Below are 144,179 nucleotides of genomic sequence, written 5' to 3'. Positions count from 1 at the left end.
TGCTTCATCATCTCCTTCAATTCTTTCTGCTTATCTCTAGTTTCCATGACAAGGTCAAATAGGTGATCATGACGATCCTTGAGGGTATCAAGACCAGTGTCAAGCTTTCTACCCACAAAGTATATATCATCACTAAGCCTTTCAAGGTAGGTGAATAAGGCTTTAGTGTTGAATGCAGGAGGGGATGTGGATGAGGAGGGTTCAGCTGTAGGAGGTGTGGGCTGTGCAGAAGCTGCTGGGGTGTCCTGTGCAGATTGAGGGGGTGGGATAGGTTCAGTAGAGTGCTGTGGGACTGATGGGACAGGTTGGGCTTCTGGTTGTGCAATGGGTTCAGTTTCTGTTGCTGGTTGTGCAATGTCAGAATGTGGCAGGTTGAATCCTATTTTGGATAGGTGTGTAGCATCAAAATATAAGGTGTCTACAAGTGCTGGTATTGGGTGCTCTTCAGGATTAAAACCAAAATGCTTGGCTATTACAGTTATGAGCCCACCCAAAACAATGTCACTTATGGATTTAGTAGCAATATGCAACACATGCTCACAAAAGAAATAACCAGGAGAAACCTTGACCTTGTGAAAAGCACACCATAACATGAACAATTCAGATTTCCCCAAGACTGTAACTAGTCCCTCTGCCCAAGATAGTGCTAGCAATCAGCCTATGAATAAACCTAAGTGCAGGGTTTAGTATTTGAGAGGTTTTTGATCTGCCAGCAGAAAAAGTCTGAGGTTGGTTGGTGATAATTCTCCAAAATTGAGCAGCATTCCAAATACCCTTGTTTGCTACCTCTACCCCTGTATATGGCACTCTAAATAGCCCATCAATTGCAAAACCAAGAATGCTATGAAATTGATCCAATGATAACTCTCTATTTTGCCCCAAACATCTAAATTTCATAGTTGGCTTAAAATCTACATCATGCAATTTCAGGGTGGCAGAGAATGAGGAAATAAATTCCAAAACTAAAGCTGGATAAACTATCTCTTGCTTATGCACGAATTCCATCCAACCCATACCATCAAGATAGGCAACCAAATTATCAAATAAACCAAGTGACTGTAGAGAATCTACAGAAATATACCTAGTGGGTTGCACCCTCCTTTTCTTAAGTCTCTTAAAGGCTGCCTTTTGAACTGCATCAAGAAGAGGCCAAGGTAGTTTTGATACCAGTGAGGCTGCTAACGATTGCTTTTTGCTGGAAGAGGGTGATTTGGCTTATGTGGAGGCTGAAGTTTTGGGGTTTTTGGGTGGTGGTTCTGAAAATGGGGTGGGTGGTTCTTTACGCTTTGATAGAGGAGGTACAGAAGCAATGGGTCGCGTAGATTTCGACCTAATTTTTCGCTTGTAGGTGGTTGTGGGAGGTGGTGGAGGTGTTTCTTGCGGAGGGGAATTGGGGTTGGGAGGCCGCATTGACAATGGCGAAACCTGGAGAGGAGATGTAGGAGGGGAATGGGGAGGCGACTCCATTGATTTCCGATAGTGAGGATGGAGGAGATGAGGGCCGAAATGGAAATGCAGGGAGAAATTAGGGTTTATCCGGCGAAAATACGAGTGCAGAAAAAGGGGTATGCCGGAATTAAGGTCGTGGGGGGAAAAGGAGTGAGCAGGGCTATCGGGAGGTGGAGTTGGGAAAAAAAAATATTGCCGAAAAGAAGTTTTAAACTAGACTTATAAAACTGCATAAGGGGAAAGTGAATGTGCATAGCTTATGCACATTGCTTATGCACCTCTCGGCAAGTCTTGGAGTTCAGAATGTGAGGTTATGCAGAAGTGCATAGGCTATGCACTCTGCTTATGCACCTGTCGGCATGTTTTGGTCTTTTGGAACTTTGGTCATGCGGAAGTGCATAAGTCATGCACTCTGCTTATGCAGGTCTCGGCAGATTTTGGTGTTTGGAAATGTGGTCATGCAGTTGTGCATAAGCTATGCACTCTGCTTATGCACTTTTCGGTGGGTTTTGATTTTCAGGGTTTGTGGTTATGCAGAAGTGCATAAGTCCTGTACTCTGCTTATGCACCTCTCGGCAGGTTTTGGAATTTGGGGTTGGTGGTTATGCAGTTGTGCATAAGTCATGCACTCTGCTTATGCACCTCTCGGCAGATTTTGGATTTCAGAGTTTCTAGTTATGCGGAAGTGCATAAGTCATGCACCCTCCTTATGCAGACTTCGGCAGAGAGAAAAAATGCAGTATTTGAAGTCATGCAAATGTGCATAAGTCATGTACACACTTATGCAAGTCTCGGTAGGTATGAAATTTGACAAAAATGTGGCTATGCAGAGTTGTATAAGCTATGCACTACCTTATGCAGTTTGCAACAGAGATAAAAATGGCAAGAATTGTGATTATGCAGGATTGCATAAGCTATGCAGTTGCTTATGCACAATTCAACAAGATTGAGATTGCAATGGAAAATGATTTGCAAGTGTGAAAAATACCCTAGAATGAAGAAATATAATTCTATTAAGCATAAATCATGAGAAATTATCACCAAAAACACATCAATATATACAAAATCCATCAAAATTACATCACACATGCTTGTAAAAGTGAATCCTGCATAAAAGGCATTTGTGACCCATGCCATTTTGACTCAAATTCTGCAAATCAACATTTAGCACATTAAAACTCAATAAAATCTGCATAAAGTTGTATTTATCTACAAATGATGAACTCCCCAAGTCATGCCAAGAAAATGCAGCTTGTCCATCTTAAATCTCACACCCCAAATAAACTCAAAACTACAAAGATGACCCACTTACCACCATATTAACATTAAAAGCACATATACTTAAAAGTTACACACCCAACCTCACCAAGAACATAAGTCATCTGCTGCAGACACCCTCTTTGCTGCATAATTTCTTCTTCCTCTCTGCATAAACTAGGTAGCAGACCTGCACAGGTTATGCAGCAAAAATCAATCAATTTTTGGGAGTGTTGAAGAATAAAATATCAGTTAAGGGTTACTCCCAGATTCACCACCTTTCTTCATTGAAATACATCTACAAGGGACAAAATTCAACAATGTCAAAAATTGAATTTGGGGAGATTTAAGATAAAAACAAAAGCAATGAAAGTAAAAGTAAATCAGCAAAAGCAAAATAAAAGGACTTGGGATGCCTCCCAAGAGGGCTAATTTATAGTCCTTAGCTGGACTTTTCATGTATTTCACTGAAAAGAGGTGAGGGATTGGAGAGCTTGTAACAGCTTGCTCCTTTTATTGGGTCTCCAGTTATGTAATGTTTCAATCTATGCCCATTGACCTTAAAATTCCCAGATTTTTCACTCCAAATTTCAATTGCTCCATAAGGGAAAACCTTAGAAACTCTATATGGACCAGTCCACCTTGATTTAAGTTTTCCAGGGAACAATTTCAATCTTGAGTTGAATAACGAAACTGAATCACCCTCTTTGAATTCTTTTTTTTTCTAAAATGCTTATCATGCCAAACTTTGGTTCTTTCTTTGTAAATACGGGCACTTTTATAAGCATCCATCCTCAATTCTTCAAGCTCATTAAGTTGCAATAACCTTTTCTCACCAGCTTGCTTGAGATCAAAATTCAAGGTCTGAATGGCCCAATATGCTCTATGTTCTAGCTCCACAGGTAAATGACAAGACTTACCAAACACCAACCTAAAGGGAGTAGTCCCTATAGGGGTTTTGTAAGCAGTCCTATATGCCCATAAAGCATCATCTAGTTTGATAGACCAATCTTTTCGAGAATTGCTCACTGTTTTCTCTAAGATATGCTTGAGTTCTCTGTTAGAAATTTCAACTTGTCCTGAAGTTTGAGGGTGGTATGGGGTAGCTATCTTGTGCACTACACCATATTTCCTCATTAAGCTCTCAAATTGCTTATTACAAAAATGTGAACCACCATCACTAATTACAGCCCTTGGAGCTCCAAATATACTCAAGACAAATTTCTTCAAGAATTTCACTACCACTCTAGCATCATTAGTTGGAGTTGCAATAGCTTCCACCCATTTTGACACATAGTCAACCCCAACTAGGATGTATCTATTACCATATGAATGAGGAAATGGCCCCATAAAATCTATTCCCCAAACATCAAATAATTCTACTTCAAGAATACCATTTAGGGGCATCTGATCTATTTTTGACAGATTTCCACTCCTTTGACATTTATCACATTCCAACACAAATTTCCTCACATCCTTAAAAAGATTTGGCCAAAAGAAATCAGCTTGCAAAATTTTACTAGCTGTTTTAGAGATTCCAAAATGTCCTCCATAATCAGAAGCATGGCAATGATGCATAATACTCTGTGTCTCCTCATCAGGAATACATCTCCTTATTAAACCATCACAGCATCTCCTAAAGAGTAAAGGATCATCCCATCTATAAAATTTTACCTCATGCAGAAACTTTTTCTTTTGTTGCCATGTCATTCCTAGAGGTAAAACTCCACAAGATAGATAATTCACAAAGTCTGCATACCAAGTTAATTTAGCAACAAGAGAGAAAAGTTGTTCATCCAAGAAAAACTCATCAATAGGGATTTCATCCATTTCTTCATCATCAAATTTCAGCCTACTCAGATTATCAGTAACTACATTTTCAGCTCCCTTCTTATCTCTAATCTCCAAATCAAACTCTTGTAGCATCAGAATCCACCTAATGAGCCTAGGTTTAGCCTCCTTTTTACGGAGTAAATACCTGATGGCTGCATGATCTGAAAATATAACCACCTTTGAGTCAATAATGTAAGGTCTGAACTTTTCCAATGCAAAGACAATTGCTAAAAATTCCTTTTCAGTTGTTGCATAATTTGTTTGAGCCTCATCCAGTGTTCTACTAGCATAATAAATAGCATAAGCCTTTTTGTCCTTTCTTTGACCAAGAACAGCTCCAATTGCATAGTTGCTAGCATCACACATAATTTCAAAAGGTAGGCTCCAATCAGGTGGTTGCATGATTGGTGCAGTGATAAGAGCTTGCTTCAACCTGCAAAAGGCATCCAAACACTCTTAGTCAAATACAAATGGTGTATCATTACTTAACAAATTAGACAAAGGTTTAGCTATTTTAGAAAAATCCTTGATAAAGCGTCTATAGAACTCGGTATGTCCCAGAAAACTTCGAATTCCCTTGACATTGGTAGGAGGAGCCATCTTCTCTATTACTTCAAATTTGGCTTTATCAACCTCTATTCCTCTGTTAGACACCAAATGTCCAAGCACTATCCCTTCCTGAACCATGAAATGACACTTTTCCCAGTTTAACACAAGGTCAATATCCACACATCGCTGCAAAACTTTAGAAAGGTTAGCCAAGCATATGTCAAATGAAGATCCATAAATAGAAAAATCGTCCATAAAAACCTCCATTATGTCTTCAATGAAATCTGAGAAGATTGCCATCATGCACCTTTGAAAAGTGGCTGGTGCAATACACAACCCAAATGGCATCCTCCTATAAGCAAAGGTTCCATATGGACAAGTGAAAGTGGTTTTCTCTTGATCATTTGGATGGATAGGGATTTGAAAAAAACCTGAGTATCCATCTAAATAGCAAAAATAAGAATGCCTAGCCAGTCTTTCTAACATCTGATCAATGAAGGGAAGTGGAAAATGATATTTTCTAGTGGCTATATTTAATTTTCTGTAATCTATGCACATTTGCCAACTAGTCACTGTTCTGGTGGGAATTAATTCATTATTTTTATTTTTGACAACTGTCATTCCACCCTTTTTTGGGACAACATGTACTGGACTCACCCAAGTACTGTCTGAGATAGGATATATGATCCCTGCATCAAGCAACTTCAAAATTTCCTTTTTAACAACTTCTTTCATATTTGGGTTCAACCTCCTCTGATGTTCAATAGATGGCTTACAATTTTCTTCCAAAATAATTCTGTGCATGCAAAAGTGCGGGCTTATTCCCTTAATGTCTTCTATGGTATGTCCTAAAACTTTTCTGAATTGCCTCAACACTCTTAACAACTTATCAACCTCTAAAGTACTCAAGTTTGCATTTACAATTACTGGATAAGTATTATTGGTGCCAAGAAATTCATACCTGAGCTGAGAAGGAAGTTGCTTAAGTTCTACCTTAGGTGCATCTTCTTCCTTGAATGATGGTTGCTTAGATTCTGCTTTTTCCTTTTGTGTGAGTTGAAAAACTGGAGCAGAAATGAATGGTGGACTACCCTCTAAATGTTGAGCATATGCAGCCACATGAGGGTTGTCATAGTCTATGCCTCCTCCATGAACCAAACAATTTTCAAGTGGATCTTCTGGATATTTCTTTCTGAAGTGTTCTTCAACCAGCTCATCAATGATATCAACTCTTAAGCAAGTATCAGCTTCAGAATGATGCTTCTTCATAGTGTTATTAATATTGAAAACCAATTGATATTCACCAACTCTAAGAGTCAATTTTTCTCCCTTAACATCAATTAATGCTCCTGCTGTAGCTAGAAAGGGTCTCCCCAAGATAATTGGAATATTAGAATCTTCCTCCATGTCTAAGATGACAAAGTCAATAGGTATATAGAACTTCCCAACCTTCAGAGGCACATTTTCCAAAATCCCTTCAGGATACTTAATTGATCTGTCAGCTAACTGAAGAGAAATGTGGGTTGGCTTTAGATCTCCCATATTGAGCTTCTCATAAATGGAAAGGGGCATAAGGCTAACACTAGCCCCTAAATCACATAAAGCTTTTGTAGAACATGATTCCCCAATGTGGCATGGAATTGAAAAACTCCCTGGATCCTTGAGCTTTGGAGGAAGTTTCCTTTGGAGGATAGCACTACATTCTTCTGTCAAAGCTACAGTTTCATGGTCTTCAAGTTTCCTCTTGTTTGAGAGAATTTCTTTCAAGAATTTTGCATAAGAGGGCATTTGTGAAAGAGCATCAACAAAAGGCACATTGATGTAAAGCTTATTCAAAACCTCTAAAAACTTCCCAAATTGCTTATCAAGCTTGGTTTTTTGAAATCTTTGTGGAAAGGGAAGTTGTGGCTTGTAAGGCTCTGGAGGTATATACTTCTCTTCCTTCTTTTCAATTTTCTCTTTACATTTTTCTGCACTTTCTTGTTTTTCACTCTCTTATTTTTCATTCTCATCAATTTCTTTCTCATTTTCTCTCCTCTCACTATTTTCACTCTTCTCATTTTTTTCAATCTTCTCATTATTTACAACTTTCCCACTTCTTAAAGTAATAGCTTGACACTGCTCTCTTGGGTTTTCTGGTTGACTTGGAAGTTTTCCAAAAGACTTGGTACCTGAGGAAGATGCTTGTTGTGCAATTTTTCAGCATTCTGTTATGTGTTTGCATCTGTTCTAGCCTTGCTTTCATCTCTCTCATCTCCTCATCATGCTTAGTTTGGTTAGCAAGAATCTGTTGCAATAAAGCTTCTGTGGTGGAACTTTGTTCTTGCTGTTTTGGTGGAGGATTCATATTTTTCTGCTGAAAATTAGGCAATGGTTGCCTATTTTGCTGATATGGAATTCCTTGTTGCTGTTGTGGTTGAAAATTCTGATTTGGAACTTGACTTTGCTGATTTCCCCATGAAAAGTTGGGATGATTCCTCCAAGTTGGATTATAAGTTTGAAAGTAAGAATTCCCCATTTGCTTGTTTCCATAATTACCAACATATGCTGCTTGCTCTCCATAGTCTACTCCACAGCTGGTAGTTCCTTCTGCATAAGCCACTTGTTGTGAACTTCCAGATGATGATGTTGAACTAACCAACATACTCAAATCTTCCATCTTCTTAGCCAAAACATTTGTAAGTGCATCAAACTTTGCATTAATCATGTTGAACGGATCAAGGTCATACATTCCAGCGGCTTGCCTCCTTTGAGTTGGAGCTGGTCCTCTTGGACTACTCCAAAGATGAGTATTCTTTGCAATTTTCTCCAATAGCTCATAAGCTTCATCTTCATGCTTCATAATAAATTCTCCTCCTGTTTGAGCATCAATAATCCCTCTGATTGCAGGAGTAACATTGGTGTAAAAATTCTGATTTATCATCCATTTTGGAATGGCATGATGTGGGCATTGTCTCTCTAATTCCTTCCATCTCATCCATGAATCATAGAGAGTTTCATCTTCTCTTGGTCTGAAAGCTGTCATTTGATTCCTTAATTCTTGAGTTTTTCCAGGTAGAAAATATTGTGCAAGAAATGCATCAGTAAGTTGCTCCCAATTTGTAATGGAGTTGTGAGGTAAAGAATCAAGCCAATCCAATACTCTATCTTTCAAAGAGAATGGGAATAGCTTCAATCTTGCTGCATCATCAAATACTCCAGGTTGTTTTTGCATATCACAGATCATAGCAAACTTCTTCAGATGTGTGTGTGGATTTTCAGAAGGATGTCCCCCAAATTGGGAATTTTGAATCATTTGAAGAATTCCAAAATCCATCTTGTAACTATTTGCATCAATTCTTGGTCTTGCTATGCTCTCTCTCAAGTCATCAAAACGAGGAAAAGCATGATCCATCATACTTCCCCTAGGCACATTAGCATTTATAATCTCTTCACCTTGGGCTGCATTTTCATTGTTTCGATCATTTCCAACATTACCTCCACCAATTCTGATTCTTTCATCAGCCATTTCTGCTTCTAATTCGGTTTCTCTCAATGCTTCTTTTCTTTTTCTGGTTTCTTTCTTGTTGGCTTTACAAAATTTCTCAATTTCAGGATTGAATAATAAAGATGTGTCACTTGTGCTTTTAGCTCTTCTCATAAAAGATTAAAAGTACCTGAAAAAGAACAAACAAACACAAAAATGAAAAGATAACAAAAATAAAACTAAAAACAACTAAAATAATTAAGAACTTAATCTTAAACAAACAACTCCCCGGCAACGGCGCCAAAAACTTGATGTGGCCCAACCGCAAGTGCACGGGTCGTACAAGTAATATAGAAAAGATATCGTTCCCACGAGGAGTTGTGTTAATGATTGAATTTTTGATATAAAAAGTTGACTAAATTGAACTATTATTGAAATTAAAGTAATAAATTGATGGGTATTTGAGTATGAAATCTATATGTGCAAAATTAATAATCTATCCAACAATGTATTAATTAAACTAAAATTGCATCAATTTGAAATAAGCAAGTTGAAATATGGCAAAATTAAAATGGCAAGCAATTAAATTCAATTAAAAATTAACAATTATGAAAAGGCGATTCCGGAGTTCGGGATTTCATATTCGAGCTATTTTGGGATTTTAAATTGGTTATCCAATCTTGTGGAACTTACGGGTTTTAAGGAGATTAATTCTTAAATCCTTTGAATACCCTTTCGAGTGAGACAAAGAGTGCCTTAATCAATCTAATCCTACTTTCGTGGAGTTAGAATTAATTAAGACCCATTAAGTTCTTTAATTAATCTGTGAATCCTCTTAATCCTTAGTCTATTTCTAGATCTAAGTTAATTAAGTCCAATTTCTTGATTATCTATCACAAGACCTTCTCCTTTCGGTGCCTCAACCATGGATTAAGAACATCACTTAATGGGATCTTACACTAAGCATGTCATTAAGCACACAAGAAATGAATAAAACTCATTAAGACCGCAAAATATGGATTACCCAATCAAAATCCACAAAATATCTCAAATATTACAACCCTTACTCCAGAATCAAAATAAAACTACTCACTACCCATAATATTTACAAGATATTGTGAGTGTAAATGGAAATAAAGCTTTAATCTAAGCTAAGAAACAAGAAACTAAACACTAGAAATGTAGGAAAAATGTAAGAAAAGAAAGAAATCTCCAAATCTAATTGGAAATGGTGTGGAAGGTGAATGTGACTCTTCAGCTGCCCTTTTGCTCTTCCTTCTTTCCTTTTCTGCTCCTTCCTCCTTTTTTTAAAATGGGAAATAAGGCTATTTATAGAAATTTTCTGACATGGAGCCCTAAAATGGTGTGTTTTAGGAGGAATTTTCTGAGGAAATCTTCTGCCAGCTCATTAATGAAACCTTTGTGGGACTGCATAAGTGGACTGCATAAGTTATGCAGTCCCTTATGCAGTTTTCGGCTGTTTCTGGTTCACTTATGCGAAACTACATGACTTGGCGTATAGGTTATGCACAATTCCGTGAGAGTGCATAAGGGAGGCGTGAATCTGCATAAGCCATGCACTCTCCTTATGCACCATTCGGCAGGTATTAGAACAGTGATTTTTCTCCTTATGCAGATATGCATAGCTTATGCGGCAAGTTATGCACAATTTGGTCAATACATATTTCAGCTTGAAAACTTGTTTTTGACATCTTTGGCTGTAGAAGTCACTCCTCAATGGCAAAATTTCTCTTCAGTCCTTCAAAAACACCATTTTTCCTACAAAACAAAGTAAAAATTACAAATTAATGCACAATTAACAACTATGAAAAACTAACTAAATAACTAATGAAATTGGCTAAAAATGACTAATAATAAAATAAAATGGCTATGAAATTAGATCTAAATGACTATGCAAAATGTATGCATCAGCTACCCAGTCGTTGCTCAGCCATTGGCAATTCATTGTATATGAATAGCTTGGAAATTAATTGCAAAGCAATGGCCTCACCTGCACCTGGCTTGTAAGATTCTGAGATTTCCTGCCAAGATCTTAGCTTTAGCAAGTCGTTCAAAGCTAACCAAAGTTGAGTTTCGGTACATTAATGCAAGAATGAGTGACATAGGCAAAGCTATACAAAACAAGGAAAATTGCTGTGCATCTCTTAGAATTCAACCCCATTCTCTCCATTCTCGCTTGAGAGATTTCTGTGATTTCTTTCTGATATGTTTCTCAACCCCTGAACCTAAAACATTTAGATGATCTTTGCATATAAAATAATGTTTAAAATATGAAGAAAATTTAAAATTATTATAACAATCATCGTGTGTATAATAATTTTATTTTGATCATTAATTATGGTGAATTTTGATCATTAATAACATTCAATTTTTTTATATTTAATTTTTTTAATTAATTTTTTATTAAAATTTAAAATTTTTAGACACGACCCTAATTCTCATTCGAAATAAAGTTCAGTAAATTTTTAATTTTTTTGGATTATTAACATAACTATGATAAATTTTCATGTAGCTATCCTTTGGATTAAACTCATTGATTTTTCTTCATAGCGCTGCAATAATATAGTCTATTGGGCCTCTTTTTTCAAATTTTTTTTTGGGTTTAGGCCCATTGATAGTGGAACAGAACACAAGATAGACATAAAAAATAATAGAAGATATCATAAAAGGAGACCAATTATGAAGAAACAGGATAGGAGGAGGATCAGGATTGGTACTTGGAATATTGGATCGCTTATAGGAAAATTAATGGAGCTTGTGGATACCTTGGAAAGAAGAAGGGTGAATATTGCTTGCATTTAGGAGACTAAATGGGTAGAAAAGAAAAGTAAAGAAGTGGATAATTCAAGGTACAAACTGTGGTTTATCGGAAAGGAGAGAAAAGTGGGCATAATCATAGACAGAACATTGAAAGACGCAGTAATAGCTGTGAAAGAGTAGGAGATAGAATTATACTAGTAAGGCTAGTACTAGAAGGAGAAACAATAAATGTAGTTAGTGCTTATACCCCACAAATAAGACTAGATAGTGAGAGTAAATAAAAGTTTTAGGAAGATATGGATGATTTAATGCAAAGCATACCGAATGAAGAGAATGTTTTCATTGGTGGAGATTTGAATGGGCATGTAGGAAGTGATATATAAGGTTATGAGAATGTTCATGGAGGTTTTGGTTTTAGCAGTCGAAATAAGGAGAGAAAAAGCATTCTAGATTTTGCTATGGCATACGACCTAATATTAGCAAATACCTACTTTATAAAAAGAGAGTCACATTTAGTGACTTTTAAAAGTGGGCAACATAGAAGCCAAATCGACTTGCTCTTAACTAGGAAGACAAATAGAGCTCTATGCAAGGATTGCAAGGTTATTCCAGGAGAGGCTTTAACAAGTCAACATCGGTTGGTGGTCTTGGATGTCAAGTTTAGGAACAATTCAAGTAAGGTAAGAAGAAATAGTGTAGCTTGAACAAAGTGGTGGGAGTTCAAAGGAGTAAAGTAAGTGAAGTTTAAAAATGAGCTTCTCGAGTCCGAAGTATGAAAGCTGGATATGGAGGCCAATGATATATGGATACAGATAGCATCAAAGATTAGAGAAGTAGCTGGAAAAGTACTTGGAGAGTCTAAAGGACATGGACCACCCTCAAAAGAGAGATGGTGGTGGAATGAAGAAGTACAAAAGGCAATGAAGAGAAAAAGGAAATGATATAAAAAATTACCTAAATGTGATAATAATGAGGCATATGAATAGTACAAGATAGCAAAGAAAGAGGCAAAAAAGGCAGTTAGTTAAGCAAGAGCACAGGCATTTGAAAAGTTATATGAGAAACTTGGAACTAAAGAAGGGGAGAAAGATATTTATAGATTAGCAAGAAGGATAGAAAGGAAATATTAAGATCTCAATCAAGTTAGGTGCATTAAGGATAAAGAAGGAAAAGTGTTGGTGAAAGATGAGGATATTAAAGAAAGATGGAGAAATTATTTTAATGATCTCTTTAATAATAGTCAAAATGGTAATAGGGTGAATATAGGCTATAGAATAATAGAAAAGAATGTGAATTATACTAGAAGGATTAAATCTTTAGAAGTAAAGAAAGCACTTAAGAGAATGAAAGTGGGTGAAGCCTGTGGACCCGATGAAATACCAATTGAAGTGTGGAAGTGTTTGGGAGATATGGGAGTGGCATGGTTAACTAAATTATTTAATAAGATTCTAAACTCAAAGAAAATGCCTGATGAATGGAGGATGAGTATTTTAGTACGTATTTTTAAAAATAAGGGAGACATATAAAGTTGCTCAAACTATAAGGGAATTAAACTCATGAGCCATACTATGAAGTTGTGGGAGAGAGTTGTGGAGCATCGACTACGTCATGATACTTTTATCTCTCTCAATCAATTTGGTTTCATGCCCGGTCGTTTAACTATGGAAGCGATCTTTCTCATTAGAAGCTTGATGGAGAAATATAGAGATGTGAAAAAAGATCTACACATAGTTGTTATTGATTTGGAGAAGGCTTATGATAGTGTTCCTGTCATGACCCAACCTATGGGCCGGACCGGCACTAGGACCTGGGCCAGCCTAAAGCCCCCGAGGCCCGTAGTAAGCCTAACTGTTCATTAACCCAACTCTAAGGCCCATTTGGACCCAATTTCAAGAAAACAAACGGACAGAGTCCGGCCATAAAATGGACTTACCAACGGGGAGTTTTCGACTCACCCGACCTGTAAACACAATATATAGTCAATTGGGGAGCTCAGCTCACCCTCCACATACTCATCAACTTAATAATAAATGGGAGCTCAGCTCCCTCATCCAATCCATCAAACATGCATAGCATATTAAGTTTACAGGTCCCAAAATAATAATTTAATTTACAGACCCAAATCAAATAAACATTTCTAACACATGCGGAAATTCTAAGATTTAACAAGTTTATACAAACAGTAATAATTGACCTGCGAGGGAGAAAGCAGGTTAACCTCAAAAATATCCTCCGTGGCTGTAAAATTTTTGAACAGAGTGAGCGTCGACTCGAGAGAGTAAAATATCAATTTTAACCATAATCTCTATAACTATCTAGAACTAATGCACCCTGTAGAGTGAAATGCAACATCAACAACATTTTCACATCATAACATCAAAAAGGTAATTTGGAGCACTCACGCACCCTGTAACATCAATCATAATATATGGGAGCTGATCCCCTATACAGCTCTCTTAAATCCAACCTGGTGCCAGCGAAGAACTCAGCTCGGACTTCCACTTAATAACCAAATCGAGGGTCCCAGCGAAGAACTCAAGCCGTGACTACCCTCGAAGGATCGGGTCCCGTGAAGAACTCAAGCCGTGACTACCCGTCCTATCCATAATCCACACCACATCACACGCACGCACACTGCTCCAAATTACCGCAACAACATTCATGGCACTTTAACAGTTATCAATGCAACATAAATCGTGCCTAGAGTTTAACTACATAAATATATGCATATAAGTGATGCATGGGCATGCTGAACATATAATAATATCGAAATTACAATTAAAATTAATATTTTACTCACAAACTTGACGATGGTCACTGAGGCGGCTGGACGGAGGAAGAAGGCTGTTCCGGCTCACCTGACAATTACATTACAATTTTTAATATAAAAGACTCAATACAAACAAAGAAAAAGACCAATACGTCCAAATTCGTGCCGAAAAACCGGCAGAGACTCCCCTATAACAAGGACCTACCCACCCAGCAAAAAAGCACAAAACACACTTCAATACACACAATCCATATATCCACAGTTCAATCATATCACACAGCCCTCCCGCCCATCAAATCGATCATCCATCACAATACGCAAAATTTCAATTTAGTCCTTATAATTGATCATTTTTGCAAAAACGGCTCAAATAAGCTCTAAAAATTAGAATACTCTGACACGCGGTCCTTAGAAATATTACTAAGCTATTGCAAAAAGAATTGTAATTTTCTAAGCTACCACGAATATTTTATGGATTTTTAATCCTATTTAAGCACTAGAAACTTACGAAAAAGCAAGGTTCGGGTTTACCTTTTCCGATTCCGACTTCGGGAACGCGCTCGATGCCCGACAATGGTGGGGTAGCTAAAACCTCGATCCAATTCGAGACTTTTTCCGTGAGTGGTCTGTCTGGCCGGAAATTCACAGATCCGAACAACTGTCGAATTTCCGCGAATTGAGGATACCTACACGAAGCTCAATAATAATATATAAAAAATCAGGGGTGTTACATTCTTCCCCTTACGTAAAAATTCGCCCTCGAATTTTACACAAGGCGTAATAAAGCACATGATTATACATTGAACAAATAAGGGTACTTGCTACGCATGTCCTGCTCGACTTCCAGTGCACTCTTCCACCGATCGACTCTCCACAAAACCTTAACCATAGGGATCTGCTTTGATCTCACTGCCTCACTTGGTAGTCCACTATGGCTACAGTCGCTCCTCAAATGTCAAATTTTCTTTTAGCTCTATCACATCCTACATGCAGACATGAGAAGGATCTGGAATGTATTTCCGAGCATGGAGATGTGAAACACGGATGAACGTGAGAGAGGTTGGGTGGTAGCTCCAACCGGTAGGCAATCGCTCCAACTCTATCAAGAACCTCAAAAGGTCCGATATACCGAGGTGCCAACTTGCCCTTCTTTCCAAATCTCATGACTCCTTCATTGGAGATACCTTCAGAATACATAGTTGCCCATCGCAAACTCCACATCCCTCCGTCTGGGTCCGCATAACTCTTACGCCATCTGAAGTCGTCTTGACTGCTCTCGATTAAAGGAACTATCTCTGAAGTGTACTTCATTAGGTCTACATCATGCACCTTTGCTTCCCCCATTTCTGTCCAACACAGAGGAGACCTACACTTTCTTCCATATAATGCCTCATAGGATGCCATCCCTATGTTGGAGTGATAACTGTTGTTGTAGGCAAACTCCACCAAAGCTAGCTGCTCATCCCATTGACCTCCAAAATCCAAGACACTCATGCGGAGCATGTCTTCCAGTGTTTGGATCGTCCTTTCTGATCGTCCGTCTGCTCGAGGGTGGAAAGCCGCATCAAGTTCAACTGTGCCAAGTGCCTCCTGCAACTTTCTCCAAAACCGAGAAGTGAATCGGGACCCTCTCGCCGATATTATGGAAGCCGGAACTCCATGCAATCTGACTATTTCTCGAATGTAGAGCCGGGCATACTGTGCCACAGAGTATGTAGTCTTTACAGGTAAGAAGTGAGCTGATTTGGTCAAGCGGTCTACAATTACCCATATCGAATCATATCCTCGCGTGGTACGAGGCAACCCAGTCACAAAATCCATAGTACTCATTTCCCACTTCCATTCGGGATAGGAGCTCTTGCAGCTTCCTTGACGGTCTCGTGTTCAAACTTCACCTTCCGACAAGTCAAGCACTTGGACACAAAGTCGGCTATGTCTCTCTTCATGCCATTCCACCAATAGCTATCTTTCACATCATGGTACATCTTGGTGGAACTCAGGTGGATCTTGTCAGATTGTATATTGTGCCTCTCGCATGATTTCATTCCTGAGGTTGTCCACATCGGGCACACATATCCTAGAACCTTGCACTAGGGCGCCATCATTGGCAAACCCAAACTCACCACCTTCACCTTGCTGTACTCTTTCTATGATCTTCATCAATTGTTGGTCTCTGTGCTGGGAAACTCTAACTCTGTCCCTCAAGTCTGGCCTCACCAAAAGTGAGCCAACAATACCCCATCATCTGAAAGATCTAGGATTAAACCTTGATCCATCAACTCATGTACCTCCCGAATCAAGCCTCTTCTCTCACGAAATGTGCGCCAAACCGCGTAAGATTTTCTCGCTTAAAGCATCTGCTACTACATTGGCCTTCCTGTGGTGGTACCGATGGTGCAATCATAGTCTTCCAGAAGCTCCATCCATCTCCTCTGTCTCAAGTTTAAATCCCTCTGTTGGAAGATGTACTTCAAACTCTTATAGTCGGTGTATATCTCGCACACTTTACCATACAGGTAGTGTCTCCAGATTTTTAGTGCAAAGACTACAGCCGCCATTTCCAAATCATGGGTGGGATAGTTCTGCTCATGCCTCTTCAGCTGCCTTGAAGCATAAGCCACTACTTTTCCATTCCGCATCAAAACACACCCTAGGCCAACTCTGAAGGCGTCACAGTACACGGTGTATCCTTCACCGCTCATAGGTAGTGTTAACACAGGGGCAATGGTTAGACACTCCTTATCCTCATCATTATAACTGACTCTATCGAGCTCTCTTCCTGTCCTTTGCATCTTATCCACTTCCCTTTTCCTATTTTTGGTATTGTTGGTATCATTTTAACCTGCTGTACTTATTCCTTAATTTTAGTCCTATCTCATCCTCACACCTTTTCCTTCAAAGATGTCTATCCCATCATCAACTTTAACTTTCTTTTTATTTCTTAGTCTTATCTTGAATACTAGTTTCATTACTTCAAGAATTCTAACCCTATGATTTACTCCTACCAGCACATTCTTCACCTTATGTAACACTTATAATTACCCATAGAAATTTTTTTTTTTTTTTTTTTCTTGTATCCCCTTTTTTTTTTTTCCAACTTAACTATCAGAACATTATCATTCCCTATCAGCCTTAGTAGGAAATTGCTTATCCTGGATGAATATGAGCCCCATAAACTATAAGTTCCATCTGAACTAACACGGCTGTAGGAAATATGTGTCATGCCTTAATTCCAAACAAGATACTTCACGTGTTCATTCTCCTTAATATAATCATATATACTGCCCATAGCTTTCTAAACTTCAACCTCAAATTACCCATCAAAGAACAATTTCATCTATTGAATCTCAACCATAAATAGTACTTCCTCCAAATTTCATAGTTTAAAATTTGCAAGCCTTAGTAGCTAAGTCAATTTAACTCCTGTCATTACTGCTCGTCCTTTCATACTTAATACTAGGTATGCACTTACCGTCATTCTCATATCAGAAATTATGTATGAATTTGTGCCTACTAAACTCTCAATAACTAGGTCTCCTTGACTCAGCTTCCTTATATAACCTTCTAGAACCAAAAGCACAAGCTAAACTTGAAAAGAAAGAAAATATCCTCTTATATTCAACTACACCCGATTGTCATATTATAACGTTTCACCTAAGTTTCTTGGTCTTTCTCTCCAAATTTCATCATCTCCTAGCACAATTATGCTCTACCTATAAGGTATCATCTGCATGAACCCTTTACCGTACCATTTTCCTTCTTGACATAATATTTTATAATTTATTAACTTTACTTATACTCGACCTATGATTCATATCTATCATCGTTTTTATTGTGCCATTAACTTTTGTTGATTCCTGAAAGATTTCTCTCACTAATAAATTATTCCAACACTAATTCCACCCTTATCTAGGGTCATTAATTTGATCCTTGAACTTTCTACTGATTTATAACCATCCAGACTTGTCACTTTTCGTTCTACCCCTACTATTGTCCTGTCGTTATTGCTTCACTACAAAGTGATTCTGTTGATCACACTAAAAATGTTTGCCTGACATTCATAACGAACCTCTAACTACCTTCTCACTATCTCAAAAGTCTAACCTAAAACCTATGTGTCATTATCTATCATTCTTTTCCTCTCATCATACCTATTTGATCCCTTAGACTGACTTTTATTCAACTTACTGCTTACTAACTTCTCTTTCTCTACCTATTTAGGTAGTCCGCAATACCATCGCACACCTTCTAACATTTACTCATTATTATTGTATTCCATACCTCCATCACTTTTCTCACTAATGTGGTCCCATTTTGGGTTTTCCATCCTTGTCATTCTCCTTGCCAAGAATAACACTTAGCCTATCCTATATCTTAACTTTGTTCCTTTTATTATGCGCTCTTTAGGTTGTCCTTTCATTTATTTCCTTTGTCTTACCCAAAATAGAACTTGACTATTCTATCCCTGGTTCCATTCTTCTTCCTAACATAATAGCTGTACTTGCTAACTATATCTTTCAGAGTCTCTATCGCGTTATCATATGTCTGTGCTACTCAGATTTGGTCCTTTGACCACTCTAGCTAGTACTTCCACTAGCATTTAGATTATATTGCATCTGCAATCAATTGCCCAAACTTTCATTCTGCACTTTCTTTATCCATTGGCCTTCTGTGATTTATCTTCGCTAATTTATTACTCTTAACACTATTATTATTATTATTATTTTCCATGTTTACTCAATTCCAAAACTTAAGATTTCGGGCACCCAAACCCGTCATCCAATTCAAAGGATTTACATCCATCGTGATCTGATTATATATGATTCCTATAATGGAACTTGTATCCTCTCCCGGATACCCGAGCCAAGTCCTCTCTACCACACTCTACAAATCCCATCCGGGACACTATTCCATAAGTCATCATTATCGCATAACCTTCGATCCATTCTGAAAAGATAGGACTATATCCTAACTTGCTGCAACAAAGGTACTACATCTACCACCTTGCCAGAACCATGTCAAGTTAATGACTCTTTTATCATATCATAGCTCTATAAATCATCAATTCATAGTTTCGACCTTCTCTAGGTAGTAGAGTTGTACTTTATTCCATACTGATACACACAAGGTATACTATTCTCACTCTATAATTGTCACCTTTACTTTGCAACTAGTCCGAAACCTCTGGTCTGATGGCAACTCTTGATGTAACTCTAGCTCGTGCTGGGGTAACTGAGTCACTGACTCTAGTTACACCCAACTGTGACCTTTCAATATTCTAACTCTAGACTCTTAGCCAGGAGTTCCCAACTCCTCTGCAAATATAGAACTCTGTTCTGGCATAACTGTACCAAAACAGAAGCCATCTCAAACACCCTCATTATGGAGCACCACGGGGATGCACGCAGCTCTACACAATAATCTCATGTTTGCATCAGAATCTGCAGCTACAGAGCGGACATCGAGAACATTGTATAGTTACTACGATACGCCCCGATGCACTAGGTCTCCTAATTTCTTATCTCTCCGAATCTTCTATTATCACAAACTTATTCTCGATCGGGTCATCTACCGATGACCGCCAAGAGTGGTATCCTCATCCTTATCTAGGCAACTGCATTTTTAAGACTCACTTTTATGTACTCGTGTCTTACACGAAATGGGCACACCATTTAAACCCATACTGACAAAAATATAACATTTCTTGGAGTACGTATCCTCATGATAGATCTCACATGTCTACTAACTCTATTTCACATTTCTGTGTACTCCACGAAAATCAAGACACTAACTGAGGTAATCTTATATTTCCCGAGGTATAACGTAGAATCTAGAAACAAAGAATTACAGGAAAAGACGAAACAGAATCCTATACTCCGCATGTGACTCCTAGTAGACTCTTCCCAACATTTTAGACAAACATTCCCTAAGAATCTGGAGCCTAAGCTCTGATACCACATTTGTCACGACCCAACCTATGGGCCGGACCAAGACTAGACTGGGACAGCCTAAAGCCCCCGAGGCCCGTAGTAAGCCTAACTGTTCATTAACCCAACTCTAAGGCCCATTTGGACCCAATTTCAAGAAAACAAACGGACAGAGTCCGGCCATAAAATGGACTTACCAACGGGGAGTTTTCGACTCATCCGACCTGTAAACACAATATATAGTCAATTGGGGAGCTCAGCTCACCCTCCACATACTCATCAACTTAATAATAAATGGGAGCTCAGCTCCCTCATCCAATCCATCAAACATGCATAGCATATTAAGTTTACAGGTCCCAAAATAATAATTTAATTTACAGACCCAAATCAAATAAACATTTCTAACACATGCGAAAATTCTAAGATTTAACAAGTTTATACAAACAAGAATAATTGACTGCGAGGAGAAAGCAGTTAACCTCAAAAATATCCTCCTGTGGCCTGTAAAAATTTTTGAACAGGAGTGAGCGTTCGACTCAGAGAGTAAAATATCAATTTTAACCATAATCTCTATAACTATCTAGAACTAATGCACCCTGTAGAGTGAAATGCAACATCAACAACATTTTCACATCATAACATCAAAAAGGTAATTTGGAGCACTCACGCACCCTGTAACATCAATCATAATATATGGGAGCTGATCCCCTATACAGCTCTCTTAAATCCAACCTGGTGCCAGCGAAGAACTCAGCTCGGACTTCCACTTAATAACCAAATCGAGGGTCCCAGCGAAGAACTCAAGCCGTGACTACCCTCGAAGGATCGGGTCCCAACAAGAACTCAAGCCGTGACTACCCGCCCTATCCATAATCCACACCACATCACACGCACGCCAACGCACGACACCGCCTCCAAATTACCGCAACAACATTCATGGCACTTTAACAGTTATCAATGCAACATAAATCGTGCCCTAGAGTTTAACTACATAAATATATGCATATAAGTGATGCATGGGCATGCTGAACATATAATAATATCGAAATTACAATTAAAATTAATATTTTACTCACAGACTTGACGATGGTCACTGAGGCGGCTGGACGGAGGAAGAAGGCTGTCCCGGCTCACCTGACAATTACATTACAATTTTTAATATAAAAGACTCAATACAAACAAAGAAAAAGACCAATACGTCCTAAGTCGTGCCGAAAATCCGGCAGAGTCTCCCCTATACCTAGGACCTACCCAACCTGCAAAATGGCTCAAAACACACTTCTATACTCACAATCCATATATCCACAGTTCAATCATATCACACAGCCCCTCCTGGGCCCATCAAATCAGTCATCCATCACAATACGCAAAATTTCAATTTAGTCCTTATAATTGATCATTTTGCAAAATCGCTCAAATAAGCTCTAAAAATTATAAAACTACTTGCGGTCCTTAGAAATATTAATAAGCTATTTCAAAAAGAATTTTAATTTTATAAGCTACCAGGAATATTTTATGGATTTTTAATCCTATTTTAGCACTAGAAAATTACGAAATAGCAAGGTTCGGGTTTACTTTGCCGATTCCGACTTCGAACGCTCGATGCCCGACAATGGTGGGGTAGCTAAAACCTCGATCCAATTCGGAGACTTTTTCCGGTAGTCGGTCTGTTCGCCGGAATTCATGCATCCGAACAACTGTCGAATTTCCGCGAATTGAGGATACCTACACGAAGCCCAATAATAATATATAAAAATCAGGGGTGTTACAGTTCCAAGAGATGTCTTATGAAATGTGTTAGAATAAAAGAGGATATCTATTAGGTACATATAAATATTGAAAGATATGTATGAAGGAGTAACTACTATTGTGCGCACAGTGGAAGGGGACATAAGAGATTGGATTACAGCAAGGATCAATCATTAAGCCCTTACCTTTTTACATTAGTTTTAGATGAATTGATGAAACATATACAAGAGAGTATTTCTTGGTACATGATGTTTGCGAATGATATTGTTCTGATAGATGAGACACGAGAATGAGTCAATATAAAGCTAGAGCTTTGAAGAAGTATTCTAGAGTCAAAGGGTTTTAAGTTAAGTAGAACGAAGACAGAATACATACATTGCAAGTTCAGTGAAGGCCAAACTAGTGATAAGAAAGGAGTTAGTTTGAATGGAGTGGTACTGTCCTAAAGTAATCATTTTAAATATCTAGGCTCAGTCCTTTAAGTAGATGGGGGATGTGAGGAGGATGTTAGTCATAGGATTAAAGCCGGATGGTTGAAGTGGAGACGTGCCACGAGAGTTTTATGTAATCGCAAGATTCCCAATAAGTTGAAAGGAAAATTTTACCGTACAACCATACGACCGGCTATGTTATATGGTAGTGAGTGTTAGGCACTGAAAGAGTTGTATGCGTCTAAGATAAGAGTTGCAGATATAAGAATGTTAAGGTGGATGAGTGGCCATACTAGACTAGATAAAGTCCGTAATGAGAGTATTAGAGAAAATATAGGAGTGGTGCCAATTGAAGATAAGTTGGAGAAAGGAGATTGGTGTGGTTTGGTCATATGAAACGTAGATATACGGAGGCTCCAGTTAGACAAGTAGAGCACGTTAGGTTAGAGGATAGAAAGAAAAAAAGGGGTAGACCTAAATTGACTTGGAGGAGAGTAGTACAACATGACCTAGAAGTATTACACATATATGAGGATTTAACCTAAATCGTTTAGAGTGGAGAGAGCGAATCCATATAGCCAACCCCAAATTTTTAGGATAAATGTTTAGTTGAGTTGAATTGAGTTGAGTTGGGTCTAGGCCCATTGTTCAAGTTAAAATGAGCTATTTTACGATTTAGCTCAATATATGAGGCTCAAAAGACTTGATTATTTTATTTAAAATAAAATAATTTCTTTATTTTATAAGTTTATAAAATTTATATTTTTGTTTAATAAATTTTGCAAAGTGATATTTATTTTTATACCAATTATTTAATGAAAATAACAACACTTCACAGAAAAATTTTATATAATATTTTTTTTTATAAAATTTATATAATAAAGTCTTATTTTAAATTAACAATAATAAATAACTTTAAACTGAATCCCAGAATCCCAGAACACCAACACATACCAACACGTATTTGATAAGTAAAGTCGAGTTTAATAAAATATTTATTAATTCCAATTTTATATTTGACTAAGCCTATTTCAATCTAATCTAAACTCCTAAGTGTAAGTGCAACTACATAAATATTTAGTAGAATAGCAATTATTCTAAAATTAAAGAATTTCACCCAATAAAATCAAATATCTTGACTATAAATATAAATCATAAATGAAGATACAAATCAAGAATAAGATTTAATCAAATTTAAAAAGAAAGAAGGTATCTCCTCATAAGATAACAATTAATAAAACATCAATTTATGAAGAAAAATTCACCCATTAGTGAATGTAGGGATTAGAAATCAAATTCTTTAGCATCATCATTTTGGTCCCAAAATAACTATTTGGTAGTGGGTGAATTTGACTCATGAGATAAAGCTAGCTTTCTATAATAAAAATTTTGGGTGGGGGTGTTTTAGCTTAATTTATAAAAATTATTTTATAAATATATGATACTTAAAAGTTAAATTTGAATTTACACAAATTTAAAATTTTAAATAGTTACTTATTTTATTAAAGCTTTTATACTGATAAATAATTAATGTGTTTAATAAAAAAATAACTTATATGTATATTTATTATTAAAATAATTAAAAAAATTAAACAAAATTTATAATAAAATTTTAAAAATTAAATAAAAATAATATAATAAAATATTAAAAAAATTAATCCTTATTTTATTTTTTTTTAATTTATAATTTTAAAAAATTTATAAAAATATATATCAATTTATTTTTAAAGCCTGTAAATTAATTTAATCAGTTTAACGTGATTTTCACTCCGTAGACTATCGCTCTAATTGGTTAGCCGCCTCACATCCATTGGGTTGGCCATTATCTTTACAGGATTTAATTATTTGATATTATTATTGAAATTCTTATTAAAAAAATTATATTTCAAGTATATTAATAATTTAAAATTAAATTTAATGTATTTTAATTATAAAAAATTTAAAACAATTAAATAACTTTTAAAATTACTTTTTCAATGATATTTAAAATAATACTTTAAAAAAAATAAATTTAAACCTCAATATCAAATAAATTATTACTTTTTACATTATATATAAACTTTTGGTCAATTTTCTTTTAAAACTAATTATATGGTTAATTATGTGATTTCATATCATTGATTAAAATTAAATCTAAAATTGGTCACAGTAATTGCTACCATTTTGTTATAAAAAAAATCCAAAATATATAATGATAACATAAACAAATCATGGAGCTAATAATTACGTAATTCAATGTTTATTCATAATGAAAAAGGTTAAAGATATGAATTATTAAATTTATAAATAAATTATGCATAAATGTAAAAAAAAATGTGGCTCATGATTCCAGTGTTGGCATTCACGAAGTTATGCAACTATAAATAGAATTGTGGTTGTTCCTCTTAATAATAATTTTTAATAATTAAATTGAGTTTTTTTTGAAAGTGTATGAAATTTTATCAATGTATTCAATACTAATTAGTGAAATAATTATTTTCTTTAATAAAAATTCCTTTGCATTTATAGTGGTTTGGAAATTTATATTTGTCAACTTGGAAAAAAGAAATCAACTTTCATACTATTTCATGCCCAATTCACCATTTTCCATGATATCCATGGTCACAAGACAGAATCAATATGCCCTTTTTTTTCTTACCCATGTTCTCTTCCTTTCTTCTTCTTCTTCTTTATAATATTATGTTGACTTAACTGAGCAACATTCGCCATTGTCGGTTGGAATCAATATTTAACAGCTTTTTGTCCATTCATTAAACCCTTCAAATCCATCCAAAATCTACAGTCCGAGCTGTCTTAAGCTTACTCACTCCTTCTATTTATGTACAAATCTTTCTCACATGCCTTATATTTTGGTGATAATCAGTTTATATAAAAAGTGACTCATGTTAAATATGTTGTTAAGGTGATGAGAAGATTGGGAATTTTGATCTTTAACTTTTGCTGCTTTAGTGTGTCCTTGCAGATCTAACAAGAGTATTGCACCATTGTGTCCAAGAAGTTCAGAATGGATTGAAACTCAGGTAAAAGTTTAACGCTTTACAATATTTGTTCATATCAGTTAAAGATTATTTTTGCCAATTTAAAGTTAAAAAAAAATGTGAATGGATTAAGTTACAAAGTGGTTTGCCAGATTTCTTAATTAGAGCGTGCTGTGAAATGCTAAAATTAGAGGTAAAGTCACTATCTTTCTTCATAGTGGGTCTGGGATGATTAAAAGCTGTTTAGCTGAGATGATTAAAATGGACAAAGTGGGTCTGGGAGGAAAGCCGAGTGGGTGTAAGAAAACAGAAAAAGCTGAGCATTAATGTTGCTGCAAAGGGGTTGTGAAAGGCTGGTATTGATTAGTGCATTTTGAGCTAAAAATCATGTTCCATTTCTTATGACTCACATGGGTCTGCCTCTACTATAATCATTGAAACAAAATGCCGGTTCTGGAGGATAAGTTGGGTTGGTTAATGAATATATGAGTGGTTGTGGTATCTCTAAGAGTGCAATTGAGGTTGTGATTCTTTTTCATTATTTAGCTGCTTGCAAAATGAAAGACCCATTTGTTTCATGGCAATTATGGTAGCATTTAACCTTACTTTTTCAACTGCTTAAATCAGCTTTCAAAGATTTTGCCAGGAAAAGGAATGAAAAGGGTGCCTTTTGGTAGGTAAGAATCTGGAAATTTATCAGTGGATGGATAAATTGAGAGTGACTTTGTCCCATTGGGTGTGCATCAGAGAGAGAGAGAGAGAGAGAGAGAGAGAGGGAGGGAGGGATGGTGGGGTCAGTTCCATGGTCCTCAAAATCGGCACTAGTGAGTGGTGTTGTGATGGTTGGAGAATGTAACTGCTGTTATATCACGTGATTGTGCCTTTCTGTTTCCATCACTTAAGATTGTTCAATTTTGTTTTCTTCTTTTTTCCATGTGGGTGGAAAGATGAAGCAGTTGTAACGATCTCCCGCATGCTGCCATAGCTATACATATACACTGTTAATTTCAAAGTTCCTGTTGTTCTATACCCTTTTGTCTTTTATGGGCTGGTTGTTGTTCAATATTTCGTGTTGGATTGGGCTTCTTGATTTATTCAAGAGCAAGAAACAGTGAGGTATCAACCGGAAAAGGAAAAGAAAGGTAAACATATAATTCTTATTTATAACGCAAAAGAAGTGCAGCAGGTGCAGCAATTAAGATGAGGGCCCTTCTACATTTATGAAGCTTTATTTGATTAATTTTATCGTAGGTGAGCCTAATATTTTAAGAATTCAGGTATTTCACCAAAAATTAGGATGGGGGTGTCGCTTAACGTTTACAGTTTTTGTTTTTTTTTTTTTTAAATTTTTTTCATGAAAATTTTCAGAAAAAGATGTGCTCAATTTTCTAAGAGTTTGGTGAGGATGTGATGGAGGTATGGACTCATTGGAAAGTGAGTGAATGTGACCTGCTTTTTTCCCCCTATCTTCTCCGTTTGATGGAGTAAAGCAGGGATATGCATGGGTGCTTTGGAATTCATGTGGATATTCTTTAAATATTGTTTTCAGATTCCGTTCTAATTGTTTATTCAGCCTAAATATTTGATTCCCTGCAGATCTGCAAGTATATTGTTTTAGGAACTAAAAGAAATTCATTGTGAAGTTTGAGGCCTGGGAATCATGGATCTTGGGCATGGTAAATGTTGGGATACCTCAAAGGTTTGTTCATTTCTTTTTTGAGCTTAATTTCATGGATCCATACTTTAAGATTATACTTAGGCAATGACTGTTTAAAGTTGTTACCTTTTACTTTGCCATACCATCTCATTCAGTTGATAGAAACTTAATTGTTTGCGGTGATACTGCAACTTGACTGAATTCTTAAGAATAGTGCTTGTCAAATTTCATTCAGAAGGATTCCTGGAAGACACTGTTGGTTTTGGCTTATCAGAGCCTTGGAGTGGTATATGGGGACCTTAGCACCTCTCCTCTCTATGTTTATAAAAGCACATTTGCAGAAGATATCCAGCATTCAGACTCCAATGAAGAGATTTTTGGTGTTCTGTCTTTTGTTTTCTGGACTCTCACATTGGTCCCCTTGTTCAAGTATGTCTTTGTGGTACTTAGAGCTGATGACAACGGAGAGGGTAAGTACCCCAGACAATTATGCTATAACTGCATCAGTTGGATCATCAAATTGAAAACCTTTTATGCTTGATTTGCAGGCGGCACTTTTGCGTTGTATTCGTTGATATGCCGTCATGCAAAAGTTAGCCTTCTGCCCAATAGACAGGTTGCAGATGAAGCACTATCCACTTACAAAACGGAGCACCCTCCAGAGAAGAATAATAATTCAAGGGTTAAAATCTACCTTGAGAAGCACAAGGGATTGCATACTGCTTTGCTGATCTTGGTACTTCTTGGTACATGTATGGTAATTGGAGATGGACTGCTCACTCCAGCAATTTCTGGTAAGTCCTGCCAGTAACACTCACTTTAATTTGTTTAACAAGCTCTAATCTCTCAGTTTGCAGACTGACATGTTGTTTATTTGTTTTTTGTATGTAGTTTTTTCTGCAGTGTCTGGCCTTGAGTTATCCATGTCCAAGGAGCATCATCAGTGTATTTTTCTTTACTTGCATTTGCCTTATTTCTACTATTGTATTAATATTGGAACTTATAGTCACATAAGAAGCTGGGATTTAATAGAATGACCAAGCTTGTTGCATTGGACAAGGATTAATGGTGTGCAAGAAAAGCAGCCAAGGACTGATGGCTAATTACTTTCACACTATTGAATTTTTTGTATTCAGGTTTCTGGTGATTTCTCTGGGGAAGGGAGAGAGAGAACTGGACTGGGGAGGGGAAGGGGAGAGGTGTCATTTGAACTTAGGCTGTCTGCAAATAAAATTGAGTTAAGCTTTAGTTGTTTCTATGAGTAAATATGCAATCCCAAACATCGAAAAAAATCATGTAAATTATTTGAAGACATACGCTGATGTCTTTATTTGGCCATTGGAGATGATAAATGGATTGTTTCTTTTGGGAGGGGGTGGGGTCCACTTTGCCATTCTGATCCAGTTGTTGAACAAATGCCAGTTGGCCTGAATATTTGGGACCATCCCTGCTAACCCATGTTGCAGTCTTGAAGGGTTATACTCTGATGGCCCCTTGTGTCAGCCCCATGTATTTTAGAATTTTGTTTAGTATATGAGGATAGTCAGATTGACAAATAGTAAGCTATGATCACTGCTGCATAAGTGAGATTGACTTACTACTGCATCTTATTGTTTCTGATTTGAAGTTGGTGGATGAGTAAATCAAAATCCTAAAAAGAATCCAGTACTTACATATAATTGGCAGCAATAATGAATCCTTGTGACTTATGTTCATGTTGCCAGAGTAAATTTTCTGGTTTCTGGAGTAAATTGTTCTGGTTGCTTGAAGGTTTACCATTCTTTTAAGTCTGCATAGGAAGCATGCACAGGAGAATAATTGTAAATGTTTTGTCCAAGGAGTATGGGATTAATTTCCCACCAAGTGAGAACATGATAATTTTTTTTGATCAATGCCTTTTTTTGACAGTTAAATTAATATATGACAAAAATTGTTATGGATTTAGATGCTACTGAGATATATTTTGTTTTCACTGGAAAGGCTATAGGTCCCCTTGTTGTACATGGTTTCATTCTTCAGGTCTGCTGTTGTATCCAATTTACATGAGGGATATTGGTTTTTGTTGCATATCACATGAATTCATGTCATTAAATGTGTTTAATCAGTTTAAGATTATCATTTATATGCTAGTTTCATTTTTGGGTGTAACTATACCATTATACTCTTTGCTCCCTCCTGTTTGCAGATGCTGTAATTCCAATCACTTGCTTCATCTTGGTTTGTCTTTTTGCACTTCAACACTATGGCACGCATCGAGTGGGATTTTTCTTTGCACCAGTAGTCTTAACATGGCTTTTATGCATCAGTGCCCTTGGTTTATATAACATAATCCACTGGAATCCACACGTCTATCAGGCTCTCTCTCCATATTACATGTTTAAGTTCTTGAAGAAAACAAGGAAAGGCGGGTGGATGTCTTTGGGTGGAATATTGTTGTGCATAACAGGTACATTTGTAGAATTCTTATGCCTTAGATGTTTGTGACTGAGAATTTCAAATCCAGCCTGAAATGTGTTTGCTATGTCTCTCTAAGCCAACAACAATCTATCTGTAAAGCTTGCATCCAGGACTCAGTGTTGATGGATTATATTGTAGGAAACAGATTTCTGGATCATATTTTGTTAACTACCTGAGAATGATGATAATATGCAGGTTCAGAGGCAATGTTTGCTGATCTTGGCCATTTCTCTTATGCTGCAATTCAGGTATGCTAGAATTCCAAAGTTAGTATCATGTGTAGTGATATAAAAATCCGTACTACCTACCAATGATATATTTATGTACTATTCTCCTCTTTGTCATACTTCAGATTGCTTTCACCTTTCTGGTTTATCCAGCACTTATATTGGCATATATGGGGCAAGCTGCATATCTGTCACGACATCACGGCAACAGTAATCATATTGGTTTTTATATTTCAGTTCCAGGTAAAACCTTCATCTGCATGATTAATTACTACTAGCTCCAATGCATACTTGCTATCCACCAATGCTGACAACTTAAAACTAGTCGACGGTAGCAACTTAAGAAAATGCAATGTCTCGATCTGTTGGGAATTATTTTCTTCTAACCATTGGTGATTTTGTAGTTGACTAAGATAATGACTTTGGGTGCAGAAAAACTGAGGTTGCCAGTGCTAATAATAGCAATTCTTTCTTCTGTGGTTGGAAGCCAAGCAATCATCAGTGGGACATTCTCTATCATAAACCAGAGCCAGTCACTTGGCTGCTTCCCAAAAGTGAAAGTTGTTCACACGTCTGATGAGATACATGGCCAGATATATATCCCTGAGATCAATTGGATTCTCATGGTCCTCTGCATTGCTGTGACTATTGGATTTAGAGACACAAAACACATGGGAAATGCATCGGGTAAGTTGCATCATCAATGTTGGCCCAGATCCCTAATTTTTCTAATACATCATCACATTAATTTTACTTTTTCAATTAAATGCTTAGTTATTTTCATTTTGATTAGGAGCAGTTCCATTTCAAGGTTTAAGTCTTTTGGGGCAAGCCAAGCATCATTTGCCTGGCTTCATTTACACACAATGACCTTGTTATTACAGTTTGCTTCACCTCACAATTGATGATCAAATTTTTTAAGTACCTAAATTTAGAAAATAAAGAAGGGAATCTTGACTGTTAAGTTATTACAATCTCATTGTTTTGTGTTGCAGGATTGGCAGTGATGACAGTAATGCTAGTGACCACATGCCTTACTTCCCTGGTTATCATCCTCTGTTGGAACAAGCCCCCTATTGTAGCACTTGCCTTTCTACTTTTCTTTGGCTCTGTTGAACTGCTTTACTTCTCAGCTTCACTCACCAAGTTCACTGAGGGTGCCTGGCTTCCCATCCTCTTAGCTTTCTTCCTCATGACCATCATGTTTGTTTGGCATTATGCCACCATTAAAAAATATGAATTTGATCTCCATAACAAGGTATCACTAGACTGGCTTTTAGCACTAGGTCCAAGCTTAGGAATTGCTAGAGTTCCAGGCATTGGCTTAGTTTTCACTGATCTCACCTCTGGCATCCCCGCTAACTTTTCACGCTTTGTCACTAACCTTCCTGCCTTTCATCGTATCCTTGTATTTGTGTGTGTAAAATCGGTGCCAGTCCCTTATGTGCCCCCTGCTGAGAGGTATCTTGTGGGACGTGTTGGCCCTCCATCTCATCGATCTTACAGATGCATTGTTCGATATGGATACCGTGACGTGCATCAGGATGTTGATTCTTTTGAAACTGAGCTTGTTGCTAGGTTGGCTGATTTCATCAACTATGATTGGCATCGAGCACATGGAACTAACTCGTGTACTGAGGATGATGCATCTCGATCCAATGAATCCTCAAGTGAATATAGATTGGCAGTAATTGGAACCACACCATTCTCTGGTACACCAGCTTATGAAATTGAGGAGACTGTGCAACAAGCAAGTGTGTCTGGTGGATTTTCGACTGCAGAGAGTATGGCTGAAGTTATTGAAATGGAACCTATATTTCAAAGAAGAGTGAGGTTTGCCATTGATGATGATCCACAATCTGATATGCATTTGCAGTTAAAAGAGGAGCTGGAAGATCTTTTTGCAGCTCAACAAGCTGGTACTGCATTTATACTAGGGCATTCGCATGTTCAAGCGAAAAAAGGGTCATCTCTCCTGAAGAGATTGGCTATTAATTTTGGGTATAATTTCCTTGGAAGGAACTGCAGGGGGCCAGACGTGGCGCTCAAAGTTCCACCAGGGTCTCTTCTAGAGGTTGGCATGGTTTATGTTTTGTAATAATCTCACGTAAGTGATTTGCTGTGCTTGTTTTATATAGAGATAAAACTGAAGAGTATAGGAGGAAATTAAGTTAAACAAAGGCAAGGTTTATAGAGGAAGTTAATTTGTTTGTAGAGAGTCATGTTTTGCCCCATCATATGCATCCTGAAATAGAAAAATGAATTGCTTAAAGAAAATTTTGCTCAAATCATAATGGTGATTACAATGAGTTGAAGAGTAACAGCAGCAAGAGGAGTATCATTCTGCACGCTCCAGTATTATGGGTTCCACTCAACAATTAGAGATAGTTGTGTGGGAGCACTATTAGTAAGAGATTAAGACAATTGATGCATACCTTGGCTTGAATAATTAATGCTATAATAATAACAATATTCACTTTGTATATAAGGGTAATATTAATACTGTAATCATTTCCTGTGGTTGGTATTCGAGTCTAATGATTATCACAAGAATATTGAGTTTCTGCATTAAGAAGAAAACATAAAGAAAAGGACATAAATTGAAATCCCAATCACTTGGTAGCCATTGATATTGAATCTACAAAAGATATTTCTTCTATGTTTTGAGTCAAGAGACAGTTCTTATGAATTTGCCCCAAGTTCGAAACCAATTTCTCCTCTCAAACTTCATTAGTTAGGCAAAGGACCACGTAGTTTTCCTTTAGCCACCAAGTATTGCAATAAACTAGTGGTTCTGCTTTGCAGGCAAAGCATAGCCACGCTGTCTATAAAAATGCAAACTTGAGAGAAGTTTGTGAGTGGGAATTGAAACTACTGCATTTTAGGAAAGTAAACATGGGACTTAGAACCCTTCCCTTGTCACCTTCTCAAAACTGTTGCTTTACACAGGCAGGAGTTGCACAGAATTACCCGTCTTACCACTACAGGCTTCATAAGAGCTCTAACTTTAGAGTGTTGGCTAAATCAATGAATGGTAAAGAGGAGCCAAAGAATTGGTTTGGCTAAATCAATGAATGGTAAACAGCAAGCAATCTTTGTTTGGCAGTTTAACCGATGCTTTAGATTTCTCCCAAGTTCGGTCTGCTAAAGATGCTGAACTTCTTGAGGAGGCCAGAGAAAACACCAGGTCTGGTGGTAGACTGACTAGGGAACAGGTACTTGCAGAGTTCTTGTTTGATATAAGCAAAATAATCAATTTTTTTTTTTAATTTCATTTTCTATATTGTAACTGGAATTTCTCATTCAATGCAGTACGGTGCTCTTAGAAGGAAAATTGGAGGGACTTACAAGGATTTCTTCAAATCTTACATTGAAGGTATGTAGTTCATTCATTCAATTTGAGTTCATTCTGTAAAAATATTTTTCTTGATAACCCATGATTTTCTCTTGATGGAGAGACTAGAAAACAATCTAATACCAAACTGAGAAAAAGAATGAAGTTAAAGTAAACAAAACACATGCCATGATCACTACTAACTTTGATTTTTTTTTTTTCTTTTAAATATTTTTCTCATCTTGAAATCAGTGGATGGACAATATGTTGAAGATGGCTGGGTTGACACAACTTGCAAGGTCTGCAAGAAAGATATTGGAGGTGAGCCAAGGCAAGTCGACAAGTTTGGAAGATATGTTCATGTAGCATGTCTAGAAAAAGCCAATTCAGGGAACTTTTTTACCAGACTTTTCTCCAGATGAAGGGAATGCTGCTCCTTAATGAAATTTTCCTTTGTATAGCTATTATACTTGATAGAGATTTGGTACAAGAGAATTGCAAGCTCTTATACCATTTGTTGGCCATTTTAGTTTTAGCTCCCCTACAATTATAAGCCCTTTATTTTTCTTGTTTCTAATCAATGGGAGTCTTCAAAAACCAAACACGCTCCAACATGTTTCCTCTCTTGAACCTCCCTTAAGAGTTGAGAACAAGAAATTGATGAATTTACTTTCCCCAGAAAGCCTCCAGGGACAAGAGACACTACCAGTTGTCTTGCCTTTGCAGTGTGTCTTGCCTCAATTTTCCAGGTGCTATTGTGCTAAGGTTCTAATCTCCATCAGCAATGCATCTTTTTTTGGCATTAACATCAAAATTTTTTCACGTAATCTAATCGTTTTGTTCTCCCTTTCTTATGACACAGACATTCACAGGATATCAACAGCAAATGATAGGATCATAGCTCCAATGATGATAATTCTGGCTGTAGTAATGAGTACACAGAAAATAAAATCTGATGTAATATGTATTTTACAACTCATATCAATATGTAGGAAGTAACAAAGTTTAGCAACAAACATAATAGAATTCAATATCAAGATTATCCTGAAACACTGCAAAAATTGAATTGCTTCACATTCTTCTCATATCTAACAAGATATAGAACAACTGCAACGGGGAGTTCCGCTAGTGCACTATGGACATAGTCCTGTTCCATCTTCTAATGGTTCTAATTGCAAAGTGAGTTAAATTGTTCATTCGGTCAATCTTTAATTGAAGGATGTTTTCAAATTGGGTGCTCATACAAACAACAGTCATCATTACTGTTTGCTCTTACAGCTTCAACTCACTAATTCTCTCCCATCTTCTAATGTTTACAATTAAAAGTGAGAATGGTCGGTCCTCTAGTCAATTGTAGCTGAAGGATGTTGGCAACATGATGAGAACTTGAGGCTTAAAGCTCAAGTTGGTGATGTGAACTTATCTCTGTTTCTGTTCAGTCACACTACTGGAACTCAAAATTTAGCAGTCATAATCCTATAAGAAGCTAATAAAAGGCCACAATATCAATCTCCAAAGCTTTTTTTGTCTTTCACTTCGTAAAAAGTTGATGGCTCCAAAGACATGCTGAAGGCACAACAAACAAACAGTTCTTTTGTAATTAGAGTTTACCAATGACTGAAATGCAAATATCCATGGGAAAAAAAAAAAAAAAAGAAACGTCTCATTGACCTTTCAACTCAGTTGAATTCTTTTGCAGAGAAAATAATGTAGCTGTGCAACTGATATTACCTTGCAGCTTGCAATCTCTAATAAATAATAAGATTATTAGAACTGATGTGAAAGTATCCACATTAGTAATCCTAATCTCCTTGAATGAATGGAGTAATTTTGATTTCTTTTCTTATATTGGTTTGTTAATTAGAGATTAATGATTTTAAAATTTAAATAACAAAAAAGGATTTTATATCAAGGAAAAACAATGGTCTCTTGCTACATAAATTACCTCATAAAGTATTACTGAAGGGCCATCTTCTGACATTTTTTCTTCCTGAAATTCCATAGCTACCTTGTGAAGGAAATTACCAAAAAAGGTGAGTCGAAATAGAGCCAGAAAATTTAATGATGCAACAATGAACATGAAGTGATTTTTCAAGTAAGATGGTTTAATTCAGTGTAAAAACAATTTGGTATGTGTTAATAATTATACGAGTCTGCAGCATGTGAGGTCCACTGAGAATTCACAAATGATTGAACCCTTCCAAATTGATATCTTTCCCTGCTACATATATATATATATATGAAAACTTAACACAAATCTACAAGCCTCAAGATTTGCAAATAGATCTGCAGCTTCTGCACATAAGTCAGCATGATCTTCTGCCCTCTTCTGTCAAGACAATGTAGAGAATCTACAATCATATTCCCCCTGTTTGAAAACTGCAATTTTACAAGAATTCAATTTAATTGGTTTCTTTTTGGTCAATTCTCATGTTTGAAATGAAAGAATTCAATTCTTTTTAACTCAAAAAAAGCCATTTTAAAAGAAATAGAAATCAAGCATGATTATGTGAGAATTCAATTGATTTCTTTTCTTGCAAATGATTTATTCCAAAGGAAGCCAATTAGTACTAGCCACAAATAAATGAAGCTGACTTTTTATTTTCTTTTTATGGTGCAGTAAACTCATTCTCACTCAAAATCTCCTTCTTAGTCACCATCATTCCCATTATCTGTCTCAAGAAATTATAGATAACATTGTAGCCAATATCATAAAGTCTTGCTTAAGGTAGATAAAACACAATTAAAATGCTTAAAGAAAATACATTCATGCACATAGTTCTAAGTAAATAGAAGTAAATAAATGGGGGGCATGCATATCTCATCTTCTTTTGATGTACTTGCTGCATGACCTTTGCTAAAGTTTGAGCCAATGAAACAGGAACAAAAAGGATGTAAAGCACTTGAATTTTTGAAGTACCGGTTTTGGAAAATACTCAATATATAGGAAAAAGAGCAAATGAGGGGTTAAATAAGCATATTGGAAGCCTTACTTCCTTTATTGGAGTAACTGAGGGTTTGAATGCCAAGTTATCAATGATTATGTAATTGTAAAGTCTATTAATCCTCAATTAAATACTGCCTTTTCAGGTAATTGATTGCTAAGGATACATAAGAACTTGATCTTCTATATGAGCAGAACATTTGATTAAGTAAACATCCCAACTGAAAATACCTTCATTTCCTCATATTGCATACGTTCCTCCATTGAATTTCAGAAAGAATTATCGGCCATGGCCCCATTGATAGGAAAGGTTACATAAATGGAAGTTGGTAGAAATGATTATTGCTTAATGAACCTATACTTAAAGCTGGTGAAATTTTGAGTGGATACGAAACTACATAAAGGGAATGTATCATGAAATGATGGAAGAACAATGGCATATGATTTCAGTAAGGTAAGTCACACCTACCAATTATAAGAAAAAATGAATCAAGTGCAGGAGATGGCAACATGTGAAAGGCAGATTGATAGTCCGTATCTTGTCCATTTGATTGGTTTATAATCCAAAAGTGTCCATTTTCTAGGGAACTAACTGACAGAGGGAGACTGATAATGCCAAAATTCATCTATTTTCTTTCAGTTCAAAATAAACAGATCTTCAAGATAACACAGTCCACATGTAATCTTACGCAAATTCAATCCTAAGATGTCATGTTGTAAGACTAAGAATTGAAATGATTGGCTTTTTGTTTTTTTTTTTATTATTAGTAAGCTATCTTTATAATACCTGCAGGAACAATGGACCTCTGCTTAACCTTCGATGTCCCATCAAACTACAAGTAGTTTCAGGTTGCAATACTAGCCTTAGCACCATTATTGGAAGTCATTATTCACAAAAAAAGAAAAGAAGAAATAAAAAAACTAGAGACTTCATTTGGAATAAATAATTTGCAAGAAAAGAATTAAATTCTCAGATTTGATTTTCATATTTTTAAAATGATTTTTTTTAAAGTTGAGAATTGACAAAAAAGAAATTAATTGAATTAAATTCTTGTAAAATTCTAAATTTCAAATAGAGGATTTGAGAAATGCAAATGAAAGGAATTGAAATAAGCAGAGATTGAAGAAAGTACAAATCAGGTTGGGAGAAAATTTAGAATTATTTAGGTTTGTGGTAAAATCAATCAACCTTTACTATTCCAATGTAAAAAATTTCACGATTTTGTTTATGTTAGTTAGGAGGAGAAAGGAAAATAGATGAATGATGGCTAAAGTTACCTATGTGTACGTCTGGGATATGAGAAATCTTTGACAACTCAGAGCCACTTCCCCTGGCACAATTTTCCTTAAGAAAGGGACATCCATTAATGTAGATGTGCCTTAATTTGGAGAGCCGTTGCATGGCTGCAGCTGTAGGTAGATACTCCAAATTCCAACAATCCAAGATTCTCAGGGATTGAAGAGACGAAATGTTGACCAACCAATCTGGCAACGCTTCCACAAAATTGAAAAAATTTATAGACAGCGTGGTTAGGGCAGTGAGGCATTGAAGTTGATTTGGTAGAGACTTTTTTCTACTTCCAAGATTCCCATGTATCTCTAAGGATTGAAGGAATGGGAGGTATTGGATTGAATTCAGATAAGGGAAAGAATCCAACTCCTCCGAGAATCTACCAATGCTTAAATATCTCAATCGAGTGAGCATACCTAATATTTGTCTCTGGAAAGTAACTCAAAATTTGACAATAAATTATTGTTAATCTAATAAGAGAATGCAGTTCTCCTAAATATTCGGGAACAGATGTCAGCCCTTTGCATCCATCTATTTCCAATGATAGCAAAGAAGAAAAGGATTTCAGCCCACATGGAAGACAAGTTAATTTATTACACTTTCTTAGTGTAATGCTTTTAAGAGACTGTAAGGACTGCAGTTCATCGAATTGAATCAATTCTTCACAATCATCGATTTGCAGTCTTTGAAGCCATGGAAGATCGCTTAATGGAATTTTTGTCAACAAAGGACATTTCCAAATACATAAATTTTCGAGACAAGAAAATACCAATGATTCACCCCCTTCATCTACTGGTGTCTTCCACTCAACTAGACTGCACATATCATGAAAAGACAAACGCTTTAATGCTGGAAACGGTCTCCCTCCATTTCTTGTGCTTCCACTGTCAATACCATAGAATTCATTCCCTATACATCTTATCTTATTCATTCCATATATAATAAGTACTTCAAGACGAGGAAGACGTCCAAGCCTGGGGAATTCTTCACACCACTTACAGTGCGCCAATTGAAGTTCTACCAAATTATTGAATACAGTGTAAGAATCACCTTCAATCAGAGTTTTCATCGTACACAGCCACGGCGGGAACTTTTCACCCAAATAATTTTTTATGTTTATTCTCCCTATGTTTGGGTGAGGCTCAAGATCTTCCAACACTTCCTCATCATTGTTGCTGATGCCTTTTCTTCCATATTCACTCCATACAAATTGCAGGGCTTTTAATTTCATTTTCCCCCGTAGATTCGATTTCTTTGCTTCTTCTTTGTCTCTCACCTTCTCAAGATGAGTTATTGTCAACTCCCCTCTTAGCTGGTTTAAGCATTCTAGTTCTTGAATGTTACCTCCAGTATCTGGGCCCACAACAAATAATGACAGTGTTTGGAGACATGTTAACCGCCCCACCTTAGATGGCATATGATACCCATCATCAAAATCAATATGCCTCAAGTTGATCAGATTGCAAATTTTATTTCTAGGAAAATTTTCAAGTGACCAGCATTGAAGGAATCTCAGTGTTTGCAAACTGTAAAGCTCGGTGATTGATTCAGGCAACACTTTGATTTTAGTCCTTGATATGTCAAGATATCTCAAATGTTTCAACTTGCCAATGGAAGATGGCAAATTTTCAATATTAGCATCTACCAAATTTAGAGTTTGCAACCTTTTCAACCTCCAAGACCCATCAAATACGGTGTTCTTTACGAATAAATTACGCAACTTCTTAGCACCCCCTTTTAAAAATTCCATTAAAGTTGTTGCATTTTGATGATCTACATATAGATGTCGAGTGGAAAATATGTCATCACCAGCTGAATAATTTTCCAACGTCAATGTTTCAGACTTTGAAAGAGACAATGCGAGATCATGCACAAGGTCATGCATCTTGCATGCTCTAATATTCCCAAATTCGTCCCTTTCCACATCTTGGAAAAAGGAATTCTGAAGCAAGGCATTAAAATACACGTTGCCCTCATCTGCATTAGATGTCCCAAGAAGACCTTCAGCCATCGAAAGCTGAATTAATTCTTCTTTTACAATCTTAAAATCTTTTGGGAAAATTGAACAGTATGCAAAACATGACTTCAGGTATGAAGGCAAGTGATCAAAACTTAGTTTTAGCAAAGACTCGACATTTTCCTTCTTATATGATGCATTCAAGACATTATCATTTTGAATTGACAACCATGCATCCTTATCCCTTTTAAAACCCATCATCCCACCTAAAACTTTTGCAGCTAATGGCACTCCTCCACATATTTTTGCAATCTCCTTTCCAATGCCTTCCAATTCTGAGGGGATTGATGTTGTTCCACTCCCAAATGCCCTTTCCTTAAGAATGGACCAACATTCATCAACAGACAACAAATTCAGTGTATGTCTGCAATGAGTAGAAGTCTCCACTATTGATGCCACTTCCGCGCTGCGAGTTGTGACAACAATAGCATTTCCATTGTTTCTGCTAATTCCTACCAAACGAATCTTTAGATCATCCCACCTCTTGGATACCTCATTCCCCTCCTTCCACACGTCATCAAGAACAAGAAGGAATTTTTTTCCCTCCAACTCCTTTCCAAGCTCTTGAAGTACTGCATCTTTGTTGGTCAATCCTCCCATTTTTGCATTGAGAGTTTGCAGCATTTCTCGTAAAATTCTTTGGTCATCAAATTTAAAAGAGACACAAACCCATATTTTAAGATCGAAAAGCTTTTTTCCTATTCCTTCTTGACACACTAGTTTAGCTAAGGTTGTCTTTCCGAGACCGGCCATGCCCACTATGGGAACAACGGTAAGAACTTGTTGATCCCATGAACAATTCAGCAAGTTTAAAATTTGAGAGACATCAGCTTTCCTCCCCACAACTGGGTGGTCAAGGAACGAGTCTGTCAGCCGATCCAAGTCGACTGGAGGAATTGTTCTATCTGTAGTTAGGACTTGAAGCCCAAAAACCATAGCTTCATTCTTAATCTTATTCAACGACTCATTTATTTTCCTGACTTTGTGGGCCATTTTGACATGCAATGCAGCCTTTTTGACATAACGAGTGCCTTTAGAGAATGAAAAAAGGCTGCGTACCTCACTTCCAAGTTGGTTTTGCATCTCAACCTGTCGTCGAAGATCCTCGTACGCTAACTCATCAAACACGTCTTCAGCATCATAAGCTACACGTTTGAGCTTCTTCAGCCAACGCTTCACAGACACACTCTCATTTTGTTGGTCCTCCGCATCCTGCAGCACATCACGAATTGTATTGAGGGTATCTTGAAGTCCTTTCAAGTCGTCCTTCAGATTCCAAGCACCAGTGACTTCATTAGTGATGAGCGAAGCCACCCTGGACAGAGTTGCATCCACCACGAAACTGAGGATCATTCTTTCAGCCATTGTCTCCTCTTGCAAAGATGAAAGAAAAGAGTTGAAGCAAAAATTGAAAGCAGAAGAAGATTGCAGGAATATTTTTGGGTGAAATCAAAGTCTTGGGTAAATTAAATTATATAACAAAAAATCATCATTTGCGTAATTTATGGTTTTAATATTAGGAAATACATTGGAGGCAGCTCATCACTTGAAAGAGATGATATTGTTTTTAACGCATCAACTTAATACTTATCTGTTCCTAATTATGCGACAAATCTATTTCTTTATAGTCAATAGCAACATGCACAACTCAAGCGAGTTCAACGCTAGAGTCTATTGTCTGTCGATCTCTGTTTCCTCTGCACGTCTTACGATACAGAGGCGGAGCCGGGAAATATAATACATTAATCATATATGTATAATTTATGTTATACCAAAAAAAATAAATATAAATCCCATATAACTCACTATATGACATAATATTATAAGATTAAAAAATATAATAGTTATTAAAATTAAAGAGACATAACAAATTATATATTAATAAAACAATAAAATAAACATATTTTTTACAAAAAATAAAATAATATATTAGTTAAAAATAAATATATATTTAAGTTAATCTATCTAAAATATACATAAAAATTGAGACTACTAATTTAATTTACTTATACACATATAAACAAAATAATTTTTTTAATTTGAATGAAATAAATGATAGAAAGTTAAATGAGAGGGAAGACAAAGAAAAAAATATATATATTGTACCCATATAATGAGGGAGAGAGCAAAAATAATTAAAAAAAAAAAAAGAAAAATCCAATCTGATTTTAGATTATGTGATAGAAAATTATTAAATTAGATTAAATTTAAGTTTGAATAATAACTACTAATCAAATTTTAATTTGTAAATATAAAATTTTGAATAATTATTGAATTTTTATATTTATTTAATAAAAATCAAATAATTTTAATATTTTAATGTCACGACCCAACCTATGGGCCGGACCGGCACTAGGACCTGGGCCAGCCTAAAGCCCCCGAAACCCGTAGTAAGCCTAACTATTTATTAACCCAACTCTAAGGCCCATTTGGGCCCAATTTCAAGAATTCAACCGGACAGAGTCCGACCATAAAATGGACCTTTCAACGGGGTGTTTTTAACTCACCCGACCTGTAAACACAATATATATCAATTGGGGAGCTCAGCTCACCCTCCACATACTCATAACAACATATAATAAATGGGAGCTCTGCTCCCTCATCCAGTCCATCAACATGCATAGAATAATAAGTTTACAGGTCCAAAATAGCAATTTATATTACAGACCCAATTCATATGAATATTTCTAACACATACGAAAATTCTAGAAGTTTATAAAATTACACAAACATAAATAGATGACCTGCGAGGGAGAAAAGCAGGTTAACCTCAAAAATATCCTCCTGTGGCCTGGAAAAATATTGAACAGGAGTGAGCGTTCGACTCAGAGAGTAAAATATCAATTTTAACCATAATCTCTATAACTATCTAAAACTAATGCACCATGTAGAGTGAAATGCAACAACAGCAACGATTTCACATCATAGCAGCAAAAAGGTAATTTGGAGCACTCACACACCCAGTAATATCAATCATAATATATGAGAGCTGATCCCTTATACAGCTCTCTTAAATCCAACCTGGTGCTAGCGAAGAACTCAAGCCGGACTTTCGCTTAATAAACCAAATCGGGGTCCCAGCGAAGAACTCAAGCCATGACTACCCCCGAAGGACCGGGTCCCAGCGAAGATCTCAAGCCGTGTCTACCCGTCCTATCCATAGTCCACACCACATCACACGCACACGCACACTGCTCCAAATTACCACAACAACATCCATGGCACTTTAACAGTTATAAATGCAACATAAAACGTGCCTAGAGTTTAACTACATAGATACATACATATAAGTGATGCATGGACATGCTTGAACATATAATAATAGTGAAATTACAATTAAAATTAATATTTTACTAACAGATTTGACAGCGATCACTGTGGCGGCTGGGCGGAGGAAGAAGGCTGTCTCGGCTCACCTGACAATTACATTACAATTATTTAATACAAATGACTCAATACAAATCAAGAAAAAACCAAATACGTCCTAAGTCGTGCCGAAAATCCGGCAGAGTCTCCCCTATACCTAGGACCTACCCAACCTGCAAAAGGGCTCAAAACACACTTCTATATTCACAATCCATATATCCATAACTCAATCACATCACACAGCCCCTCCTGGGCCCATCAAATCAATCATCCATCACAATATGTAAAATTTCAATTTAGTCCTTATAATTGATCATTTTTGCAAAAACTGCTCAAACAAGCTCTAAAAATTCTAAAACTTTGCCCCGCGGTCCTTAGCAATATTACTAGACTATTGCAAAAAGAATCATAATCTTCTGAACTACCACGAATATTTTATGGATTTTTAATCCTATTTAAGCACTAGAAAATTATGAAAAAGCAAGGTTCGGGTTTACCTTTGCAGATTCCAACTCTGGAGATGCGCTCGGGACGTCTGACAATGGTGGGGTAGCCAAAACCTCGATTCAATTCGGAGACTTTTTCCTAGTGGCCTGCATTCGACCGGAATTCATGAACCTGCACAAATCACAAATTTCAGCGAATTGAAGATACCTACACGAAGCCCACAATACGGGGGTTAGTACATAAATTTTATGAAATTTTCTAAGCTCATTAAATGCTCGGAAAAACACTACGAAGTTCCGTGGGACCCACCGAAAAACGGTGTAGGAAAAATTTGAAATTTATATCTCCACGAAGCTATCGACGAGTGGAGCACTCTGGTACTCTCGGTTTTCTCGTGGGGTTCACGGTTTGTGAGAAATCTAGCCCAAAAGTCAAAACGGGTTAAAACTTCCCGGACAAAAATTGGACAAACCGCTCGATGGATTTCGGTGTTCTTAGTGTCTATGGAAAGCTCTCGACGAGTAGATGGATTTAGATACAAGACCCGGTTCGATTGTGTAACACCCCTGATTTTTTATATATTATTATTGGGCTTCGTGTAGGTATCCTCAATTCGCGGAATTCGGACTTGTCCTGGACTGAATTTCCGGCGACATGCACTACCGGAAAAGTCTCCGAATTGGATCGAGGTTTTGGCTACCCCACCATTTTCAGGCATCCCGAGCGCGTTCCCGAAGTCAGAATCGGCAAAGGTAAACCCGAACCTTGTTTTTTCGTAATTTTCTAGTACTTAAATAGGATTAAAAATCCATAAAATATTCGTGGTAGCTTAGAAAATTACGATTCTTTTTGCAATAGCTTAGTAATATTTCTAAGGACCGCGGGGCAGAGTTTTATAATTTTTAGAGCTTGTTTGGGCAGTTTTTGCAAAAATGATCAATAATAAGGACTAAATTGAAATTTTTCGTATTGTGATGGATGACTGATTTGATGGGCCCAGGAGGGGCTGTGTGATATAATTGAACTGTTGATATATGGATTGTGAATATAGAAGTGCGTTTTTAGCCCTTTTGCAGGTTGGGTAGGTCCTAGGTATAGGGGAGACTCTGCCGGATTTTCGGCACGACTTAGGACGTAATTGGCCTTTTCTTTGTTTGTGTTGAGTCAGATTGTATTAAATAAATGTAATATGATTGTCAGGTGAGCCGGGACAGCCTTCTTCCTCCGCCCAGCCGCCTCAGTGACCATCGTCAAGTCTGTGAGTAGAATATTAATTTTAATTGTAATTTCGATATTATTATATGTACAGCATGACAAAGCATCACTTATATGCATATATTTATGTAGTTAAACTCTAGGCACGATTTTTGATGCATTGATAAATGTTAAAGTGCCATGTATGTTGTTGTGGTAATTTGGAGCAGTGTGCGTGCGTTGGCGTGCGTGTGATGTGGTGTGGACTATGGATAGGACGGGTAGACACGGCTTGAGTTCTTCGCTGGGACCCGATCCTTCGAGGGGTAGTCACGGCTTGAGTTCTTCGCTGGGACCCTCGATTTGGTTATTAAGTGGAAGTCCGAGCTGAGTTCTTCGCTGGCACCAGGTTGGAATTAAGAGAGCTGTATAGGGGATCAGCTCCCATATATTATGAATGATGTTACAGGGTGCGTGAGTGCTCCAAATTACCTTTTTGATGTTATGATGTGAAAATGTTGTTTATGTTGCATTTCACTCTACAGGGTGCATTAGTTCAGATAGTTATAGAGATTATAGTTAAGATTGATATTTTACTCTCTGAGTCGAACGCTCACTCCTGTTCAAAAATTTTTACAGGCCACAGGAGGATATTTGTTCTGGGTTAACCTGTTGTTCTACTTCGCAGGTTGTTTATCAATATTTGTGTAATGTTAATTACTCCTAGAATTTCCGCATGTGTTAGAAGTATTTATTTAATTATGGTCTGTAATATTATTATCATGTTGGACCTGTAAACTTAATATTCTATGTCTGTTTGATGGATTGGATGAGGGAACTGAGCTCCCATTTATTATTATATTGATGAGTATGTGGAGGGTGAGCTGAGCTCCCCATTTGAGAATTTATTGTGTTTACAGGTCGGGTGAGTCGAAAACTCCCCGTTGGAAAGTCCATTTTATGGCCGGACTCTGTCCGTTTATTTTCTTGAATTTGGGCCCAATGGGCCCTAGAGTTGGGTAAATGAACAGTTAGGCTTACTACGGGCCTCGGGGGCTTTAGGCTGGCCCAGGTCCTAGTGCCGGTCCGGCCCATAGGTTGGGTCGTGACAAATGTGGTATCAGAGCTTAGGCTCCAGATTCTTAGGGAATGTTGTCTAAAGTGTTGGGAAGAGTCTACTAGGAGTCACATGCGGAAATATAGGGTCCACATTCGTCTTGCATTGTCATCTTTGCTTCTAGTTTCTGCTCCATATGTTATGTATAAATATGAGTCTATAGAGTGTGTAATGTGCGCTTTGAATTTTGTGGGCTAATGTCTTGAATTTCAGAAAATGCGTAGAAGGTGAGAGCCGCCATCGCACTGTAACAGATGTGCCCGACGAGGTGTCGGCACAGATGAGGCGCCGCCAGGAGGCGGGGTAGGAGGCCTAGAGTCGCCAAGTAGAGGAGCAGCCACCTCAAAGACAGATCACCCTTATGGCACAGGTCCCATGGACTCAATGGCGCCTACTCTAGCCGGTTCACAGAGAACCATCGACATGATGGCGCAAGATATGGTCCACCCTCCACAAAGAAAGAATCCACCGCACCAAGAGAGGAATCTTACAAACAGATCATAAATTTTAAGAAATTGGTGCACGATACTTATGATGTGTCGACGATGCATATCGGTTTTGGATTCTCGCAGACAGAAATGTAATTGCAGTTGACTGATAGAAGACTAATAGAGTGTATGCAGCATGTCATGGGGCCCATGCCTAGACAATGGATGAATGACTACGTGTTACCCCGGATGAAGGGTTTGACATGGGCTCAGTTTGTGGAACTTTTTATCAATCGGTTTGTGCCGTAAAGTTTCAGAGATCGATGGGCCTTTGAGGCCTTAAGACAGAATGGCAGTGTCCAGAGATGAATATGCTGCAATTTCGAATTGAGCAGATATGCCCCTACAAAGCAGATATCTCAGAGACTATAAAGGTGAAAAGATTCCTAAAGGGGCTTGACAGAGGTATGCGAACCCGCCATAATGTCCGATCGTCTTTTGATGTGGTGGTTGATCGAGCAGCAGATTGAGATTAGCTATCTTTGTGGATGACTGCGGAAGAGCAAAGAAAAATAGAGCAGAGGGTTCTTCAGGTGTTCCCCACATGGGTACTACGGATAGTGGTGGCCAAACTACTTACAGAGGAAGAAGCAGAAATAAGAGGAGTGGTTTTAGACACAAATCCCGAGGGTTCGCACTGTGGTACGGATCCAGCAGAAGAGTAATTCAGGCACGGCAGCTTCGACTGGTTCAGATCCTCTTTGGCACCGTGCAGTGATGTGGAAGAGGACATTCAGACCTTGTTTGATGGGGTCGAGTATGCTTGTGTGTGGCCAACCAAGTCACTTTGCTAGGGATTGCCCCGTGTTCCGCGAGCCACAGATGGGGTCACAGGGTTCTGTTGCACATGTTCCTCGCCAGTTGTATCCGGGTGCTGCCAACATGGCAGTGATCGGGCCACAACAGGCCGAGGACAATGGGGACGTGGATTTGGAGGCGGTCGAGGTAGAAGTCGATGTCGTGGTTACGCCACTCGGTAGGGTCAAGCTCGATTTTTCACCCTTACCCACACGGATGCTCAAGCTTCAAATGCGGTTGTAGGTGTATTCTTCTCGTCCTTCTTATGAGGCTCGTGTTTTGATAGATCCGGGTGCTACGCACTCATTTGTCTCCCCTGTGTTTGCCATGAGGTTGGGTAGAAACCCTACAACTTTAGAGTGCCCTTTGTCAGTAGCTACCCCACTTAGTGACAACATAGATGTAGACATGGTATTTCCGGGTAGCCCAGTGGTAGTGGATGGAAAGATCCTCCCAGCAGACTTGGTTCCTCTACCAGTAATGGATTTTGATGTAATCCTGGGGATGGATTGGTTGGCAACTCATTATGCCACCTTAGACTGCAGGAACAAAAAGGTATACTTCCACATACCTGGTGTGGAAGAGTTTAGCTTTGATGGTGACAGGAGCGTGGCTCCATATAATTTGGTGTCAGCAATTAGTGCCAGAAAAATGTTGAGGCGTGGATGCCAAGGGTATTTGGCGTTGGTGAGAGATACATCTGTAGAAGGTGTCAGCATGGAAAATGTTCCTGTTGTCAGAGAATTTATGGATGTCTTCCTGCAGGAGCTTCGGGGTTGCCACCAGGAAGGGAAATAGAGTTTTGTATTGATGTTGTGCCGGGTACAAACCCCATATCCATGCCACCTTACAGGATGGCACCAGCAGAATTGAAAGAGTTGAAGGAGCAACTACAGGAGCTTTTGGACAAGGGTTTCATACGTCCGAGCACTTCACCCTGGGGTGCTCCTGTTTTATTTGTGAGAAAGAAGGATGGGTCATTGAGGTTGTGCATTGACTACGCATACCGAACAAGGTGACTGTGAAGAACAAGTATCCACTTCCTCGGATCGATGATTTGTTTGATCAGCTCCAAGGAGCTAGATTCTTTTCCAAGATAGACCTGCGATCAGGCTACCATCAGTTGAGAATCAGGAATGAGGACGTGTCCAAAATGGCTTTCAGGACAAGATATGGTCATTATGAGTTCTTGGTGATGTCTTTTGGACTCACTAATGCACCAGCAGCCTTCATGGACTTGATGAACAGGGTGTTCAAGCCATTTTTGGACCGTTTTGTCATCGTATTCATAGATGACATTCGTATACTCTGACCGAGGAAGAACACGTGTGGCACTTGAGGATGGTGTTGTAGACGTTGAGGGAGCACCAGCTATATGCCAAATTTTCAAAATGTGAATTTTGGCTAGAAAGCATCTCATTCTTGGGACACGTGGTTTCTAGTGATGGCATTCAAGTGGATCCCAAGAAAATTGAAGTCAGAATCGATTGGCTTAGGCCTACAATCCAACGAGGTGCGAAGTTTTCTGGGTTTAGCTGGTTACTATAGGGGTTTTGTACAAGATTTCTCCTGGATAGCGGCTCCCCTAACTAAGTTGACCAGGAAGAATGTTCCATTCATTTGGACAGATGACTGTGAGGTGAGTTTCCAGAAGCTTAAGGAGTGTCTAACCACTGCCCCTGTGTTGACACTACCTGTGAGTGGTGAAGGATACACCGTGTATTGTGATGCCTCCAGAGTTGGCCTAGGGTGTGTTTTGATGCAGAATGGAAAGGTAGTGGCTTATGCTTCAAGGCAGCTGAAGAGGCATGAGCAGAACTACCCCACCCATGATTTGGAAATGGCGGCTGTAGTCTTTACACTAAAAATCTGGAGACACTACCTATATGGTGAAGTGTGCGAGATATACACCGACTATAAGAGTTTGAAGTACATCTTCCAACAGAGGGATTTAAACTTGAGACAGAGGGATTTAAACTTGAGACAGAGGAGATGGATGGAGCTTCTGGAAGACTATGATTGCACCATCCAGTACCACCCTGGGAAGGCCAATGTAGTAGCAGATGTTTTAAGCAGAAAATCTTCTGGCAGTTTGGCGCACATTTCAGCAGAGAAGAGACCGTTGATTCAGAAAGTACATGAGTTGATGGATCAATGTTTAATCCTAGATCTTTCAGATGAGGGGGTCTTGTTGGCTCATTTTTCAGTGAGGCCAGACTTGCGAGATAGAGTTAGAGTTTCCCAACACAGAGACCAACAATTAATGAAGATCATAGAAAGAGTACAGCAGGGTGAAGGTGGTGAGTTTGGATTTGCCAATGATGGCGCCCTAGTGCAAGGTTCTAGGATATGTGTGCCCAATGTGGACAACCTTAGGAATGAAATCATGCGAGAGACACACTATACACTGTACAGTGTCTACCCAGGTTCCACCAAGATGTACCATGATGTGAGAGATAGCTATTGGTGGAATGGCATGAAGAGAGGCATAGCAGACTTTGTGTCCAAGTGCTTGACTTGTCAGAAGGTGAAGTTTGAACACCAGAGACCGTCAGGGAAGTTGCAAGAGCTCCCTATCCCAGAATGGAAGTGGGAAATGATTTCTATGGATTTTGTGACTGGGTTGCCTCGTACCACGCGAGGATATGATTCGATATGGGTAATTGTAGACCGCCTAACCAAATCAGCTCACTTCTTGCCTGTGAAGACTACATATTCTGTGGCATAGTACGCCCGGCTCTACATTCGAGAAATAGTCAGATTGCATGGAGTTCCGGCTTCCATAATATCTGACAGAGGGCCCCAGTTCACTTCTCGGTTTTAGAGAAAGTTGCAGGAGGCACTTGGCACAAAGTTGAACTTCAGTATAGCTTTCCACCCTCAGACAGATGGACAGTCCGAAAGGACAATCCAAACACTGGAAGACATGCTTCGCATGAGTGTTTTGGATTTTGGAGATCAATGGGATGAGCAGCTAGCTTTGGTGGAGTTTGCCTACAACAACAGTCATCACTCCAGTATAGGGATGCCACCCTATGAGGCACTATATGGAACAAAGTATAGGTCTCCTCTGTGTTGGATGAAAATGGGGGAAGCGAAGGTGCATGATGTAGACCTAGTGCAGTACACTTCAGAGATAGTTCCTTTAATCGAGGAACGACAAAACTTTCGAGGCGTAAGAGTTATGCACTCCAAGACGGAGGGATGTGGAGTTTGCGTGGGCGACTATGTATTCTCAAGATTTCTCCAATGAAGGAGTCATGAGATTTGGAAAGAAGGGCAAGTTGGCACCTCGGTATATTGGACCTTTGAGGTTACCGATAGAGTTGGAGCAGTTGCTCACGGTTGGAGCTACCACCCAACCTTTCTCACGCTCCTCCCGTGTGTCACATCTCAATGCTCAGGAACTACAGTCCCGATTCTTCTCATGTACTACAGACAGATGTAATAGAACTAAAGGAGAACTTGACATTTGAGGAGCAACCTGTAGCCATCGTGGACTACCAAGTGAGGCAACTAAAATCAAAACAGATCCCTATGGTTAAGGTTTTGTGGAGGAGCCAGTCAGTGGAAGACTGCACCTGGGAGTCGAACGGACATGCGTAGCAAGTACCCTTATCCTGCTCAATGTGTAATCATGTACTTTATTCTCGCTTTGTGTAAAATTCGAGGACGAATTTTCTGTAAGGGGGAAGAATGTAACACCCACGATTTTTATATATTATTATTGGGCTTCGTAGGTATCCTCAATTCGCGGAATTCGGCGGTTGTCCGGATTCGTGAATTTCCTACAGACATGCACTCACGGAAAAGTCTCCGAATTGGATCGAGGTTTTGGCTACCCCACCATTGTCAGGCATCCCAAGCGCGTTCCCGAAGTCGGAATCGGCAAAGGTAAACCCAAACCTTGTTTTTTCGTAATTTTCTAGTGCTTAAATAGGATTAAAAATTCATAAAATATTCGTGGTAGCTTAGAAAATTACGATTCTTTTTGCAATAGCTTAGTAATATTTCTAAGGACCGCGGGGCAGAGTTTTATAATTTTTAGAGCTTGTTTGGGCAGTTTTTGCAAAAATGATCAATAATAAGGACTAAATTGAAATTTTTCGTATTGTGATGGATGACTGATTTGATGGGCCCAGGAGGGGCTGTGTGATATAATTGAACTGTTGATATATGGATTGTAAATATAGAAGTGCGTTTTTAGCCCTTTTGCAGGTTGGGTAGGTCCTAGGTATAGGGGGGACTCTGCCGGATTTTCGGCACGACTTAGGACGTAATTGGTCTTTTCTTTGTTTGTGTTGAGTCAGATTGTATTAAATAAATGTAATATGATTGTCAGGTGAGCCGGGACAGCCTTCTTCCTCCGCCCAGCCGCCTCAGTGACCATCGTCAAGTCTGTGAGTAGAATATTAATTTTAATTGTAATTTCGATATTATTATATGTTCAGCATGCCCATGCATCACTTATATGCATATATTTATGTAGTTAAACTCTAGGCACGATTTTTGATGCATTGATAAATGTTAAAGTGCCATGTATGTTGTTGTGGTAATTTGGAGCAGCAGCGTATGCTGGCGTGCGTGTGATGTGGTGTGGACTATGGATAGGACGGATAGACACGGCTTGAGTTCTTCGCTGGGACCCGATCCTTCGAGGGGTAGTCACGGCTTGAGTTCTTCGCTGGGACCCTCGATTTGGTTATTAAGTGGAAGTCCGAGCTGAGTTCTTCGCTGGCACCAGGTTGGAATTAAGAGAGCTGTATAGGGGATCAGCTCCCATATATTATGAATGATGTTACAGGGTGCGTGAGTGCTCCAAATTACCTTTTTGATGTTATGATGTGAAAATGTTGTTTATGTTGCATTTCACTCTACAGGGTGCATTAGTTCAGATAGTTATAGAGATTATAGTTAAGATTGATATTTTACTCTCTGAGTCGAACGCTCACTCCTGTTCAAAAATTTTTACAGGCCACAGGAGGATATTTGTTCTGGGTTAACCTGCTTTTCTACTTCGCAGGTTGTTTATCAATATTTGTGTAATTTTATTTACTCCTAGAATTTCCGCATGTGTTAGAAGTATTTATTTAATTATGGTCTGTAATATTATTATCATGTTGGACCTGTAAACTTAATATTCTATGTCTGTTTGATGGATTGGATGAGGGAACTGAGCTCCCATTTATTATTATGTTGATGAGTATGTGGAGGGTGAGCTGAGCTCCCCATTTGAGAATTTATTGTGTTTACAGGTCGGGTGAGTCGAAAACTCCCCGTTGGAAAGTCCATTTTATGGCCGGACTCTGTCCGTTTGTTTTCTTGAATTTGGGCCCAATGGGCCCTAGAGTTGGGTAAATGAACAGTTAGGCTTACTACGGGCCTCGGGGGCTTTAGGCTGGCCCAGGTCCTAGTGTCGGCCCGGCCCATAGGTTGGGTCGTGACAGATTGGTGGCCGGATTGGCCGGATTTCAGCCGGGAAGACAAAGTGGCGCGCTTGCGCGATGCGTCACTTCGGGCGCCTTTTTCCGGCGTTCCAGGCGGCGGTCGGCGAGCTGGGGTGGCAGGAAAGGTGGCGGCGCGGCAAGGGGAGGAGGGAGGAGAGAGAAAACGGGAGAGAAGGAGAGGAAGGTCGGGACGCGAGGAAGAAAAAAAGAAGAAGAAGGAGCCGGTCCGATTCCACCAGTCCGATCCGGTCCTGTTCGATTCGATCGGTTCGATTCGGAATACAAAATTTTAAATTTTTACTCTACCTTGGGACCGAAAACGAGGTCCAAAAATTTCGAAAAAATTTCAGAAAACTCAGAAAAATTCATAGACTCCAAGTATATTTTTAGTTTTGCCACGTGGTCTTTAAATTAATTTTTTAAAATTCATCAAAGTTTATATTTTCGAAAAATCGAACTCGATTTTTAAAATCCGAAAAATCTCAAATAATTTTTTTAAAATTTAAATAAAATTAAAATATCAATATTACTCATAAAATAATAAATTTAAAATTTTTGGGGTGTTACATTTAATTTAAATCATAATGTATAAATTATAAATTTTAGGGTTCAATTGAAAATTTAAAGAGGCAATTGATGAAAAATAAAATTTATTATACATATTTAAGATTTTTTTTTTATAAATATATAGAAAGATTCCCAAATTTATGAGCTTTTGTTTTACAAAAATTTATTAGATAAAAAAAACTTTATAAAAATTTATCTATAATTCTATATCTATCTATCTATTTATTCATATGCCAATTTTTATAATCTATTTACCTATAATCTATATAAAAGTATGAATGAAGAAACGAATTTTTTTATTATAAAAAATACCCTTATGATAATTTTAAATTTATTATTTAATTATTTTTAATTATTTATAGTTCGATGAATCATCTTTTTTCTAGATTAATTTCTTTTAAAAAAAAACTAATTTTTTTTTCTTAATAATGTGACCATATAAAGATGTTACAAGTCTAATTAGATTAGGAAACTGAAGCCAATAGCATTACGTGATTAAAAATAAAATCGTCTTCCGATTATAATACTAATAAAACGTTAACATCAAATAAAAAATTTAATTATATATTAATTCTTAATTAATAAATAAAAACAACTAAAACTATAATATATTCCTAAATTTACCAAGACTCATGCAGGTACGTAATTAGAATAAAATTTAAATTAAAATAAAACTATAATTAGATGTATTAATTGAAAATTGAATTATAATATTATTAGAATTCATAATTAACTTTAAATTGAAATAGCATATATTTTATTAACAGTTAATTTAATGAAATTCAACTTAAAATAGAATTGTAATTTATAATTAAATATTATTTATAAACACATTGATTAAATTTAAATTTAATTTAAAATATTATTTAGTTAATTAAATATTAATTTAATTTATATCCTAATTGAAATGATGGCTCCCAAGTTTTCTTTATGCTCGTGGCAATTACGTGGCCCCACAGCATTGGAGTGAGCACTCTAGCTATAAATATCCACCGATTGAAGCAAAAGCCCCTCTAAGTAACTCACTCGACTACCCTGTGAGCTCCACTTCAAAGTAGAGAGAAAGAAATCAAACGAAAAATATAATTTCTTCCCGCTGATTTCACAGAAACTAAAATCAGAACGTCAGTGAAGATCAAGAACAAAGCCTTTTCACTTTTCCTTTTTCTTTAAGGTAAGTAGAAATCTAGAATTTGTTCTGTGGTTGTTCAGTTTATTGGGTTTGCTTAGTGCTCTGTTTTGTTAGTGATGACGAATAAGAGAGAGTCTTTGAAGGTTGAATGAAATTTAAATTGCATTAGGTTCAAAAATAATCATCTATAAGATCTTAATGAATATTTTTTTGAGTTTTTTTTTAAGCTTTTCAGGTGCTGATTTTACTTGATTGTTTTCAGTTTACTTAATACTCTGTTTTGCTTGTGAGTGAGCTGCATTACAGAGCTTTCTTTTTATTTCTTTTTACTATTCTCTTTTGAACCAAATGGTTCATATTGAAACATGTTTAGCTTGCTTACAAATTCTGATATTCAACACATATGTCAAATGTGAACTAAACTCGTTGCTTGTTCTTCTTCTTTTAAGAATTTTTGCTAGGATTAGCAACAGGTATAGGTCTCGGGACTACTTACTCTTATGTGGACGTTTCTCGTAACGGTCACATACCGATTATAGCCAACGATCAAGGCAACCGAATAACTCCATCACGGGTGGCCTTCACTGACACCGAGCGTCTGATAGGAGAGGCTGCAAAGAATCAAGCAGCTTTCAATCCAGAAAACAAAATCTTTGATGCCAAGCGTTTTGTAGGAAGAAAGTAAGCATCTATCTTCTTATTTGATTGATAACTTAGAAACCATTTTGTGTTTTAGGCAGTGAAATTGATCTGGGTTGGATCGGTTTGGTTTATCTTGGCTTGTTTTGTAGGTTTGATGATCCAGAGGTTCAGAGAGAAATAAAATTCTTGCCTTATGAGTTGGTTAACAATTCTTGCCTTATGAGTTGGTTAACAAGGATGGTAAACCTTATATACAAGTGAAAATGAAAGGGGAGAACAAGGTTTCTAGAAATCAGTGCCATGGTGTTGGGGAAGATGAAGGAGACAGCTGAGGCATGCTTGGGGAAGAAGATTAAAGACGCCGTGGTCACTGTTCCTGGTATAATCATTCTTCTTTCTTCATCTCTTCTTTCCCGGGTATAACGTGGAGATTATTGAAGTCTTACAGTGGCGTTTCATTGTCTGAAGGGCTTGCTTTATGTTGTTTGTTGTAGCTTATTTCAATGATGCGCAGAGGCAAGCAACGAAGGATGCAGGCGCCATTGCCGGGCTCATTGTGGTTGGGATGATCAATGAGCCTACTGCTGCAGCTATTGCCTATGGTCTAGACAAGAATGGAGAGGAGATGAACATTTTGGTTGATGATCTTGGTGGTGGTACATTTGATGTTAGCATCTTAACTATTGACAATGGTGTTTTTGAGGTTCTTTCTACAAGTGGTGACACCCACCTGGGAGGAGAGGACTTTGATAGGAGAGTTATAGAGTATTTCATCAAACTGATAAAAAAGTACAATAAGGATATAAGCAAAGATAAAAGAGCTCTTGGAAAACTTCAAAGGGAATGTGAAAGAGCTAAGGGAGCACTCAGCAGCCAGCACCAAGTTTGAGTGGAGATTGAATCGTTTTTTGATGGTGTAGATTTGTCAGAGCCATTGACAAGGGCAAGATTTGAAGAATTGAACGTGAACTTGTTTAAGAAGTCATTGCGGCCAGCGAAGAAGGCTTTGGAGGATGCAGGTCTAAAGAAGTCTGATATCAATGAGATTGTTCTTGTGGGAGGAAGCACTAGAATTCCCAAGGTTCAAGAATTGTTGAAGGATATGTTTGATGGAAGGGAGCCTAACAAGGGCATCAATCCAGATGAAGCTGTTGCCTATGGTGCTGCAGTTCTAGCTGGAATTCTTAGCGGTGAAGGCCGGGAAGAAACAAAAGGTAGTTATTCAAACTTATATTGTATTGTGCATACATTTTAAACCTAAATGCTAAAGTTCTTAAATAAGTAATCCAGATGCTTAATGGGGCTAACTGTATGTTTTTGTTGGCTGCTGGTCTTCTTTTGATTGATGCTTGCTGAAATAGCATATTTCTGAAAATTTTCAGGTCTACGGAGGCGAAGGAAGCATAACAAAGGACTGTCATGAGCTTGGAAGGTTTGATTTGTCAGGAATTCCGCCAGCTGCAAGGTATGTCATTGTTTCCTGAAAATTTTTTTGTTTTGTAGGTTAAATTTAGAGAATTTTTGTGTATTTTGATCAGAGCAGTCATTTGAAAGAAAATTACACAACTTGCAGCACAAGGTGTAATACAACCGATTCAGCTTGTGTCGTTTTAATGAAAATGGCGGGCGTGGCACTCTCAACCCTCCTATTTAATACATCACTTTCTGCAGAATCTTCTGCCTTTTTACCCATTCTAGGGCAGACCTCTGAAACATATAAAAACTTCTTTCTCACTTTCTTTCCACAAGGAGAAAAACAAGGAGATTTTGCAAGAGAGAGAGAAAGGAAGAAGAGCAGGTAAAATCGTTTTGTAGCAGCAGCAGAGGACGTTTTCTGCAACATTCCAGCAGCAGATTCTTCATCATTTTACTGAGTTTTTCTTTCCCTTAGCTTAGATTTTCATTATTTCTTCATTTTTATACTTAGGTTTGTCTTAAAACTATGGTTTGTGAGTAGATCTTTGAGATTCTAGAAGTTGGTTTATAAATATTGTTTTGTATTGTGGTCTTTGAACTGATTTAGTCATTTAAATGAAATTTGCTGCATTTTGATTTATTACTTGTGAGCTTATTGCCTTGCTTGATGAATGGACCCTCATTAAGTTAAGTTTTAATTCTTGACAGATGGACTGAAAAGTGAATATTTGTGATAAATAATCTTATAATAAACTTAGTTTTCTTGGTGCTAGAGATAAGCTAAGAGAATTAAGGGGACTTTCAAAAATCAATTAGAGCTTTAATTGAGTTTTTCTCAGGTTTGAAATACCGTGAAAATAGTGTTTGATTTGATGAATACCAACTTTGAAATGCTTGAAAAAGGTTTCAAATAACTAAGAATTGATTTCCCTCAAAATTACAATTTTCATGTGTTTGGCTAAATTAGGGATAAACCACATGCAAACAATATTGAAAAATCTATCTCTAGAATCACTTTAATTTTTATTGAATTTAGATTTAATTCCTCCCAATTTTATAATCAGCAATTTCAATTTAAATTTTAGTAACCTAGTTTCATTAATTTAATTAATTGTTTGATTTAGTTTAAATTCCTAAAATACCAATTTTAATTTTAAATTTCATTTTTAATATCTTTAAATTTTACCATTCTAATTAGCTTATTATTTTAATTTCAATTTAAGCACAATTCCCTGTGGGAACGATATTTTTAAAACTATACTACTGTGACCCGTGCACTTACAGAAGCTATTTCACAACTAACATCAAAATTTTGGCGACGTTGCCGGGGAATTGTTTGTTTTTAAGTTGGATTTTAATTATTTTAAGTTGATTATAATTTTTATTTTCTTTTATTTTCACTGCTGTTCGTTGTGTTTTTCAAGTACTTTTCTTATTTATGAGACGATCAAAAAGCACAAGTGATACTGAATTGTTGTTCAACCCTGAAATTGAAAAATTTTGTCGAGTCAACAAAAAGGAATCTAAGAGGAGAAAGGAAGCAGAAAAAGAAGAACAACAACGGTTTAACCAAGAGGAGAAAATTGAAAATATGGAGAATCAAAATAGAGCTATTGATGGAAAAAATGGAGGAAATGAGCAAAATAGGCAAAATGAAGTTGTTAACTAAAATGATCATCAGAGAATATCCGTGTTAGATTATTCTTTTCCTAGATGTGCAGATGTGAGAGATAATAGACCTATCACTGGAGCTAATCAATTTGAGTTAAAGACTAGTCTCATTCAAATGGTTTAGAATTCACAATTTAGAGGTAGTCCACTTGAAAATCTTCATTCTCATTTGAAGAAATTTTTGATGATATGTGGTACACAAAGGTAGCCTGGAGTTTCAGATGAAGTGATTCGGCTCACCTTATTCCCATACTCTCTTCGGGATTCAGCATTAGAGTGGTATGACTCACTTCCACAAGCGACTATAGCGACTTGGGAGCAGCTATCTCAAGTTTTTCTATCTCAGTTTTTCCCACCTGGGAAGACCACTCATTTGAGGAATTTGATGGTAGCTTTTAAACCAAGGGATGATGAAACTTTGTATGAATCTTGGATGAGATTTAAGGAGCTTGAAAGGCAGTGTCCTCATCATGAAATACCCAAATTGATGATTGTTCAGAATTTCTACACCAGAGTTACTCCAGCCATAAGAAACACAATTGATTCACAAGCAGAAGGAGATTTCATGAGAATGACAAGTGAAGAGTGCTATGATCTATTAGAGAAAATTGCTCATAATACCCATTTGTGGGGAAATCCTAGAGCACTTGAGCCAAAGAAGGTTGGGATCTATGAACTTGACTCAATTAGCTACATGAATGCAAGATTTGATCAGTTGACTCAGCTTCTTAGTGATTTTTGCACAAAGGCAATAGTCTCAACTCCTACAACTATGCAACAAGTTTAACTGATTTAGTCATTTAAATGAGATTTGCTGTATTTTGATTTATTGCTTGTGAGCTTGTTGCCTTGCTTTATGAATGGACTCTCATTAAGTTAAGTTTTAATCCTTGATAGATGAACTGAAAAGTAAATGTTTGGGATAGATAATCTTGCAATAAACTTAGTTTTCTTGGTGTTAGAGATAAGCTAAGAGAATTAAGAGGACTTTCAAAAATCAATTAGAGCTTTAATTGAGTTTTTGTCATGTTTGAAATACTGTAAAAACAATGTTTGATTTGATAAATATCAACTTTGAAATGCTTGAAAAATATTTCAAAGAATTAAGAATTGATTTCCCTCAAAATTGTAATTTTCATGTGTTTGGCTAAATTGGGGATAAACCACATGCAAATAATATTGGAAACTCTATCTCTATAATCACTTTAATTTTTATGGAATTTAGATTTAATTCATCCTAATTTCATAATTAGCAATTTCAATTTAAATTTTGGTAAACTAGTTTAATTAATTTAATTAATTATTTGATTTAGTTTAAATTCCTAAAATACCAATTTTAATTTTAAATTTCATTTTTAATATCTTTAAATTTTACTATTCTAATTAGCTTATTCCTTTAATTTCAATTTAAGCACAATTCCCTGTGGTAATGATATTTTTAAAACTATACTACTGTAACCCGTGCACTTGCGGAAGCTATTTCACAGCTAACATCAATCATCCTCTCAGGGTAATTTTTCCACAGAATGCAATTCTCCTAAATATACGGGAACAGATGTTAGGCCGTGGCAATTACTTTTTACCAGTGATTCCGGAGAAGTGAAGGATTTGAGTCCTCTTGGAAGACAAATTAATTTATGACACTCTCTAATTGTAATGCTTTTAAGAGAGGGGAAGGAGTGTACTTGTAGTTCTTCAAATAAGTAACTCAATTCTTCACAATTTTCGATTTCCAATGTCACAAGCGATGAACTATCACTTAATGGAATTTTTGCCAACAAAGGACAACTCTTTATGCACAATTCTTCAAGGCAAGAAAATACAGATGTTTCGCCTCCTTCATCCACTGATGGTGCCTTCCATTCAACTAAACTCCACATACTATCGAAAGATAATTTCTTTAATGTTGGAAACATTCTCCCTCCATTGCTTGTGCTTCCAATGTCAATGCTATAGAATTCGTTCCCTATACATCTTATCTTACCCATGCTTATTAGTTCCAGCGTTTTGACGAGGAAGATGTCCAATTCTTCACACAACAGACAGTCCTCCAATACAAGTTCCACCAAATTATCAAAGACAGTGAAAGAATCACCTTCACTCGGAATTTTCATCCTATATAGCCACTGAGGGAACTTTTTACCCAAATATCTCTCTACCTTTATTCTTTCTATGTTTGAATGAGGCTCAAGACCTTCCAACATTTCCTCATTGTTGTCGCTTGTTCTTTCAAAAAAACTCCATACAAAACGAAGGGCTTTCAATTTCGTTTTCTCCCGTAGATTTGATTTCTTAGCTTCTTCTTTATTTCTCACCTCCTCAAGATAACTAATATTCAACTCCCCGCTTAGTTGGTTTAAGCACTCTAGTTCTCCAAAGCTACCTCTCCTATTGGTACCCACAGCAAAAAAGGACAATCTAGATGGCATCTGCCTGTCATAAGAAAATTCAATGTGCCTCAAGCTGATCAGATTGCATATTTTATTTCTAGGAAGCTCTTTAAGTGAATCGCACCTAAGGAATCTCAATGTTTGCAAATTGTAGAGCTTGGTGATGGATTCAGGCAACACTTTGATTTTAGTGTCTGAGATGTCAAAATATCTCAAATGTTTCAAGTTGCCAATAGAAGATGGCACCTCTTCGACATTAGCACCTTTCAATTTTAGAGCGCGCTAGCTTTTCAACTTCCAAGACCATCAAAGACGATACCATTCGTATATAAACTACGCAGCTTCTTAGAACCACCTTTTGGAAATGCCAGTGTAGTTGTTGCATTTTGACAATCCACATATAAACAACGAGCGGAACATGTATCATCACTAGTTGAACAGTTTTTCAAAGTCAATGTTTCATACTTTGAAAGAGATAATGCAAGATCATGCATTTTGCACCCTTTAATATCCCCGTATTTATCCCTTTCCACATCTTGGAAAAATGAATTTTGAAGTAAGGCATTAAAATACTTGTTGCCCTCATCTTCACTACATGGCAAAACAAAACCTTCAGCCATCCAAAGCCAAATTAGTTCTTCCTTTTCAAACTCAAAATCTTTTCGAAACATCGAACAGTATGCAAAACATTTTTTCAAATTTGAAGGCAAGTGATCACAACTCAGTTTTAATATAGACTCAATATTATCCTCTTCATGTGAGGCATTAAAAACAGTACTATTTCTAATCGACAACCATGCCTCCTTGTCCCTTGCGGAACCCATCATCCCACCCAAAACTTTTGCAGCTAACGTCACTCCTCTACATTTTTCTGCAATCTCCTTCCCAATGGCCTTCATGTCCACAGGGATTGATGTTACTGCCGCCCTTTCTTTGATAATGGACCAACAATCAGCATCTGCCAAGAAATCCAATGCATGCCTATACGAACTAGGAGTCTCCACAATTGACGCTACTTCTTCGCTGCGAGTTGTGACAACAATAGCATTTCCATTGTTTCTATTAGTATTTACCAGACGATTCTTTAATTTATCCCACGTCTCACGCGCAACTTTCCACACATCATCAAGAACAAGTAGAAACTTTCTCCCCTCTAATTGCTTTTTAAGCTCTTTAAGTATTGCATCCATGTTGGTCACTCCACCCGTGTTTACATTGAAAGTTTGCAACATTTCCCCCAAAATTTTTTGTTCATTAAAGTTATCAGAAACGCAAACCCATATTTTGTCGTCAAAAAGATTTCTTTCTATAGCTTATGACACACCAGTTTAGCTAAGGCTGTCTTTCCCAAACCGCCCATCCCCACTATGGGAACAACGGTTAGAACTCGTTGGTCACAGGAACTCAGCAAGTTCACCATTTCAGAGACATCAGCTTCCCTCCCCACAACTTGGTTGTCAAGGATCGAGTCTGTCATTCGATCCAAGTTGATTTGAGACATTATTCCATCTCTAAATAGGACTCGAAGTACAAAAGTGAAAGGAGATGCACGTTTTTCCAAACGTGTTGGACCCATCAAAAAGAGAAAGCGTATAATTTTAAATTTAGACTTATGCAAAATTCAACTATAATTTTAAGCATTGAGATTCCTTGGAAAAATTTCTGATAATGTCACGACCCAAAATTCTAAACCGTGACCGGCGCAAAATTCTTAAATCATGCAAGCTTTATCAGAGTATCTTGAATGAATATATTGTCACTTACTAATCCAAAAATAGACAAAATCCAAATAGACAAAATGCTGAATAAATATCATAAATATCTCATAAGTAAACTGCGGAGTCTCTACAGATTTCAAATAAAAACTTAAACTGTTCGATAAACTAAATTAATTATTAGCCCGAGAACACATGAATTCGGGCATACCATGAGAATAAATCAAAGTTGTCCCCCTCCAGAAAATGGACTGAATATTTGGATCAGCTGCAGAATTCTACCGATCCAAACAGGATATAATGCAGAGAAAACGTGGTTTGAGCTAGATGCTCAGTGAATGATAATTATAGCACACAACGAAATAGGAACAGGAAGACGCTTGATTAATTTCATAATAAATTTTCTATTCAATAAAATCATGCTCATGCTGTCAAAATCATTAATAAAATAACTTCATAAAACATATATATAAAAGAAATTCATTCAATAAAAATTTTATGGTACAGTGCATCAGGGTGATGATACCCCACATTACCAAAGGCCAGATGGTAAGCGCTCTACCAGATATTAGATACCTTTCTCCTCCTTCACAGATATCAATGCATATGATAATAATGCAAGCCATAGACTGCAATGATGCATGACTCGATAATGCAACCTAATACCGTGATAGTCCACACGACGGAGCCAGATAACAGAAACAGATACTGGGCACAGGTACCAATTCAAAACAGAAAATCAATTTGTACAAATCAATCAAAATCAATAAAAAATTTCAGATAGCAAATAATAACTGATAGTGCAATTCCAATAGTGTATTTCAATAGTTTCAGAGAGTCAATAAAATAAAATCAATCTCAAATCAATTCAATAAAATCAAATCAATCTCAAATCAATTCAGTAACACATCGGTAAATTTTATAGTCAAATATCAATCAATATAAATACATTAAAGGCCTGTTCCCGGAATCCTAATGGGTCTAATGCATAGATAGTTGGCAAAATCAATTATTTAATCAAAATCGAAATAAAATTCAATAATAAAATAAAACTCTAGAAAATCACATATAAAATCATTGTTAAAATATTGATTTAAAATTTCATTTAATAACAAACTTAATGCTAAGAAATTTTTAAAGGGACAAAAACAGTGCCATGTACTATAATTACCACTCACCTGGAACCTTCAAAATAATAGCTAGATTTAATAAAAGAGAGACAATTTCAGCTGACAGAATAATTATTTGAATCTCCTACATATAAAAGAAAAATATTAAATAATAATAAAATATAATAATTCTTGTTTATATATATATATATATATATATATATATATATATATATAATAATAATAATAATAATAATAATAATAATAATAATAATAAATTATTATCTAATAATAATTATGATCAATCCAATTTAATACCAATGATCGAAAATAAATTTTTAGAGTAGTTGTAACAGATCAAGAAAATAAAATAAAATTAAATTCACCCATTATTAAATAAGGAATGTGAATTCTTATCTTGAAAACAGAATCAAAGGTGATGAATAGAGAAGTAAAAATTTTGGAATTCTTTGTTGAGAGTATTTGATAGAAAAATGAGGTGATAAACAGGTTTTGAGAGCAAAGTTTAGCAGAAGAGATGATTAGGGTATATATATATTTCAAGAGTTCTATTAGGTGTAGAATGGGATAAGAGTTATTATTGAACTGGGTTGTTCAGATTGCAGATATATATTTAATTTCAAAAATAATATATATATATATATCTAAAAATAAATAAGCAGACCATCTAATAAAAAATATATATTTTTTATAAATATATTAGATTATTATTAGCTAATTAAAATAAAATAATAATAAATAATAAATGTATATGGGTTTCCACATACTTCCCCCCTTAAAAAAAAAATTCAGTCCTCGAATTTGAATAGACAAAATTTTAACCTGAAGAATCAAATAAGTGAGAATATTTGGCTCGCATTTCAAATTCTGCCTCCCATGTGGCCTCACTACTTGAGTGATTATGCCACAAGACTTTGATCAAAGCCACTTCCTTAGACTGGAGTTTCCTAAATTGTCAATATAAAATCTTTACTAGTTGCTCCTCATATGACATATCATCCCTAATTTGCATGGTTTGAGATTGTAAAACATGAGATGGATCTGGTACATACTTTCTAAGCATAGAAATATGGAAAACTAGATGTACATGTGCAAAACCAGGTGGAAGGGCTAAACGGTAAGCAACTGCTCTAATTCTCTCCAAAATTTCAAATGGACCAACAAAACGAGGGCTAAGCTTCCCTTTCTTCCCAAACCTCATGATTCTTTTCATAGGGGAAACTCTCAGAAATATATGATCACCAATAATAAATTATACATCTTTACGCTTAGGGTCAGCATAACTTCTTTGTCGACTTTGAGCAGTCAAAAGTCGATCACGAATTAGTCGAACCTTCTCTGAAGTTAATTGTATCAACTCTGGTCTAGTAAGCCTTCTTTCTCCAACTTCATCCCAACAAACCGGTGACCTACACTTTCAACCATATAATGCCTCATATGGAGCCATCTCTATACTTGCCTGATAACTGTTATTATAAGCAAACTCCACTAAAGGCAAATGATGATCCCAACAGCCACCAAAATCCATAACGCACACACGAAGCATGTCCTCTAATATCTGTATGGTCCTTAATGACTGTCCATCCGTCTGAGGGTGAAAAGCAGTACTAAAGTCTACTCGTGTTCCTAAAGCTTCTTGGAATTTCTTCCAAAATCGAGAAGTAAACTGAGTACCACGATCAGAGACAATGGAAACTGGAACTCCATGAAGACTAACAATCTTGTTTATATACAACTGTGCAAGTTTAGCAAAGTCATATGTAGTCTTCACAGGAAGAAAATGAGCAGATTTTGTTAATCTGTCCGCTATCACCCAGATTGCATTGTAACCACCTCGTGTACTAAGTAAACCCACAATAAAGTCCATGGCAATATGCTCCCACTTCCACTCGGGAATAGGCAATGGCTGAAGTAACCCAGATGGTCTCTGATGTTCTGCCTTAACCTGCTGACAAGTCAAACATTTAGCAACAAAGTCTGCAACATCCCTCTTCATGCCACCCCACCAATAATGCTCCCTTAAATCACGGTACATCTTAGTTGAACCTGGGTGTACTGTGTAAGCAGAATGGTGTGCCTCCTCCATGATTTCTCTTCTCAACTCATCAACATTGGGGACACAAAGTCTAGTGCCATAACGAAGAACTCCATCATCATTCAACATGAATCCTTGAGCTTGGTCTTGATGAATATTATCTATAATCTCACACAGCTGAGAATCCCTCTTTTGAGCAGCCTTAATTCGATCAATCAAGATAGGCCTAACTCGAAAATGTGCTAAGAATGATCTAGCTATGATTTCAAACTCTACTCCCTGATCTAGCAACTCATGTAATTCACCAATCAAAGGCCTCATTTTGGTAGATATATGGGCTAAACTACCAGAAGACTTCCTGCTTAGAGCATCAGCCACTACATTAGCTTTTCCAGGGTGATACTGTATGGTGCAATCATAATCCTTCAGCAATTCTACCCATCTTCTTTGCCTAAGATTAAGATCACGTTGGTTAAAGATGTATTTGAGACTTTTGTGGTCAGTGAAGATTTCACAAGTCTCACCATACAGATAGTGCCTCCAGATTTTCAAAGCAAAAATTACTGCAGCCATTTCCAAATCATGAGTTGGATAATTCTGCTCGTGCCTTTTCAACTGACGAGAAGCATACGCAATAACCCGTCCATGCTGCATCAAAACACATCCTAAACCAATCCTAGAAGCATCACAGTATACTACATAACCCCCAGATCCAGATGGAAGGGCTAACACTGGTGCTGTAGCTAAACAAGTCTTAAGCTCGTGAAAACTTTTTTCACAAGCCTTAGACCACTGAAATTTCACATTCTTCTGTGTCAACTTAGTTAAAGGTGCTGCAATACGAGAGAAGTCTTGAACAAACCGTCTATAATACCCTACTAAACCCAAGAAACTACGAATCTCTGACACAGTTGTGGGTCTAAGCCAATGAAGCACTGCCTCAACTTTCTTCTTATCAACGCACACCCCATCCTTAGATACTGTATGGCCTAGGAAAGCCACACTATCTAACCAGAATTCACATTTTGAGAACTTGGCATATAGCTTGTGTTCTCGTAAGATCTGAAGGACAATTCTCAAATGCTGCTCATGCTCCTCCTTACTCTTTGAGTATACTAGAATGTCATCGATGAACACTATAACGAATTGATCTAAGAAAGGCTTGAAAACTCTATTCATGAGATCCATAAAAACGGCCGGAGCATTAGTAAGACCAAAAGACATTACAAAAAATTCATAGTGTCCATACCTAGTCCTAAAGGCCGTCTTGAGTATGTCTTCTTTCTTGACCCTCAATTGATGATACCCAGATCGAAGATCAATCTTGGAAAAATATTTTGCACCTTGAAGTTGGTCAAACAGGTAATCTATGCGTGAAAGAGGATACTTATTACGCACAGTTACCTTATTCAATTGCCTATAATCAATGCACATTCTCAAAGACCCATCCTTCTTCCGTACAAATAACACAGGAGCACCCCATGGAGAAACACTAGGGCGAATGAACCCCTTATCTAGTAGGTCATGTAGTTGCTCTTTCAACTCCTTAAGTTCTGCTGGTGCCATACGATAAGGTGGCATAGATATGGGCTCAGTTCCAGGAACTAAGTCTATACCAAACTCTACCTCTCGCTCCGGGGGTAAACCTGATAAATCTTCTGGAAACACATCAGGAAACTCCTTAACCACTGCAACATTCTCCAAACCTGTACCTTCTACCTGAACATCTCTAACATAAGCTAGATACCCTTTACACCTCTTTCGCAATAATCGTCTAGCACTCACTACAGAGATAAGATTACTAGAGGCTATACTGCGATCTCCCTGAAATTGAAATTCTTCCTCCCCAGGAATTTTAAAGAGTACCACTTTATTATGACAATCCAATGGAACGTGATAAGTGGCTAATCAATCTATGCCTAAAATCACATCAAACTCAAATATATCTAAAAAAAACAAGATTTGCAACTAATTCCCTATCTCCAATGTGAACTATACATCCCCTATACACCATATCAGTGTCTGTTGCGTTCCTCATAGGTGTTGATACAGATAAAGGATACACTAACAAAGTAGGTGGTGTACTAAATATCATGGAAAAGTATGGAGAAACAAAGGAGTGATTGTGCCCCAGTCTTAGCCATAGGCGTCTATTCAGATGTCTGATTAATAGTTTGAGGGGGTACCTCCCTTGTTGGATCAAGGTTTGCACCATTAAGACCCTTGGCCCTAGTTCTCCTCTTACGTCTAACAGACCCAGGCACCTATTCATTTTAGTAAACAAGCATTAAATTTGAAAATGTGAGCTAAATTAAGACAGGTGAAAGGTACAAAGTACGCAGACATCTAAAGCAATGATAAACTGAAAAGACGTTAAGGATCCTATGCTCCGCAAGTTTACTAGACCTCAACTGAGCTCTGATACCAACTTTGTCACGACCCAAAATTCTGAACCGTGACCGGTGCATAATTTAAGTATTCTTAAATCATGCAAGCCTTATCAGAGTATCTTGAATGAATATATTGTCACTTACTAATCCAAAAATAGACAAAATCCAAATAGACAAAATGCTGAATAAACATCATAAATATCCCATAAGTAAATTGCGGAGTCTCTACAGATTTCAAATAAAAACTTAAATTATTCGATAAACTAAACTAATTATTAGCCCGAGAACACATGAATTCGGGCATACCATGAGAATAAATCAAAGTTGTCCCCTTCCAGAAAATGGACTGAATATTTGGATCAGCTGCAGAATTCTACTGATCCAAAAGCAGATAATGCATGAGAAAACGTGGTTTGAGCTAGATGCTCAGTGAATGATAATTATAGCACACAACGAAATAAGAACAGGCAGACGCTTGATTAATTTCACAATAAATTTTCTATTCAATAAAATCATGCTCATGCTGTCAAAATCATTAATAAAATAACTTCATAAAACATATATATAAAAGAAATTCATTCAATAAAAATTTTATGGTACAGTGCACCAGGGTGATGACACCCCACATCACCAAAGGCCAGATGGTAAGCGCGCTACCAGATATTAGATACCTTCCTCCTCCTTCACAGATATCAATGCATATGATACTAATGCAAGCCATAGACTGCAATGATGCATGACTCGATAATGCAACCTAATACCGTGATAGTCCACACGACGGAGCCAGATAACAGAAACAGATACTGGGCACAGGTATCAATTCAAAACAGAAAATCAATTTGTACAAATCAATCAAAATCAATAAAAAATTTCAGATAGCAAATAATAACTGATAATGCAATTCCAATAGTGTATTTCAATAGTTTCAGAGAGTCAATTAAATCAAATCAATCTCAAATCAATTCAATAAAATCAAATCAATCTCAAATCATTCAGTAACACATCGGTAAATTTTATAGTCAAATATCAATCAATATAAATACATTAAAGGCCTGTTCCCGGAATCCTAATGGGTCTAATGCATAGATAGTTGGCAAAATCAATTATTTAATCAAAATCGAAATAAAATTCAATAATAAAATAAAACTCTAGAAAATCACATATAAAATCATTGTTAAAATATTGATTTAAAATTTCATTTAATAACAAACTTAATGCTAAGAAATTTTTAAAGGGACAAAAACGGTGCCATGTACTTTAATTACCACTCACTTGGAACCTTCAAAATAATAGCTAGATTTAATAAAAGAGAGACAATTTCAGCTGACAGAATAATTATTTGAATCTCCTACATATAAAAGAAAAATATTAAATAATAATAAAATATAATAATTCTTGTTTATATATATATATATATATATATATATATATATATATATATATATATATATATATATATATATATAGTTGTGGATTTGCGGTGTGCATGTAGGAGGAATGGATATATATATTTATATTTGTGGATTTGCGGTGTGCATGTGGGAGGAATGGTTATACTGATAGATGGATATATATATATATGATGAATGGGACGGGACGATGGGACGGGACGAACGAACAGGGACGGGACGAACAAACAGTTATACTTTTGTGTGTATATATAATAATAATAATAATAATAATAATAATAATAATAATAATAATAATAATAATATATATGATGAATGGGACGGGACGATGGGACGGGACGAACGAACAGGGACGGGACGAACAAACAGTTATACTTTTGTGTGTATATATAATAATAATAATAATAATAATAATAATAATAATAATAATAATAATAATAATAATAAATTATTATCTAATAATAATTATGATCAATCCAATTTAATACCAATGATCGAAAATAAATTTTTAGAGTAGTTGTAACAGATCAAGAAAATAAAATTAAATTAAATTTACCCATTATTGAATAAGGAATGAGAATTCTTACCTTGAAAACAGAATCAAAGGTGATGAATAGAGAAGTAAAAATTTAGGAATTCTCTGTTGAGAGTATTTGATAGAAAAAGGAGTTGACAAACAGGTTTTGAGAGTAAAGTTTAGCAGAAGAGATGATTAGGGTATACATATATATTTCAAGAGTTCTATTAGGTGTAGAATGTGATAAGAGTTATCATTGAACTGGGTTGTTCAGATTGCAAATATATATTTAATTTCAAAAATAATATATATATATCTAAAAATAAATAAGCAGACCATCTAATAAAAAAAATATATATTTTTTATAAATATATTAAATTATTATTAACTAATTAAAATAAAATAATAATAAATAATAAATGTATATGGGTTTCCACAGATAATCTTTTCCCAATTTGCATTTTGTTTAGGGAATGAATTTGTTCTGTTTTGTCATTGCAAAGTTCTGTCACATTCAAAGCATTCAGGAGCTGCACAAGTTCTCATAATATCAACAATGGGTGTCAGTTTTTTCAAACCAAAATCACATGAAACAAAAATTCAAATTGAATACTGCAATCACTGCTTCAATGCTACACAATCCCCAATCTGAACTACAAGGAACTTCAAATACAAGTTCAAACTTCAAGATAAACACTCTCAAGGAAACACACTAATACATTATTAGTGATTCTAACAGATGGGCTATGGACAAGTAAACAGAAGATTGATAACTGGAATTTGGATAAAATTTGCAGGAGCATTAAACATGACAAAACAGATAAGAGGCTTCCGCATCCATCTGCAATTGAATTGAATCATCTTCATGTTCCAACAATCAGTTTCATCCGACTAAATGGCATTTGATTTGTTTTACCCCACCAAACTGCCACACAGGGCTCCCATAAGCGAAATCACTCTGTCTCCTGTACAAGAATTGCAATCATAATGTACTACCCATCAAATTAACCTGAACCATCAAAAAGTACAAAGCATCAAAATGTGTCAAATTTTTAGAAAGATGCTACTGCCTAACCTATCTGTAGGAAGATCATTCATTTCTTTACATCATTGCCTTGAAAATATGTGAGAGATGATAAAAGGCATAAGAAAGAGGCCAATATATGAGAATTTAAATTTCACTTCACATCCAACTATTATCTTACTTGACAATTACTTTTCAAAGTTCTTTTTCTTTCATCCGTCTGCTTCATTTCCTTTCTTCATGGAATCTAGCTATCCATTGGGTCAAGTAGAAGTTCACCATCTCAAGAAAGTATACCTAACATGGTAGGTGGATTGAGAAGTCCTGCTCAAGGTACATAATTTAAACTTAAAATGAACAAAGAAAACATTGTCAAAGAAAGTAACTATGGTACAAGAAACTCACATCTTCATCAATAACAAGCCAAGTCCTAACCCTGTTTGACTGACTATCTGGATTCACTCTGCCTTTCCTCTGCTGCAACCTAAACCAGTCAAAATAAAAAGTCAGCATATATAAAAAAATTCAAATTTTCAAAGTACAAGATAGGAAACTGGTATAAGAAAATAAATTGCCTGATTTGTATCAGAGAAAGCATTAAATGACCATCCTGTCAACTTCCAGTGTTGGAACACTTGAAGATTTGGATATGAAATTATCAAGGGTCGTGTCATCACAAGATCCATTAGGAACTAATTAGGTGTGTATTATGTAAAATGTAAATTATCAATGGAGGAGATATAAATGCAAGAGTTATCACTAATATGTTTTCTGTTACGGCTTGAACTCACTAATTCTCTTCCATCTTCTATCGACTCCAAAAAGTGAGACTGCTTGGTCCTACAGTCAGTTTTAGCTGAAGAAAATTGGCAATTTCAGGAGAACTGGAGGCTCAAAGCTCAAGCTGTTGATGTGGACTTATCTCTATTTCAGTTCAGTCTTATTGCTAGAACTCGAAATTCAGCAGGTGTAGTCTCTTGAGGAGCTAATACCAATCTCCAAAGATTTTTTTGTCTTCCACTTGGGACAATGTTGACAGCACAAAAGACAATCTGAAAACACAACAAGAAAACAGTTCCTTGTGTAACCTCTTCACTGTAAATGAAGTTGAAATGTCTATGGGAAATCAAATAGAATGTCTCATTACCTTTCTACCAGTTAAACAATGTTTTAGCTTTTCCAACCGGCTCAAATGAAAGCAGAAAATTCCAGAGAAAACATTGCAGTTGTATTTGAAATTACCTTGCATCCTGCAGTCTCTAACAAATAATACGATTATCAGAATTGTTCAAAATATTAAGTTTATAACAAATAGTAATATATTCCCATTAATAATCCTAATCTTGCATACAAACTAGAAGCTTAAAATGTCCCAATTAGATGGAACTGAAGGAATTGAACTTTGAAATGAAATAGGAGACATTTTGAAAATTAAAGAAAAATGATATTACTCATGAAAGGAATTGAATTAGCTAAAAGAACGGATGATTGAGAGAAATTTATATTTGTTTCCATTTTGGAGTAAGAACTTTGTACTGAAATAAGAGACAATTTGCACATTCCTGCCAAAAATAATTAATTACAAATGTATCTACTTATTTGCTATGGTTATATTTGGGATCAGAGCAGTCTTGGACTACCCAGACAGCCACTACCCTCGGCACAATTGTTCTCGAGGAGGGAAAGTATAATATACAGAAATGTAAAATTAGAGAGGTAGGATCTCTTTTCTTTACCTTTTGCTAAATTTAAGAGACCACTCAATATAAAATGCTTCTCTTTTCTTTCAGTTAACCAAAAAACACATTGACTTGTTCTTATTTTTCAAGATAACACATTCAACATGCAATCTTACTCAATTTCAATCCTAAGACTAAGAATTGAAATGATCAACATTTTTAATTACTAATATATGATTCTCTATATTACCGACAGGAACAATGGATGTCAACAGATGGAAGGAGTTGAAATACCAGAGGGTTCACAAATAAAGCTAGTTCAGCGTGCACGACCAAAGAGGAGGACAAATAAAAGGTAATTACCAGTGTCCTGAAAAAGAAAACAGAAAGAATGTATCAATGGGGAAATTTAGAATTTTTTTTTGTTTGTTGTAAAATTCATCAACCTTGACAACTGAAAATATAAGAAATTTTATATATTTGTCCCAAAAAAATAGCTTAAATTTGTTTGGAAGTTTTGGAGGAGAAAGGAAAACAGATGATTGGTAAGCTTACATGTTTATACGTATGGGATATGTGAAATCTTGGAGCACTCAGAGCCACTTCCCTCTGTACAAGTTTCTCTAAGAAGGGGACAATGACCCATATCGAGCTTCCTTAATTTGGAGAGGTGTTGCATGGCTTTAGCTGTAGGTAGATACTTCAAATCCATACAAAATTGATAATTAATCTACTGATAATGTTTTCTTAATTTAATGGTGCTGCAAAATTCAATTGTTACAAACTTCAAATACCATTTTAATATAATTGAATTGAATCATCTCAATTGCCCCTCCTTAGAGATGCTCAATATAAAAATTCACTTTATAATTCCATGTGAATATGAATAGTTAATTTGGGAGAATTAATTGGCGTAAGTTGATTCTAATTTGTCTCCCAACAATAAATTTATGAGATATTTAAAAATACATTAAATTAAAATTTAAAAATTATGGGTGATTATATTATATTTTTTTTGTTATAATAAAATTTTCTTCTTTTCATTCTATCCATAGATAGAAACTTTGAGGTGAAATTATGTTTTATTTTTTTTTTTTGAGAATGCGAAATTATGTTAAATATTATGTTATTTTTATTATTTTTTTATACGTACATAATCAAAGAGAAAACATAAAATAATTTAGCATATAATAAATTCAATATGCATGCAACTTTAAGCTAAATGACAAAATAACATTTTAATTTAATTTTACGATTATCTGATAATTATTTATTAATTTTAATTTATATTATAAAAATATTAAAAAAATTTTAATTTCATAATACCTAAAATTCTTTTAGTCAGATTTTATTGGGTATTTCAATAAAAAAAATATGTATATATAGATCAAACGTGATAAAAAAATATTCCTCCCATATATAAGGAATAATCTTTTTAATTGTGGTTGAAATAATAATGATAATTTTTTCATCACATATTATTTTTTTTTTATCTTTAAACATATCAAATCTTAATTATTTTTTATTATGTCTAATTTATCTAGGTATATTCAGATAAACTTTTGACGAAGTACTGATAAAATCTAGTTAGAATGATATCTAGTTAGATTTTCTAAAATCAAAAGTAGAAGCAGTTTATTGTTTCTTTAAAATAATGAAACAAGAAAATAAAAATGTTACTGAACGCAATGGCAATTGGCAACCTTTTGTTCAGTTCAGTACAATTGATCGCTGTTTCCTCTGTTCTTCTTCTGAGCTGAATCCGTTAATTAGGCTTGCCAATCTTGTTTAACAGTTTCCTTCTCTGGAGGATCTGGGTCCATGGGCTTAGGCCTTAAACACACAAATCTACAATTACAAGGCCTTACTTTATCAGTCAATGAAGAAGGGAAACTGGTCAGGTCCAGTAGTCACTTGCTAACAAGGATGGTACATTGTCCAATTGTCCATCTTTAACAGACCCAGGATCAAGTTGGCGTTGGGCTTGCAGGTCCTGAAACCACTTGTTGGCAGTCTCTGGACAGTCCATATGCTTGGTCTGAACATGGAGGTGTTCGACGAATTAGGATGCAAACTTGTGAGTTGAGGAGTTGATTAGTCTTGCTATCTACAAGGGACATAGAACATAGTGTTTCACAATCACGGTGTAGCACACTGAAAGAAACATGTGTAATATGTGTTTTACAACTCATATCATTAGGTAAGAAGCAACAAAGTTTAGCATCATACATTATAGAATTCCATAATCAAGATTATCCTGAAAATACTGCAAAAATTGAATTACTTCACAACCTTCTCATATCTAACAATATATACAACAACTTTAACAAGGAAAGCCGCTTGTGCACTATGGACAAAGTCCTGTTCCATCTTCTAATGGTTCTTATTGCAAAGCCAGTTCAATTGTTCATTCGATCAATCTTTAATTGAAGGATGCTTTCAAAATGGGAGTTTAAAGCTCAAGTTTAACAAACAACAGTTATCAATAGTTTTCTTTGCTCTTACTGATTGAACTCACTAATTCTCTTCCATCATCTGTCATCTGATGATTCCAATTGCAAAGTGACATTTCTTGGTCCTCTAGTCAGTTTTAGCTGAAGGATGTTGGCAACATGATGAGAACTCGAGGCTCAAAGCTCGAGTGTTTATGTAAACTTATCTCTATTTCTGTTTAGGCTTGCAGCTTGAACTCAAAATTTAGCAGTCATAATCCTGTAAGGAGCTAATAAAGGGGCATGATATCCACCTCCAAAGCATTATTTTTTTGTCTTTCACTTGGGGCAAAGTCGATAGCTCCAAAGACATGCTGAAAGCACAACAAAAACAGTTCATTTGTGATAATTGAAACTAGAGAAACAATGATTGAAATTCAAATAATTATGGGAAATAAAATAGAAGTCTCATTTACCTTTCTACTCAATTTCTAAAATTATCTTGCATCTTGCAATCTCTGATAAATAGTAAGATTATCTGAATTGATCCACATACAAGAATCATATAGTATCCCATTAGTAATCCTAATCTCCTAGGATAGATGGAGTAATTTTAATTTCTTTTCTTGTATAGGTTTGTTCATTTGAGATTACTGATTTTCAAATTCAAAATATTAAGAAAATGTGAAAAAGGATTTTTTATATCATGGAATAACTATGGTCTACAGGTATATGAATTACCTCATGAAGGACTATGTGGAGGGTCATCTTCCAACATTTCCTCTTCCTTAAGTTCCATAGCTGCCTTGTGAAGGAAATCACTGAAAAAAAGGAAGCGGAAATGGAGCCAGCAAATTTAATGCTGCAACAATAAACATGAACTGATTTTCCAAGTAAGATTGTTTAAATGAGAGCAAAAACAATTTGGCTAGTTATTAATAAGTATACCAGTCTAAAGTATCTTCAAGTGTGCACGAGCTACACATAGAATTTGCAATTGAGTGAAACCTTCCAAAATGAGATCTTTCCCTGTGGCATATATATCATATGAAGATTTAACACATATTTACAAGTCTCAAGATTTGCAAACAGGTCTACAACTTCTGCACGTGAGTTAGCATGATCTTCTGCCCTTTGCTATGCAAGACAATGTAGAGAATCTAGAAATTATATCCATTTTCAACACTGACAACAAATAAATGCAGCTCAACTTTTCTTTTCTATTCCTTTCCTGGTGCAGTAAACTTATTCTTTTCTGAGTCATCACCATTCCCATTATCTGTCTCATCATTGTAGGAAATATTGCCAAGTCTTGCTTAAGGTAGATGATACAAACTTAAAATGCTTCAAGAAAATACATTCATGCACATAGTTTTAAGTAAATAAAAGTTGATAAATGGGAGGCATGAATACCGCACATTATTTTGGTGGACTTTCTGCATTCCCTTTGCTAGCCAGTGCCAAAATGGACATAGAAAACTTAGAATTTTTTGAAGTACTGTTTTCGGAAAATACTCAAATTGGAAAAAGAGAAAATGAAGGACTAAATGAGCATATTGGGAGCCGTACTTCCTTTATTGGAATAACTGTGGCTCAGCATCTATCTACAATTGAATCATCTTCATATCTCAATGATAAGTTTCGTCTGACTAAATGGCATTTGATGTGCTTTAATTGACCAAACTGCTACACAATCAAGGCTCTCCTGAAGTGAATCCATCTTTCTCCTATACGAGAATTTCAATCATAATGCAATACCCATCAAATTAACATGGAACCATCAAAGTACAAAATACGTGAGAGCTAATAAACAGGCATAAGAAAGAGACCAGTAAATAAGAATTTGAATTTCACTTCACATCAACTATTATCTTACTTGATAAATGCTTTTCAAAGTTCTTTTTTCTTTCATTCTTCTGCCTCATTTCCATTCTATTCATGGAATCTAGCCATCCAATGGATCAAGTAGAACTTCACTGTCACAACTCACAAGAAAGTATATCTAACATGGTAACTGGTACTTTGAAGTCCTGCTCAAGGTAGATAAGTTAAAATGAATGAAGAAAAACTTGTCAGAGAAAGTAAATAATTGGAGTACAAGAAACTCACACCTTTTTCATCAATAACAAGCCCTGTCCTAACCCTGTTTGACAGACTATCTACATTCATTTTGCCTTTCTGCCGCTGCAACATGAGCCAATCAAAATAAAATGTCAGCATATATCAAAAAACTCCAACTTGGAAAGTACAAGATAGGAAACTGGCGCGAGAAAATAAATTGCCTGATTCACATTAGAGAAAGGATTAAATGAGCATCCTGGAGGGTCAACTTCCATTGTTAGAAACTTGAAGATTCAGATCTCAAATTATCAATGATCATTAGGTATGCATTATGTAAAACGGTAAATTATCAGTGGAAGAGTTATCACTAATTATGTTTGGTCTTACAGCTTGAACTCACTAATTCTCTTCCATCTTCTAATGATTCCCAAAAGTGATATTGCTTGGTCCTCTACTCAATTTTAGCTGAAGGATGTTGGCAATGTCAGGAGAACAGGAGGCTCAAAGCTCAAGTTGGTCATGTCTAATCTCTATTTCAGTTCAGTCTTATAGCTCAAACTCAAAATTTAGCATGCATAATCCCTTGAGGATTTAATAACAATCTTCAAAGCTTTTTTGTATTCCACTTGAGACAATGTTGACAGCATCAAAGACATTCTAAAAGCACAACAACAAACAGTTACTAATGCAACCTCTTTACTGTAAATGTGTTTTGTAATCAATGTCACAAATCAACCTCAATTAATTAATACTAATTAGAGTTTACCAACGATTGAAATTCAACTATCTATGGGAAATAAAATAGAATGTCTCATTACCTTTCTACTTAGTTGAACAATTTTTTTGTCTTTCCCATGCAGCTCAAATGAACATAGAAAATTCCAGAGAAAATGTTGCAGAAGTGTATCTGAAATTATCTTGCATCCTTCAATCTCTAAGAATTAGTAAGATTATCAGAACTGCACAAAATAGTAAGTTTTTAACAAATAGTAACATATCTGCATTAGTAATCCTAATCTTGCATATGAACTAGGAGCTTAAAATGTCCCTATCACATGGAATTGGAGTGACTGGAACTGAAGCCAGCAACGTAGATGATGTCATGAGGGATTTTATAACATGGAATTACAATGAAATTATGCAGAGAGCTATCTTCCAACATTTTCTCTTCCTAAAATTACAAAGCTACCTTGTGAAGAAATCACCACGAGAGTGAGTGCAACTGGAGCTAGCAAATTTAATGCGGCAAAAATAAACATGAAGTGATCTTTCAAGTAAGACTGTTTAATTGATAGTAAGGACAATTGGATAGCTAGTAATAATGATACCAGTTAACAGTATCTTCTAGTGCATGAACTTGCAAATAATTAGGTGTTTCCCTGGAACATATATGTCATTAGAAACTTCACCACAAACTTACAAACCTCAGTATTTGTAAACATCTCTGCAAGTTCTGCACAAAGGTCAGTGTGATCTTCCGCCCTCTGCTATCCAAGATAACATAGAGAATCTAGAAAACAAGCTTCTTTCAATACTGACCACAAATGAAGACATACTTGTCTTCTTTATTTGCAAGTCTTTATCTGTTCCATCATAAACAAATAAATGAAGCTTGCGGTTTTTTCTTTCTTGGTGTAGTAAACCCATTCTTACTCAAAATCTCCTTTTGTATCTGCATCATTCCCGTTATCTGTCTCAAAAAATTATATAATATTGTAAAGTCTTTCTTAAGGTAGAAAATACAAACTTAAAATTATTAAAGAAAATACATTCACGCACATAGTTCTTAGTAAATCAAAGTAAATAAATGGTGGTATAAAGATCACATCTTCCTTTGACGGGCTATATGTATTCCCTTTGCTAAAGCTTCAGCCAGTGAACCATGGACTAAAAGGAATATAAACCACTTCAATTTTGGGAATTACTAGTTTTAGAAAAAAAAATGGATAGGAAAAAGAACCTGCTATTTCCTGGAAAATGTAAATTATCCAATGAGCAACAAATGAAAGATTAAATGAATATAAAGGGGACCCTTTCTTCCTTGATCAATGATCATATATTTGAGGATTTGGATATCAAATTACCAGTGATCATATAATCATAAGGTCTATTAATCCTAAATTGAACGCCTTTGCATGTAATTGACTGCTAAGGATATAGGAACACTAGGTCATCTATATGAACATAACATTTGATAAAGTAAACATGCCAAGGAAAAATATCTGTATTTTCTCACATTGCAGCCATTCCCCATTGAATTTCAGAAAGAATTATCAGCCATGCCACCATCAATGGGAAAGGTTACATAAATGGAAGTTGGTAGAAATCACTATTGTACAATGAACCTATACTGTGCAGTTCGTGAAATTCTAAATCAATACAAAATTACATAAAGGGAATGTATTGTAAAATTATGGAAAAAGCACAGCGTATGAGTCAACAAGTCAAGTCACACCTACTTAGTACCAATGGAAATGAAAAACACATTAAGTGCAGGAGATGGTAACATGTGAACGGGTGGCAGAGTGATAGCCTATGTGCTGTCCATTTGATTGCTTTATAATCCAAAAGTGTCCATTTTCTTGGGAAATAACTGAAAAGAGAGAGATCCCAGAAACTCATTAAAGTATTGGTGGAGTGCCAAAATATAATCAATGAAAGCATGAGGAATAGAAAAATGAAAAACAAATAGTATTTCTCACCTAAACTCTCTCTTATAATCTTTCGATCAATGCAAACGACCCTTGTGTAGACTTCAAAAACCATAAGATGATCATTTATTACTAAACAACATCCTGTGAGAAAATTTAGCAGAACAAAAAGACCAGATTATTTTCGAAAATTAAGAAATACACATGAAAGGAATTGAATAAGCTAAAACATGATTTCGAAGAAAAAATAGGTTCAGTGTCCACTATGGTGATATTGGGATCCCTTTTTTTGACCTTTTGCTAAATTTAAGATTAAGCTAAATTTGCAATACCGGACTGAAAAATACCAAACTGCTTCTCTTTTCTTTCAGTTAAAAAGAAAACAGAATGATTTGTTCCTATTTTTCAAGATAACACAGTCAACATGTAATCTTACTCAATTTCAATCCTAAGACTAAGAACTGAAATGATCAACATTTTTAATTAATAATATATGATTCTCTATATTACCGACAGGGACAATGGATGTCAACAGATGGAACGAGTTGAAATGGCTGAGAATTCACAAATACAACCGTCCTGAAAAAGAAAACAGAAAGAATGTATCAATGGGTAAAAAGTGTCCCAAAAAAATAGCGTAAAATTAGTTTGGAGGAAAAAGGAAAACAGATGATTGGTAAACTTACTTATTTCTACATTTGGGATATGAGAAATCTTGGACCACTCAGAGCCACTCCCCTGGGTACAATTTTCACTAAGGGGACAATAATTAATCTCGAGCTTCCTTAATTTGGAGAGGCGTTGCACGGCTGTAGCTGTAGGTAGATACTTCAAATTCTTACAAAACCGTAATTTCAGGGTTTGAAGAGACGAAAGGTTGCCCAACCACTCCGGCAAAGCTTCCACTCCATTGAAATACGATAAAGACAATGAGATTAGGGCAGTGAGGCTTTGAAGTTGATCTGGCAGATACTTTATTCTACCTCCATCAACCAAAAAATTACTGTCGCCATATATAGTTAAGGATTGAAGGGATGGGAGGTCTTGGATTGCAATCAGATAAGGGAAAGAATCCAACTCCTCCGAGAAATTACCAATTCTTATTTCCCTTAATCGGGTGAGGCCGCCTAGTATTGTCTCTGGAAAGTAACTCAACCTTTTACAGTGTGTTATTTCTAAAAGACGAAGAGAATGCAAATCTCCCAAATATTCGGGAACAGATATTAGGCGGTTGCAATCACTTATTACCAATGATTCCAGAGAAGTGAAGGATTTCAGTCCACCTGGAAGACATATTAATTTATGACACACTCTAATTGCAATGCTTTTAAGAGAGGGGAAGGAGTGTACTTGCAGTTCTTCAAATAAGTAACTCAATTCGTTACAATTTTCGATTTCCAATGTCACAAGCGATGAACTATCACTTAATGGAATTTTTGCCAACAGAGGACAATTCTTTATGCACAATTCTTCAAGGCAAGAAAATACAGATGTTTCGCCTCCTTCATCTACTGGTGGTGCCTTCCATTCAACTAAATTCCACATATAATTAAAAGATAATTTCTTTAATGCTGGAAACATTTTCCCTCCATTGCTTGTGCTTCCACTGTCAATGCCATAGAATTCGTTCCCTATACACCTTATCTTGTACATTTCATAAAACCGAACTTCTTTAAGACGAGGAAGATGTCCAAGCCTTGGGAGTTCTTCACATCTATCACAGTTTATCAATTGAAGTTCCACCAAATTATTGAATTCTGTGAAAGAATCACCTTCACTCAGAATTTTCATCCTATAAAGCCACAGCGGGAACTTTTTACCCATATAATTCCTTACCTTTATTCTCTCTATGTTTGAGTGAGGCTCAAGGCCTTCCAACACTTCCTCATCATTGCTGTTGCTTTCTCTTTCAAAACTCCATTCAAATTCAAGGGCTTTCAATTTCATTTTCCCCTGTAGATTTGATTTCTTAGCCTCTTCCTTGTCGCTTACCTCCTCAAGATGATTTATTTCCAACTCCTCGCTTAATTGGTTTAAGTATTCTAGTTCTTCAATGCCGCCTCCCCTATCTGTACCCACAGCAAACAAGGATAATCTTTCAAGACTGGCTAACTTCCCCACATTAGATGGCATATGCTTGTCATAAGAAAATTCAATGTGCCTCAAGCTGATCAGATTGCATATTTTATTTCTAGGAAGCTCTTCGAGTAACTTGCACCTAAGGAATCTCAATGTTTGCAAATTCTAGAGCTTGGTGATGGATTCAGGCAACACTTTGATTTTACTTTCTGAGATGTCAAGATATCTCAAATGTTTCAACTTGCCGATAGAAGATGGCACCTTTTCAATATTAGCACCTTTCAATTTTAGAGTGCGCAGGCTTTTCGACTTCCAAGAATCATCAAAGACAATACCATTCGTGTATAAACTACGCAGCTTCTTAGAACCACCTTTTGGAAATGCCACTGAAGTTGTTGCATTTTGACAATCCACATATAAACGACGAGCGGAAGATAAATCATCACTAGTTGAAAAATTTTTCAAAGTCAATGTTTCATACTTTGAAAGAGATAATGCAAGATCATGCACAAGATCATGCATTTTGCACCGTTTAATATCCACGTATTCATCCCTTACCACATCTAGGAAAAAAGAATTTTGAAGTAAGGCATTAAAATACTTGTTGCCTTCATCTTCACTAGAAGGCACAACAAAACCTTCAGCCATCCAAAGCCAAATTAATTCTTCCTTTTCAAACTCAAAATCTTTCGGAAACGTCGAACAGTATGCAAAACATCGCTTCAAATTTGAAGGCAATTGATCCAACTCAGTTTTAATATAGACTCAATATTTTCCTTCTTATGTGATGCATTCAAAACATTATTATTTTGAATTGACAACCATGCTTTCTTATCCCTTCTAAAACCCATTGTCCCGCCTAAAACTTGTGCAGCTAATGGCAATCCTCTACATTTTTTTGCAATCTCCTTTCCAATGCCCTCTTAGTTTGAGGGTATTGATGTTGCTCCACTCTCAAATGCCCTTTCCTTCATAATGGACCAACATTCATCATCAGATAACAAATGCAGTGTATGCCTATGATTAGTAGAAGTCTCCACTGTTGATGCCACTTCCTCGCTACGAGTCGTGACAACAATAGCATTTCCATTGTTTTGGCTAATTCTTACCAAACGAGTCTTTAAGTCATCCCACCTATTTGATACCTCATTCCTCTCATTCCACACATCATCAAGAACAAGAAGGAATTTTTTCCCCTCCAATGCCTTTCGGAGCTCTTCAAGCATTGCATCTCTGTTGGTCATTCCACCCGTATTTACATTGACGGTTTGCAACATTTCCCCCAAAATTCTTTGTTCATTAAAGTTATCAGAAACGCAGACCCATATTTTGACATCAAAAAGCTTTCTTTCTATAACTTGTTCACACAGTAATTTAGCCAATGCTGTCTTTCCGATACCGCCCATGCCCACTATGGGAACAATGGTAAGAACTCGATCACAGGAACTCAGCAAGTTTACAATTTTAACGAAATCAGCTTCCCTCCCCACAACTGGATTGTCAAGGATCGAGTCTGTCATTCGATCCAAGTTGATTTGAGACATTGTTCCATCTCTAGATAGGACTTGAAGCCCAAAACCCATAGCTTCATTCTTAATCTTATTCAACGATTCATTTATTTTCCTAACTTTGTGAAGCATTTTGATATGCAATGCAGCCTTTCTGGCGTAACGAGTGCCTTTAGAGAAAGAAACAAGGCTGCTTACCTCCTTTCCAAGTTGGTCTTGCATCTGAACCTTCCGTCGAAGATCCTCGTACGATACCTCATCAAACACTTCTTCAGCATCATCAGCTACATCTTTGAGCTCCTTCAGCCAACGCTTCACAGGTTCTCTCTTGGTTTGTTGTTCCTCTGCATCTTGCAGCACATCACGGATCATGGTGAGGGATTCCTGTAGACCTTTCAAGTCGTCCTTGAGATTCCAAGCACCGATGACTTCATCTGTGATGAGCGAAGCCACCCTAGACAGAGTTGCATCCACCAAAAAAGTGAGGATCATTTTTTCAGCCATTTTCTCTTCTTGCAAAGATGAAAGATAAGAGTTGAAGCAAACAAGCAGGAACCATAAGATGATTGCGGGAATATTTAAGAGTGAAATCAAGTCTTGAGTAAATTAAATTATATAAAAAATTCATCATTTGCATAATTGATGGTTTTAATATTAGCAAGTGCGTTGGAGACAGCTCACTTGAAAGCGATGATGTTCTTAATACATCAACTTGTTACTTTTCTATTCCTAAGCGATAAATCCATTTCTGCACGCGCTACCCATTGCTTAATAGTTTTCTTTTCTTTTTTGTTGAGTTCAATACAAGAGTTTATCGTCTGTTGATCACTGTTTCCTCTGTATTTCTTACTAAATGAAATGATTTGCCTCCCTAATTTAGTATGTAAACATGGAGGTGTTTCCCGAATTCAGTATGTAAATTTGCAAGTTTAGGAGTCAATCGGTCTTCCTATCTACAACTGACATAAACAGAATCATATTCAATTTTCAATTACAACAAAGAAAAGAAATGGAGGAGAATCAATTTGATGATACCGTATAAGCGACTCTAACTCAACATTTCCCATGACAAGATACTCAAACATATAGCAAACAGAGAAGAATGGATTCACATTGAAAAGTAGTTATTCAATTCAATCATCTAGCAGTGAAGTTTTAAATATATGCATTCCAAGGTTTAGATGTAAGAAGTAGAAATTTTATAAACATATAGATGAATAATTAAGAATCAATATTTTCCTGAAATGGTGCAAAAACTAAGGATATGCCAATAAAAGTGAAAGATTGAAATGGATAATTAGAAACTCTGACAAGGCCTGTAAAAAACTGCAAAATGGGATGCTACTTGTGCGCTATCAATAAGTCTTGTTCCATCTTCCGATTTGCAAAGCAGGTTCAGTTGGCCCTTTTGTCAATCTTCAATTCAAAGCTCAAATTGTTCAAGCAAAATGATAAAAAATGTAATTGTAAGAATAGTCCTTTTGTACTTGTTTGATAAGATTGCTCGCCATAAACACGCACAAAAGCTTATATCTTAATTTTATATTATATTTTCTATTTTTATAAATTTAATTTTTATTAAATCTTAATTTCAATTTAAAATTTTACGTAAACGTAAAAATAAATTTATTTTTTATTAAAATTAATTTTAAAAATAAATTTTATTTATTCAAATTTTCTGTTTCTCGCTAGGCGCGCGCATAAAGTGTCTTCATGTTTAGTAGATCCGCCGGACCCACTTCTTCTACCTCCGTCCATCAATTTCACCGCCGCCAGAAAGGCAGGATCGTCTTCCCCTGGGCGTGGCAAAGACAAGATCCTGATTCACGAACTCGATGTTTTCGGTGACATCGAAGCCGGTCTCAACCTTTCCATGGGTGGACGACTCGTTAAGCGACACAGTCGACAAAATGCTGGAGTCGTGGATGTTTGAGGAATAATCGTAATACTGCAAAAGGGGAAGGCCCGGCGAGTCAACCCGGTTTGAGGAAAACAATCGGAGTGCCAGACTTTGACGCCTTTCATATTTTGTATCCATTTGTGATTGAAATACAAATAATTGGTTCCTATATTACCTAATTAAAAAGATAATTAAACCCAAATTGTTGATCTCTCTAAGCTCAATTTTGTTTTAAATCCATAAATAAATTCAGACTAATGCAAAATTCAACTATAATTTTAAGCATTGAGATTCCTTGGAAAAATTTCTGATAATCTTTTCCCAATTTGCATTTTGTTTAGGGAATGAATTTGTTCTGTTTTGTCATTGCCAAGTTCCGTTACATTCAAAGCATTCAGGAGCTGCACAAGTTCTCCCAAGAGCAAAAATGGGCGTCAGTTTTTCCAAACCAGAATCACATGAAACAAAAATTCAAATTGAACTACAAGGAACTTCAAATACAAGTTCAAACTTCAAGCTAAGCGTTCACAACAGATGGGCTATGGACAAGTAAACAGAAGGTCAAAAACTGGAATTTGGATAAAATTTGCAGGAGCATTAAACATGACAAAACAGATAAGAGGCTTCTGCATCCATCTGCAATTGAATGGAATCATCTTCATGTCCCAACAATTAGTTTCATCCGACTAAATGGCATTTGATTTGTTTTACCCCACCAAACTGCTACACAGGGTCCCCATAAGTGAAATAACTCTCTCTCCTGTACATCAATTGCAATCATAATCTATCCATCAAATTAACCTGAACCATCAAAAAGCACAAAGCATCAAAATGTGTCAAATTTTTAGATAGATGCTACTACCTAGCCTATCAGTAGGAAAATCAATCATTTCTTTACATCATTGCCTTGAAAATATGTGAGAGATGATAAAAAGGCATAAGAAAGAGGCCAGTAAATGAGAATTTAAATTTCACTTCACATCCAGCTATTATCTTACTTGACAATTACTTTTCAAAGTTCTTTTTCTTTCATCGGTCTGCTTCATTTCCTTTCTTCATGGAATCTAGCTATCCATTGGGTCAAGTAGAACTTCACCATCACAAGAAAGCATATCTAACATGGTAGCTGGTATTGAGAAGTCCTGCTCAAGGTACATAATTTAAACTTAAAATGAATAAGAAAAAATTGTCAAAGAAAGTAACTATAGTACATGAAACTCACATCTTCATCAATAACAAGCCAAGTCCTAACCCTGTTTGACTGACTATCTGCATTCACTCTGCCTTTCCTCTGCTGCAACCTACACCAATCAAAATAAAAAGTCAGCATATATCAAAAAACTCAAATTTTCAAAGTACAAGATAGAAAACTGGTCTAAGAAAATAAATTGCCTTATTTGTATCAGAGAAAGCATTAAATGAGCATCCTGGAGGGTCGACTTCCATCTTTGGAATACTTGAAGATTTGGATATCAAATTATCAAGGGTCATGTCATCACAAGGTCCATTAGAAACTAATTAGGTATGTATTATGCAAAATGTAAGTTATCAATGGAAGAGTTATGTAAGCAAGAGTTATCACTAATATGTTTTCTCTCACAACTTCAACTCACTAATTCTCTTCCATCTTCTATTGACTCCAAAAAGTGAGACTGCTTGGTCCTCTAGTCAGTTTAACCGAAGGAAGTTGACAATTTCAGGAGAATTGGAGGCTCAAAGCTCAAGCTGTTGATGGGGACTTATCTCTATTTCAGTTCAGTCTTATTGCTAGAACTTGAAATTCAGCAGGTGTAGTCCCTTGAGGAGCTAATAACAATCTCCAAAGATTTTTCTGTCTTCCACCTGGGACAATGTTGGCAGCACCAAAGACATTCTGAAAAAACAAGAAGAAAACAGTTCCTTGGGTAACCTCTTCATTGTCAATGAAGTTGAATGTCTATGAGAAATAAAATAGAATGTCTCATACCTTTCTACTCAGTTGAACAATTTTTTGGCTTTACCAACCGGCTCAAATGAAAGCAGAAAATTTCAGAGAAAACATTGCAGTTGTATCTGAAATTATCTTGCATCCTGCAATCTCTAACAAATGATAAGATTATCAGAATTGTTCAAATAGTAACTGTGTAACAAATGGTAACATATTCCCATTAATAATCCTAAATCTTGCATACAACCATAGGCCTAAAATGTCCCTGTTAGACAGAACTGAAGGAATTGAATTTTGAACTGAAATAGGAGACATTTTGAAAATTAAGAAAAAATGATGTTACACATGAAAGAAATGGTGGAGCACCAAAATATAATCAATGAAACCATGAGGAATAGAAAAATGAAAAACAAATAGTATTTCTCACCTAAAATCTCTAATATATTCTTTAGATCAATGCAAACGACCCTTGTGTGGACTTCAAACACCATAAGATGATCATTTATTACTAAACAACATCCTGTGAGAAAATTTAGCAGAACAAAAAGACTTGATTATTTTCGAAAATTAAAAAAAAAATGATATTACATATGAAAGGAACTGAATTAGCTAAAACATGATTTCTAAGAAAAAGTAGGTTCAGTGTCTGCAACCTGTAAGGTAAAAAGGTAATCTGATATAATTAGGAAAAGAATCAGAAAATAGAATGGATGATTGAGAGAAATATATATTTGTTTCTATCTGGACTAAGAACTTTGAACTGAAATAAGGGACATTTTGCATATTCCTACCGAAAATAATTAATTACAAATGTATCTACTCATTTGCTATGGTGATATTGGGATCTCTTTTCTTTACCTTTTGCTAAATTCTAAATTTGCAATACCAGACTGAAAAATACCAAACTGCTTCTCTTTTGTTTCAGTTAAAAACAAAACAGAATGATTTGTTCCTATTTTTCAAGAAAACACAGTCAACATGTAATCTTACTCAATTTCAATCCTAAAAGTAAGAAATGAACATTTTTAATTACTAATATATAATTCTCTATATTACCGACAGGAACAATGGATGTCAACAGATGGAAGGAGTTGAAATACCTGAGAATTCACAAATGAAGCCAGTCCACAGTGCACGCCCAAAGAGGAGAAAAAAAATGGTAATTACCTGCGTCCTGAAAAAGAAAACAGAAAGAATGTATCAATGGGGAAAAAGTGACGAGAAATTTAGAATTATTATTGTTTGTAGTAAAATTCATCAACCCTGACTACTGAAAATACAAGAAATTTTATATACTTGTCCCCAAAAAATAGCTTAAATTAGTTTGGAGGAGAAAGGAAAACAGATGATTGGTAAACTTACTTATATCTACGTCTGGGATATGAGAAATCTTGGACCACTCAGAGCCACTCCCCTTGGTACAATTTTCTCTAAGAGGACAATATGTAATCTCGAGCTTCCTTAATTTGGAGAGGCGTTGCATGGCTGTAGCTGTAGGTAGACACTTCAATTTCATACAAGACTGTAATTTCAGGGTTTGAAGAGACGAAAGGTTGCCCAACCGAGTATAGACAATGAGTATAGGGCAGTGAGGCGTTGAAGTTGATCTGCAGATACTTTATTCTACTTCTCCAACCTCCACATATAGTTAAGGATTCAATGGATGAGAGGTCTTGGATTGAATTCAGATAAGGGAAAGAATCCAACTCCTCCGACAAACCACCAATTCTTAATTCCCTTAATCGGGTGAGGCCTCCTAATATTGTCTCTGGAAAGTAACTTAAACTTCCACAGTATGTTACTTCTAAAAGACGAAGAGAATGCAATTCTCCTAAATATTCGGGAACAGATGTTAGGCCGTGGCAATACCTTATTACCAGTGATTCCAGAGAAGTGAAGGATTTCAGTCCACTTGGAAGACAAATTAATTTATGACACTCTCTAATTGTAATGCTTTTAAGAGAGGAGAAGGAGTGTACTTGTAGTTCTTCAAATAAGTAATTCAATTGGTTACAATAATCGATTTCCAATGTCACAAGCGATGAACTATCACTTAATGGAATTTTTGCCAACCGAGGAGAATTCTTTATGGACAATTCTTCAAGGCAAGAAAGTACAGATGTTTCGCCTCCTTCATCTACTGGTGGTGCCTTCCATTCAACTAAACTCCTCATATCATAAAAATATAATTTCTTTAATGCTGGAAACAGTCTCCCTCCATTGCTTGTGCTTCCACTGTCAATGCCATAGAATTCGTTCCCTATACATCTTATCTTGCCCATTCTTATTATTTCGAGCGTTTTAAGACGAGGAAGATGTCAAGCCTTGGAAGTTCTTCACACCACTCACACTTCTCCAATACAAGTTCCACCAAATTATCAAATACAGTTAAAGAATCATCTTCACTCAGAATTTTCATCCTATATAGCCACAGCGGGAACTTTTTGCCCGAATAATTCTCTACCTTTATTCTCTTTATGTTTGAGTGAGGCTCAAGACCTTCCAACACTTCCTTATCATTGTTGTCGCTTGCTCTCGCTTGCTCTTCCAGAAAATCTCCATCCAAAATGAAGGGCTTTCAATTTCGTTTTCCCCTGTGGATTTGATTTCTTAGCTTCTTCTTTGTTTCTCACCCCCTCAAGATAAATTATCTCCAACTCCCCGCTTAGTTGGTGTAATCATTCTAGTTCTTTAATGCTACCTCCCCTATCTGCACCCACAGCAAACAAGGATAATCTTTCAAGACTGGCTAACCGTCCCACCTTAGATGGCATATGCTGATCGTTAGATATATTCAATATTTCTCAAGGTGATCAGATTGCATATTTTATTTCTAGGAAGCTCTTCAAGTGACTCGCACCTAAGGAATCTCAATGTTTGCAAATTGTAGAGCTTGGTGATGGATTCAGGCAACACTTTGATTGTAGTGTCTGAGATTTCAATGTTAGATTTATTCAAATGCCATATTATGTGGATCTTATGCTTAGTCTTATACTTGTAATTAATCTCTCTTGTTGTATACTATAAATATGTTAATTATTCATTAATAAAAAGTAAGGCAATTATTCCTCCCAATCTCAAATTCTCACATGGTATCAGAGCATTAGACTCCTTAAGAAAATATGTCTTCCTCTCCCTTCGAAACCTCTATCACTCCATCATCTTCAGCCGCTCCTCTTACTCCAACAATGGCCACTTTTCCTCTTCCACAAATTTTATCTACTCACTCTTTTGCCGTAAAACTCACTCCCAAAAATTATTTAGCCTGGAAGACACAATTTATTCCCCTTTTAAACTATCAAAACCTCCATGGATTCATTAATGGATCTTTTCCTGCTCCATCAGTCATTGTACCATCTTCAATCGACCCTTCCATCCAATAACCTAATCCAGAATTTGAGAATTGGTTTTGCAAAGACCAGATGTTTCTTTCCTAGTTACTTTCTTCTCTCACAGAGGAGATTTATCCATTTATTATTGGCCTTACTTCTTCCAAAGCTGTATGGGATGCTCTTGCTAATGCCTTCGGAGCAGTTTCACAAAACTGACAGCTACAACTGCATATTGAATTGCAGGAATTACAGAAATATGATCTTTCTGTTTCTCAATTTTTACAAAAGGCTAAAGCTCTAACAGATGAGCTTAGCACTGTTGGACGCCCAATTTCCCAAGCAGAATTTAATGCGATTATCTATCGCAATATTAGGTCAGAATACCATGGCTTAATCGCAGCACTCAATCTGCGCCCTGAACCCGTATCTTTTAATGAGCTCTGTGGTCAATTAGTGGCTCATGAAATTCTTCTAAAAGGATCACTGGACCCGGTTGCTAATATGGTGTTAAAAGGTAATTCACCTACTCCTGTCAATCAGTTTCGATTTAATAATTCTACTTTTACACCACAGCAACAACAAAGCAACAACAATTATGGCAGACGTCGTCAACGTGGCCATGTCAAATCTGCGGATTGTCCAATCATTCTACTATTACTTGCAGCCAAAGATACCAGCCACGGAATCAAGGCAATAACATGCAACAACAAACCTTTGTTGCACAACCCGTGGCCAATTACTCCAACAACAATCCGCAGTCTACCATGAATCAACCTATCACGTGGTATCTAGATATAAGGGCCAATGTTCACTTAACTCCTGATATACAATCACTCATTACAGTTAATGAATATCCAGGAACTGACCAACTTGATGTAGGTAATGGTCAAGGTCTTTCAATCACTCACACTGGTATGACTACACTCCATTCTCATGATAAAAATTTTCACTTGCGAAATGTTTTATGTGTTCCTTAAATAGTTAAGAATTTACTGTCGGTTCAAAAGTTTACCATTGACAATAACTGTTATTTTGAATTTTGGCCTAACCATTTTGTTCTAAAGGATCAACAAACACACAAAATTCTGATGCGCGGACCAAGTGAGGCAGGCTTATACAAGCTCCAGTCCATGACAAAAACAGCAATGGTAGCATCTGTGCCAACCCTTGATGAGTGGCATCAGTCTCTTGGTCATCCGAATTCTCAAAAACTTAAGTCTCTTGTTCATAACAATTTATTGTCAACTTCTTCAAATAATGTTAGTCCTTATTCTAGTTACATCTTAGGAAAACTTTCTCGTTTGTCATTAGCTTTAGTTGAGCATACTAGTACTACTCCTTTTTAGATTATTCATTCAGATGTATGGGGACTCGCCCCAGTACTTTCATCAATGGGACATCATTTCTTTGTGTTATTCATCGATGATTTTACTCGATTTACATGGATTTATTTTCTCAAACACAAGAGTGATGTGTATGACATTTTTCTCAATTTTAAAAAATTGGTGGAACGGCAATTCAAAACTAAAATACAAGCTTTTCATTCAGATTGGAGGGGAGAGTATCAAAAATTGAACCAATATTTTAAACAGTCAGGCATTATTCATAGAATTGTGTGTCCCTACACACATGAACAAAATGGTCTCTCAGAAAGAAATGCCTTTAAAATATTGGAATTTTGCAATGGAACACAGTACAATTTCAATTAATATTTTACCATCAAATGTTCTTAAGCAAAAATCTCCTTATCAATTACTCTATCACAAAAATCCAAAATTTCTATACTTCAAACCGTTTAGCTGTTCCATCTTTCCATTACTACGTCCTTACAATGCACACATGTATCACTTTAGGTCCACTCCTTATGTATATCTTGGTCAAAGTCTGACACATAGTGCATATAGATGTCTAGATAAACACACTGGTAGGATATATTTAACATGGCATGTTAGGTTTATCACTACTCAATTTGATGAGGAGACGCCACCACCGGAGCCACTTCCATTGTTCAAGGGTCCAATTACAAGAGAAATGGCAAGGGAGTTGCAAAGCTTGATTAGTAAACTTTGGAGCCGCCAAGAGGAATAGATTGGGCTTGGGCTTGGGCTTGGGCTTTTGGAGGATAAATGGATCAGCTTCATACAATTGGACCTTGGAGCCTAACCTCTAGAATATTCTATTTTTTTTCTTTATGCCATATGGCAGATTAGTTACTTGTAACTCATATAAATACTTGTCTTCTACATCAAATGGGGGATAGCTAATATCAAATATTGATAGAGCATTGATTTTCGGCCATTGCTGTCAATTGTGAGAGTTCTATGATTTCTTCCTTGTTTCTTGAATAGAACTTGGACTTAAGCAAATTAACCACTTGCTTATTTTATCTTTATAATCAAGGTGCTCTAGCCTAGTTACTATTATGCCTTGATTGGTTATCAATTCTGCCTTGTTTGTTGTTAAAAGATCTAATTCCATCTTTAGATGTTATGTCTCTAATCTGAATATTGGGGGTGTTCATCATTTGGTATCAGAGCAATTGGGCATCAAACAAGGTATTTATTCTTAGATTTACTCTTTTAATTTCTACCTAGAATCCTTCGTTCACATTCTGTTTGTTTTTCATCACAATAGCATTCGGCTAAAGTGATTTTTCTATGATATTTTGTAGCAGCTTCAAATCTATCTGAATTTTTTTTCATGTGCTTGGCTGAATATTTCTTGTTTCCTTAGTGATTTTTCATTCAAATCTGACATTAATACATTATAGCCGAACACTCTACATTGGGTTTTAGATTTGATTTTTGCTTGAAATTGAGTTTTGTGTGTGTTGTCTTGGGGCTGTAATCATTCAAGCTAATCTGTTTGTTCTTGCTATCTTTTACTTCTTTGATTTGAATATCAAGCTTGAGAAAATTATTGATGATGCATCTGATGATTAGGAATTGATGTTGATTGTTGGATTGAATTAAGATCTGAGTTTGAACAAAAATATGTGCTATTTGGCTGTGTTAGGTTTGTGATTGTTACTGTTTGGCTGGAATTGGAAGATTGTGATAAGTTGCTTGCATTGATTTCTGGGGTTACACTTAGCTGCTGATTTTAAAATTTAATCTGTGATATTTTGAGGTATTTGGGACGTCACATATCAATTTTGGGGGGTAGATGATGCTGTTTGGCTATTGAATTAAATTTTACTCACAAATTGACTAATTTTTGGTTCACATAGTAAACCCATCCAGAAAAATCTGAATATTTTCCCACTATTTAGATACTATCTCAGTAGCCTATAGATAAAATTTTAGCTTGAAATTCCATCATTTGGGTTGGAAACAAAATTTTTTGACACAAACTAGTCATTTTCTAGTTTACATAGTAAACCCATCCAGAAAAATTTGAAATTTTTTTCACTATTTAGATACCATCTTAGTAGCCTCCAAATGAAATTTCAGCCTTAAATTCCATCATTTTGGTTAGAAACAAAATTTTTTGATACAAACCAATCATTTTCTGGTTTACATAGTAAACCCACCCAGAAAATTTTGAAAATTTTCCCACTGTTTAGATATTATCTCAGTAGCCTCCAGATAAAATTTCAGCTCAAAATTCTATCATTTATGTTGGAAACAAAAATTTTTGACACAAGCTAGGCATTTTCTAGTTTACATAGCAAACCCACCCAGAAAATTCTGAAATTTTACCAGAAATTAGTCAGTTTTGAGATAGATTTGTCCACAAAATTTTAGAGAAAAACTCATTCATTTGACTGGTGAACTGAATTATTACATCTTATGATGAAGTTGTGTGACTTGGCTATGATTTCTGAGATTTTGGCTTGATATTTGATCCTTAGGTTGTTAGTTTTTTCAGTCTATAAAATCTTTTACTTATATTAATTGCTTTAATTTTGAAGTCTTCTTTTCTTTGATTCTATGTTTCATTGCATATTTTTATTTACATTTTGTTTCGTCTCATTCTTGAATATTTTGATAAAGCTTGTGAGTATTTTGTTTGTTTTGTGTTTGGGTTCTTAAAAGAAGCAAATGAAGGAATTTGAGTGGTAAAAGGCAAGAGTGGTGAGTGCATAAGAGGGTAAAAGCCTAATTGTGTGCTAAACACTTGAGAGGGTGAGCCATTTATTTTCTAACCTTGTTTTCTTTGCAGCAAAATGGAACAAAACACAAGTAGTAGTAGTAGAGTTGAGAGGAGGAATTTTGAAGATGAAAGGGTTTATAAGGAAGCTATGGCACAACAATTTGAGAGACTTTCTCTCCAAACAGCTACTCATAATGAAGAATTGCAAACTATGAGAAGAGACTTGAATGAGTTGAAGGATTTGAGAGTTGATGTGAATAGGATGATGGAATATATAATGGATAATGAGAGGGAGAACAAAAATAGGAGAGAGGAAGTAGGTTTGCATGTGGGAGATGGAGGTAGAGTTGGAAGGGGAATTCGAGTAGAACCTAGGATGGAGGAGCAAGAAGAGTTGAATTGGTATGATGATGAGTTTGAGGAAGCATTTGAGTATGGGAACTATCACTTTGATGGTAGGAGGTTTCGACCACCAAGGGGGAGAGGTGTTAGAGGTAGGAGAGGAGGAAAACAACTTAGATTTGATGACTATGGTGAGAGAGAGATACAACATGAGAGAGTTGATGCCAATGTGGGAAGCATAAAGATGAAAATACCTCCTTTTCATGGCAAGGAGGATGCTGAAGCCTATATTGAATGGGAGAGACAAATTGAAATGATTTTTGAGTGCCACAATTATAGTGAGGAGAAGAAAGTTAAGTTGGCAGCAGTTGAGTTTAAGGATTATGCATTGGTTTGGTGGGATCAATTACTTGCAAGGAGGAGAAGACATGGCTTAAGGGACTACTTGGGCCAAAATGAAGGAGATCTTGAGGGAAAGGTTTGTGCCGCCACACTATGGAAGAGAGTTGAAGTTGAGGTTGCAACAACTTACCCGAGGAAGTAGGAGTGTGGAGGAGTATTACAAAGCCATGCAAATTGCCATGATTAGGGCTGAAGTAGAGGAGGATGAAGAGGCCACCATGGTTCGGTTCTTGAATGGGTTGAATCCAGACATTGCTTACATGGTTGACTTACAAAATTGTAGAACGGTAGAGCAAATGATGCAAGTAGCCATCAAAACAGAAAAAGAGATAAAGAGGAAGCAGGCTGCCAAAAGTAAATGGAACACTCAATCATCATACAATTCGGCTTCCAATGCACCATGGAAACTGAATTGGAGTGGAACACCTGAAGTAGAAAAAGATGTGCCGAAAGTGAAGAAGGAGGAGTGGAAAGGAAAAAGGAAGATGGAAGGAAAGGTAGAAGAGAAAAATAAGAAGGTGGAAAATAGAGCAAGGGATGTGAAATGCTTCAAGTGTTTGGGAAGGGGGCATTATTCCAATGAGTGTCCAAACAGGAGAGTGATGTTTATTAGAGAAGATGGAGAATGGGAGAGTGGTGAAGAAAAGGCCAAAGAGAGTGCTAATGATGATAGCGGTGATGAGTATCTTGATGAGGGAGAGCAAGCTCCCATGGATGGTAATGTCCTTATCACTATGCGTACCTTGAGTGCACAAGTTAGTTTGGGTGATGGAGATGAGGTGCAAAGGGACAATATTTTCCATACTAGATGTTTAGTAAATGAGAAACTATGTAGTATGATTGTGGATAGTGGTAGTTACTGCAATGTTGCTAGTAGCTTATTAGTTGAGAAATTGAGATTACCTACCACTTTGCATCCAAAGCCATATGGTCTCCAATGGCTTAATGATTGTGGGAAATTGAGAGTTATCAAACAGGTTGTAGTGCCTTTTAGCATTGGAAAGTACCATAATGAGGTAGTTTGTGATGTGGTGCCTATGGTAGCTACCCATTTGTTGTTGGGTCGTCCATGGAAATTTGATAGAAGTGTGGTTCATGATGGGAAAAAGAACAAGTATATAGTTTTGAAAGATGGCCGAACCTACAACTTGCTTCCTATATCACCATCTCAAGTGCATAAAGACCAAGTGAGGATCTTAAAATCAGTTGAGGAAAAGAAAAGATTGGAGAGAAAATTTGAGAGAGGCCGAGCTTGATGAGAGGAAAAATGAGAGGAGAGTGAAAGCAAAAGAAGTAAAAGAAAAAGAAAAGAGTGAGGGCTCGGGGCAAAAGGAGAGTAGAGAGAAGAAAATGAGTTTGGATGTGAGAGGGAAGCCTTACAAGGGGGGAGACCTCTTTGTGTGCTTATGTACCAGGAGGTGAATTTATGTTTATCTGACATTGACCAAAACTTGCCTAGTGGTGCTGTTTCTTTATTGCAGGAATTTGAGGATGTGTTTCCAGATGATCTTCCTTCGGGTTTGCCACCAATTTAGGGGATAGAACACCAAATTGACCTCATTCTGGGTGCTCCAATTCCAAACAAACCAGCATATAGGAGTAATCTTAAGGAGATAAAAGAACTACAAAGGCAAGTGGAGAAACTTTTGGCAAAGGGCTATATGCGTGTAAGTATGAGTCCATGTGCGGTTCCAGTGCTCCTTGTACCAAAGAAGGATGGGACATTCAGAATGTGTGTAGATTGCCGTGCTATCAACAAAATCATGGTAAAGTATCGACATCCCACTCCTCGATTAGATGATATGCTTGATGAGTTGTTTGGTGCATGTGTGTTTACAAAGATTGACTTGAAAAGCGGTTACCATCAGATTAAAATGAAAGAGGGGGATGAATAGAAAATCGCATTCAAGACAAAATATGGGTTGTATAAGTGGATGGTTATGCCATTTGGGCTAACCAATGCACCAAGTACTTTCATGAGATTAATGAACCATGAGCTTAGACAATTCATTGACAAATTTGTGGTAGTTTATTTTGATGACATCTTGATCTATAGCAAAAACATGGATGAGCATTTGCATCATTTGAGATATGTGTTTGATGTGTTGAGATCTAAAAAATTGTATGCTAATATAAAGAAGTATTCTTTTTTGCTTAGATAGAGTTGTCTTTCTTGATTATGTTGTGAGTATCAAAGGTGTGGAAGGAGATGAACAAAAGGTCATAGCTATTAGGGATTGGCCAACTCCTAAAAATGCATCTGAGGTTAGGAGTTTTCATGGATTGGCTAGTTTCTATAGGAGATTTGTGCCTACTGCTCCTTTGAATGAACTTATGAAAAAGGATGTTGTGTTTGAATGGAAAAAGAAGCATGAAAATGCATTTACTGAATTGAAAGAAAAATTATGCACTGCACCATTGTTGAGCTTACCTGATTTTGATAAAATGTTTGAGATTGAATGTGATGCTAGTGGTGTAGGTATAGGTGTAGTTCTAATGCAAGAGAAATGCCCTATTGCATATTTTAGTGAGAAATTGAATGGTGCTGCTTTGAATTACTGTACTTATGATAAAGAATTGTATGCACTTGTTAGGGCCTTGGAAACTTGGCAATATTATTTGTGGCCTAAAGAGTTTGTCAGACATTCTGATCATGAATCATTGAAACATCTTAAGAGTCAAAATAAGTTGAGTAAAAGGCATGCTAAATGGATTGCTTTTGTTGATTCATTTCCATATGTGATTAAATATAAGCAAGGAAAGGAAAATGTTAATGCTGATGCACTTTCTAGGAGGTACTCACTTTTGTCTACACTTAATGTAAAGTTGCTTGGGTTTGAATTCATGAAAGATTTGTATGCTAATGATGATGACTTTGCTAGTTTGTATGATGCTTGTGAGAAAGGTGCATTTCTAAAAATATTATAGACATGATGGGTACTTGTTTAAAGAGACTAAACTTTGTGTGCCTAAGTGTTCTATACGTGACTTGCTTATGTTGGAATCGCATAGTGGGGGTTTAATGGGCCACTTTGGCGTGCCAAAAACTTTGGACATCTTGCATGAACATTTCTTTTGACCTAAGATGAGAAAAGATGTTGAAAATTTGTGTTCTAGTTGTGTGCAATGTAAAAAGGCCAAGTCTAGAGTTATGCCACATGGGTTGTATACACCATTGCCTATGCCTAAGGAACCTTGGACTAACATTTCCATGGATTTCATATTAGGGTTACCTAGGACACAAAGAAAACATGACAGCATATTTGTGGTTATTGATAGATTTTCTAAGATGGCACATTTTATTCTATGCCATAAAACTGATGATGCCACTCATATTACTGATTTATTCTTTCGGGAGGTTGCAAATTGCATGGCATACTGAGGACAATAGTTAGTGATAGAGATGTTAAGTTCCTAAGTCACTTTTGGAAAGTCTTGTGGGGTAAGTTAGGCACTAAACTTCTGTTTTCTACTACTTGTCATCCACAGACTGATGGACAAACTAAGGTAGTAAATAGGACACTAATCACTCTATTGCGTGCTATGATTCAAAAGAACTTGAAATCTTGGGAAGATTGTTTGCCATTTGTTGAATTTGCTTATAATCGTGTTGTGAATTCTTCCATAGGATTTTCACCTTTTCAGCTTATATATGGATATAATCCACTCACACCACTAGACTTGCTACCATTGCCTATGGATCATGTTGATAGTCTAGATGGTAAGAAAAAGACTGAATTGGTTAAGAAATTACATGAGCAAGCTAGGGTACACATTGAAAAGAAAAATGTACAATATGCTTCTCATGCTAACAAAGGCCGCAAGGTACTTGTTTTTTAGCCAGGTGACTTGGTGTGGGTACATTTCAGGAAGGAACGGTTTCCAAACCAACAGAAATCGAAATTGCATCCAAGGTGTGATGGTCCATTCAAGGTGTTAGAACAGATCAACAATAACACCTACAAAATTGAATTGCCAGGTAGGTATGGCGTTAGTGCTACATTCAATATTTCTAATCTTTCTCCTTTTATTGATGCAGGTTCGAATTCGAGGACGAATTCTTTTCAAGAAGGGGGGAATGATGAGGAGATGCCACCACCAAAGCCAATTCCATTATTCAAGGGTCCAATTACAAGAGGAAGGGCAAAGGAGTTGCAAAGCTTGATTAATAAACTTTAGAGCTGCAAAGAGGAATAGATTGGGCTTGGGCTTGGACCTTTGGAGGATAAATGGATCAGCTTCACACAATTGGACCTTGGAGCTTAACCTCTAGAATATTCTATTTTTGTTTCTTTATGCCATGTGGCAGATTAGTTATTTGTAACTCATATAAATACTCGTCTTCTACATCAAATGAGGGATAGCTAATATCAAATATTGAGAGAGAATTGATTTTCGACCATCACCGTCAATTGTGAGAGTTCTATGATTTCTTCCTTGTTTCTTGAATAGAACTTAGACTTAAGTAAATTGACCACTTGCTTATTTTATCTTTATAATCAAGGTGCTCTGGCCTAATTACTATTGTGTCTTGATTGATTATCAATTCTGCTTTATTTGTTGTTAAAAGATCTAATTCCATCTTTAGATGTTATGTCTCTAATCTGAATATTGGGGGTGTTTATCACAATTTCCCTACATGACATCATCTTCATCCACATCATCAAGGGCGGCCCCAGAGTCACCATGGATTCAGGTAACAACAACAGTTCAACCTCACTTGGTCTCTGCATCTAATTCGGGTACGAACACTTCACCTCCATCCCATCCTACTTTATCTCCTTCTTATCCGAATATCACCTTGACTCCACCTCAATCTCCTCAAGCTGGCTATTCACATTCAAAGAACACACCCACTTCCACTATATCACCTCAAATTCTATCCAGAACACCTCAACATTCACCAAATCCAATACCAACTCAAACACCTGGTTTACCACTCATTGTGGACTTCACCAAATACACATCAGCCAACAACACTAGTGAACCCAAAACCCAAAGTCCACAAGAACTTGAGCCCATAAACCCAAATGAACTCGAGACCTCAAGCCCATTAATTCCCAATACAAATGTCTCTAACCCACCACCTAAACCACGCACCCATTCCATGGAGTTACAACCCAATCCACCCAAAAAACAATTTTACTTGTCCCAGGTAAAAACTAATTATCTATTGGAGGAACCTAAAACACCTTTGCAAGCAAACAAACATGTAGAATGGCGTGAAGCTATGCAAAGAGAGCTGGATGCATTGGCACAGAATCACACATGGAGCTTGGTCCCTCGATCCCCACACAAAAATATAATTGGAAATAAATGGATCTTCAGGATCAAACGCCATGCGGATGGCAATATTGAGTGATATAAGGCTCGATTGGTTGCAAAAGGGTACACTCAGCAATCGGGCATTGATTATCAAGAAACATTCTCCCCTGTTGTCAAATTCAACATTGTATGCATAGTTCTTTCCATCGCCACAGTTCATCAGTGGCCAATTCATCAGCTCGACATTTCCAATGCCTTTCTACATGGGCATGTTGACACTGAATTATATATGGAGCAACCTCATGGCTATGTAGATGTCACAAAACCGAATCATGTATGTAAACTGCACCGTTCTCTCTATGGACTAAAACAAGCTCCACGAGCATGGTTTCAACCTCTCTCAGAATTTTTAGAAGGACTCAGATTTGTCGCTTCTAAAGCCGATACATCACTGTTCATTCTACTCTCAGGTGCACTCACATTTTACATACTTGTTTATGTCGATGACCTCGTTGTTACATGTTCAGATAAAAACAAGTTACAGTGGTTTCTCAACAAAATTAAAGACATGTTTCCAGTCCATGATCTTGGCTCAGTACATTACTTTCTGGGTATTTAAGTCAAGAAAATTGGTGATGATCTTCTTCTTACTCAAAGTAAATATGTTGTGGATTTGTTAAAAGAGACAAAAATGCAAGATTCCAAGCCATGCGTTACTCCCATGGCTGCTTCTCCTCCACTTAGCAAAACACAGGGTATACCATTGCCTAACCTGGAGTAGTATCGGCAAATTGTGGGAGCTTTACAATACATGACTTTGACTCATCCTGACATAGCTTTCAGCGTCAACAAACTGGCCCTATTTCTTCACTGTACAACTGATGTGCAATGGCAAGCAGCCAAACGCCTCCTGCATTATATAAATGGCACACCTCATGTGGGTTTGCACATTACCAAGCAATCTACCATGCAACTTCAGTGCTTTGTGGATAGTGATTGGGTAGGCTGCCCTAATGATCGACGCTCTACCAATGGGTACTTAATTTATTTAGGGCGCAATTTAATATCATGGACATCAAAGAAGCAACCCACTATTGCTAGATCCTCTACTGAAAGTGAGTACAAGTCAATTACCAATGCCACGGCTGAGGTTCTATGGGTCACCTATTTGCTGCGTGAATTTGGCTGTCCACCTATGGGTTCTGCTCATATGTGGTGTGATAACAAAGGAGCAATTTATCTTAGCTCTAATCTAGTGTTTCATGCTTGAACTAAACATATTGAACTAGATTATCATTTTGTTCGTGAGCAAGTCAAGCTTGGCACAATACAAATCAAGTTTATTCGAAGTGGTGATTAGATTACCGACATCATGACCAAACCATTGGCACGGCATCTGTTTCAGCAACATTTTGACAAGCTAAGCCAGTGTGGAAGCTACGTCTTCGTTCCACACTGGCTTAGCTTGAGGAGAGGGGGATGTTAGATATATTCAAATGCCGTATTATGATGTTAGATATATTCAAATGCCATATTACGTGGATCTTATACTTAGTCTTATACTTGTAATTAATCTCTCTTGTTGTACACTATGAATATGTTAATTATTCATTAATAAAAAGTAAGGCAATTATTCCTTCCAATCTCAAATTCTCACACTCAAGATATCTCTAATGTTTCAACTTGCCGATAGAAGATGGCACCTCTTTGACATTAGAACCTTTCAATTTTCGAGTGCACAAGCTTTTCAACTTCTAAGACCCATCAAACACAATACCATTCATGTATAAACTACGCAGCTTCTTAGAACCACCTTTTGGAAATGCCAGTGAAGTTATTGCATTTTGACAATCCACATATAAATGATGAGCGAAAGATAAATCATCACTAGTTGAACAATTTTTCAAAGTCAATGTTTCATACTTTAAAAGCGATAATGCAAGATCATGCACAAGATCATACATTTTGCACTTTCCAATATTCCCATATTCATCCCTCACCACATCTTAGAAAAATGAATTTTGAAGTAAGGCATTAAAATACTTGTTGCCCTCATCTTCACTAGATGGCACAACAAAACCTTCAGCCATCCAAAGCCAAATTAATTCTTCCTTTTCAAACTCGAAATCTTTTGAAACATTGAACAGTATGCAAAACATTGCTTCAAATTTGAAGGCAAGTGATCACAACTCAATTTTAGTATAGACTCAACATTTTCCTTCTTATATGATGCATTCAAAACATTATTATTTTGAATTGACAACCATGCTTTCTCATCCCTTCTAAAACCCATCTTCCCACCTAAAACTTTTGCAGCTAATGGCACCCCTCTACATTTTTTTGCAATCTCCTTTCCAATGCCTTCTAAGTTTGAGGGGATTGATGTTGCTTCGCTTCAAAATGCCCTTTCCTTCATAATGGACCAACATTCATCATCAGACAACAAATTTACTGCATGCCTATGATTAGTAGAAGTCTCCACTATTGATGCCACTTCCTCGCTACGAGTCGTGACAACAACAACATTGCCATTGTTTTTGCTAATACTTTCCAAACGAGTCTTAAAATCATCCCACCTATTTTATACCTCATTCCTCCCATTCCAAGAGTCATCAAGAACAAGTAGAAACTTTCTCCCCTCCAACCGCTTTTCAAGCTCTTTAAGTATTGCACCCATGTTGGTCACTCCACCCGCATATACATTGAAAGTTTGCAACATTTCTCCCAATATTTTTTGTTCATTAAAGTTATCAGAAACACAAACCCATATTTTGTTGTCAAAAAGATTTCTTTCTATAGCTTTATGACACACCAGTTTAGCTAAGGCTGTCTTTCCCAAACCGCCCATCCCCACTATGGGAACAATGGTTAGAACTCATTGGTCTCAGGAACTCAGCAAGTTCACGATTTCAGAGACATCAGCTTCCCTCCCCACAACTCGCTTGTCAAGGATCGAGTCTATCATTCGATCCAAGTTGATTTGAGACATTATTCGATCTCTAGATAGGACTTAAAGTCCAAAAGCCATAGCTTCCTTCTTAATCTTATTCAAAGATTCATTTATACTATTAACTTTGTGGGCCATTTTGACAAGAAATGCTACGGAATGAGTGCATTTGGAGAATGAAAAATAGTTGCATACCTTCCTTCGACGATTCTCGTACGCGAACTCATCAAAGATATCCTCAGCCTCATAAGCCAAGTCTTTGAGCTCTTCCAGCCAAAGCCTCATAGGCTCTCTTTTGGTTTGTTGCTCTTCTGCATCTTGAAGCATAACACGAATCATCTGGAATGATTTTTGGAGCTCTTTTAAGTCCTTGACATTCCAAGCAATGTTGATTTCATCGAAAATGAGTGAAAGCGCCCTGGACAGAGTTTCATCCACCACAAAACTGAGGATCAATTTTGCCATTGTTTCTTTCTTACAAAGATCAGAGAGGAGTGAGTTGAAACAAACTTTAAACAGCAGAATGCTGTGCATCGCGGAAGCGTGTAAACAGAAAAGAAACAAAATAAACATTCAAAACACTAATATTTACGTGATTCACCCTCTTATTATAAAAAAACCACACCCACACAAAATAAAGAACACAAAATTTAACGTGGTTCGACGTAAGCCTACTCCACCAAATAAATTCACTATCAAGAAAAAATAATTACAACTACTAATTATTTTTCTCACCCTAAAAATCATTTAAACAAAACTCATAGAATTTAACACACCTTTCCACTTTATGGGCTCTCTGTAATACCTTCCATATAATGGCTAGCCAACTATTCATATATATAAGCCACTAAAATCTAGTCCTTTTAGGACTCTAATTATTAAACTTTATAATTTAAATTTTACTAAACTTCCTAAACTAATTATACTTCCTAAATTAATTATACTTCCTAATTCCAATTGGACTTGGACTCAGACTCTAACAATCTCCACCTCCAAGTCAAATGGAATTAGCCTTCACAATTTCTGTAAAAGTCAATTTTCTCTTAGATACTTCCTTGCACTCTTGATTGTTGATATTGCCTCTTGCTTCCACTTGCATTCTTCCAATCAATGTGCTTCCTCCCAATTTATAGAGATTCTTTGTACTAATCTTCTCATCCTTCATGATCACAACAGCACATCGGCTAACTCTCATGACTCCACAATGAATTGAACACCCATAACCCAAAGAATCCAATTTACCCAAGAAAATTAAGTTCCTTTCAAATTTATAAATATATCTCACTTCATCAAATACTTTTACTTGATCACTATGCAGCTTAATTTTCACTCTTCCAATACCTTCAACTTCTATCTTGTTCCCATTGGCTAACTTCACTTTTTCTCCTTTTTTTTCTTCAATCACATCAAACCACTCATTGTTTGAGCAAATATGGAATGGGCAAGCAGAATTCATTAACCACTCATCTTGTAATGGATTTTTTACCTTTTCCTTATCATCATCCATATTCAAACATTCACTATAAATATCATCATCCATTGCAATTGTAACAGTTTCTTCTTTTGTCTTTTCCTCAACTCCTTTTGAATTGTTTAAATTCTATAAGATCTTCCTTCATCTTCATACAATGGTATTGAATGTGGCCCTTCTCATGACAATAGTAACATTCTCTATCTTCATGGTCTACTTATGGTCTTGAACTTGATCTACTATTCCTTCTCCAATTATTTCCACGTGAATTGCTTCTACCACAATTAAAACTAGTAACAAAAGCTCCACCCTTATTGCTACTACCTGTCTTTTTGAACTTCTCATTATCCAAGATAACTGCGGTAACCTCCTCCACCTTCAAAATCTCTTTCCCAACTGTTAGAGCTGTTACCAAGTTTTTATAAGAGTGTGGGAGAGAGGTTAAAAGCAAGAGGCTTTATTTTCTTCATCAACCTTCACACCAATACTAGCTAATTGGGTAATTAATTTGTTAAAAATATTAAGATGATCCCTCACATCAGTACTTTAATCTATTTTGAGTTGGTATAACTCCTTCTTCAAGTACAAATGATTTGTGAGTGATTTTGATATGTATAGACTCTCCAATTTCTTCCATAAAAACAACAGGCGAGGTCTCCTCCAGGATATTGTACTTCACATCTGGGGCTAACGTCAATTTAATCGTACTCACAGCCCTTTGTTGAAGCTCCTCCCAACCATTATCTTTCATGGTCGCTGGTTTCTTCTCGTTCAATGCTTTAATTAATCCTTGTTGTACAATGACATCTTTCACGGTGCTTTGCCATAAACTTAAATTATTTTTTCCATCGAACTGCTCCACCTCAAATTTTGTGCACGCCATCTTTGACATCTCGAACCAGGCTCTGATACTACTTGTTGTAAAAATACCACACCCATACAAAATAAAGAACACAAAATTTAATGTGTTTCGGCGTAAGCCTATTCCACCAAACAAATTCACTATCAAGGAAAAATAATTACAACCACTAATTATTTTTCTCACCCTCAAAATCACTCAAATAAAACTCACTGAATTCAACACATCTTACCACTTTATGGGCTCTCTGCAATACCTTCCATATAATGGCCAACTAACTATTCATATATATAGGCCACTAAAATCTAATCTTTTTATGACTCTAATTATTAAATTTCATAATTTAAATTTTACTAAACTTTCTAAATTAATTATACTTCCTAAATTAATTATACTTCCTAATTCTAATTGAACTTGGACTCTAAAACAGAAGAAGATGATAATAGTGTTAAGATGATTTAATCCACTTTCGTCCAAGCTTGGAAGCACAGCGTTGGTGGACCCAATGAAGTCAATTTTTCATTTTTGAAACTACGACAATTAAAAACAACTATCATTAATTTAACATTGTAAAAAAAAAATTATCACGAAAAAAATATACTTGTCATTTTCTGCAAATGGAAGCTGAGATTCCATATTATTTCTCCGTCGACAGGTCCTCAAAATTCTTTAGAGCCCATCTGTACTCAAAATCGTGGTGGGCATGATCTTTTCTAGAAGGAATGTTTTTCAAAATTGATAATTAATCTACTGACAATGTTTTCTTAATTTAATGGTGCTGCAAAATTCAATTGTTACGAACTTCAAATACCATTTTAATATAATTGAATTGTATCATCTCAATTGCGCATACTTAGCAATGCTCAATATAAAAATTTATTTTATAATTCCATATGAATATGAACTTTAAGCTGAATGACAAATTAACAGTAATCATGGTATTGATTATTCCCTTTACCAAGACACGTAGCAGACTAATGCCACTCGTGCGCTATCAGTAAGTCCACTTCCATCTTCTAATGGTTCATATTGCAAAGCAAGCACAGTTGTTCCTTCTGTCAGTCTTCAGCTCAAAGCTCCAATTGTACAAGCAAAATTATCCACTATTACAATTTTAAGAGATAAAAATATGATATCCAAATTTATTTTATATTTAAAAGCGACCAAGTTATATTAAATATGAACCCTATTTTCCCAGTATCCTAACCCACAATTTAGTCTATAGTTAATGAGCAACATATGTGGAAGATTAACATGAGAAATGCTCATATTCTTTACAATAATATTGAATACTTAATTTGGGAGAATTAATTGGCCTGAGTTGATTCTTATTAGTCTTCTAATGATAGATTTATGATATAAGAGTTTTTAATGATTGTATCTTACTCTTTTTTATTATAATAAAATTTTTTCTCTTAATTTTATTCGTGAATATAAACCGTATAATTAAATCATGTTAATTTTTTTTATATTGTGTAATTATATATATGCCTTAAATTTATGTGTATAACAGTAATAAAAATGGGGTAGGAAAAAAAATTTTTTCAACATGATGAAAGTAAGGAATCTGCTTTTCCTTATCAACTTGTCTGCATATATAAGGAGACATAAGCAAGTGGTTGATTAAAGGCAGTGTCAGAGATGGACCAAAGCTGGTAAAAAAATTCAATATGAATTTTTTTTTTTTTAACTTTAAGCTAAATGTCAAAACAACAGAATCATGATATTGAGCATGCTTTTCCAAAGTAGTAGTTGGACCCATTAAAAAGAGAAAGCATATAATATTTTACCATGACTTTTTATCAAGATACATAGCAGACTAATGAATGTGGACAACTGAAACGAGCTTTTTTGAATCCAATGGCTATCAAGATACATAGCAGACTGCAATAGGACGTTATGCACTGTCAATAAGTTCTGTTCCATCTTCTAATGGTTCTGATTGCAAAGCAAGGACAGTTGGTCCTTCTGTCTGTTTCAGCTCAAAGCTCCAATTGTACAAGCAAAAATATCACAAATGTATTTGCTATTACTGATTGAACTCGAAATTTTATTACCAGACACAGTCCAGAGCTAATTACTGGCCATAATCTCCAAGACTTCATGATGGCAAAGAGCACAAGCTGTGATTTGGAGTACTGATGAAAGCAAAAGAAACAGCGCTTCTGATTATTGATCTGATCCCTGTAAATGTCCAGCATCAGGAACTGGTCTAAGTAATTCCTATAATTGGTTTTAGAAACAATTAAAGCCCATATATTTTAGGAAAACAGAGTACATTTTTGGTTTTGCTAGCTATGTCTATTGAAAGCAGAAAACTCCAGAGGATATCATCTGCGCACCCAAAATTATCTTGCTTTTTGTTAAGCAAATGTTAAGATCATCAGACTCATTCTAAATAACAGAAACTTAAAATAGATCCACTAGCGGTCCTACAAACGTATAAATTTAGGACTAGTGACATATAATACCTCAAAATGTTTTATAGTAGAGGACTGCCTGCCAACATTTTCTCATCCTGAGGTTCCAAAAACAAGTTGGTGCAACCTTCTTGAAAGAAATCACCATAAAAATGAGCAACCACGACTAAAATATCCTGATTTCAAAGCTAGAGCTGTTAAATCAAACTTATTACTAGTTATCGTTGGTCTAAGAAAAGGCCTTAGTAGTATAATATCAAGAGCTTCTAATCTTCCAGAAGGGACAAATCCTTGTTTTGTTTGATGAAAAAGTACTGCAGATGTAACTCGCATCTTGCAATCTCCTAACAAAGAGTAAGTTCATCAAAATCCCCTTAGTTCATCAAAATCCCCTTAGATGAAGTCATTTTTTCTTTTTCTATCTTTAGTTTCATAAATAAATCTCCCTCAGAAAGCAAATATCATCTTACAGTTGTTCTTCTTTTTAAAAATTTCTGTTTCATTTGTATGACGTTGATGATCTTGAAATGTACTCAATTTCTAATGAGTCAAAACCAAGGCCCAACAAAGGAAAGGGAATTACAGATATGATATGAGATAGTGCTAAAAGGTTTTTCTTGATTCTTGAAATTTAATTCAGTCCTGGAAGTTGTAGCACAAAACATCACTTTGGGCCAAAACATCGGAACTGACTTAAATATTAAAATTTCAACAATGGTTTGATTGATTTAATATTTAACAAAGAGAAAAAAGGATGAGAAGCAAATAAGGGTTGAGGTTTCTCAATTTCAGAATTACCTCTGATGATAAATAATCTGGCCCTTCTGAAGATGACAGTCATTTTTTCAAGTGAAAAAAAAAAAAAAAAAACAATTCGAGGATACCGCATGCCATGATATGAGGATATTAGGCCATTGAGTCTATTGATCTGTGTTTCCTTTGTTGTTGTTCCTAACCGAATCTTTGAAGCAGGCCACCAATCCTGTTTCACTGTTTCCTTTTCCTGGAGTGTCCATCAAGAAGGGAAACTGGTCACATTCAAGAGAAATTATTAGGTGCCCCTGGTATATACATCATCTCTCACAATCATATGGAATCCACTTTTTATATTGTAGGAATGACTCACTTTTCTGTGACAGATGAAGCACTATTTTTTAGTGCTCCAGGTGCATCTAATAATTAGCCCAGATTCAGTTGTCACTTGCTAAACATACCTGAATTTGTTGGGCCTCAGGTCTCACATTTGTCACAGGCCGAAGTTCAATTACCCTGGCCTGTTCCATTGTCACTTTAAACATAAATGGCCTATTGGACCCTAGGCCTCACACAAACTAAAGTCTAATTACCTTAGGATCAATTTTAGCTGGCGGGGGCAGTTTCTAGAGGACCCAAAAACAAAGTGTTTCATGGTCTCATTTCATTTCATTTCCTTGTTCTTTCTTACGGTCTGTGAAACGAAGTTCAGTCTCAATGTAGCACAAAAGAAATCTACTGCAATACGTATTTTACAACTCATACCAATATGCAGGAAGTAACAAAGTTAAACAAGCAACAGTTGTCTAGTCAATTATGTTTACTATTGCAGCTTGAACTCAGTATTTCTCTTCCATGTAATGGCTTCCAATTGCAAAGTGAGGCTTCTTGGTTCTCTAGTCAATTTTAGCGGAAGGATGTTGGCAACGTGACGAGAACTTCAGACTCAAAGCTCGAGTTGGTGATATAAACTTATCTCTATTTCTGTTTAGTCTTATGGCTTGAACTCAAAATTTAGCTGTCATAATCCCGTAACGAGCTAACAAAAGCCCAAATTTTTTGTCTTTTGTTGGAGCAAACTAAGAATTAACAGAGAAAGAGAAGAATATTTCAGTGTATATTTTTTTATTAACTGCAAATGAGCTTAAATACAGCTCAAAATATAACAGAAATTCCTATATTTCAGCTCAACCATGGAACATGCCTCCATGTTTAACAACTTAGCTAGAAAAATGGAAATAATGACTAAAATGCAGTAGAACAAGTCAATTAATAAAAAACATAACAGAAAAAAAGAAAATTACAGTAGCTAAATAGGAAGTGCAGCAGCTAAGTCAACTTCTTAACACTCCTCCTTGGCTTTGATGCTGCAAACTCCAAGTTTTTCCCTTAGAAATTCAAATTTGCTTCTTTCCAAAGGTTTGGTAAAGATGTCTGCAACATTGTCATCAGTTTTGCAATATTTCAGAACAACAGAACCTTCTTTCTGCACATCTCTAAGGAAAAACAATTTGATATTAAAGTGCTTCGTTTTTCCATGAAAAACGGGATTGTTTGAGATTGCTATCGCTGCTTGATTATCCACAAACACATCTGTGCCTTCATTTTGCTTCAGGTTCAGATCAAATAGCACCTTTCTGAGCCATAAAGCTTGATTTGCAGCAGCTGTAGAGCTATCGCTGCTTGATTATCCACAAACACATCTGTGCCTTCATTTTGCTTCAGGTTCAGATCAAATAGCACCTTTATGAGCCATAAAGCTTGATTTGCAGCAGCTGTAGCAGCAATAAACTCTGCTTCTGCAGTCGATTGTGCAACAACTTCTTGTTTTTTACAACACCAAGAGAACATTCCTGACCCCAGATTAAAACAATAGCCTGAAGTACTCTTCATATCATCAGAACCACCATGATCACTATCAGAATAACCTTACAGAACATGAATCTGACTAGCACAAAACTTGATTCCATGCTTCAATGTTCCTTTCACATATCTTAGAACTCTCTTAGCAGCAGAAAAATGAGTTTCAGTAGCATAATTCGTAAATCTAGATAGCAGACTCACAGAGTGTAAGATGTCAGGTCTTGTGACTGTTAAGTACATCAAACAACCCACTAGACTTCTGTAAAGAGTTTCATCAACCTTTTCCGCTACATCTTCCTTGCTGAGCTTTACATTTTTACCCATAGGAGTTGTAGCAATCTTGCACTCATCCATTCTGAATTTCTTCAGAATTTCTTTGGCATATTTGGTTTGGCAAATGAACACCTCTTTCTCCTTTTGTTGAACCTCAATTCTAAGAAAATATGCCATTTCTCCCAAGTCAGTCATCTCAAATGTCTGTTGCATATCTTTCTTGAATTTGTTTACAAGTTCCAAGTTGCTTCCTGTAACAAGTAAGTCATCCACATACAGGGAAACAACAATAAAATTGATCTCATCACCTTTAATGTAGAGGGTAGCTTCATTGAGACTTTTTTTGAATCCCAACTGCATCAAATGCTCATCAATTCTGCTATACCAGGCCCTTGGTGCCTGTTTCAAGCCGTATAATGCTTTTTTGAGCAAATACTCTTCTTCTTGCTCTTTCACAACAAACCCCTCAGGTTGTTCAATGTAAATCTCCTCCTCAAGAAGACCATTTAGAAACACTGACTTTACATCTAACTGGTACACTTTCCAACCCTTTTGAGCAGCAATGGCCAACAGCAATCTGATTGTTTAAATTCTGGCAACAGGAGCAAATGTGTTAGAAAAATCAACACCAGGGATTTGGGCATAACCTTTCACAACAAGCCTTGCTTTATGCTTGTTTATAGAGCCATCTCCATTGAGCTTTGTTCTAAATACCCACTTTACTCCAATCACCTTTCTATCATCAGGTCTTTTTACCAGCTGCCACGTTTTATTTTTTTCAATCATGCTTAACTCCTCCTTCATTGCAGCTACCCATTTTGGATCTCTTTTTGCCTCCTGAAAATTTTCTGGTTCCAGAACTGCAACGTTGCACTTTTGATAGATTTCCGAAAGTGATCTTGTACCTCTGATAGGTTCATCATCAACCAAATCGGATTCGGACAGCTCTAGCAATTTTGAATCTTGACTTGGAATTGTACCAGCCTGATCTCCTTTCCAATTCCACTTAGCATCTTCCATAAAATGCACATCTCTGCTTATCAGAATTTTTCTCGTATTAGGTTGAAAAACTCTATAAGCCTTCGAAACTGAGCTGTATCCGACAAAGATTCCAGCTTCAGCTTTTCTGTCGAGCTTGTCTCTTTTGATCTGAGGCACATAAGTGAAACACAAGCAGCCAAACACTTTTAAATTTTTTAAAGAAGGTTTGTAACCATACCAAGCCTCAAAAGGTGTCTTCCCATCAACTGCCTTTGTAGGAAGTCTGTTTAGCGGCTCTGAAGTGTTAGCGACCTACGCGATATTTTTGGCAACTCTTTCTCATGAAGCAAACACCTGGCCATCTCCATCACTGTACGATTTTTACGTTCACTGACTCCATTTTGTTGAGGAGTATATGGAGCAGTGAGTTGGTGTTCAATTCCAGCCTCTTCACAGAACTCATTGAAAGTTTCAGACGTGTACTCCTTCCCATTATCAGACCTCAACGTCTGAATTTTGCAGCCACTTTGTGTTTCAATCCAGTTCTTGAATTTCCAGAACACACCAGCCACTTCTGATTTGAACCTGAGAAAATATATCCAGCACATTCTGCTATAATCATCAATGAAAAGCATATAATACTTACTCCCATTAAGTGAAGGAGTTCTATGTGGACCAGCCACATCAGTATGAATCAACTGAAGCTTTTCTGATGCTCTCCAGGTAGCTTTCTTGAAAGGAAGCCTTGATTGCTTTCCATATTTGCAAGCCTTGCATTCTGGCAGTTCAACTTCAAGATTAGGCAAACCTTGAACAAGTTCATTCTTTTGCATATTCACCACTGCTCTATGATGAAAATGACCCAGCCTTCTATGCCACACTTCTGCATTCACTGTTGTTGCAGAGTAGACTGATTGCTTTGCCTGGAAAGGATCTAGTGCAAAACTCTTCCCTTTCATACTCACTTTGAACATATCTTCATCTTTTGAGTTTTTGATTAAGCAATGATTGCCCTCAAAAACCACTTTAAAACCATTTTCAAGAAGCTGGCCAACACTCAGCAAATTTTGTTTAATGTTAGGTACAAATAACACTTCTCGGATAAGCTTTGTACCTTTTGAAGTTTCCAATGCAATTGTGCCTTTCCCTTTCACTGCGATACATTCTCCATTGCCAATCTTCACTTTGGAAATGAATGACGTATCCAGCTCCTTGAATAGATCCCTGTCAAATGTCATGTGGTTGGTGCAACCACTGTCAATGAGCCACTTGTCACTTGAATGACTTGCTGCAAGACAGGTAGCTACGAATAGTTGCTCCTCTTCATGATCAGCTACTTGAACAACATTTTTCTACTGAAGATCAACTTGAGTTACAACCTTCTGAATGTTGCTCTTACATATTTTCTGATGATGTCCCATTTTCTGGCACTTCTCACATTTCACATCAGGTCTCCTCCAGCATTTTGATGGTGGATGACTCTTTTTGTTGCAGTGCTTACAAGGAGGAAAGTCAGACTTTGATGAATCTGAACCTTCCTTCTTGTTTCCTTTATACTTCCCTTTCCCTCCTTGATTAGTTTGCACCTTTGCAGCCAATGCTCCTTCAACAGAACCTTCACTTCTCATGAGCCTTCTCTGTTCTTGAGCCTGCAAAGCATGTATCAATTCTGCCAAGCCAATCTTTGATAGATCCTTAGTATTTTCCAAAGAAGAGATGGTAGCTTCAAATCTTTCAGGGACAGTAACAAGAATTTTTTGAACTATTCTTGTATCAGCAAATTCAGTACCAAATAATCATACCTTGTTTACGATATTGAGAAGTCTATCTGAATACTCTTTAATAGTTTCAGATTCCTTCATTTTCTGCATCTCAAATTCTCTAACCAGATTCAGCACTTGCATTCCTTTGATCTTCTCATTTCCCTCGTACTCCTTCTTGAGATAGTTCCATATATCAAAGGCTGTTTTCAAGGACATGATTTTGGTGAAAATTGAGGATGAAACTGCAGCAAACAAGCAGTTTTTGGCCTTGGACTTCCTTGCCTTCCTTTCTTTGAAACTCTTCATTTGAGCCATTGTAGGATTGTCGGGTAGTGGAAGCACTTGGTAGTCTTCCTCAACAGCCTCCCAGAGATCATTTGCATCCAGGTAAGCCTCCATTCTGATTGCCCAAACTTGATAATTTTCTCCATTGAACACAGGAGGTGCAATGGCATTGAAAGGAGTTTCAGCACTCGAAGCCTCCATTTTGGTGGAAAAAATACACTCAAATTCCTCACAAGTCCCTTAAGAAGAGGGCTCTGATACCAGTTTGTTGGAGCAAACTAAGAATTAACAGAGAAAGAGAAGAATATTTCAGTGTATTATATTTTTATTAACTGTAAATGAGCTTAAATACAGCTCAAAATATAACAGAAATTCCTATATTTCAGCTCAACCATGGAACATGCCTCCATGTTTAACAACTTAGCTAGAAAAATGGAAATAATGACTAAAATGCAGTAGAACAAGTCAATTAATAAAAAACATAACAGAAAAAAGAAAACTACAGCAGCTAAATAGGAAGTGCAGCAGCTAAGTCAACTTCTTAACATCTTTCAGTTGGGACAAAGTTGAGACATGCTGAAAGCACAACAACAAACAGTTCATTTGTGACCATTGTAATTATAGTTTACTAATGACTGAAATTCAAATATCTTTTGGAACTAAAATAGAATGTCTCACTTACCTTTCTACTCAATTGAATGATATTTTTCTCCCCCAGTTGGCTGGAATAAAAGCAGAAATTTGCAGAGAAAATGATGCAGCTGTGCATCTGGCATAATCTTGCATCTGGCAGTCTAATAAATAGTAAGATTATCAGAATTGATCATACAAGAATTTTAAATTATCACCATTAGTAATCCTAATTGTAACACCCCTGATTTTTTATATATTATTATTGGGCTTCGTGTAGGTATCCTCAATTCGCGAAAATTCGACAGTTGTCCGGATCTGTGAATTTCCGGCGAACAGACCACTACGGAAAAGTCTCGAATTGGATCGAGGTTTTGGTTACCCCACCATTGTCGGGCATCGGCGCGTTCCCGAAGTCGGAATCGGCAAAGGTAAACCCGAACCTTGCTTTTTCGTAATTTTCTAGTGCTTAAATAGGATTGAAAATCCATAAAATATTCGTGGTAGCTTAGAAAATTACGATTCTTTTTGCAATAGCTTAGTAATATTGCTAAGGACCGCGGGGCAAAGTTTTATAATTTTTAGAGCTTGTTTGGGCAGTTTTTGCAAAAATGATCAATAATAAGGACTAAATTGAAATTTTGCGTATTGTGATGAATGATTGATTTGATGGGCCCAGGAGGGGCTGTGTGATATGATTGAACTGTTGATATATGAATTGTGAATATAGAAGTGCGTTTTTAGCCCTTTTGCAGGTTGGGTAGGTCCTAGGTATAGGGGAGACTCTGCCGGATTTTCGGCACGACTTAGGACGTAATTGGTCTTTTTCTTTGTTTGTATTGAGTCAGATTGTATTAAATAAATGTAATATGATTGTCAGGTGAGCCGGGACAGCCTTCTTCCTCCGCCCACCGCCACGGTAATTTGTCGTCCGGTTGTGAGTAAAATATTAATTTTAATTGTAATTTCGATATTATTATATGTTCAGCATGCCCATGCATCACTTATATGCATATATTTATTTAGTTAAACTCTAGGCACGATTTATGTTGCATTCATAACTGTTGATGTGCCATGGATGTTGTTGTGGTAATTTGGAGCAGTGTGCGTGCGTTGGCGTGCGTGTGATGTGGTGTGGACTATGGATAGGACGGGGTAGTCACGGCTTGAGTAATTGTGGGACCCGTTCCTTGAGGGTAGTCACGGCTTGAGTAATTCATTTGGGACCCTCGATTTGGTTATTAAGTGGAAGTCCGAGCTTGAGTAATTCGGGCACGGGTTGGATTTAAGAGAGGCGTGTAGGGATCGGCTCCCATATGTTATGATTGATACTACAGGTGTGTGAGTGCTCCAAATTACCTTTTGATGTTATGATGTGAAAATGTTGTTGATGTTGCATTTCACTCTACAGGTGCATTAGTTCTAGATAGTTATAGAGATTATGGTTAAAATTGATATTTTACTCTCTCTGAGTCGACGCTCACTCGTGTTCAAAAATTTTTACAGGCCACAGGAGGATATTTTTGAGGTTAACCTGCTTTCTCCCTCGCAGGTCAATTATTACTGTTTGTATAAACTTGTTAAATCTTAGAATTTCCGCATGTGTTAGAAATGTTATTTGATTTGGGTCTGTAAACTAAATTATTATTTTGGGACCTGTAAACTTAATATGCTATGCATGTTGATGGATTGGATGAGGGAGCTGAGCTCCCATTTATTATTATGTTGATGAGTATGTGGAGGGTGAGCTGAGCTCCCCAATTGACTATATATTGTGTTTACAGGTCGAGTGAGTCGAAAACTCCCCGTTGGTAAGTCCATTTTATGGCCGGACTCTGTCCGTTTGTTTTCTTGATATTGGGCCCAAATGGGCCTTAGAGTTGGGTTAATGAACAGTTAGGCTTACTACGGGCCTCGGGGGCTTTAGGCTGGCCCAGGTCCTAGTGCCGGTCCGGCCCATAGGTTGGGTCGTGACAAATGTGGTATCAGAGCTTAGGCTCCAGATTCATAGGGAAAAATTATCTAAGTGTTGGGAAGAGTCTACTAGGAGTCACATGCGGAGTATAGGATTACATTTCGTCTTTTCTGTAATTCTTTGTTTCTAGATTCTACGTTATACCTCGGAAATATAAGATTACCTCAGTTTGTGTCTTGATTTTCGTGGAGTACACAGTAATGTGAAATAGAGTTAGTAGTCATGTGAGATCTATCTTGAGGATACGTACTCCAAGAAATGTTATATTTTTGTCAGTTTGGGTTTAAATGGTGTGCCCATTTCGTATGTAAGACACGAGTACATAAAAGTGAGTCTTAAAAATACAGTTGCCTAGATAAGGATGAGGATACCACTCATGGCGGTCATCGGTAGATGACCCGATCGAGAATAAGTTTGTGATAATAGAAGATTCAGGAGAGATAAGAAATTAGGAGACCTAGTCTGTCAGGACGTATCGTAGTAACTATACAATGTTCTCGATGTCTGCTCTGTAAGCTGCAGATTACAGTACCGACATGAGATTATTGTGTAGAGCTGCGTGCATCCCCGTGGTGCTCCATAATGAGGGTGTTTGAGATGGCTTCTGTTTTGGTACGTTATGCGGAAGCGAGTTCTATATTTGCAGAGGAGTTGGGAACTCTGGCTAAGAGTCTAGAGTTAGAATATTGAAAGGTCACGGTTGGGTGATAACTAGAGTCGATGACTCGATTACTGACATGAGCTAGAGTTACATCAAGAGTTGCCATCGGACTGCAGGTTCCGGACTAGTTGCAAAGTAAAGGTGACACTTATAGAGTGAGAATAGTATACCTTGTGTGTATCAGTATGGAATAAAGTACAACTCTACTACCTAGAGAAGGTCGAAACTATGAATTGATGATTTATAGAGCTATGATATGATAAAAGAGTCATTAACTTGACATGGTTCTGGCAAGGTGGTAGATGTAGTACCTTTGTTGCAGCAAGTTAGGATATAGTCCTATCTTTTGAGAATGGATCGAAGGTTATTCGATAATGATGACTTATGGAATAGTGTCCCGGATGGGGATGTAGAGTGTGGTAGAGAGTAGTTGGCTCGGGTATCACGGAGAGGATACAAGTTCCATTATAGGAATCATATATAATCGATCACGATGGATGTAAATCCTTTGAATTGGATGACGGGTTTGGGTGCGAAATCTTAAGTTTTGGAATTGAGTAAACATGGATAATAATAATAATAATAATAATAAAAATAATAATAAATAAAAGTACTGCAGAATCAGTTCTCGAGGTAGTAAGGGTATTATGTAAGCTAAAGGATAAGAATAGAGATCATACAATAAAAGTATGACGTAATTTCTTTGAGTTCCTTTCTAATTTCAAATTATTCAAAACAATAGTATAATCTAATTATAATAGTGTTAAGAGTAATAAATTAGCGAAGATAAATCACGAAGGCCAATGGATAAAGAAAGTGCGGAATGAAAGTTTGGGCAATTGATTGCGGATGCAATATAATCTAAATGCTAGTGGAAGTACTAGCTAGAGTGGTCAAAGGACCAAATCAGTAGCACAGGACATATGATAACGCGATAGAGACTGAAAGATATAGTTAGCAAATGCACTATTATGTTAGGAAGAAGAATGGAACCAGGGATAGAATAGTCAAGTTCTATTTTGGGTAAGACAAAGGAAATAAATGAAAGGACAACCTAAAGAGCGCATAATAAAAGGAACAAAGTTAAGATATAGGATAGGCTAAGTGTTATTCTTGGCAAGGAGAATGACAAGGATGGAAAACCCAAAATGGGACCACATTAGTGAGAAAAGTGATGGAGGTATGGAATACAATAATAATGAGTAAATGTTAGAAGGTGTGCGATGGTATTGCGGACTACCTAAATAGGTAGAGAAAGAGAAGTTAGTAAGCAGTAAGTTGAATAAAAGTCAGTCTAAGGGATCAAATAGGTATGATGAGAGGAAAAGAATGGTAGATAATGACACATAGGTTTTAGGTTAGACTTTTGAGATAGTGAGAAGGTAGTTAGAGGTTCGTTATGAATGTCAGGCAAACATTTTTAGTGTGATCAACAGAATCACTTTGTAGTGAAGCAATAACGACAGGACAATAGTAGGGGTAGAGCGAAAAGTGACAAGTCTGGATGGTTATAAATCACTAGAAAGTTCAAGGATCAAATTAATGACCCTAGATAAGGGTGGAATTAGTGTTGGAAGAATTTATTAGTGAGAGAAATCTTTCAGGAATCAACAAAAGTTAAGGGCACAATAAAAACGATGATAGATATGAATCATAGGTCGAGTATAAGTAAAGTTAATAAATTATAAAATATTATGTCAAGAAGGAAAATGGTACGGTAAAGGGTTCATGCAGATGATACCTTATAGGTAGAGCATAATTGTGATAGGAGATGATGAAATTTGGAGAGAAAGACCAAGAAACTTAGGTGAAACGTTATAATATGACAATCGGGTGTAGTTGAATATGAGAGGATATTTTCTTTCTTTTCAAGTTTAGCTTGTGCTTTTGGTTCTAGAAGGTTATATAAGGAACAGCGAGTCAAGGAGACCTAGTTATTGAGAGTTTAGTAGGCACAAATTCATACATAATTTCTGATATGAGAATGACAAGTAAGTGCATACCTAGTATTAAGTATGAAAGGACGAATGTAATAATGACAGAGTTAAATTGAGTTAGCTACTAAGGCTTGCAAACTGTTTTAAACTATGAAATTTGGAGGAAGTACTATTTATGGTTGAGATTCAATAGATGAAATTGTTCTGATGGGTAATTTGAGGTTGAAGTTTAGAAAGCTATGGGCGGTATATATGATTATATTAAGGAGAATGAACACGTGAAGTATCTTGTTTGGAATTAAGGCATGACACATATTTCCTACAGTAGTGTTAGTTCGGATGGAACTTATAGTTTATGGGGCTCATATTCATCCAGATAAGCAATTTCCTACTAAGGCTAATAGGGAATGATAATGTTACGATAGTTAAGTTGGAAAAAAGGGATACAAAAAAATTTTCTATGGGTAATTATAAGTGTTACATAAGGTGAAGAATGTCTTTGGTAGGAGTAAATCATAGGGTTAGAATTTTTGAAGTAATGAAACTTGTATTCAAGATAAGACTAAGAAATAAAAAGAAAGTTAAAGTTGATGATGGGATAGACATCTTTGAAGGAAAAGGTGTAAGGATGAGATAGGACTAAAATTAAGGAATAAGTACAAAGAGTTGAAATGATACCAACAATACCAAAAATAGGAAAAGGGAAGTGGATAAGATGCAAAGGACAGAAGAGAGCTCGATAGAGTCAGTTATAATGTTGAGGATAAGGAGTGTTTAACCACTGCCCCTGTGTTAACACTACCTATGAGCGGTGAAGGATACACCGTGTACTGTGACGCCTTCAGAGTTGGCCTAGGGTGTGTTTTGTTGCGGAATGGAAAAGTAGTGGCTTATGCTTCAAGGCGGTGAAGAGGCATGAGCGAACTATCACACCCATGATTTGGAAATGGCGTGTAGTCTTTGCACTAAAAATGCGGAGACACTACTGTATGGTGAAGTGTGCGAGATATACACCGACCATAAGAGTTTGAAGTACATCTTCCAACAGAGGATTTAAACTTGAGACAGAGGAGATGGATGGAGCTTACGAAGACTATGATTGCACCATCGGTACCACCACAGGAAGGCCAATGTTGTGGCGGATGCTCGGCGAGAAAATCTTACAGCGCTTTGGCGCACATTTGTGAGAGAAAAGACCATTGATTCAGAAGTACATGAGTTGATGGATCAAGGTCTAATCCTAGATCTTTCGGATGAGGGGTATTGTTGGCTCACTTTTCGGTGAGACCGGACTTGAGGGACAGAGTTAGAGTTTCCCGGCCACGAGACCAACAATTGATGAAGATCATAGAAAGAGTCTGACAAGGTGAAGGTGGTGAGTTTGGATTTGCCAATGATGGCGCCTAGTGCAAGGTTCTAGGATATGTGTGCCCGATGTGGACAACCTCAGAATGAAATCATGCAAGAGGCACACTATACAGCATGATATCCACCCGAGTTCCACCAAGATGTACCATGATGTGAAAGATAGCTCTGGTGGAATGGCATGAAGAGAGACATAGCAGACTTTGTGTCCAAGTGCTTGACTTGTCGAAGGTGAAGTTTGAACACCGAGAGACCGTCGGGGAAAGTGCAAGAGCTCCCTATCCCAGAATGGAAGTGGGAAATGATCACTATGGATTTTGTGACTGGGTTGCCTCGTACCACGCGAGGATATGATTCCATATGGGTAATTGTAGACCACTTGACCAAATAAGCTCACTTCTTACCTGTGAAGACTACATATTCTGTGACACAGTATGCCCGGCTCTACATTCGAGAAATAGTCAGATTGCATGGAGTTCCGGCTTCCATAATATCTGACAGAGGGCCCCAGTTCACTTCTCGGTTTTGGAGAAAGTTGCAGGAGGCACTTGGCACCTGATTGAACTTCAAGACGGCTTTCCACCCTCAGACAGACGGACAGTCCGAAAGGACGATCCAAACACTGGAAGACATGCTTCGCATGAGTGTCTTGGATTTTGGAGGTCAATGGGATGAGCAGCTAGCTTTGGTGGAGTTTGCCTACAACAACAGTTATCACTCCAGCATAGGGATGGCACCCTATGAGGCACTATATGGAAGAAAGTGTAGGTCTCCTCTGTGTTGGACAGAAATGGGGGAAGCGAAGGTGCATGATGTAGACCTAGTGCAGTACACTTCAGAGGTAGTTCCTTTAATCAGGGAACGACTGAGGACAGCGTTCAGTAGGCAGAAGAGTTATGCAGACCCCAGACGAAGGGATGTGGAGTTTGCTGTGGGCGACTATGTATTCCTGAAGGTTTCTCCAATGAAGGGAGTCATGAGATTTGGAAAGAAGGGCAAGTTGGCACCTCGGTATATTGGACCTTTTGAGGTTACTGATAGAGTTGGAGCAGTTGCCTACCGGTTGGAGCTACCACCCAACCTCTCTCACGTTCATCCCGTGTTTCACATCTCCATGCTCAGGAAATACATTCCCGATCCTTCTCATGTACTGCAGCCGGATGTGATAGAGCTAAAAGAGAACTTGACATTTGAGGAGCAGCCTGTAGCCATAGTGGACTACCAAGTGAGACAGCTGAGATCCAAACAGATCCCTATGGTTAAGGTTTTGTGGAGGAGTCAGTCAGTGGAAGAGTGCACCTGGGAGTCAGAGCGGGACATGCGTAGCAAGTACCCTTACTTGTTCAATGTATAATCATGTACTTTATTCTGCCTTGTGTAAAATTCGAAGACGAATTTTCTGTAAGGGGGGAAGAATGTAACACCCCTGATTTTTTATATATTATTATTGGGCTTCGTGTAGGTATCCTCAATTCGCGGAAATTCGACAGTTGTCCGGATCTGTGAATTTTCGGCCAGACAGACCAGCTACCGGAAAAGTCTCCGAATTGGATCGAGGTTTTGGTTACCCCACCATTGTCAGGCATCCCGAGCGCGTTCCCGAAGTCGGAATCGGCAAAGGTAAACCCGAACCTTACTTTTTCGTAATTTTCTAGTGCTTAAATAGGATTGAAAATCCATAAAATATTCGTGGTAGCTTAGAAAATTACGATTCTTTTTGCAATAGCTTAGTAATATTGCTAAGGACCGCGGGGCAAAGTTTTATAATTTTTAGAGCTTGTTTGGGCAGTTTTTGCAAAAATGATAAATAATAAGGACTAAATTGAAATTTTGAGTATTTTGATGAATGATTGATTTGATGGGCCTGGGAGGCTGTGTGATATGATTGAACCGTTGATATATGAATTGTGAATATAGAAGTGCGTTTTTAGCCCTTTGCGAGTTGGGTAGGTCCTAGGTATAGGGAGACTCTTGGATTTTCTACGACTTAGGACGTAATTGGTCTTTTCTTTGTTTGTATTGAGTCGATTGTATTAAATAAATGTAATATGATTGTCGTGTGAGCGATGCCTTCTTCCTCCGCCCACCGCCACGGTAATTTGTCGTCCGGTTTGTGAGTAAAATATTAATTTTAATTTTAATTTCGATATTATTATATTTTCAGGATGCACATGTATCACTTATATTCATATATTTAGTTAGTTTAACTATAGGCACGAATTATGTTGCATTCATAATCGTTGATGTGCCATGGATGTTGTTGTGGTAATTTGGAGCGGTTAAGTGCGTTGGCGTGCGTGTGATGTGGTGTGGACTATGGATAGGACGGGGTAGTCACGGCTTGAGTAATTCATTTGGGACCCTCGATTTGGTTATTAAGTGGAAGTCCGAGCTTGAGTAATTCGGCACCGGGTTGGATTTAAGAGAGTGTAGGGATCGGCTCCCATATGTTATGATTGATACTACAGGTGTGTGAGTGCTCCAAATTACCTTTTGATGTTATGATGTGAAAATGTTGTTGATGTTGCATTTCACTCTACAGGTTGCATTAGTTCTAGATAGTTATAGAGATTATGGTTAAAATTGATATTTTACTCTCTGAGTCGAACGCTCACTCCTGTTCAAAAATTTTTACAGGCCACAGGAGGATATTTTTTGAGGTTAACCTGCTTTCTCCCTCGCAGGTCAATTATTACTGTTTGTATAAACTTGTTAAATCTTAGAATTTCCGCATGTGTTAGAAATGTTATTTGATTTGGGTCTGTAAACTAAATTATTATTTTGGGACCTGTAAACTTAATATGCTATGCATGTTGATGGATTGGATGAGGGAGCTGAGCTCCCATTTATTATTATGTTGATGAGTATGTGGAGGGTGAGCTGAGCTCCCCAATTGACTATATATTGTGTTTACAGGTCGGGTGAGTCGAAAACTCCCCGTTGGTAAGTCCATTTTATGGCCAGACTCTGTCCGTTTGTTTTCTTGATATTAGGCCCAAATGGGCCTTAGAGTTGGGTTAATGAACAGTTAGGCTTACTACGGGTCTCGGGGGCTTTAGGCTGGCCCAGGTCCTAGTGCCGGTCCGGCCCATAGGTTGGGTCGTGACACTAATCTCCTTGAATGAATGCAGTCATTTTAATTTCTTTTCTTATATTATAGTTTGGTATCCAGTTATATAAATTACCTCATGAAGCACCATATGGAGGACTATCTCCCAACATTCCCTTCATGAAGTTCCATAGTTACCTTGTGAAGGAAATCACCAAAAAAGTGAGTGGAAATGAAGCAAGCAAATTTAGTGCTGAAACAATAAACATGAAGTGATTTTTCAAGTGAGATGGTTTAAGTGAGTGCAAGAGCAATTTGGATATAATAATACCAGTCCACAGTATCTTCAAGTGTGCATGAAACTTTAAGACAATTTTACAAGTCCGAAGAATTGAAAACAGATATGCAACTTCTGCAAACAAGTCTGCAACAGTATCTTCTGCAACTACAGCACTAACAAAATATTCATGAAACAACCTTATTAAAAATGATAGAAAGTAGGAAACTAACATATGGCTAATTCATGACTTGCCAACTAACAAATACATCAAAAATATTCAAAATTAATTCTGCATTAAACATTAACATTGAAGTACAAAACCCATATAGCTTCATTCTTAATCTTATTCAGCGATTCATTTATATTTTTAACTTTGTGGGCCATTTTGAAATGAAAAGCAAACCTTTTAACAAAACGAATGGCTTTGGAGATTGAAAAAAACTTGCTTACCTTTGCTCCGGATTGTTCTAGCATCTCAGCCATTTGTCGAATATCGTCGATCCGTAACTTATTTAACACGGCTTCACCCTCATACGCTACATCTCTGAGCTTGTTCAGGCAAAGCCTCACAGGTTCTCTCCTGGTTTGTCATTCGTCTGCATCTCGAAGCACAGCATGAATCATGGTGAGGGAATCTTGAAGGCATTTCGAGTCATCATTGAGATTCCAAGCAAGGATGATTTCATATATGATAAGTGAAAACACCCAGGACAGAGTTGCATCCACCATGAAGATGAATATCATGTGAGCCATGGCCTCTTTTCTGGCAAAGATGAGAGGAGTGAATGGAAAAGTGTTAGGTAGGATTCTATAAATAAGCAGTGTAAATCATGGAGAGGTAGACAGCTGTCATTGGAAAGGAAAATACTTTACACTCAGAATATACTCTGATCATTAATTTTGATAGAATTGAATTGTTATGCATAAAATTTTCCGTTTGGGAGGGACTGTTTACAGCTTATACATATCAAAGGACCAAATTGAATGGTCGATTACTCCCTTTGGTTGTAATCCGACCGAAGAGTTCCCCACCAGAGCACAACTCAATCACCAAATGCAGATTTTGCCTATCCTCATAGGCACCCTTGAATTTCATAATATTTAGTTGTTCAGTTAGGTGCTGTAGTATGGACGTTACCGATTTAAATATTTAAACTAAAATGTCCACTTTTTTAGTAAAACGTAATTTAACTGCTGAAGAATTGAAGGCCACGGTCTTATTAGTCTTAGTTCAATACATGTAAATGAAAAAAAAAAAATTAATATTGTTCTTTATGAGCTTATAGCTATTGAGACATAAGCAAGTGGTTGATGTGAAGGTACTCAGTACCATATGGAGACGTAAGTTCTTTATAATTAAGCATAACATTGGAATCCACTGGGCACTAGCATTTTTTTTCTTATAAAGAGATTGAAAAAGTAGGAACTCAAATTTAAGTGATAAATTTTAATCACCGATCAAATCAGAATATCCGACCAAATCAGACTAAGTACTAGCATTTTCCGTATGATGGAAACACAACGGCAAACTAAAGATCTGCTTCTCTTTGCAAGATCCTCAATGTTACTACATCACGGAGACATAAACAAGTGGCTGATGTGATAGTGCAAACAAGTGGTTGATGTGAAGTTACTATCAGAAATGAACCAAAGTTTACCACGTGAATAAACTTTAAGCTAAATGACAAAATAACGGTTTAATTTCATCCACCGTTCTTGTAAGCATAAAGAACAAAGAAAATTGTGGAGGAATTACAGGAGAACTCTCTTTTTTTTTTTTATTGTAATATTTCATTAATTTAAAATATATAATTATCGGTAAATGAAATTAAATTTTACAAGAAAAGTCCCATAATTTACTAGCTAAACCCATACATATCAGCTGAACTGAAATCAATCATACTAACCACATACTTAAGTACATTACAAAATAATCATCAGTAAAAAACTTAAAGAACAAATGATAGCAAAAGTGTCACTCTACATCAACACTCCTCCTTGGCACTTTTGCTGGAAACACCAAGGGTCTTCCTCAATGTTTCAACCCTTGCTTTGGACAAGGGCTTGGTTAGAATATCAGCTTGCTGGATTTCTGAACAATAATGAATTAGCTTCGCTTCTTCTTTCTCAGCTTCTTTGATGAAATGATACTTAATCTTTATATGCTTAGTTCTTCCATGAAAAATAGGATTTTTAGCCATAGCACAGCAAATTGATTGTCATAATAAATGGTTGTAGCTTCTTCTTGCATTTGATGTAAATCACTGAGAATTTTTCTAACCCATATAGCTTGATTAACAGCAGCTACAGCTGAAATACACTCTGCTTCAGCTGATGATTGAGCCACAACAACTTACTTTTTTGAACTCCAGCTTATAACACCTGAACCAATGGTGAATGCATACCCAAACGTGCTTTTCATGTCATCAACTAAACCACCCCAATCACTATCTGCATATCCCATTAACTTCACTTCAAAATTTCTTTTAAACCAAACTCCAAGATCAGTTGTTCCTCTCACATATCTTGACACCCTTTTTGCTGCTTTAAAATGAATTTCACTTGGAGCTTGCATGAACCTGGACAATAGACTTGTAGCAAACATAGCGTCAGGTCCTATAGCAGATAGATATAACAAACACCCAATTAAACTTCTATAAATTCCAGAATCAACCATATCAAATCCATCTTCTTTGCTCAGTTTTTCATTCTGAGCTAGAGGGGTATCAATTGCTTTGCAATTCTCCATGCCAAATTTCCTTAAAGTCTTCTTAGCATACTTCTCCTGATTTATGAAAGTTCCTTCCTCAAATTGATGAACTTCCATTCCAAGGAAATAAGACATCCTTCCAAGATAAATCATCTCAAACACATTCTGCATTTCCTTCTTAAATTCTTTGACTAATGAGATATTGCTACTAGTAATGAGAAGATCATTTACATACAATGACACTATCAGTAAATCATCATTAACACTTCTCACATACAAGGTAGCCTCATTGATGCTTCTTTTAAAACCCATCATCAACAAATGCTCATATATTCTGTTATACCAAGCTCTGGGAGCTTGTTTTAAACCATATAGAGCCTTATTGAGCACATAAACCATGTCTTCTTTTCCTTTCACAATAAAACCATGTGGTTGTTTTACAAATATTTCCTCCTGCAAATAGCCATTCAAGAAGGCTGATTTGACATCAAGCTGAAAAATTTCCCAATTTTTTTGAGCTGCTAAGGCAATGAGAAGCCTTATAGTGTCATACCTTGCTACTGGTGCAAAGGTATCTGTGAAATCCACCCCATACTATTGTGAGTAGCCCTTGACAACTAGTCTTGCTTTGAATTTATTGACTGAACTATCTGAATTCAACTTCGTTCTATAAACCCATCTCACTCCAATTACTTTGTAATGCCCTCACTTTAGATAGTCCGTACGTTTTACTGTTCCGGTGATCAATGTCTGTTCGGACAGTCGGAATATCTGGAACTATATTTAAACTAGAGTGAGAAGCCATAAATAAACCAAATAATGGTAAGAAAAATTAAAAAAAAAAAATTAAGAGACCAAATACAATAAGGTTAAATAAGACGGTGCCCCGGTGATGGGTGACCTAACGGGAAGCTACTGTAAAAGACAGTTAGTAGTCCTAAACCCGAGGAAAATTCCGTGAATTAATTTTTGGGACTCCAGTGAAGACTTATTGAGCCTTAGATGGCATTAGAATGCCAATAAAATACTAAGAAAATTTATTCAATCGGTACAGACGATTTTGGCTCAATAAGCCAAACGGAGGGTATTTTGGTCATTTCGCCTTCAGAGATAATTTTTTACCAACTTGTCTATTTAAGTGAGTGAATTATATGACATAAAATATGACTTAATATTTATGAGAAAATAATTAAAATGAGTGAAAGAAATAAGAAAAGAAAAAGAAAATTTTTATGACATAAGTAATGACATCATAAAAAGTAAAAAACAATAGGAAATTAACAAATACATATAAGAGATAAGAAAGAGTATAAGAGGAGACAAAAATGAATTAAAGCACATTATCTTCTTCCTCTTATTCTTATGGCCGAACAACCATATCTCTAAGCTTCCATTTTTTTTCTTAATTCAAGCTTAATTTTCTTAAGCTTCCCACCATAAAACCTTAAATCATCTTCATTAAAAATCATCCTTACACTTAGGTAAAGAGATTGGCAGCCATAAGGAGTACAAATAATGGAATTTATCAAAGTCAAGAAGTGGCTACAAAGAGGTTAGTGCACTAATTCACTTCTTTTTCTTTTATAAACATGAAAAGCTTGCTAAATTAAGTTAAATTAATATGAAATTAAAAGAAATTTATGAGGATATGAAGTTACTAAATTTCGGCAGCCCTACAATAAGAATGAAATTGATGGTTTGATAGTTTTAAATTGGTTAGGGAAGTTGATTAATGAAGTTTAATGTGTTGGGAATTGACTTGCATGGGTGTATGCTTGATTTGGAAATATTGAATTAGGGTTTGATCATAAATTTAGGGCTTTTGTGTAATTGTTAGAGATTGACTTGTTGAGATTGATTGTTGACTAATTGAAGTGCTATGAATGACAAATTGTAGTTTAGGAGTAAGGAGGAATGAATATTGGGAGTGCTTCTCTTATGCAGGAAATTCGGACCTATGAGTCCAGTGTCTTGTTTGACCTATAACTGAAGTTATGTGACTTCAATTGGTATGAGGCTAATTGGAGGTGAAACTAGACCCAAAATGCCCCATTTTTTTATGAAAAAACCCTGCCCAAATTCTATCCATAAGTTGACCAATTTGCTGGTCCAATCCATATATCCAAACACTGAACCTAGAAAAATGACCAAAGGCCATAACTCCCTCTAGACAGGTCCAAATGACCTAAATTTTATACCATTGGAAAGCTTAGACATAGGACTACAACTTTTATTAAGAACACTAAGCCCAGAAATGCCTCTAATTAAATGAAATTGCTGGCCCAATTTAAGTCATTAAGTTAACTAGAACCATTCTGCCCATAATTTTCTGGACATAAGCCTACCCGAACAGTTTTTGCAAAATGGCCATAACTTGGTCTATAAAAATTCAAATGTAATGAAACCAATGGAAAAAGTTTTATAAGACATAGGTCTACAATATTGGTTTTTTTGACCAAAACCCAGAACCCAAAGGAACTAGGTCAAATGGTTAGAAGATGTTAACACATCAAAACCTGGAATCTGACCAGACTTCATTTGACTCCATAACAGTCTATTAGTCATATCTCCCACTAGGAAAATCCAATTGGGATGAGCCATACCTTTCCAAAAACCTAAGAAACAAGGATCCAACTTTGTTTTAGAAACCTTCCTCAAATTATGTAGGTAAGAACCTTAAAAATCCACTCACAGTCACTGACCTGAACTGGAATCCTGTTGGCACAGGGTATCTGAGTCTAGGCCAGTTAATTGGCTATAAATAATTCTACAAAACTTGAAAATTTGTGATTCAAAATTTTGAGTGACCATAAGACATAGGGCAACAAATTCTATGAAGAATACCATACCTAAATGTGACTTCAACTTATTCAATAAAAATTGAAAATTGTAACTAAAAAATCTACCTAGTCAAGGAACCAAAATTAGGAAATTAACTAGTTTTGGTTATTTGACCATAACTTGAGCTACAAAACTCCAAATGGAGTGATACAAAAGGAAATTTAAAGTTAACACATAAAGAAACAACTTCCACTAAGGAAACATGGCCAAATGGATTATGCATCTTGGCTAAATAGTAAGAGGAAAAGTTAGGCATAAATCTGAAATTTATGAAAAGGGTTAGGAATAACCTAGAATATGAATGATACCCACTTTAATGACTTAATGAATACCTAAATCATGTAAATAGGTAGTTGGGACTTGTATTCCCATGACAAATGGAACTCATAATATATTAGCAATACAACTTGAAATATGAAAATTTCTTAACATGAAGGAAACATTAAATGTGTAAATGAAGTGAAGCCATACTTAGGATTTATGTTCTCATTATAAATAGAATAATGATGATACCTTTTATAATAAATGGTACAAGAGTGAAAATAATGTGAATTACAAATACTTAGTAAGTACAACATTTCTTTTATTGTCAATAATAATTCATATAAGTATTATAATGAATGAATACATCATATAAATATGTGAATGGGGCATTTGTTTCCATCATGAGGGATAGCAAAATATTTCGATGTACAAATGGTACATGAAAATTGATTGATGTGAATTGCAATTAACGTGAATGGTATAATGAATGCATAAATTATGTAAAAATGAGAATTGGAGAATTATGCCTCTACTATGAATAAAAATTAAAATACTATGAACTATAATTGGAATATATAACGAAAGAATAAACTTAAGAACATTTAATGGTACTAGTGTGCCCATGTATTGCCTAGACACATGTGTCGGATTGGATAGATTGGCATGCCAATAGGGTATTATTTTAGCAGTACTGCGTAAGGCTTTATGCCTGTATTTATGGCTTTATACCCACATTCATGGCTTATATGCCCAATTATCTGTTATCATGGCTTTTAGCTAGACTGTTTTCATGGCTTTTTTGCCATATTGATTGCATAAGTGGTTGACGTACTGAACTTACACATCCCATGGTATGACGGCCCGAGATATTGCGGTGTCTAGTGCCCACGACCCGTTATCCAGTATAGTCAGCCTGTCATAGGTTACTTGGGCAGTGAAATAAGTTAAGAATATTAATAATTAAAAATATTAGAAATTAAATAAATGAGTAAGACGATCTAAAATAAATAAGAATAGTTATTTAGTAGAAAGTACTGTATGAAATGATAAAAAGATTAGTAATAGAAATATAACTTAAATAAACATTACAAATGCACTTTTTCATAATAATATAAAGTTAAGAATAATATTCTTAGAATTCTTGGGGATTGTATATTACTACTGTGAATTTTGGAATAAATTGCTTCTTAAGAGGAATAAATTAGAACGAAAAATAGTTGATACTAGAAGTATTAAATTAAATTAAATTAAATTCCACAGTATCCAAAGTATAATCCATTTCTTTCTTTATTTGTATATTATTTTCTCATTATATTATTGCACCACTAAGCAGCAATGCTTAGCGCGATAGATTGTTTCCTTCGCGCAGGTACTGAAGCTAAACCCAGTAGACATTTGACTGGAATTTTTGGAGTCCAAATCTGCAGAAGTATTTAAGGGTGTCACCTCCTCAGCAATGCATGTAGATAGGGCTCACATTAGTCATATTATGTATTTTGTGTATTATAATTATTTCATATGTTGTAATGCAATCGAGGAAATTGTATTTAATATGTATGTGATGTAAATTAATAGTTAGCACTTTCATCTGAAATTAATTTGTATATTATGTAATTTATGAACTTGTCTAATTAGTTTATATATTATGTAAATTAATAAAAATATGAGAATTTCTATATATAAATCGTGCATTAATGAATATGCAATGGAATTACATAAATGATATTTGAGAAAATGAGTTGTAAGAATTGAATGTGAGATGATTGTGATGAGTATGGATGAGATTTTTATTGTAAAATATTATTGAAAATTTTCAAACAGGTAAATAGTGAAATACGTCAAACGGTATTAGAATAGGGGAAACTCCATCAGTTTCTCCTTAGAAAAATAATTATATTTTAAAATATAATGAGAACAAATTATTAAAGGAATAAAGTAAGATAAGATAGGGTGCTCCGGCACCGAATGTAGCATGCCTTGCTCGACTACACTGTAGACCGGGTGAGGGGTGTTACATACTTTCTCATTGGTAGGCTTGTCAACTAGTTGCTAAGTTTCATTTTTATGAATCATTTTCAGCTTCTCCTCCATTGCAGCCCTCCAATTTGAAGACTTTGCAGCCTCTTCATAACTCACAGGTTCTACCAAAGCTATATTGCATCGTTCATAAATATCAGCTAAAGATCTGATTCCCCTCACTACATTTTCAGTATCTGAATCACTTCCAGTGTCAGCTTCATCTTCTAAAAAAAATTACATCTTATTCTTGAGGCATGTTTCCACCAGCGAAATCATTGCTAGCAGTCACAACTTCTTTTTTATCCCAACACCAAGATGCAAATTCATCAAATTTGATATTTCTGCTGATAATCGCCTTCTCAGTTTGCACATTAAACGCTCTATAACCCTTCACATTGCTACCATATCCAAGAAACACTCCAATCTCAGCTTTGTGATCCAACTTGCTCCTCTTAACATCAGGAAAAAGTGTGTAACAATTGCATCCAAACACTCTTAGATAACTAATTGAAGGTTTATTCCCAAACCATGCTTTGAATGGAGTTTTATCTTTTCAGGCTCTTGTAGGTAACAAATTTAGCAAATATACAATAGTGTTAACTGCTTCAGCCCAAATCTTCTTAAGCATATCTTTCTCAAACAAAAGAAACCTTCCCATTTGCATCATTGTTCTATTCTTTCTCTCACTCACCTCATTCTGTTACGAAGTATAACTGACAATGAGCTGATGATGAATCCTAACTTCTTCACAAAACTTATTAAACCTCTCAAAAGTATACTCAGTTCCATTATCAGACCTTAAAGTCTTTATTTTGTAATCAGATTGACTCTCCACCATAGCTTTGAATTTTTGAAATACACCAAAAACTTCTAACTTCTGTTTGAAAAAGTAAACCCAGCACATTCTAGAAAAATCATTAATGAAGAGAATGAAATATCTGCTTCCACTAAAGGATGGAGTATTCATGGGTCCAAACACATTAGTGTGAATGAGTTGCCGCTTCTGAGATGCTCTCCAAGCTATATTCATTAGAAATGGCATTTTTTTTTTGCTTCCCTAATTGACATACTTCACATACACCCTTAGTATCACATACCATAGGCATATCTTTAACAAACTCCTTGCTTTGCATATATTTCAATGAAGAGTAATTAAAATGACCCATCCTTTTATGCCACAATGAGGAATCATCAACATAACTAGGAAAGGCATGAATTCAGTTTGCTTCCGCTCAATAGGAAAGCTTTTGCTCTTTATTTTGATAGTCAATAACTCACAACTAGACTGAAGAAATAAAGTGCAAGACATATTCTCAAAATGCAAAGCATAATTTCTTTCTAACATCTGACCTACACTCAACAAACTTTGACTCATTTCAGGCACATATAAAACATCATGAATTAATTTTGTACCTGAATTTGTTTGTATTGCAACCACTCCTTTTCCTTTAGCTTCAACATATTCCCCATTTCTAATCTTCACTTTAGAAGAGTAGGTCTTGTTAAGTTCTTTGAAAATACTGATGTCTGAAGTCAGGTGTAGCCACTATCTATCAACCAAGCATCTCTACTTATGTAACACCCCTAATTTTTAAATTTATTATTTTATGGATAAATATTAATATTTTATTTTATTTAAATTTTAGGAAATTATTTGAATTTTTTTGGATTTTAGAATCGGATCCGATTTTCCGAAAATATAAAATTTTGATAATTTTTAAAAATTAATTTAAAGACCACGTGGCAAAACTAAAAATATATTTGGACTCTACGAATTTTTTTGAGTTTTCTAGAATTTTTTTTTGAATTTTTGGACCTTGTTTTCGGTCCCAAGGCAGAGTAAAACTTTAAAATTTTGTATCTTGAATCGGACCAGCCGAATCGAATCGGACCGGATCGAACCGGTCGAATCGAACTGGCCAGCTCCTTTTCTTCTTCCCCGCGTGCATCCCCGACCCTTCTTCCTCTCTCTCCCGTTTTCTCTGTCCTCCCTTTTCCCCACGCCGCACCGCCACCACCCAGCCCTCCCCACCTTGCCGACACGCCGCCCCAACCTTCCCCTACCGCCGGCCGGCCTTCCAAGCGGCCGAAAATGACTCGCGAAGCTCCCTCTACGAGCGCGCGCTGTTTTGGCTTCCCGGCCAGAATTCGGCCAATCCGACCACTGTTTGGGTTGGGTCTTGTGTCAAACACCATCTACACCTCGAGAGCTTTCCATAGACACCAAGATCACCAAAATCCATCTAGCGGTTTGCCCAATTTTTATCCGGGAAGTTTTAGCCCATTTCTATTTTTGGGTTAGATTTCTCGCAAACCGTGAACCCCATGAGAAAACCGAGAGTACCAGAGCGCTCCACTCGTCGAGAGCTTCGCGGTAATATAAATTTTGAAATTTTTCGACACCGTTTTTCGATGGGTCCCACGAAACTTCGTAGTTTTTGTTCGAGTACTAAATGAGCTTAGCAATTTTCGTAAAAATTTTGTACTAACCCCCGTGTTGTGGGCTTTGTGTAGGTACCCTCAATTCGCAGAAATTAGACGGTTGCCTAGGTCTGTGAATTTCGGGCCAGACAGACTTACTATCGAAAAAGTCTTGGAATTGGATCGAGATTTTGGCTACCCCACCGTTGTCAGACGTCCCAAGCACGTCCCGGAGTCGGAATCAGTGTAGGTAAACCCGAACCTTGCTTTTTCTTAATTTTCTAATGCTTAAATTGGATTAAAAATCCATAAAATATTCGTGGTAGCTTAGAAAATTATAATTCCTTTTGCATTGGCTTAGTAATATTGCTAAGGACCACGGGGCAAAGTTTTAGAATTTTTAGAGTCCATTTGGGTAGTTTTTACAAAAGGATTAAATTATGAGGACTAAATCGTAATTTTACATATTGTGATTGATGACTGTTTGGATGGGCCCAGGAGGGGCTGTGTGATGTGATTGAGTTGTGGGTGTATGGTTTGTGGATATAGAAGTGCGTTTTAAGCTCTTTTTCAAGTTGGGTAGGTCTTAGGTATAGGAGAGACTCTGTCGGATTTTCGACACAACTAAAGACATCTTTGGTCTTTTTCTTAGTTTGTATTGAGTCAAATATATTGAATATTTGTAATAAAATTGTCAGGTGAGCCGGGACAGCCTTCCTCCTCCGCCCAGCCACCATAGTGACCTTAGTTGAGTTGTGAGTAAAATATTAAATTTTAATTGTAATTTCGATATTATTATATGTTCAAGCATGCCCATGCATCACTTATAAATATGTATTTATGTAGTTAAACACTGAGCACGTTTTATGTTGCATTCATAATTGTTAAAGTGCCATGGATATTGTTGTGGTAATTTGGAGCAGTGTGCGTGAGTTGGCGTGCGTGTGATGTGGTATTGGCTATGGACAGGACGGGTAGACACGGATTGAGTTCTTCGCTAGGACCCGGTCCTTCGCGGTAGACACGGCTTGAATTCTTCGCTGGGATCCCGATTTGGTTTATTAAGCGAAAGTCTGGCTTAAGTTCTTCACTGGCACAGGTTGGATTAAGAGGGCTGTATAGGGGATCAGCTCCCATATATTTATTGTTTGATATTATCGGGTGTGTGAGTGCTCCAAATTACCTTTTTGTTGTTATGATATGAAAATTATGACGATGTTGCATTTCACTTCATAGGGTGCATTAGCTTTAAATAGCTATAGAGATTATGGTTAAAATTGATATTTTACTCTCTGAGTCGAACGCTCACTCCTGTTCAATATTTTTCCAGGCTATAGGAGGATTATTGTTGTGGTAAACCTGCTTTTCTCCTTCGCAGGTCATTTATTCATGTTTGTATAATTCTGTTAACTTCTAGAATTTCGCATGTGTTAGAAATATTCATTTGATTTGAGTCTGTAATATAATTACCATGTTGGACCTGTAAACTTATTATATGCATGTATCTTGGACTGGAAAAGGGAACTGAGCTCCCATTTATTTTTATGATATTTGAGTATGTGGAGGGTGAGCTGAGCTCCCCAATTGATTATATATGGTGTTTAAAGGTCGGGTGAGTCAAAAACTCCCCGTTAAAAGGTCCATTTTATGGCCGGACTATGTCCGGATGAATTCTTGAAATTGGGCCCAAATGGGCTTTAGAGTTGGGTCGAGGAATAGTTAAGTTTACTACGGGCCTCGGGGGCTTTAGGCTGGCCCAGGTCCTAGTGCCGATCCGGCCCATAGGATGGGTCGTGACAAATGTGGTATTAGAGCTTAGGCTCCAGATTCATAGGGAATAATTGTCTAAAGTGTTGGGAAGAGTCTACTAGGAATCACATGCGGAAAATAGGGACCACATTCGTCTTGCATTGTCATCTTTACTTCAAGTTTCTGCTTTATATAATTATGTGAAATATGAGTTATAGAGCTGTGTAATATACCGTTTTGAATTTTGTGGGCTAATGCTGCTGAATTTCAGGAAAATGCGTGGAAGCAGAAGAGCTACCACTGCAACAAAACCAAATGTGCCCGACAAAGTGTTGGCACAGGATGAGGCGCCTGCCCGAGGAGGCGGGGTAGGAGGCCTAGAGCTGCTCAAGTAGAGGAGCAGCCACATCCAGTACAGGATCAGTTTTTTATGGCATAGGATCCCATGGACCCAATGGCAGCTACTCTAGTTGGTTTGTAGAAAACCATCGATATGATGGCGTAGTATATGATTCACCCCCCACAGCAGCAACAATCCACCGCACCAAGAGGGGAACCTTACAAACAGATCATAAATTTTAAGAAGTTGGTGCCTAGTACTTATGATGCGTCAGATGATGCCTATCAGTTTTTGGATTCCTGCAGACATGCAGGAACAGAGTTGCAATTGACTGATAGGGAACTGATAGAGTGTGTGCAGCATGTCATGGGGCCTATGCCTAGACAACAGATGAATGACTACATATTACCTTGGCAAGAGGGTTTGTCATGGACCCAATTTGTGGAACTGTTTATCAACCGGTTTGTACCAGAAAGTTTCAAAGATCAAAAGCAATGGGCCTTTGAGGCCTTAAGGCAGAATGGCAGGTTTGTAGATGAATATGCTACAGAATTTTTGGAATTGAGTAGATATGCCCCTTCAGCAGTAGCTACAGAATTATGAAAGTGAAGAGGTTCCTAAAGGGGCTTGACAGGAGGTATGCGAACCTGGCCATGATGTCTGATCAGTCTTTTGATGTGGTAGTTGATCGAGCCAGACAGATTGAGATTAGTTATACCGTGGATGATAGTGGAAGGGTAAAGAAAAATAGAGCATAGGGTTCTTCGGGTGTCCCCCACATGGGCACTAAGGATAGCGGAGGCCAAAGTCATTTCAGAGAAAGAAGTAGGAGCAAGAGGAGTGGTTTTAGACACAAATCTCGAGGATTCAGACCAGGGTATGGATCCAGCAGTGGTCACAGTTCGGGATACAACAATTCTAGGTCTGGTTCAGGATCCTTCTTGGCACCTTGCACACAGTGTGGAAGAGGACATTCAGGACCTTATCTGATGGGTTCAGGAGTATGTCTCAGGTGTGGCCAACAAGGTCACTTTGCTAGGGAATGCCCAGTGTTCAGTGAGCCACAGATGGGGTCACAGGGTTCTGTTGCGAATGTTCCTCGTCAGTTGTATCCTGGTGCTTCCAGCATAGCAGGCAGTCAGTTCAGTGGCCAAGGACAAGGGGGACATGGATTTGGAGGCAAATCAGGAGGTAGAAGTCAGTATCAGGGTTCTGCAACCCAGGGTAGGGGTCAAGCTCTGGTTTTCACCTTGACCCACCAGGATGCTCAGGCTTCCAATGCAGTTGTGGCAGGTATTCTTCTAGTCTGTTCCTATGAGGCTCGTGTTTTGATAGATCCGGGTGCTACGCACTCATTTGTCTCCCCTGTTTTTGCCATGAGATTGGGTAGGAACCCTACAACTTTAGAATACCCTTTGTCTATAGCTACCTCACTTAGTGACAACATAGATGTAGATATGGTTTTTCCGGGTAGCCCAGTGGTAGTAGATGGAAGAGTCCTCCCCGCAGATTTGGTTCCTTTATCAGTAATGGGCTTTGACGTGATCTTGGGGATGGATTGGTTGGCAACTCATTATGCTACTTTAGACTGCAAGAACAAAAAGGTGTGTTTCCACATACCTGGTGTGGAAGAGTTTAGCTTTGATGGTGACAGGAGCGTGGCTCCATATAATTTGGTGTCAGCAATTAGTGCTAGAAAAATATTGAGGTATGGATGTCAAGGGTATTTGGCATTGGTGAGAGATACATCTGTAGAAAGTGTCAACATGGAGAATGTGCCTATTGTCAGAGAATTTATGGATGTCTTCCCTGAGGAGCTTCTAGGATTGCCACCAGGAAGGGAAATAGAGTTCTGCATTGATGTTGTGCTGGGTACAAACCCCATATTAATGCCACCTTACAGGATAGCACCAGCAGAGTTGAAAGAGTTAAAGGAGCAGCAACAGGAGCTTTTGGACAAAGGTTTCATATGTACGAGCACTTCACCCTGGGGCGCTCCTATTTTATTTGTGAGGAAGAAAGATGGGTCCTTAAGGTTGTGTATTGATTATAGACAACTGAATAAGGTGACTGTGAAGAATAAATACCTACTTCCTCGGATCGACGATCTATTTGATCAGCTCCAAGGAGCTAGATTCTTTTCCAAAATAGACCTACGATTAGGCTACCATCAGTTGAGAATCAAGATTGAGGATATGTCTAAGACAGCATTCAGGGCTAGATATGGTCATTATGAGTTCGTGGTGATGTCGTTTGGACTCATTAATGCACCAGCGGCCTTCATGGACTTGATGAACCAGGTGTTCAGGCCGTTCATAGACCATTTTATCATCGTGTTCATAGATGACATTTTGGTATACTCTAGGACCGAGGAAGAACATGTGTGGCACTTGAGGATGGTGTTGCAGGCTTTGAGGGAGCACCAGCTATATGCCAAATTTTTAAAGTGTGAATTTTGGCTAGAAAGCATCTCATTCTTGGGACACGTGGTTTCTAGTGAAGGCATTCGAGTGGATCCCAAGAAAATTGAGGCTGTAACTGATTGGCTTAGGCCTACAACAGTCACTGAGGTGTGAAGTTTTCTGGGCCTAGCTGGCTACTATAGGCGTTTTGTGCAGGATTTTTCCAGGATAGCAGCTCCCCTAACTAAGTTAACTCGGAAGAATGTTCCATTCATTTGGACAGATGATTGTGAAGAGAGTTTCCAGAAACTTAAGGAGTGTCTAACCACCACCCCTGTGTTGACATTACCGATGAGTGGTGAAGGATATACCGTGTACTGTGACGCCTCCAAAGTTGGCTTAGGGTGTGTTTTGATGCAGAATAGAAAAGTAGTGGCTTATGCTTCAAGGCAGCTAAAGAGGCATGAACAGAACTACCCCACCCATGATTTGGAAATGGCGGCTGTAGTCTTTGCACTAAAGATCTGGAAACACTACCTGTATGGTGAAGTGTGCGAGATGTACACCGACCACAAGAGTTTGAAGTACATCTTCCAACAGAGGGACTTGAATTTGAGACAGAGGAGATGGATGGAGCTTTTAAAGGACTATAATTGTACCATCCAGTACCACCCTGGGAAAGCCAATGTAGTAGCAGATGCGCTAAGCAGAAAATCTTCTGGCAGCTTAGCACACATATCAGCGGAGAGGAAACCGTTGATTCAGGAAGTACATGAGTTGATAGACCAAGGTCTGATCTCAAATCTTTCAGATGAGGGGGTATTGTTGGCCCATTTTTCAGTGAGGCCAGACCTGCGAGACAAAATTAGAGTTTCCCAGCATAGGGACCCACAATTGATGAAGATTGTAGAAAGAGTACAGCAGGGTGAAGGTTGTGAGTTTGGATTTGCCAATGATGGCACTCTTCTGTAAGGTTCCAGGATATGTGTGCCTGATGTGGACAACCTCAGAAATGAGATCATGCAAAAGGCACACTATACACCCTATAGTGTCCACCTAGGCTTCACCAAGATGTACCATGATGTGAAAGATAGCTATTGGTGGAATGGCATGAAGAAAGACATAGCAGACTTTGTGTCCAAGTGTTTGACTTGTCAGAAGGTGAAGTTTGAACACCAGAGGTCGTCAGGGAAGCTGCAAGAGCTCCCTATCCCAGAGTGGAAATGGGAAATGATTACTATAGATTTTGTGACTGGGTTGCCTCGTACCACACGGGGATATGATTCGATATGGGTAATTGTAGACCGTCTGACTAAATTAACTCATTTCTTGCTAGTGAAGACTAAATATTATGTTGCACAGTACGCTCAGCTCTATATTCTGGAAATAGTCAGATTGCATGGAGTTCCTACTTCCATAATATCTGACAGAGGGCCCCAGTTCACTTCTCGATTTTGGAGAAAGTTGTAGGAGGCACTTGGCACACAGTTGAACTTTAGTACCGCTTTCCACCCTCAGACAGATGGACAGTCCGAAAGGACAATCCAAACACTGGAAGACATGCTTTGCATGAGTGTTTTGGATTTTGAAGGTCAATGGGATGATCAGCTACCTTTGGTGGAGTTTGCTTTCAACAATAGTTATCATTCCAGCATAGGGATGGGACCCTATGAGGCACTATATGATAGAAAGTGTAGGTCTCCTCTGTGTTGGATGGAAATGGGAGAAGCGAAGGTGCATGATGTAGACCAGTGCAGTACACTTCAGAGATAGTTCCTTTAATCAGGGAACGATTAAAAACAGCTTTCAGTAGGCAGAAGAGTTATGCAGATCCCAGGCGGAGGGATGTGGAGTTTGCAGTAAACGACTACGTATTCCTGAAAATTTCTCCAATGAGAGGGGACATGAGATTTGGAAAGAAGGACAAGTTAGCACCTCGGTATATTGGACCTTTTGAGGTTACTGATAGAGTTGGAGCAGTTGCCTACCGGTTGGAGTTACCACCCAACCATTCTCATGTTCATCCTGTATTTCACATCTCCATGCTCAGGAAATACATACCTGATCCTTCTCATGTTCTACAGCCGGATGTAGTAGAGCTGAAAGAGAACTTGATGCTTGAGGAGCAACTTGTGGCCATAGTGGACAACCAAGTGAGGCAGCTAAGATCAAAACAGATTCCTATGGTTAAGGTTTTGTGGAGGAGTCAATCAGTGGAAGAATGTACCTAGGAGTTAGAGCGGGACATGCGTAGCAAGTACCCTTACTTGTTCAATGTGTAATTCTGTTCTTTTATTCTGCATTGTGTAAAAAATTCGAGGACGATTTTTCTATAAGGGGGGAAGAATGTAACACCCCTAATTTTTAAATTTATTATTTTATGGATAAATATTAATATTTTATTTTATTTAAATTTTAGAAAATTATTTGAAATTTTTCAGATTTTAGAAATTGGGTCCGATTTTCCTAAAATATAAAATTTTGATGATTTTTAAAAATTAATTTAAAGAACATGTGACAAAACTAAAAATATATTTGGACTCTACAAATTTTTTTAGAGTTTTCTAGAATTTTTTTCGAAATTTTTAGACTTCGTTTTCGGTCCCAAGGTAGAGTAAAAAATTCAAAATTTTGTATCTTGAATCAAACCGGCCGAATCGAACCAGACCAAATTGGACCGGTCGAATCGAACTGGCCAGCTCCTTTTCTTCTTCCCCGTGCTCGTCCCCGACCCTTCTTCCTCTCTCTCCCGTTTTCTCTCTCCTCCCTCCTCCCCACGCTGCGCCGCCTCCACCCAGCCCTCCCCACCTCGCCCGCGCACCGCCCTAGCCTTCCCCCACCGCCGGCCGGCATTCCAAGCGGCCAAAAACGATGCGCGAAGCTCCCTCTGCGAGTGCGTGCCGTTTCAGCTTCCCGGCTAGAATCCGGCCGATCCGGCCACTGTTTGGGCCGGGTCTTGTGTCAAACACCATCTACACCTCGAGAGCTTTCCATAGACACCAAGATCACTAAATTCCATCAAGCGGTTTGCCCAATTTTTATCCGGGAAGTTTTAGCCCATTTTGATTTTGGCTATATTTCTCGCAAACCGTGAAACCCACGAGAAAACCGAGAGTACCAGAGCGCTCCACTCGTCGAGAGCTTCGCGGCAATATAAATTTCAAAATTTTTCGACACCGTTTTTCAGTGGGTCCCACAAAACTTCGTAGTATTTTTCCGAGCACTAAATGAGCTTAGAAAATTTCATAAAAATTTTGTAGTAACCCCCGTGTTGTGGGCTTTGTGTAGGTACCCTCAATTTGCAGAAATTCGACGGTTGCCCATGTCTGTGAATTTCACGTCAGACAGACCGGTTACTAAAAAAGTCTTGGAATCGGATCGAGATTTTGGCTACCCCACCATTGTCAGACGTCCCGAGCACGTCCCCAGAGTCGAAATAGGTGTAGGTCAACCCGAACCTTGCTTTTTCTTAATTTTCTAGTGCTTAAATTGGATTAAAAATTCATAAAATATTCGTGGTAGCTTACAAAATTATAATTCCTTTTGCATTGGCTTAGTAATATTGCTAAGGACCGCGGGGCAAAGTTTTAGAATTTTTAGAGTCCATTTGGTCAGTTTTTGCAAAAGGATTAAATTATGAGGACTAAACTGTAATTTTACATATTATGATTGATGACCGTTTGGATGGGCCCAGGAGGAGCTGTGTGATGTGATTGAGTTGTGGGTGTATGGTTTGTGGATACAGAAGTGCCTTTTAAGCTCTTTTTCAGGTTGGGTAGGTCCTAGGTATAGGGGAGATTTTGCCGGATTTTCAGCACGACTAAGGACATCTTTGGTCTTTTTCTTAGTTTGTATTGAGTCAAATATATTGAATATTTATAATAAAATTTTCAGGTGAGCTGGGACAGCCTTCCTCCTCCGCCCAGCCACCACAGTGACCTCGGTTGAGTTATGAGTAAAATATTAAATTTTAATTGTAATTTCGATATTATTATATGTTCAAGCATGCCCATGCATCACTTATAAATATGTATTTATGTAATTAAACACTGGGCACGTTTTATGTTGCATTCATAATTGTTAAAGTGTCATGGATGTTATTGTGGTAATTTGGAGCAGTGTGCGTGAGTTGGTGTGCGTGTGGTGTGGTGTTGGCTAAGGACAGGATGGGTAGACACAGCTTGAGTTCTTCACTGGGACCCAGTCCTTCGGGGTAGACACGGCTTGAGTTCTTCGTTGGGACCCTGATTTGGTTTATTAAGCGAAAGTCTGGCTTGAGTTCTTCGCTGGCACAGGTTGGATTAAGAGGGCTGTATAGGGGATCAGCTCCCATATATTTATTGTTTGATATTATCGGGTGTGTGAGTGCTCCAAATTACCCTTTTGTTGTTATGATATGAAAATTATGACGATATTGCATTTCACTTCACAGGGTGCATTAGCTTTAGATAGCTATAGAGATTATGGTTAAAATTGATATTTTACTCTCTGAGTCGAACGCTCACTCCTGTTCAATATTTTTCCAGGCTACAGGAGGATTATTATTGTGGTTAACTTGCTTTTCTCCTTCGCAGGTTGTTTATTCATGTTTGTATAATTCTGTTAACTTCTAGAATTCCGCATGTGTTAGAAATATTCATTTGATTTGGGTCTGTAATATAATTATCATGTTAGACCTGTAAACTTATTATATGCATGTATGTTGGACTGGATGAGGGAGCTAAGCTCCCATTTATTTTTATGATATTTGAGTATGTAGAAGGTGAGTTGAGCTTCCTAATTGATTATATATGGTGTTTACAGGTCGGGTGAGTCAAAAACTCTCCGTTGAAAGGTCCATTTTATGGCCGGACTCTGTCCAGATGAATTCTTGAAATTGGGCCCAAATGGGCCTTAGAGTTGGGTCGAGGAATAGTTAGGCTTACTACAGGCCTCGGGGGCTTTAGGCTGGCCTAGGTCCTAGTGCCGGTCCGGCCCATAGGATGGGTCGTGACAACTTATGTTAAAAGAGTAACAGGTTGCTGTAAAAAGCTTTTCCTCCTACTGTTCTTGTTCTTCAATAAATTGAGCCTACTGCTCACCTTTGTTCTTGCATGCTTTCTCAACATGGCCAAACTTTTTACAAGCTCTACATTGCATTCCAAGTCTAAACCAACAGAATTTTTCTGAATGGTTTGTTTTCTTGCAATTTGGACATAGTGGGAACTTCCCATCTCTGTTTTTCTCCTTTTAGGCTTCATCTTTCTTGCTTTTAAATTTTCTTTCTCCACCAGATCTTTTCCCTTTTGAGGTAGCTTGAACCTTGCCTTTTTGTTTTGCCATTAATGCTTCCTCAGATTTTTCTTTCATCCTCACACTCCTTCTTTGTTTTACTGCTTGTAGAGCATTCACTAACTCAGCCAAAGTGATCTGAGAAAGATCTTTACAATCTTCAAGGGAAGAAATGTTTTATTCAAATCTCTTAGGTAAGGTTGCAAGCACTTTCTTTACTATTCTCTTATTTGTTAACTCATCCCCAAGTAGCCTTATCTGATTTATGGTCTTTATAAGCCTATCTGAGTATTCTTTTACTGATTCATAATCTTTCATTCTCAGAACCTCAAAATCTCTTTTGAGATTCAAGATCTGCATCTGCCTTGTTTTGTCACTTCCATGGAACTCCTCCTTAATCTTATCCCATGCCTCTTTAGCTGTTTCATAAGCCATAATCCTTGTGAATATAACATCAGATACAATTTGGTGCAAATAGGACAAAGCTTTATACTTCTTTGTACATTCCTCAGAGTGATGCTTTATTTGAGCTAATGTAGGATCAGCTCTCAATGGTGGCGGATCTCTCCCTGTTTTCACTACCTCTCAAAGGTCAAAAGCCCTTAGTTAGGCCTTCATTTTGACAGAGCAAAAGACATAGTTTTCTCCTATAAAATAGGAGGTGTAGTTGATGAATAGCTGCTAGAGGCCATGAACAACACTCAAGTGTTTATTGTTTTTCTGGTGAAGTTTCTCTTATTTGTTTTCTCTCACACTCCTTCTCTAAGATCTAAATGCTCTGATACCAATTGTAAGCATACAGAACAAAGAAAATTGGGAAGGAATTGCAGGAGAACTCTCCTTTTTTCTGTTGGAATAGTCCATTAATTTAAAATATATAAGCATCAGTATATGAAATTAATTTTTACAAGAAAAGTCCCATACTTTATTGACTAAACCATACATATTTGTTGAACTGAAATCAG

At 36.8% G+C, this 144,179-nt stretch overlaps 7 protein-coding genes, 3 long non-coding RNA genes, 2 other non-coding genes and 1 pseudogene across 28 annotated transcripts; 4 read left to right on the top strand and 9 right to left on the bottom strand.

The window, feature by feature from the left end:
- The first annotated feature begins 8,021 nt into the window (after positions 1-8,021).
- LOC131173528 (small nucleolar RNA R71) lies at positions 8,022-8,129 on the top strand. Its single transcript, XR_009143844.1, has one exon. It is a non-coding gene; the product is annotated as a small nucleolar RNA R71 (small nucleolar RNA).
- A 17,866-nt stretch (positions 8,130-25,995) lies between these two features.
- Positions 25,996-31,745, top strand: LOC110656504 (potassium transporter 2). Of its 4 annotated transcripts, none has more exons than XM_058133894.1 (10): positions 25,996-26,624; positions 26,787-26,889; positions 27,062-27,317; positions 27,396-27,641; positions 27,739-27,792; positions 29,033-29,293; positions 29,500-29,552; positions 29,657-29,774; positions 29,964-30,218; positions 30,527-31,745. In XM_058133894.1, exons 2-10 carry the CDS (start codon positions 26,851-26,853, stop codon positions 31,627-31,629), a joined length of 2,385 nt encoding a protein of 794 aa, XP_057989877.1. In that variant the 5' UTR covers positions 25,996-26,624; positions 26,787-26,850; the 3' UTR covers positions 31,630-31,745. The 4 variants fall into 4 exon arrangements, with proteins under 4 accessions (XP_057989877.1, XP_057989879.1, XP_057989878.1 ...); XM_058133896.1 differs by having other exon boundaries at positions 25,997-26,624; positions 27,083-27,317; XM_021813326.2 differs by lacking the exon at positions 25,996-26,624 and adding an exon at positions 26,677-26,695 and having other exon boundaries at positions 27,083-27,317.
- Positions 31,746-31,897: 152 nt separating this feature from the next.
- On the top strand, positions 31,898-33,687 carry LOC110656506 (uncharacterized). The gene is made up of 3 exons (XM_058133897.1): positions 31,898-32,746; positions 32,844-32,907; positions 33,118-33,687. The coding sequence occupies exons 1-3, from the start codon at positions 32,606-32,608 to the stop codon at positions 33,285-33,287; spliced, it is 375 nt and encodes a 124-aa protein (XP_057989880.1). The 5' UTR covers positions 31,898-32,605; the 3' UTR covers positions 33,288-33,687.
- Positions 33,688-34,370: 683 nt separating this feature from the next.
- LOC131173104 (putative disease resistance protein RGA3) lies at positions 34,371-40,482 on the bottom strand. The gene is made up of 5 exons (XM_058134764.1): positions 37,870-40,482; positions 35,132-35,194; positions 34,811-34,873; positions 34,597-34,613; positions 34,371-34,431 (listed from the first exon to the last, which is right to left on the bottom strand). The coding sequence occupies exons 1-5, from the start codon at positions 40,480-40,482 to the stop codon at positions 34,371-34,373; spliced, it is 2,817 nt and encodes a 938-aa protein (XP_057990747.1).
- A 9,229-nt stretch (positions 40,483-49,711) lies between these two features.
- Positions 49,712-55,799, top strand: LOC131173103 (heat shock 70 kDa protein BIP3-like; annotated as a pseudogene).
- A 74-nt stretch (positions 55,800-55,873) lies between these two features.
- Positions 55,874-60,982, bottom strand: LOC110656494 (putative disease resistance protein RGA3). Its single transcript, XM_058134763.1, has 3 exons — positions 60,088-60,982; positions 59,088-59,986; positions 55,874-56,149 (listed from the first exon to the last, which is right to left on the bottom strand). Exons 1-3 carry the CDS (start codon positions 60,980-60,982, stop codon positions 55,874-55,876), a joined length of 2,070 nt encoding a protein of 689 aa, XP_057990746.1.
- On the bottom strand, positions 57,773-57,879 carry LOC131173649 (small nucleolar RNA R71). Its single transcript, XR_009143962.1, has one exon. It is a non-coding gene; the product is annotated as a small nucleolar RNA R71 (small nucleolar RNA).
- A 12,981-nt stretch (positions 60,983-73,963) lies between the features above and the next one.
- Positions 73,964-89,049, bottom strand: LOC110655164 (uncharacterized). Of its 6 annotated transcripts, XR_009143185.1 has the most exons (9): positions 87,612-89,049; positions 87,350-87,423; positions 86,677-86,769; positions 86,289-86,401; positions 85,923-86,195; positions 85,545-85,623; positions 75,693-75,850; positions 74,600-75,152; positions 73,964-74,497 (listed from the first exon to the last, which is right to left on the bottom strand). It is a non-coding gene; the product is annotated as an uncharacterized LOC110655164 (long non-coding RNA). The 6 variants fall into 6 exon arrangements; XR_009143186.1 differs by lacking the exons at positions 85,545-85,623; positions 85,923-86,195; positions 86,289-86,401; ... (1 more) ...; positions 87,350-87,423; positions 87,612-89,049 and adding exons at positions 76,000-76,153; positions 76,235-76,841; positions 77,003-77,117; XR_009143188.1 differs by lacking the exons at positions 85,545-85,623; positions 85,923-86,195; positions 86,289-86,401; ... (1 more) ...; positions 87,350-87,423; positions 87,612-89,049 and adding exons at positions 76,000-76,153; positions 76,235-76,307; positions 77,003-77,105 and having other exon boundaries at positions 73,965-74,497.
- LOC131172619 (putative disease resistance protein RGA4) lies at positions 77,215-80,819 on the bottom strand. Of its 5 annotated transcripts, none has more exons than XM_058133892.1 (6): positions 79,819-80,819; positions 79,522-79,740; positions 79,346-79,414; positions 78,887-78,979; positions 78,644-78,777; positions 77,215-77,874 (listed from the first exon to the last, which is right to left on the bottom strand). In XM_058133892.1, the coding sequence occupies exons 1-3, from the start codon at positions 80,780-80,782 to the stop codon at positions 79,398-79,400; spliced, it is 1,200 nt and encodes a 399-aa protein (XP_057989875.1). In that variant the 5' UTR covers positions 80,783-80,819; the 3' UTR covers positions 77,215-77,874; positions 78,644-78,777; positions 78,887-78,979; positions 79,346-79,397. The 5 variants fall into 5 exon arrangements, with proteins under 5 accessions (XP_057989875.1, XP_057989876.1, XP_057989873.1 ...); XM_058133893.1 differs by having other exon boundaries at positions 79,930-80,819; XM_058133890.1 differs by having other exon boundaries at positions 78,640-78,777; positions 79,522-80,819.
- A 12,390-nt stretch (positions 89,050-101,439) lies between the features above and the next one.
- LOC131173102 (disease resistance RPP13-like protein 4) lies at positions 101,440-102,533 on the bottom strand. The gene is made up of 3 exons (XM_058134762.1): positions 102,331-102,533; positions 102,113-102,261; positions 101,440-101,690 (listed from the first exon to the last, which is right to left on the bottom strand). Exons 1-3 carry the CDS (start codon positions 102,531-102,533, stop codon positions 101,440-101,442), a joined length of 603 nt encoding a protein of 200 aa, XP_057990745.1.
- Positions 102,534-106,615: 4,082 nt separating this feature from the next.
- Positions 106,616-108,379, bottom strand: LOC131172620 (uncharacterized). Its single transcript, XR_009143190.1, has 2 exons — positions 108,181-108,379; positions 106,616-107,185 (listed from the first exon to the last, which is right to left on the bottom strand). It is a non-coding gene; the product is annotated as an uncharacterized LOC131172620 (long non-coding RNA).
- Positions 108,380-113,847: 5,468 nt separating this feature from the next.
- On the bottom strand, positions 113,848-124,189 carry LOC131172618 (uncharacterized). Of its 5 annotated transcripts, XR_009143183.1 has the most exons (4): positions 123,648-124,164; positions 123,249-123,370; positions 123,054-123,115; positions 113,848-114,094 (listed from the first exon to the last, which is right to left on the bottom strand). It is a non-coding gene; the product is annotated as an uncharacterized LOC131172618 (long non-coding RNA). The 5 variants fall into 5 exon arrangements; XR_009143182.1 differs by having other exon boundaries at positions 113,848-113,876; positions 113,983-114,094; positions 123,054-124,167; XR_009143180.1 differs by having other exon boundaries at positions 123,249-124,165.
- A 6,872-nt stretch (positions 124,190-131,061) lies between these two features.
- On the bottom strand, positions 131,062-132,501 carry LOC110655163 (uncharacterized). The gene is made up of 4 exons (XM_058134761.1): positions 132,445-132,501; positions 131,750-131,908; positions 131,296-131,482; positions 131,062-131,252 (listed from the first exon to the last, which is right to left on the bottom strand). The coding sequence occupies exons 1-4, from the start codon at positions 132,499-132,501 to the stop codon at positions 131,062-131,064; spliced, it is 594 nt and encodes a 197-aa protein (XP_057990744.1).
- Positions 132,502-144,179: the final 11,678 nt, after the last annotated feature.

This window comes from Hevea brasiliensis, chromosome 14 (genome assembly GCF_030052815.1).
Source record: "Hevea brasiliensis isolate MT/VB/25A 57/8 chromosome 14, ASM3005281v1, whole genome shotgun sequence".
In the NCBI taxonomy this organism is placed as follows: domain Eukaryota; kingdom Viridiplantae; phylum Streptophyta; class Magnoliopsida; order Malpighiales; family Euphorbiaceae; genus Hevea; species Hevea brasiliensis.
This window is presented reverse-complemented; position numbering and strand designations above follow the sequence as displayed.

What these genes read in the sequence shown, in the direction of transcription:
- LOC110656504 (XM_058133894.1), top strand. Translation starts at nt 26,851, where the DNA reads ATGGATCTTGGGCATGGTAAATGTTGGGATACCTCAAAG. An exon ending in AGCTGATGACAACGGAGAGG is followed by an intron (nt 27,318 to 27,395) that starts GTAAGTACCCCA and finishes CTTGATTTGCAG; the next exon opens with GCGGCACTTTTGCGTTGTAT. An exon ending in TTTTTATATTTCAGTTCCAG is followed by an intron (nt 29,775 to 29,963) that starts GTAAAACCTTCA and finishes CTTTGGGTGCAG; the next exon opens with AAAAACTGAGGTTGCCAGTG.
- LOC110656506 (XM_058133897.1), top strand. Translation starts at nt 32,606, where the DNA reads ATGGTAAACAGCAAGCAATCTTTGTTTGGCAGTTTAACCGATGCTTTA. An exon ending in GTAGACTGACTAGGGAACAG is followed by an intron (nt 32,747 to 32,843) that starts GTACTTGCAGAG and finishes CATTCAATGCAG; the next exon opens with TACGGTGCTCTTAGAAGGAA. An exon ending in CTTCAAATCTTACATTGAAG is followed by an intron (nt 32,908 to 33,117) that starts GTATGTAGTTCA and finishes TCTTGAAATCAG; the next exon opens with TGGATGGACAATATGTTGAA.
- LOC131173104 (XM_058134764.1), bottom strand. Translation starts at nt 40,482, where the DNA reads ATGGCTGAAAGAATGATCCTCAGTTTCGTGGTGGATGCAACTCTGTCC. An exon ending in ATGAAGGGGGTGAATCATTG is followed by an intron (nt 35,195 to 37,869) that starts GTATTTTCTTGT and finishes TTGTCTTGACAG; the next exon opens with AAGAGGGCAGAAGATCATGC. An exon ending in ATCTATTTGCAAATCTTGAG is followed by an intron (nt 34,874 to 35,131) that starts GCTTGTAGATTT and finishes TTCCTTCACAAG; the next exon opens with GTAGCTATGGAATTTCAGGA.
- LOC110656494 (XM_058134763.1), bottom strand. Translation starts at nt 60,982, where the DNA reads ATGGATGCAATACTTAAAGAGCTTAAAAAGCAATTAGAGGGGAGAAAG. An exon ending in CGTCTTTGATGGTCTTGGAA is followed by an intron (nt 59,987 to 60,087) that starts GTTGAAAAGCTA and finishes TTGACATCTCAG; the next exon opens with ACACTAAAATCAAAGTGTTG. An exon ending in ACTTATTTGAAGAACTACAA is followed by an intron (nt 56,150 to 59,087) that starts GTACACTCCTTC and finishes GGAATGTTGCAG; the next exon opens with AAAACGTCCTCTGCTGCTGC.
- LOC131172619 (XM_058133890.1), bottom strand. Translation starts at nt 80,782, where the DNA reads ATGAAATTGAAAGCCCTTGAATTTGAATGGAGTTTTGAAAGAGAAAGC.
- LOC131173102 (XM_058134762.1), bottom strand. Translation starts at nt 102,533, where the DNA reads ATGGGCGGTTTGGGAAAGACAGCCTTAGCTAAACTGGTGTGTCATAAA. An exon ending in CTTAAAGAGCTTGAAAAGCG is followed by an intron (nt 102,262 to 102,330) that starts GTTGGAGGGGAG and finishes GGTATAAAATAG; the next exon opens with GTGGGATGATTTTAAGACTC. An exon ending in TTTGTTGTCTGATGATGAAT is followed by an intron (nt 101,691 to 102,112) that starts GTTGGTCCATTA and finishes CATTTTTCTAAG; the next exon opens with ATGTGGTGAGGGATGAATAT.
- LOC110655163 (XM_058134761.1), bottom strand. Translation starts at nt 132,501, where the DNA reads ATGGGGAATATGTTGAAGCTAAAGGAAAAGGAGTGGTTGCAATACAAA. An exon ending in TGCAATACAAACAAATTCAG is followed by an intron (nt 131,909 to 132,444) that starts GTACAAAATTAA and finishes TTTTTCAAACAG; the next exon opens with AAGTTAGAAGTTTTTGGTGT. An exon ending in GGATTCATCATCAGCTCATT is followed by an intron (nt 131,483 to 131,749) that starts GTCAGTTATACT and finishes CCTGATGTTAAG; the next exon opens with AGGAGCAAGTTGGATCACAA.